At 55.4% G+C, this 130,422-nt stretch overlaps 5 protein-coding genes across 10 annotated transcripts in view; all 5 read left to right on the top strand.

Annotated features, from left to right (window-relative positions):
* The first annotated feature begins 10,485 nt into the window (after positions 1-10,485).
* Positions 10,486-38,029, top strand: ZNF541 (zinc finger protein 541). The gene is made up of 15 exons (XM_047793271.1): positions 10,486-10,792; positions 15,173-15,416; positions 16,533-18,339; positions 20,291-20,349; positions 20,578-20,737; positions 20,900-21,073; positions 22,268-22,601; positions 28,973-29,036; positions 29,626-29,768; positions 30,167-30,270; positions 31,674-31,749; positions 32,211-32,299; positions 36,957-37,097; positions 37,263-37,444; positions 37,557-38,029. The coding sequence occupies exons 1-15, from the start codon at positions 10,486-10,488 to the stop codon at positions 37,720-37,722; spliced, it is 4,050 nt and encodes a 1,349-aa protein (XP_047649227.1). The 3' UTR covers positions 37,723-38,029.
* Positions 38,030-43,059: 5,030 nt separating this feature from the next.
* On the top strand, positions 43,060-69,483 carry NAPA (NSF attachment protein alpha). 2 transcript variants are annotated; one of them, XM_047789841.1, is made up of 11 exons: positions 43,065-43,311; positions 55,077-55,156; positions 57,814-57,930; positions 63,003-63,049; positions 64,301-64,378; positions 64,571-64,626; positions 64,713-64,797; positions 65,517-65,621; positions 66,663-66,731; positions 67,425-67,475; positions 68,719-69,483. In XM_047789841.1, exons 1-11 carry the CDS (start codon positions 43,214-43,216, stop codon positions 68,818-68,820), a joined length of 888 nt encoding a protein of 295 aa, XP_047645797.1. In that variant the 5' UTR covers positions 43,065-43,213; the 3' UTR covers positions 68,821-69,483. The 2 variants fall into 2 exon arrangements, with proteins under 2 accessions (XP_047645799.1, XP_047645797.1); XM_047789843.1 differs by lacking the exons at positions 64,301-64,378; positions 64,571-64,626; positions 64,713-64,797; ... (2 more) ...; positions 67,425-67,475; positions 68,719-69,483 and adding an exon at positions 63,608-64,124 and having other exon boundaries at positions 43,060-43,311.
* Positions 69,484-72,912: 3,429 nt separating this feature from the next.
* KPTN (kaptin, actin binding protein) lies at positions 72,913-80,140 on the top strand. The gene is made up of 12 exons (XM_047791903.1): positions 72,913-73,233; positions 73,621-73,703; positions 73,809-73,893; positions 73,980-74,034; positions 74,791-74,866; positions 74,988-75,061; positions 75,468-75,577; positions 75,661-75,738; positions 76,420-76,495; positions 77,248-77,383; positions 77,465-77,647; positions 79,719-80,140. The coding sequence occupies exons 1-12, from the start codon at positions 73,011-73,013 to the stop codon at positions 79,845-79,847; spliced, it is 1,308 nt and encodes a 435-aa protein (XP_047647859.1). The 5' UTR covers positions 72,913-73,010; the 3' UTR covers positions 79,848-80,140.
* A 2,041-nt stretch (positions 80,141-82,181) lies between these two features.
* On the top strand, positions 82,182-116,461 carry SLC8A2 (solute carrier family 8 member A2). The gene is made up of 10 exons (XM_047792306.1): positions 82,182-82,484; positions 87,265-87,957; positions 93,585-94,249; positions 101,615-102,037; positions 107,773-107,876; positions 108,027-108,044; positions 109,389-109,513; positions 109,793-109,892; positions 113,992-114,270; positions 115,974-116,461. Exons 2-10 carry the CDS (start codon positions 87,280-87,282, stop codon positions 116,348-116,350), a joined length of 2,769 nt encoding a protein of 922 aa, XP_047648262.1. The 5' UTR covers positions 82,182-82,484; positions 87,265-87,279; the 3' UTR covers positions 116,351-116,461.
* Positions 116,462-130,174: 13,713 nt separating this feature from the next.
* MEIS3 (Meis homeobox 3) overlaps positions 130,175-130,422 on the top strand; it is a 13,022-nt gene continuing 12,774 nt past the window's right edge. For 2 of the 5 annotated variants that reach the window (XM_047792117.1, XM_047792115.1), the window contains exon 1: positions 130,178-130,422. This exon is cut by the window's right edge and continues 322 nt beyond it. The gene's annotated coding sequence lies outside the window, so the exon portion shown is untranslated. The other 3 variants (XM_047792119.1, XM_047792118.1, XM_047792114.1) reach the window with 3 other exon arrangements.

Below are 130,422 nucleotides of genomic sequence, written 5' to 3'. Positions count from 1 at the left end.
AGATAGAATTGGCATCCTCATGGTTCCTAGTCGGGTTGGTTGACCACCGAGCCATGAAGGGAACTCTAGGGTACCGTGAAGTTTTAAGGCCAAGGAATAGACAACGAGGAAAAAAGGAAAATGGGCTAGCTTTTGCAATCCACCACAGACAATCTTCTTGGATAAAAATATCAAAACTCATAAGAAAAAAGCTTTTCGCTCACTCTCTCTTTTCTGGTTGGGAAAGTGGAATGAATAGGTAGGTGATGGTTGAGCAGCAGCAGCTATTTGTAACCATGAGGCAATAACAATGAGGATCAAAACACCAGTACTCTGAGGATAGAAGAAGAGAGGATATGAAAATCTGTGATGATGTGGCTGAGCTGTGCAACCAGCCCTGCATCATCTACCTCCAGTCACTGTTAGCTGAGTGTTCTTAGAGGAGGTAGTTTGATTCCAGAGCTTATGAGCATGCCTACCTCTGCCCCAGCCTCTTCCTCAGCACTTGACATTTGTATTTTCCAAATATAGCCACAACCCTATCTCCCATCCCACAGGATCTTCTTGCAGTGTGACTTTGGCCTGGCTCTTACTGAGAATCCAGTTCCCTCCCTTTGAATCTGGACAGGCTTGGGACTATGGCAGAAGTGACTGTTATGGGTTGAACTGTGTTTATCCCTCACCCAATTTCTCTGTTGAAGTCCCAACCCCAGGTACCTCTGAATGTTATCTTACTTGGAAATAGCATTGTTGCAGTTAGGTTAATTAAGATGAGGTTGCAGTGGAGTAGGCTTCTAGTCCAATATAATTGGTATCAGGGAGTTCCTGTCCTGGCGCAGTGGTTAACAAATCCAACTAGAAACCATGAGGTTGTGGGTTCGATCCCTGGCCTTGCTCACTGGGTTAAGTATCCGGTGTTGCTGGGAGCTGTGGTGTAGGTTGCAGACGCAGCTCAGATCCTGCGTTGCTGTGGCTCTGACGTAGGCCGGCGGCTACAGTCTGATTAGACCCCTAGCCTGGGAACCTCCATATGCCGTGGGAGCGGCCCTAGGAAAGGCAAAAAGACAAAAAAACAAACAAAAATTGGTATCAGTATAAAAAGGAGAAATTTGGTGGGATTTTTTTGTTTTTGTTTTTGTGGGGGTTTTTTTTGTCTTTTTGCTTTGCTCAGAAATTACGGAATCAGGAGTTCCCGTCGTGGCGCAGCGGAAACAAATCCGACTAGGAACCAAGAGGTTGTGGGTTGGTCCCTGGCCTCGCTCAGTGGGTTAAGGATCCAGAGTTGCCGTGAGCAGTGGTGTGGGTTGCAGACGCAGCTCTGATCTGGCGTGGCTGTGGCTATGACGTAGGCCAGCAGCTGCAGCTCCAATTTGACCCCTAGCCTGGGAACCTCCATATGTCATGCGAGTGGCCCTAAAAAGCAAAATGTGTGTGTGTTTATTACAGAATCAGCTTTGACCTGGCTCCATCTCTTTCCTCTACTGTCAAAAGCACTCCTCCTCTACAGGTTAAACATAGAACTACCATATAGCCTGGCAATTCCCCTCCTAGGTATACATGCAAAAGAATGAATACAGGTATTGAAACAAACACTTGCCCATGAACGTTCCAAGCAACATTACTCATCATAGCCAAAAGGTAGAGGCAATCCATTGTTGGCAGGATTCATTCCTGTTCTAATTTGTATCAGAACTCCACTTTTTGTTGTTGTTGTTGTTGCTATTTCTTGGGCCGCTCCCGCGGCATATGGAGGTTCCCAGGCCAGGGGTTGAATCAGAGCTGTAGCCACCGGCCTACGCCAGAGCCACAGCAACGTGGAACCTACACCACAGCTCACGGCAACGCCGGATCGTTAACCCACTGAGCAAGGGCAGGGACCGAACCCGCAACCTCATGAGAACTCCACTTTTTATTGCTAAGTAATATCCCACTGTAGGGATTAGCAAACATATTGTTATCCACTTATCAACTGATGGACATTTGAGTTGTTTCCACCTTTCCGCTATGATGAATAATGCCGCTATGAGCATCTGCGTACAGGTTTTTAAAAATTAATTACTTTTGGCCACACCCGCAGCATGCAAATATTTCCCGGCCAGGGATTAACCTGCACCACAGCAGTGACAATGCTGGAATTCTTAACCTGCTGAGCCACCAGGGAACTCCCATATACAGGTTTTTGGTTGGACATCATTAGGGGTTTTTACACAGGAGAAAGTGACATGATCAGATCCATGTTCTCTCTTTTTTTTTTTTTTTGTCTTTTGCCTTTTCTAGGGCTGCTTCCGTGGCACATGGAGGGTCCCAGGCTAGGGGTCTAATCAGAGCTACAGCTGCCGGCCTACGCCAGAACCACAGCAACGTGGGATCCAAGCCGGTCTGTGACCTACACCACGGCTCACGGCAATGCCAGATCCTTAACCCACTGAGTGAGGCCAGGGATGGAACCCACCACCTCATGGTTCCTAGTTGGATTCGTTAACCACTGGGCCACGATGGGAACTCCAATCCATGTTCTTAAATGAGAGGAGATGATGGATCTTTCAAGGCACCATAGCTCATTCATTTTTGAAGCTCTAGACCCTGGCGGGGTGGTGATGAGGGAGGCCTCGGTATATGCTGGTCAAGTGAAGCCAAGTTCAAAGAGGGAGGCACAAGGCTATGAATGATGTAAGAGTCTCAAGATAGTCACTTATTCGAACTTGTGGGCGCCAGGCGTCTCACACGCTGCCCTGAGTGCTGAATTCATCGGATGCCATCGCAGCTGCTGAGAACGGTGGAAGTGGAAAAGACGTCTGAGGTGTCGGTGAGCTCAAGCTCTACTTCAGAAATTACTTCTATTCATGCAGGCAGGAGGCTGCAGAGGACAGGCTCGTCCTGCTGGTATCCCGAGGAGCTAATTCCAGACCCAGGCCTGTGTACCTCTATGATTCAAACAACTGCTACTGCAATGGCCTTCAACTGGGAGTGATTTTTCCCTTCAGGGGACACTGGCAATGTCTGGAGACATGCTGGCTGTCACACTGTGGGGAGGGGGTGCTACTGGCCTCTCGTAGGTCAAGTCCAGGGATGCTTCTAAACATCCTATGATGCACAGGACAGGTCCCCCACAACAAACAATCCTATGATCCCCAAATATCAGCAGTGCTGAACTTGAAAATTCTGCTGAGGGGACTTCCCATGTCCTATGAACAAAGTCTAAGACTCCCCCACCGGTCACGTTCCATTAAAAGTCTCCTCTTCCGGAGGTCCTGCCATGGCTCAGTGGTTAACAAACCCGACTAGAATCCATGAGGATGCGGGTCTGATCCCTGGCCTCGCTCAGTGGGTTAAGGATCTGGTGTTGCCATGAGCTGTGGTGTAGGTCGCAGACACAGCTCAGATCTGGCGTGGCTGTGGCTGTGGTGTAGGCTGGCAGCTGTAGCTCTGATTCGACCCCTAGCCTGAGAACTTCCATACGCCACAGGGTGGCCCTAAAAAAAACGGAAAAAAAAATCTCTTCTGCAAGATGAGGTGAGCTACAGTAACTACATCGTGTGCTTGTTGTGAGAATTCAGTGAACTTATGCACACAGAACACTTAGAAGAGGATTTGGTGATGATACGCGCCATTGAAAGGTTTCACATTATGGCTGCTACTTATTAATTATTATCATCATTATTTCATCTGTGTTGGAGCATCAATCTGGCCTCCATATCTAATTCTGGCCCTTCTTTGAATTTCCCAGGCACAGTGTAAAGCACAACCACACTGCCATCTATATGCATTTGTCTAACCCCTCACTAAACGGATGCTGTTTAGTACCAGAGCCATTAGCTACATTTGGCTCTGGAGCCCTTGAAATGTGGCTGATCAGAATTAGATGTCCTGTTAATGTAAAATATACACCAGATTTTAAAGGGTCACCCCAAAGGTAAATTATCTCAGAGTTCCCTGGCAGCTCAGCAGGTCAAGGAGCTGGCATTGCCACTGCTGTGGTTCAGGCTGGACCCCTGGCATGAGGACTTCTGCATGCTCCAGGTTCTGCTGAAAAAAAGAGTAAATTATCTCATTAAAAATGTTTGTTGAGTTCCTGAGGTGACTCATTGGAAACAAACCTGACTAGTTAGTATCCATAAGGACGTGGTTTCCATCCCTGGCCTGGCGCAGTGGGTTAAGGATCCGGCATTGCTGTGAGCTGTGGTGTAGGTCGCAGATACAGCTTCCGATTCCACACCTAGCCTGGGAACTTCCATATATATGCCTCAGCTCTAAAAAGACAAAAGAAAACAAAAAAGTTTGTACTGAGTTCCTGTTACAGCATAGCGGGTTAATGGTACAATTCTCTCTGTAGGCGCCAGTACTATCCCCTGCCCAGCACCTGTGATGTAGGTCCCAGCTCAGATTTGATCCCTGGCCCAGTACGTCCACATGCCTGGGTAGCAGCCAAAAAAAAGTGAAATTTGATTACATGTTAAAATAATTCTTAGGCTTAAACCATATTCATTTCATCTGGTTTGTTTTTAAACCTTTTAAAAAAAGTATGGCTACTAGGAAATGTAACATTATATGGCTGGCACTTGGGGCTTATATTTCCTTTCTTTTCTTTTTGGTTTTTTTAGAGCCTCATTTGCGGCATATGGAGGTTCCCAGGCTAAGGGTACAATCGGAGCTACAGCTGCCAGCCTACACCACAGCCACAGCAATGTCAGATCCAAGCCACGTTTGCGACCTACACCACAGCTCATGGCAATGACAGATCCTTAACCCACTGTGCGAGGCCAGGGATCGAACCCGCGACCTCATGGTTCCTAGTTGGATTCGTTTCCGATGCATCCCCATGGGAACTCCTTGTATTGTATTTCAATAGACAGTGCTGCCCTAGAGCATAAGCAAGAGGTGCTTGACTCATACACTGCCTTATCTCAGAACACAGCAGAAACTCAATTTTTGCTGAATGAAGGAATCCAAAGGTAGACGCCAGTCCTTTTCCTCGCCTCTCTGTTCTACCTACCCCAAGGATCAATTTTTTTAAAAACACCAAAACTTTACTGAGGTACAATCTACTTGAAAGACATCCATTTTAAGTGTAAAATACAAGGCTTTCTAGTAAAGTCAGCACGTTGTGCAGCCATTGCCACAACCCACTTGTCAGCATCTTTCCGTCACCCTCATCGGATCCCCTGGTGCTTGTTTACAGTCGATCCCCACTCCCCCCTCCAGGCAACCACGAATTTGCTTTCTGTCTTCTATGCTCAGCTTCCAAGGAACGAATTCCCCGTAAGTTGGTCCAGGGTTCAAACTTCCTGGCCCATCAGCATCCTCCGGCGACTGTGCCTCTCCTGTTCGTTCTGTCTCGAAACACAGCTCCGCACAGAGCCCAACCCACACACACGGCTCGAGGTTTGCCTCAAGAATGGCGGAGCAGATAGCGACCCCCTTTGTGCTTTTCCAGCCCCACGTCTTTCCAACCCCCTGCCTGCCGGGCAGGTCTCCTAAGGCCTCGCCGCGGTCGCCCCTGCTCTCGTACCCCCACATCGGGGGAGACTGCGGCTCCGAGCAGCCCGCGGGGAGCCGGAGTTCCCCCTGCTGCGTTCCAACGCCGCCCTCCAGGAACAATGGCCGGAGCCACCCGAGTCCCCGCCTGGGCGTGTGGGTCGCCGGGCGCCAGCCCCTCCCCCCACGTGGCCCCCTCCCGCTCCGCCTTCACACTCTCCCAACGTCAACGGCCCGCCCCCTAAAATGGCGACCAACTGCCTTCTTTCCCGCCCGTCGCGGGTCACCTGATCGCGCCAAGCCCCGCCCCTCCCGTGGCCCCGCCCCTCGGCCGCGGCCGAATAGCCGCCTAGGCTGCTCGGCCAGAGGCACGCGCCGGGAGCCCAGGCGGCGCGAGGCCGCTCTGGGCGGCTCGAGGCGGCCCTCGACGACGCACGCGTGCCCGTGCTGCGGGTGAGCCGGGTGCTGCGGGTGAGCCGGGTGCTCCGGGGGCGGGCCCGGCTGCGCGTGCGCGCCCGGCCAGCTGGCGGCGCCGGGGAGGCGGGGGGCCGCTGGGAGGCCCGCGAGGCGCGAGGCCCGGCGCGCGAGCCCCCGGGGGCGGGTAAAACCCGGTTGCTGCTGCCCCTGCCCGCTCCCCTTCTCCCCACCCCGCCCTTTCCCGCCCCTTCCTCAGTCTTCAACCCCCTCCCGCCTTTTAAAATCTAATTTGTTTATATATTTCTTTGGGGGGGGGGAGACCCATCTTCTTTTTGAGGGGCGCAGCAGACGCGGCGGGCGCCCCTCACCCCGCGTCACGCACGCACCTTCTGCACCCTAACAGCCCTGGGCCCCGCTGCACCCCCGCAGCCCCTTCCCCCTTGGAGAAGACGCTCCTCAGAGGCCGCCGGCCCACTGCACCCCCTTTTCTTTCCTACCCCGCCCCCCAGGTCCAACTGCCCCCTCGCCGCTCCCCAGCTCGCGCCACGGGGCCCTACCCGACCTCTCTCCACACTTTCTGCATCTCGGCCTTGCATTCGCCCCTCCGCTTTCCAGGCCCCTTGTGCTAAAAACCCCCTTTCCTCCAAAACGGTCCCATTTTAGGAGACGCAGATTTGTTTCTTTTAAGGATCTTGCAGCAAAACCAAGTTATCTTTCCTCTCCTCCTTGGTTACGACCCTCCCCTATCTTGTAAGACATTCCTCTAGCAAAAAAAAAAAAGTTTTTTTTCCTTTCCCAGATTTTTCCTCCATTCAGGATCCCTTTCCAGCAGAAATTCTTCCTTCCCACCAAGGTCCTCTGCTGATTACAAACCAACTCAGTCCTTTCATTTTTCTCTCTTGTCTAATATTTTTCCAACCCTCTTCCCCCAACTCTCTAACAAAAGCTCCTTTTCATCACCAGCCCCATCCTGGTTAGGCTTCTTCCAGCACAGCTCACCAGGTTCCTTCCCAACGGGGGAAGAATAAGGAAAGAAAAAATACCTCCTTTAACAGCAAAAGGATCCCTTTTCCTGCCCGAATCATCCCGGTTTAACATTGCTTTCTTCTCTCTTCCAAAAATTACCTACCTTCCCCAGTGTCACGCCTGTGTCCTTGCTTCTCTGGGGACCCAAATTCTGACGGCCGCTTCCTTTCCACCACCTGCTTTCAGGGCAAGAGAAGTTGGATGAGTGTCCTGAATTTATTATCCAGCATTCCAGGAGGAAACAGCCAATGATCTGTCACCTGAACCCCTTCCCTGTGGGGCTTAAACTGGGCCCGCCTGTGCCCTGCAGATTCACTCCATTGCTCTTCGGGTGAGTTTCCTCCCTTTGCACTTGTCTGAGGACACTTATTTGTTAGATGAATTCCTTTCTTTCTCGCAAGGGTTTCTAATCGATCCAGAGGGCTCTGTACCAAAGGTGAAACCATTAGAAGCTGTTGCTTTGGGAAGTCACATAAGGAAAAGAATTACTTATTGTGCGTGTTGACTGCTGTGGAGGAAGGCAGGCTTTTATTGGATTGGTGTGTGTTTCATTATTTATTGCAAAGAAGTCCTTTTTTTCCTCTAGTTTAGCAACTTGGATACCTACAGGGGATGGGCAGGTAAAGGCCCAGAGTGTGGCCAGCCAAAGTTTGTGTGCCCTGTCTAAGTGATGCCAACCAGTGGAAATGGCCAAGTGGAAACGCTAGGGCAGTGATGCCAGAACTTTTATGTTTTTCTTTTTCTTTTCTTTTTTGAGAAGAAACCAAACTGCTGTCTTTATGGGAAACCGTTTGATCTTCAAATGTTGACAACCAATTTAACAGGTATTTAAAGACAGTGTGGGGTCCTTGCAAAATATCTTTGCTGGCCACCAGTTTGGAATTTCTTTTTTTTTTTTTTTTTTTTTTGCCTTTTCTAGGGCCGCTCCTGCAGCATATGGAGGTTCCCGGGCTAGGGGTCTAATCAGAGCTGTAGCCACCGGCCTACACCACAGCCACAGCAGCGCAGGATCCGAGCCTCATCTGCAACCTACACCACAGCTCATGGCAACGCCGGATCCTTAACCCACTGAGCAAGGCCAGGGACCTAACCCGAAACCTCATGGTTCCTAGTCAGATTCGTTAACCACTGCACCATGACGGGAACTCCAGCACTGGATCCTTAACCTACTGAGCAAGGCCAGGGATTGAACCCATGTCCTCGTGCATACTAGTCAGATTCGTTTCAGTCGTACCACACCAGGAGCTCCCGGAGAACCTTGCTTTCATGCAGCATCCAATGTGGTAGCCAGTAGCCACTTGTACCTAATTTATTATAATTAAATAAAATAAAACTCAGTGGAGTTTCCTGGTGGCCTCGTGGTTAAAGGTTTGGCATTGTCACTGCTGTGGTGCAGGTTTGATTCCTGGCCTGGAACTTCTGCATGCCATGGGCGCTACAGGAAAACAACAAACAGGAACTTGGGTTGTCGGTGGCACCAGCCACATTTCTAGCTGCTCAGCAGCTACGTGTGGCGAGTGCCTGTCATTGGCCAGTGCAGTTTTAGAACATTTTCCCAGCACGGAAAGTTCTCTTGGACTTTCTTCCTGTCCAAGAGAACTCTGACAGGTTTTTCAACTTGATAACTAAGTGACAAATACTGAAATTTCCTGCAGGCTCAGTAAGCATCTTTGTAGACAGGTGGATGTTGTTTCCTCCCTTCCCTCCGAACAAGGCAGCAAATGCTCATCACCTAATCGTGGACTGTGGCTGTGATCTAGACTCCTGTGGTAGGTTCCTTTCCTCAGAGGCTGTAGCATTTCATGGAGAATCCCTTTCTTCTCCTACCTCGGCCAGTTGTGGAATGATGGGCCTATTTTATTTTATATTTTATGTTATTTTAGTCTTTTGGGAGCTGCACCCGCGGCATACGGAGGTTCCCAGACTAGGGGTCCAATCGGAGCTGTAGCTGCCGGCCTACACCACAGCCACAGCAATGCAGGATCGGAGCCACATCTGCGACCTACACCACAGCTCACTGCAACACCGGATCCTTAACCCACTGAACAAGGCCAGGGATCGAACCCTCAACCTCATGGTTCCTAGTCGGATTCGTTTCTGCTGCACCACAATGGGAATTCCACAGTAGTGCTTTTTAATTGAAATATAATATGAGCCAGATACATAATTTAAAATTCTCTCATAGGAGTTCTCTTGTGGCTCAGGGGTAACAAACCCAGCTAGTATCCATGAGGACATAGGTTCCATCCCTGGCCTTGCTCAGTGGGTTAAGGATCCGGTGTTGCTGTGAGCTGTGGTGTAGGTCTCAGAGGAGGCTTGGATCGGGCGTAGCTGTGGCTGTGGCTCTTGTGTAGGCCAAGCAGTTGCAGTTCCAATTCAGCCCCTAGCCTAGGAACTTCCATATGCCGCAGGTATGACCCTAGGAAGACAAAAGAAAAAAATTCTCTCATAACCACATTAAAAAATAAAAAGATTTCCCGTTGTGGCGCAGCAGAAACGAATCTGACTAGGAACCATAAGGTTGCAGGTTCAATCCCTGGCCTTGCTCAGTGGGTTAAGGATCCAGTGTTGCCGTGAGCTGTGGTGTAGGTCACAGACGCAGCTCGCATCTGTCTTTGCTGTGGCTCTGGCGTAGACCTGTGGCTACAGCTCCGATTAGACCCCTAGCCTGGGACACTCCACATGCCGCAGATGTGGCCCTCAAAAGACAAAAAAAATAAACAAATATAAAAAAATAAAAAATGAAAAGAGGCGTGGAGTTCCTGGTGGTGCAGTGGGTTAAGGAGCTGGTGTTATCACTGCTGTGGTGTGGGTTTGATCCCTGGCCCCAGAACTTCTACATGCCATGGGCATGGCCAAAAATAAATAAATAAGATAATAAAAAAATAAAAAGAGGTAAGATTAACTTTAGTAACACAGTAAGTCCAAAATATTGTCATTTCAACATGTACTCAGCATGAAAACACCTTACTTTGGCTACTGAGTCTCCCGAATCCAGTGTGTCTTTTACACTCATAGCAGGTGTCAATTTGGGGCACATTTCAGGTGTGCCGCAAGCACACATCACCAGTGGCCGCCTTATCGGATGACAGCTCCAGGCCCCGTACCCGGATCTGACTTTCCTCTTGGGTCATCTTGTGCCCGCTTTGAGTGTCCTCATTCTGGCTGGCACCTGGGGTCTTACCTGTCTCCTGAGCTTGGCTGTGTATTGAAAATGGTCTTGTCTCATGTGTCTGTGTGTTTAAGTTGGAGACAGAGGTCAGTTCTGTCCCTCGTCTTAGTGAAATCCTTTCATTTTTTCCTTACTCTTCTGCTCGATCTCCAGATGAGGAAACTGGGGCTCGTGGAGTTTCAGTGACTTCCCTGAGGTCACATGGCTGTAAGTGGCAGAGAACAGACCCAGTACAGGTCTGTTTGAATTCCAGGCCCCGCTCTATCCACTGTGTGTGTTGCTGTCTCATAATTGTGATTCCTCCTTGTTCATTCCCAGGGATTAGACGCCGCTGAGAGCTCTCACCTCCCTGACTCCTCCCACAGCCCTGCTTGTCCGGAGAGCAACGCTTGGCCAGGACCTGGCAGTGGAGAGCCATGGACCAGTACGGCCTCGGGGGCGAGGGCGCCCTCCCATCAGAGATGCACCTCCCTTCGTTTTCCGAGAGCCCGGGGCTCCACTGCAGCGATAGCCTCAACCGGGATCTGGGTCCCCGCACACGAGACCTGCTCTATGCCGGCCTGAGCAGCCTGGACCTGGACCCCAGCCTGCCGACGCCCGACGTGCCCAGCGAGGCGCTGGAGGACAACTTGGACACCCTGTCCCTGTACTCAGGGAGGGACAGTGACTCCATGAAGCTGCTGGAGGAGTATGCAGATCCGGAATCTCAGCCTTCCTTACAAGGTGAGGCTGTATAGCCAGGCCCTGGGCATGGCAGGCTCTTTGAAAGTTCCTGTGAGGAGTTCCCTGGTGGTCTAGTGGATAGGACTTGGCGCTTTCACCACTGGGCCTGGGTTCAGTCCCTGGTCTGGGAACTGGGATTGCATGTCAAGCTGCTGCACACTGTGGCCAAAAAAGGAAAGGTCCTGCGGCCAGGTAGGGGTTGAGTATGCCCGGATTGGGTGAGAACAAGTTTCTTTTCTGCAGGTGACTAGGGAACAGTCTCTTTTTTCCTACCTGGGAATTGTCCCCAACTTCCTAGTCAAGGAAACTGAATGCCGAGCCTGGGGACTGATGTTGAGAGACTTGGGTGTTTGGGGATATCCTGATTTTGTGGGTGGGTGGTGTGGGCAGACCTTCGGTTGCCGGGAGACTTTCCCATCCGTCACCACATCACAGAGGCTCCTTTCACGTGGCCAGGATGACCTGGGCTCCTGTCCACCTGCTTGCTGGCTGTCCATCTGTCCCAAGTCCCACTCTCTTCATCTATAAAGCGGGGACCATTAAGACCCACTCTGCTCCCCTAGAGTGACGGCAGTAAGAAGCAAAAGAAGAACAGAGTGTGGAAGTACTTCCCCGACTGTAAAGCACCGGTCGGATGATAGTGGTTCTTACCAATCTTGTTAGAATGAACTTCATCGATCAGGTGCAGGCGCACTGATTCAGTTCTCTGTCTTTCTCTTCCTCAGCAGAGGGAGGAGCCAAGGGAGAATGGAGCCAGTAGTTGGGGGCCTTGGTTAAATCTCCCCTGGGTTCGCCGTCAGGCTTCCCCCACAGGATCAATTTGATTTTTGGTTTCAGCCCACTTCATGAGGTCCTGGGTGGGTAACCAAGACGGGTTGACTGAGCCAGAGCGCACTGATGTTTATAATCACAGCAGGCGCGTGGCAGGCCATGCCTGAAACGGCCTGCAGAGCAGGTGCGATCAGGATAAGCGGCTTGAGAAATGTCCTGAAGACTTGCGGACATGAAAACTTCTGAGGCCTCCCCTCTACACAAGATGCAGACCGGCCATTAGCCTAGAAAGCACATTGGAACAGCAACTGAGTATGAAATCCAGAACCCCAGGACGTCCTCGGAGTTGCAGGCACGGGGCCAGGCCTGGGTGCAGTATTAGGGTTCTCAGCCTTGGCCCCAGAAACTACCTAAAAAAATGCCGGCCACGGGAGCGTGTACGTATCTTGCTGGGCAGAGAACCTGTAGGTTTCAGCAGATTTTCATATGGGTCTCTGCACCCCCCCACACACAGTTGTTACAGAATATTGATCTAGTTCAGTTTTTCCTAATTTGTTTTAAACTTGAAAGTTTTTTTGTTTTGTTTTTGCCACACCCACAGCGTGTGGAAATTCCCAGGCTGGGGATCAAACCCACACATCATCGGTGCCTCCAGCCAGAACAGTGAACGCACCAAATCCTTAACCCACTGAGGCACCAGGGAACGCCAAAACTTGAGGGTTTTTTTTTTTTTTTTTTACCTTATTAAAAAAAAAAGCTTCCGGGAGTTCCCGCTGTGGCGCAGTGGTTAACGAATCCGACTAGGAACCATGAGGTTGCGGGTTCGGTCCCTGCCCTTGCTCAGTGGGTTAACGATCCGGCGTTGCCGTGAGCTGTGGTGTAGGTTGCAGACACGGATAGGATCCCGCGTTGCTGTGGCTCTGGCGTAGGCCGGTGGCTACAGCTCCGATTCAACCCCTAGCCTGGGAACCTCCATATGCCGCGGGAGTGGCCCAAGAAATAGCAACAACAACAACAACAACAATAACAACAAAAAAAAAGACAAAAAAAAAAGCTTCCACTTAACGTTCATTTTAACCCTTTATACTTCTCTGGCTTCGGTTCAGATTCAGACAAATGCATATGCTTATATTAAATTTTTATTGAAAAAGTAATGCATATTTATAAAGAAAACTTAGAACACAAAGAAAAGTAATAACAAGAGAATTCCCCACCCTGCCTTCCGCATGTGGATTTTTTAAAAAACATGGGGGAAGCCACTCAGGTAGACATGGTTTTGCAGAGATCTGTTAGGTATCTAATTCTATTTGAAGTTTTTAAAACTTAGTGTGTTTGCTTTCTCATAGGAAGATGGACTCTTCTCTTGTCCTTGTCATGGGTACCCCACTGTGTGGTCAGACCGCCTTCTTGCCTCTTTGGCTGTTAGGGGTGTTTCTGTGATGAACTTTCCAGCAAGTTCACTCTTGGACGAGGTCTTGGCACACAGGCTTCCAGGTCGGCCTGCCGCCATCTGAGGACACGTGCAATGAGACGGCCTCACACAGGCTCTCTGGGGAAACTAGTGGCTTCCCCGGCCAGTGACTCAGGTTGCCCCTTTTTCAGTGTCCTTCCCAGTGTTTTGTGGATTTTTGATTTGTTTTTCATTTCATTTCATTTCTTTTTTTTTGGCTGTGCCCACGCCAGCCTATGGAAGTTCTGGGGCCAGGGGTCAAACCCGCACCACAGCTATAACCAGAGCCACAGTAGCGACCAAGCTGGATCCTTAATCCCCTGTGCCACCAAGAGTACGCCTCCTTGCCACTTTTTTAGACATTTTATCTATTTATTTAATGTATTTTGTCTTTTAGGGCCACACCTGTGGCATATGGAAGTGCCCAGGCTAGGGTCCCATCGGAGCTGCAGCTGCCGGCCTACACCACAGCCACAGCAATGTGGGATCCTTAACCTCCCAGTCGAGGCCAGGGATCAAACTCGCATCCTCGTGGATACTAGTCATGTTCATTACTGCTGAACCACTACGGGAGCTTCTGCCACTTTTTGAAAAAAGGTTTTATTGAGGTATAGTTGATTTACAAGGTCGTGGTAATTTCTGCTGTACAACAAAGTGATTCCATCATCCATGTACACAAATCCATTCTCTTTCAGATTCTTTCCCCACACAGAGGATCACCTGTGCTATAGAGCAGGTCCCCATTGGCCAGCCATTCCATATGCCTCCGTGTGCGTATGCCAGGCCTAAACCCCGAGTCAATCCCTCCTACCCCGCTCCTTGCCAGTTTTAAAGACCGAATTTCGTGTTCTAGTTGAAGGGTTGTTTTAAGGAGCATTTTAAAAATAACTTAGTAGGGGCAGATCTCCCCCTGTGGGAGGCCTGTCTTCCCTCACTTAGACTGTTGGAAGCATTCAACCACGCATCATGGCAGTTTCTCACACGAAGATGTAGACCAGGCCGATGAAGTGACATGTGACCAGAGGCAGAGTTGGGATGAGAGTCCAGGTTCCTCTCTGCTGTGTCTGTCGCGCTGCCTCTCAGCTGCGGAGAATTAGGACTACGGGCCCTTAGGATACAGTACCCACCCCATCCCCACGGCCTGGCCTGTTGGAGTCTTGGGTCCCGCCTCTGCTGTGTCCTAGATGAATGGCCATTTCTAAACTTGCCATCACATTATGGCACAGCTTAAGCCATGTTGCACACCAGTCCAAAGGGTAGAAGAATCTTTCAGGATTCATCCATCCAAAGCACCGTTGCTGAGTGCCTACAGGTACCAGAACGGGGATTCCAGGAGCTGGGAACATGGCAGCGGGCCTGAAGACTCCTTGTACCCACGGGCCTTATGTTTTCAGTGGTGTCTGGTTTTTTGTTTGTTTTTTTACCACTGCAACCATGGCATGTGGAAGTTCCCAGGCCAGGGGTTGAAGTGGAGCTGCAGCTGCTGACCTACCCCACAGTCACAACAATGCAGGATCCAAGCCGCGTCTGAGCCCTGCACCACAGCTCGCGGCAAGGCTGGATCCTTAGCCCACTGAGCAAGGCCAGGAATGGAACCTGGTCAGATTCTTAACCTGCTGAGCCACAATGGGAACTCCTACAGCTTTGTCTTAAATGCCTGTGTCATAGACCGTTGAGACCAGAACGCAGTCCCCCACAGACCCTCGTGTCAGATACTAGGTGGTTTCTCACATTTCACCAGGAAGAACAAGGCTGCAGCTCATTCTTTGTACAAATCTCCATTAATTTCCTGAATTAAAAAACACGAAGTGGAATTGGTTGTAAGAGTTTGGGTGCACTTCCGGGGGCGCCAGTGGTGGTGCCGTCTTGCAGCCCCGCCCCACCCGGTCACTCTGTCCTGGAGGTGCTCAGACTGCTGCCATCCCAGTCCCCGCCGGGTGTGGCACTAAGACTGGCCACTGCCCTGCGGGGGTGGCCTTTCCAGAGTCCCTTCTCCCTCTCACCTGGTCCCAAACCTGGCCTTCTGTGCTGGAGTCGGAGTCAGGGTGCTCGGCCCACTCCCCGAGTCCAGTGCGGCCTGGGAGTTGCAGGGTGCTGTCGCCTGCCCCTGGGTGTTCCCGGAGGTCTGTAACCTCTGCTCTCTCCCTCCCTCTGTTCAGACCTGGGGCTCGGCGCACTCAAGGTGCCCAAAGAGGCCGACGAGGGAGGCCGGGCAGCCTCTGGGAGTGCTCGGAAGGGCAGGCGGCAGCACAGCTCCCCTCAGAACCCCCTCCTGGACTGCAGCCTCTGTGGGAAGGTGTTCAGCAGCGCCAGCTCTCTCAGCAAGCACTACCTGACGCACAGCCAGGAAAGGAAGCACGTCTGCAAAATCTGCAGCAAGGCCTTTAAGCGGCAGGACCACCTGTACGTAGCAGTCTGGTCAGGGCACGCGGCCGTCCGGGGGCCTGGGGCAGGGGCTTGTTCCTGGGTCCCTTCATCCCTTCCCCCACCCTGTGGGGCCCTTGGACCCGCCTCCAGGACCCTCCTGGCTAAAGACAGGGACCCGCTCGCTCCAGAGGCAGTTTTGTCCTGGAGGGGATTGGGCTAACTCGAGAGAAATGCACAGATTCCCTGGCAGGCCTTGGGAGAATGTCTCTGCTCCTTGGAGTGTAGGTGCGGGGTGACCCAGGGGTGTGGGGGGTTCTGAAACGCCTCTTTCCAGAACACGGCCCTGGAGTGTTCACTCTTTCTTTTTTTTTATTTCCTTTTTTTCCCACTTCTCTTTTTTCTAACTTTTGAATTTTTTTTTCAACTCTAGATTTTAAAAAGCAAGCCCAATATAAGAGGAACAGAATTTCCTTTGTTCTTCCTGTCTTAGCAAACACTAAGCTTTTCTTGCTAGGGAGGAAGGAAAGACAGACTTTTTTCAAACCAAGAGACTTGCAGGTGGGAGGGAACAAGTCCCTTGTGCTTGGAGCGCTCCCAGCCTCTGCAGAGCGCTCCCCTCCGTTCAAGGAACGGTCATCCCCGAGTTGCCACTTCCTCAAGGGTGTTCGCAGAACTAGGGTTCTCAGGGATGCTAAGCGGGGCTATTTGAAAAAAAACGGTACTGGGGGCACATACACTTGAGAGACATTGGAAGTTAGACAGGTGTCTGTTTATCTGCTGTGTGGCTTTTCAGTTTGTTACTGTGAACCTCCAAGAAGCGAAGAGAGTTTTTTCAAAACTCATTTGCCAGCTGAGCCCATGTCCTCAGGAGGCACCTCTGGAGACCGGTGTTCCTTGGGAACCCACTTCAGGGAACTCTGACTTGGCTCGCATTGATTTTTGTTTTCTCAGATGAGGGGTTTGCTTAACAGTGAGTGAAAGAGCCCCCCCGTCCAAATGGCTTTGACCGTAGTGGGGTCTTTGCCCGTGGGAGCCGAGTGCAGCTTGTGAATCGTAGTGCAGCTGCACCGCGGCCCCGTGGGGACACATTGGGGGTCCTGCAGTGGGACTTGAGCGGAGCCACCCACTGACCGCCTCCTCGTGCGATTCCAGGACAGGGCACATGCTCACCCATCAGAAGACCAAGCCCTTCGTGTGCATCGAGCAGGGCTGCAGCAAGAGCTACTGCGACTACCGCTCCCTGCGCCGGCACTACGAGGTCCAGCACGGGCTCTGCATCCTCAAGGAGGCGCCCCCGGAAGAGGAAGCCTGCGGGGACTCGCCCCACATGCACGAGGTGGCCGGCCAGCCGGCACCTGGGGGCCTGCGGTCCCTGGTGCCCCCGGAAGCCAGGTCCCCGGGCTCCATCTTGCCCAACCGAGACCTCCTGCGCTGCATCGTGAGCAGCATCGTCCACCAGAAGCTCCCTTCCCCGGGGCCAGCCCCAGCAGGGCCTCCGGACAGCGGCGAAGGGAGGAACACCCCCTGCTCCTGCCCGCCCCTGTCAGGGTCCTTCTCCTGTGCCCCGGGCACCCTGGGCCCTGAGGTGCCCGAGGAGCCTTGTCCCCTGCGGAAGGAGCCCGCTGCTGACCTGTTCACAGCAGTCCACGCCCGGGCGGCAGAGAACAACGGCCCCAACCCAGCCGAGTCGGAGCCACCGCTGCTCCAGCTCCCGTCCTCCCTGGAGGGCTGGCCTGAGGGCAGCCCCCTGCCCGCCTGCCTGCCTCTGTTCCGAGGCCAGACGGTCCCTGCCGGCGCCCAGCCATCAGGCCACAGTTTCCAGTGGCTCCGGAACCTGCCAGGCTGCCCCCAAAGCAAAGGGAACAACATGTTTGTCGTCCACAAGCCCCCCGCAGTGCCGTCGTCTCGCGAGGGCTCCGAGCCTGGCCACGGGCTCAGCAGCGTCTCCCCTGCGGGGGAGCCCTCGCCCAGCCTGGGCGCCGGTCTGGAGGACGCGCTGCCCTTCCCTCCTTCGCTCCTCAAGGCACCCGGAGAGGCCTCCGGTGACCCCAGATACGCCAGCGCGGAGGACGACTCCTGGGCTTCCAAGAAGAGCAAGTTTGACTGCAACTCGTTCTCATGGCAGAACCCCAGGGAGCCAGGCCCCCAGGATGTCCAGAAGCCCGGCAGCCTTTCCTCGGAGGCCACGCCGCTCTTCCGGCAGCTGTTCCTGAAGTCTCAGGAGCCCCTGGTGGGCCACGAGCAGATGCAGGTGTTCCAGATGATCACCAAGTCCCAGCGGCTCTTCTCCCACACCCAGGTCCCTGGGCCCGAGGGCAAGCAGGCCGCCCTGAAGGCCCTGCAGGGCCCGTGGCCTCTCACGCCCGCTGTTGACTCTCTGCACGCTAGCCCTGTGAACCCGGAGCCAGAGGGATCCCCAGCCCGCAGGAGAAAGTCCAGCCCGGCTTTCCCCAGGGAGGCCTCCCCCGGCAGCGCGAGCCGGGACGCCAAGGGAGGACCAAGAGCGGCTGCCGCTCCACCGGCCCTCGCGGCTTCGGCCTCAGACCCTCCTGGGAATCCAGACTTCTCCTCTCTGGCCAAGCAGCTGAGAGCTGCGAAAGGGACCATGGACCTGGGGGACGTCTTCGCCCCCGGGAGCCAGCGGCAGACCCCATCGGGAGGGGACGAGCTGCCCGGAGCCCAGCTCCCAGGGAAGCAGGCCCAGGCCGAGGATGGCACAGCTTCCGGGGCCACGCAGGGTGAAAAGGGCCCTACCTGCTCCCGGGCTGGGGGCTACAGGCTCTTATCCAGCAACTCTAGGGCCCAGCGCCTCCCGGGCTTCCGGAAGGAGAAGGCGAGGATGGACGTGTGCTGCGCGGCATCTCCCAGCCAGGTCGCCATGGCCTCCTTCTCGGCTGGCCCTCCAGCAGACGGCCCCCGGGACGCCACGTCCAAGCTGACGATATTCAACAGGATCCAGGTACCTGGCCCTGCCCCGAGGGCGGCGGGGTCCTGGTTTCTGGGTTCCCTTCTTGTCCAGGCTCCTCTCACTGGCAGCCAGTCCTCAGATGCAGCTTCCAGGGCGGGGGTGGGGAGGGGAACGAGGGTCCAGGGAAGGGATGGCTCTTCCTCGCCTCCCCGCCTCCCCCGCAAAAGGCCAGAAGCAAGGCTTTCGAGTGTCCGAGATGCCTCCGTCAGGTTCTTCACTGGGCTTTTCCCGCGGGCGGGCGGGCTCTCTGCCCCGCACTCCCTTCGGAGGCCGGGAGGGTGGGCTGCTGCTCCCCTCACGTCCCTGCCTGGGAATCAGCGTCCCCACGGCAGACTTGGCCCCCTCCGCATGCCCGTCGCTGTGGGGCTGTGGTTGTGTCCCCTGGCATCGTGCCCACGAGGTCCCGGGCACTGAGCGTTCGGCTACTTCCTCCGTGCTGTGCTGAGGCCCAGGGTCCTTTCTGTCACACCACAGCCACCCCTCCCCCCCAGCTGTAATTTTCCCATCCCATCTAGTTCACCATTTCAGGGTGTAGCATCTGGTGGGTTTTCAGATCTTTACAAGGTTGTACATGCGTCAGCACTCTTCGTCGGAACACTTTCATCGGCTCCGAAAGCACAGGCGGCCCTGTTAGTCGTCCCGCCCAGTCTGCGGCGATCCCTCCCGGCTCCTGCGACCGGGACCCTCCCTTCTCTCCCCAGACAGTCGCCTGTTCTGGGTACTTCACAGGATGGCGGTCTCCTGCAGTGTGGCTTTCCCGTCTGGCCTCTTACTTGGCACGATGTTCCCGGCACTCATGGTGCTGCGGCGGCTTCAGGACCTCATTGCTTTTGTGCTGAGCCGGATTCACCATGTTTGGTTGATCCACTTCACAGCTGATGGACACGTGGGTTGGTTCCACTTCTTGGCCACTGTGATAATGCTGCTCCGAGCATGGGTGGACAAGTTTTGTTCACATATGTATTTTCATTTCTCTTGGAAAATACCTAGGAGTGGAATTGCTGGACTGTTGGGTATCTTTCTTTTCAACACGTGTCTGCAGAGTCTTTGCTCCTTTTTTTTTTTTTTTTTTTTGGTCACATCAGCATGTGGAACTTTCTGGGCCTGGGGTGGAACCCGTGACACCTCAGTGACCCAGGCCGCTGCAGAGACAACACTGGATCCTTTTTTTTTTTTTTTTTTTGTCTTTTTGCCATTTCTTGGGCCACTCCTGCGGCATATGGAGGTTCCCAGGCTAGGGGTCGAATCGGAGCTTCAGCTGCCAGCCTACACCAGAGCCATAGCAACGCAGGATCCGAGCTGCGTCTGCGACCTACACCACAGCTCACGGCAACGCCGGAACCTTGACCCACTGAGCAAGGGCAGGGATCGAACCCTCAACCTCATGGTTCCTAGTCGGATTCGTTAACCACTGCGCCACAGCGGGAACTCCCAACACTGGATCCTTAACATGGTATGCCACCAGGGAACGCCTGTGCATTTTTAAATTTTTTTTTTTTGTCTTTTTGCCTTTTCTAGGGCCACTTCCCGTGGCATATGGAGGTTCCCAGGCTAGGGGTCTAATCGGAGCTGTAGCCGCCGGCCTACACCAGAGCCACAGCAACGAAGGATCCGAGCCGCGTCTGGGATCTACACCACAGCTCACGGCAACGCCAGATCCTTAACCCACTGAGCAAGGCCAGGGATCAAACCTGCGTCCTCATGGATGCTATTCGGGTTTGCTGACCGCTGAGCCACAATGGGAACTCCCACAGAAGCTTTACGTTTTGATGAAGTCCTATTTGTTCTGTCTTTTGTTTGGTTCTGGAGTCATCCAAAAAACCACTGCCTACTCCAGGGTTACCTGGTTATTTATACCTGTGTTTTCTTCGAAGCGTCTTAGAGTTTTCATGCTTGTACCTTATTTCTGACCCGTTGGCTCAGATGTTTTCTTCATCTTCAGGGTGGAAATATCTACCGGCTGCCCCAGCCGATGAAGGAGGAGAACATGGCAGGTGGATGGTAAGCTCCGAAGCCCCTCCCTGCCCTGCCTGGGGGTCCCAGCCCTCGGCAGCCGTCTGGTGGCTTTGCCGTGCTGGCCCGGGCTGGGCGAGCTCTGGATGCTGCCCTCGGAAGCTGCGCGCACCAGGCCCTGGGGATCAGCCATCGCCTCTGTGTCTGAGGGTTCGCGCGGAGCTGTCCTCGGGGCAGACTCCCATCCACTCCTCCCCCTGCCGTGTCTCCCTGCAGTAACCAGCACAGCGGGGGCCCCACAGACTGGGCGGAGCCGAGGAGCACTTACGTCTGCAAGAATTGCAGCCAGATGTTTTATACAGAGAAAGGGCTCAGCAGCCACATGTGTTTTCACAGCGACCAGTGGCCGTCACCTCGAGGGAAGCAGGAGCAGCAGGTGAAGGGGCAGTTCTGTGCTTACGGGGGTTCCTCGCAGGCTTGGGGACAAAGACTGGCTAGAGACGTCCTGCGGGAGGCCTGGCTGGGGCAGGGGTCAGGGCCGCGCTGCTCCAGAGGGGCTCCTTCCTCCCCACCCACTGTTCCTGCTCTCTGTGTGCAGGTGTGTGGCACGGAGTTGTGCAGGCCACCGAGACAGGTGCAGAGGCCAGAGGGGGATGGGCAGAGTCCCCCAGGAGCCAGGAAGCCCTTGGACAGCATGACCGTGGCCCCTCTGGTGGGCCCCGTGCCGGGGCCTGTGGCGGCAGCGAACCGCCCCCCTGGGAGCAAGGTGGGTGCTGGCCAGCCCTCGTCCTCGCCCTGCTTTCCTCACCTGCCAGCCGAGCTGTGGGAACAGCCCAGCCGAATGGCACAGAAAGGCTGACTCAGAGGAGCTTGGTTTGCATGTTCTGTCAGTCAGTCAATCGCCACTGAACTGCCCGTGTCTGGCTCTGGGCTGGGCAGTGCTGGCGACACTGCCGTGACCACAACATCCTCACCCCATCTCCCGGGGCTCCCAGTCCAACGGAGTAGACAGACTTGTCCCCACACAGGAAGTGGGCTGGGTTGGGAGGGGGAACTGAGGGAGCTGTGGGAGCCCCAAGGGGGCGCCAGAGACCCGGCCTGAGGAGGTCGGGGTGAACTTCCTGGAGGAGGGGGTATCGGAGCTGAGACCTGGAGGATGAGGAGTAAGACGGCCCTGGAGGAGGGGGATTTCCTGGAGGCGAGGGAGAGCGTGGCGAGTGAGTTCAAATGCTCAGTCTGTCCGGCCTACTCTGGAAGAGCTCACTGGAGAGTCGGTGCTGGACTCGGGGACAGGGAGCATGGGTTCCATTGTCCGTCTCCCAGGGGCTGCTGTCCCTTGAAGGGAACAGTTTTCCTTTTGTCACATGGTTGCACTGCATCTCTGGCCCCAGTTTTTTTTGTTTTTGTTTTTTGTCTTTTTGCCATTTTTCTTGGGCCGCTCCCACGGCATATGGAGGTTCCCAGGCTAGAGGCCAAATCAGAGCTGTAGCCACCAGCCTACGCCAGAGCCACAGCAAAGTGGGATCCGAGCCGCGTCTGCGACCTACGCCACCGCTCATGGCAACGCTGGATTCTTAACCCACTGAGCAAGGCCAGGGATCGAACCTGCAACTTCATGGTTCCTAGTCCAATTTGTTAACCACTGAGCCACGACAGGAACTCCTCTGGCCCCAGTTTTAAAGTGCCAGTCATTTAAACAACTGACACGAGTTCCCAAAATGCCCTGGGCGAGGGCCTCTCCTTGTGGGTACCTGAGAAGGCTCCAGCCTCGACCATCGCCCTCCCTGGGGTCTGGTGTCTGGCTCAGGCCTGGGGGCTTCCACTGTTCAGGGCTCTCGGCACAACATGCAGGGCAGGCAACTCAGTGGTCTGTGCCCCTTCCCACTTTCTGCTATCTTGAGGACTAAGCTGTGGGGCAGGTGGCCTCAGGTGACTCTTGGTGGTTCTAAAGTCTCATCTTCTCCAGGGACAGGAGAAGGATGGGGAAGAGAGAGACAGCAAGGAGACCAGCCAACCCAGGAAGCGGAAGAAGCGCCCCCAGCCCAAGGCACCATTCATCCCTCCTCCTCCTTCGGCAGTGTCGACCTTCGGGGAGCTGGGCCCCGGTGGGGGCCACCAGAGCTGCCTGCGATCCCCCGTCTTCCTGGTGGACCGCCTCCTGAAGGGGCTGTTCCAGTGCTCTCCCTACACGCCACCCCCAATGCTCAGCCCCATCCGGGAGGGGTCGGGGCTGTATTTCAGCACCCTCTGTTCCACGTCGGCCCAGGCCGGACCTGACAGGCTCATCAGCACTGCGCTCGGTGAGTGAGGCTGGGGCTGCGGGGGCCGGACCCCCTCCCTCCTGCAGCCTGTGGGCCAGCCCTCGTCTCTGGCCTGTGGCTGGCTCTGGTGTGTGTGTCCCCTCACTGTTCAGAACTCTCCCGGACCACCTGGGACCAACAGCCTTCTAGCTCCTTGCAATTTTACAGCCAGAAAGAAGATAGAGGCCATTTAGCCTGACCAAACTTCTGCCTGCCCCTTTGCGTGATTTTTAAAACAGCTTTATTGAGATGCAATTCATATACTATACGGATCAATCATTTATTTTTATTTATTTATTTACCTTTGTTTTTTAGGGCCGCACCCACGGCATATGGAGGTTCCCAGGCTACAGGTCTAATCAGAGCTGCAGTTGCCGGATCCGAGCTGTGTCTGCAACCTACACCACAGCTCACAGCAATGTCAGATCCTTAACCCACTGAGCAAGGCTGGGGATCAAACCTGCAACTTCATGGTTACTAGTTGGATTTGTTTCTGCTGCACCATGACAGGAGGTCCTGAATCAATCATTTAAAGTCCACTGTGTTTTTTACTATATTCACAGGGTTGTACACCCATCACACAACCTAATTTTAAAGCATTTTCATCACCACCAGAAGATGTGCTGTATCCATGAACAGTCACACACGTGCCCCGTAGCCCCCAACTCCTTAGCCCTGGGCAACTGCCAGTCTGCCAGTGCACTTTTTCTCTCTAGGGTCTGCCTATGCTGGACATTTCATATGATTGGAATCACGATATGTGACATTTTCTGTCTAGTTCATCCACTTGGAATAAGGTTTTCAAGGTCCATCCATGTCATAGCATGCATCAGTTCTTCATCCCTTTTTATGGCTGAATAATATTCCATTGTCGGGAGAGACCACATTTTACTGATGCTAACCGACTGATGAGACCATTCATCAGTCGGTTAGCATTTGGCCTGTTTCTTTCCTTTGGGCATTGCAGACAGTGCTGTTAGGAACATTCACGTGCATGTTTTTTTAGACGTGTATTTTCATTTCTCTTGGGTGTATGCCTAGCGGTGGAGTCGCCAGGTCATAGGGTAACTGTGTTTAACCATTCAAGGAACTGCCGCACTGTTCTCCAGAATGGCTGAGCCCTTTTAAGTTTCCATCAGCGTTGTATGAAAGTTCCAGTTTCTCCACATCCTTACCAACCCTTCTTATCTGCGCTTTTTGTTATAACCATCCAAGTGGGTATAAAGTGGTAGCTCCTTGTGGTTTTGATTTGCATTTCCCTGAGAGCTAATGGTGCCGAGTATCTTTTCATGAGCTTATTATCCATTTGTATATCCGCTCAGGAGAACTGTCTATTCAGATCCTTTGCCCATTTAAAAAATTGAATCCTCATCTTTTTATTATTGAGTTGTAATAGTTCCTTGTGTATTCTGGATGCAAGCCCCTTAATCAGATAAATGATTTGCAGAGTCTCTCCCATTTTGTGGGTTGTCTTTTTTTATGGTATAGCTTGCAATGCAAAAGTTTTTAATTTTGATGAAGTCCAACTTAGTATTGTCACTTGTGCTTTTGGTGTTATATCCAAGGTTTTGCCTAACCAAAGTTCATGAAGATTTACTTTTCTTTTTTTTCTAAGAGTTTTTAGAGTAATAATTCTTACATTTAGGTCATTGATCTATTTTAAGATCTATTTAATAATTTTTATCTATTGTGTGAGGTAGGAGTCCATATTCATTCTTCTGCATGTGTATATCAGTTCTTCTAGCACCATTTCTTGAAAAGACTACTCTTTTCTGATTGAATTGTCTTGGCATCCTCTTGAAAAATCAATGGACCATGAATGATTTGAGACTTTTCTTCTTTTATGATACAGTTATTTTATAACTACACATTTCCTTCTGAGCATTGCCTTAGCGACATTTCATAAGTTTTAGTGTCATTCATCTCAAAGTATTTTCTAATTTCTCTTTTCATTTCTTCTTTAATACACTGATTATTAAGGAGTATGTTGCTTAATTTTTACATACTTGTGAATTTTCCAAATTACAAATAATTAGATTATTGATTTATAAGCCAAATATATATTGTGGTCAGAGAATATATTTTGTATTAGTTCAGATTTATTTTAAAACCTAAGATTTATGTTTTTATTTTTTAATTTTTTTGTCTTTTGTCTTTATAGGGCTGCACCCGCAGCATATGGAGGTTCCCAGGCTAGGGGTCAAATCAGAGCTGTAACTGCTGGCCCAAGCCACAGCTCACAGCAACACTGGATCCTTAATCCACTGAGTGAGGCCAGGGATCGAGCCCTCGTCTTCATGCATCCTAGTCGGATTCCTTTCCACTGAGCCACAGTGGGAACTCCAGTCTCTTTCTTCTTCTTTGTATTAAATGCTTTTTACACTGACTTTTTTCTTAAATGAATATTTTCTAGTTTAATACTTTAATTCCTCAAATTTTTCACTTTTTCTTAGTCATTTCTTAGCGGTTGCTCTGGGACTTACTAGATCCATCTTAATCAGAATCTGTTAGGTTGGAGTTCCCGTCGTGGCGCAGTGGTTAACGAATCCAACTAGGAACCATGAGGTTGCGGGTTCGGTCCCTGCCCTTGCTCAGTGGGTTAACGATCCGGCGTTGCCGTGAGCTGTGGTGTAGGTTGCAGGCACGGATCAGATCCCGTGTTGCTGTGGCTCTGGCGTAGGCCGGTGGCTACAGCTCCGATTCAACCCCTAGCCTGGGAACCTCCATATGCCACGGGAGCGGCCCAAGAAATAGCAACAACAATAACAACAAAAAGACAAAAAAAAAAAAAGAATCTGTTAGGCGTGTAATAACTTATTAACAATGAACTATGGAAACACTGCTCCTGTCCGGCTCTAGGCCTTCTCGCGCTGCTGCTGTCCTTGTGAGTGTGTGTGTGTGTGTGTGTGTGACACCTGTGTGTGGTGGAGAGCCAGGAAGACGTTGGCATGTTCATTACTTTGCATACTTTGATTTCATATAAAGCAGCCTGAGAGGATAAAGGCAAGCAAGCCGAATTTATAGGCTGTTATATTAACCTTCTTATGTACCATTTCTTTTTCTTTTTTTCTTTTTTCTTTTTTGCCAAGCCCAGGGCATGTGGAAATTCCTGGGCCGGGGATTGAACCTGCACCACAGCAGCGACCAGAGCTGCTTCACTGACAGTACTGCACCCTTAACCCACTGTGCTACAGGGAGCTCCAGGGATGATATTTCTTTACTCCAGTGCAGCCCTGCTCCTTGTGCGGTTGCTGTCACATGTGGTATATTTCTGGATGTTATAGGCCCACAGCACATACTGTTTTATGCAATTGCCTTTTAAGGCAATTAAGAAAAACATGCAGTCAGACTGATTTTTATAGTTACCCAGAGAATTATATTTACCCACGCTTTGCTTTTTTGGGGGGGTTGGATTCACATTGCTGTCTGATGTCCTTTGCTTTTAATCCGAAGAACTTTCTTTAGTAGTTATTTTTATTAGAGGAATATAATTCACATACCATTCTGTTCATCCCTTCAAAGCATGTAATGCGTGGCTTTTCGTATGTCACGGAGCTGTATGGCCATCACTGTCATCGGTGTTCAGACATGTTCCCGTCCCCAGATGGAGCCCTGTGCGCACTGGCAAGCCCTCCTTTCCGTCCTCCCCACCCCAGCACTAGGGAACCACTAATCTGCTTTCTGTCTCTGCGCAGAGTCCGCTCTCCTGCGTGTTTCCTGTAAGCGGAATCACAGTTGTGTTTTGCGAGTGCCTTCTTGGACTTTCCACGATGTTTTTAGGTTTTGTCCATGTTGCAGTGTGTATGGCACTTCATTCCTTTTTGTGGCTGAATAATATTTCACCTTTAATATTTCTTGTAAACAGGTCTGCTAGCAACAGATCTTCTCAACTTTTGTTTATCTGGGAATATCTGTATTTTACCTTCATTTTTGACAGATAATGTGCTGAATATGATACTTGGTTGACAGTTTTTTACTTTCAGCACTTTGAATATGTTACCCCATTGTCTTCTGACCTCCATCGTTTTTTGATGAGAAATCAAGCTGTTATTTTTACTGGGGTGCCCTCGTATGTAACAAATTGTCTTTCTCTTTTTGCTTTCAAGATTTTATTTTTGGAGTTCCTGTCGTGGCGCAGTGGTTAACGAATCCGACTAGGAACCATGAGGTTGCAGGTTCGGTCCCTGCCCTTGCTCAGTGGGTTAAGAATCTGGCGTTGCCGTGAGCTGTGGTGTAGGTTGCAGACGCGGCTTGGATCCCACGTTGCTGTGGCTGCAGTGTAGGCTGGCGGCTACAGCTCTGAATCGACCCCTAGCCTGGGAACCTCCATATGCCGTGGGAGCGGCCCAAGAAATAGCAAAAAGACAAAAAAAAATTATTTTTATCTTTGGCTTTCAACATTATGCCTATGATATGTCCAGATGTAGAGCTCCTTGTGTTTATCCTTCTTGGAGTAATAGTTTCTTGGATATATAGTTTTTCATCAAATTAGGGACTTCAGCCATTAAGACTTTAAATATTTTTCTGTCCCTTTCTCCTTTCTTTCCGGTGCTCCCACTGCACATATGTTGCTGCATTTAATGCTGTCCCAGGTTTCTCTGAGGTGCTCTTCGTTTCTCTTTGCTCTTTGTCTCTCTGTTCTTTAGATTCCACAGACTCCATTAGTCTGTCTTCAGGTTTGTTGGTCATTTCTTCTGCCAGCTCAAATCTACTGTTGAGTCTCACTTTGGTTATTGTACTTCTAAAAAATTTATTACAGTTGATTTACAACATTTTGTCAATTTCTGCCAACAGCAAAGGACCTCATTGCTTATCCATTTAAAATGTAATAGTTTGCACCTACTAACCCCAAACTCCAAGTCCATCTATTGTACTGTACTTTTTTAATCCCAGAATTCTTTTTTTTTTTTTTTGGTCTTTTTGTCCTTTTAGGGCCGCACCCACGGTATATGAAGGTTCCCAGGCTAGGGGTCGAATTGGAGCTGTAGCCGCTGGCCTACACCACAGCCACAGCAGCACAGGATCTGAGCTGTGCCCGCGACCTACATCACAGCTCACACCGGATGCTTAACCCACTGAGTGAGGCCAGGGGTTGAACCCGCATCCTCATGGATGCTAGTCAGGTTCACTAACCACTGAGCCATGACAGGAACTCCCCAGAATTTCCATTAAAAAAAACTTTCTGTATCTTTACAGTATTCTTGGTGAGAAATTTTTATTTTTCCTTCCTTTAATTCTTCAAGCAAAGGAGCTGGGTGTGGGGAGAAGGAGCCCCTGTCTCCTTGGCTGCACCTACCTGGCTGGAACTTCTGCTACACGGAGCTGGGGGCTGGGTGCTTGTAAGACAGTGGGCCGGGGCTCTAGTGCCACAGACTCTCACTGTTTGTATCAAGATTTAGTTGATTTTCTTTCTTTCTTTCTTTCTTTTTCTTTCTTTCTTTCTCTTTCCCTTTTTCCCTCCCTCCCTCCCTCCCTCCCGTCTGTCCATCCGTCCATCCTTCCTTCTTTCCTTCCTTTCCCGCCCCAAGGCATGCAGAAAGTCCCTTCTTAAAATACTGTATGTCTTTAGGACAACTTCCAGAGACTTTAACTTACTGTTTTTTAAAATAGCTTTTATCAGTTAATTTGTTTCGCCGAGTTCCTTACTTGACATTTTCAGAAGTCTTATCCCCCTTCCCTGCAGTCTTTTTCTTTTCTTTCGTTGTCTTTTATTTTCTTGTGATGGTAACTGTCATCCTTCGATCCACCGGGCGCAGGACAGTGCTGCGGTGACTCTGGGCACAGGATTAGACGCGAGATCTCGCTTAACTGCGGCGTTTTGCCCATTGACTAGTAACCTTGCGTTTCCCCCCTCCCCGAGCCCCGGCAGCTCCTGTTCCCTCTTAATGACATCAGTTTGACCACTTCAACTGCTTTACTGAAGTGGAGTTGTGCAGAAATACTCTTTCTGTGACTGCTTTATGTCGCTCAGCCTAACGTCTCCAGTGTGCGTCCATGTCATCGCATGTTGCAGAAATTCCCTTCGTAAAGACGAAGTCGAGTTCCGTTGCATGTGCGCAGCACGTCTCCTTTACGTCTTTGTCTGTCAGTGGACCCTTAGGCTGCTTCCACCTCTTAGCCACTGTGAGTAGCTGGCGTCAGTGTGGGTGTGCAGGCATCTTTGTGCGGTCTTCGTTTCTGTTCTTGTGGATGAATACCCGGCAGTGGGACGGCTGGATCATGTATACGTTCTGTTTTTAACCTCGAGGCACCTTCATACCATGCAGTCCTAAAGAGCCTGCTTTTCACCTGCTCTGGAGAGGCGGACAGAAGGGGCCTCCTGGTTCAATTCTAGCCAGTCTTCTCGAGACTTTTCTTTGTGTGTTTTCTAGATCACACGGACGGCTCTTTTGGCATCTGCGTGGTGAAGGATGACACCAAGATCAGCATTGAACCGTGAGTCGCAACAGGCTTAGAACCCGAGGGTCCTTCCCAAGTGGGAGTGCTTTGACGCTGCTTGCATTCTGGGTCGGCTTTTCCCGAGGGCACCTTCATCGGGAGGTCAGGCCTAGACCCAGAGCCTCTCGAGGAGAGAAGTGGGCGCTTGAGCGGATGTGGGAAGGCCCTCAGTGTTCCATCTGTCTGGAGATTCCCTAGCTGGGCCATGGGGACAGAAAGCCCAGCACCCTGGGGTCCCAGGTGGAATTGGGGATGGCGCAGTGCAGGGCTCTGGAGTGGCCACAGAGGGGTGAGATGGATGTGGCAGCCTCCCAGGTGTCGGCACACGCCTCCGCTGTGCTAGACCCTTAAGACACCGGGGGCCAGGAATCTGGCGACAGAGCAAAGCGGAGGAAGGGAGAGCATAGCCCTTGCGGTTTCTGGAAGGCTGGTGTGTGTCTGTCACTCCATGTGTCTGGGAGACGGCAGGGGATCCCACAGAGCAGGGCTATGGCCTGGGAGCAGGGCTCACCTCCCATCTCTGCTCTGTTCCTGGCTCAGTCCCACACCCATGTCTTGTATGTCTGTGTGCGTGGCCTCGTTTCAGACACATCAACGTAGGAAGCCGGTTTCAGGCGGAGATCCCAGAGCTCCAGGACAGATTGCTGGCGGGAACCGATGAACACGTAGCTTCTCTGGTCTGGAAGCCGTGGGGAGATGTGATGACCAACCCGGAAACGCAGGATAGAGGTAGCTGAGACTTTGGGGCCACCTTCCCCAGGGGCCTCTTCCATCTCCAAGGAGATGGCCTCCCAGTTCTCACCTTGGCCAAGAAGCATTGTCCCTGCGGGGGGGTGGCAGGTGGCCTTCAGCCCTGCCCTGCTCTCCTGTGCTGCGGTCCCTCGCCCCTGCCTGTCCTCTCTCACGGGGGCTGCCAGCCTGTCCAGAGCAGGTGCCCGGAGCAGACTTTCTGCCCTCCCTCCGTGTCCCTCCCTCCCCTGGGCCCGCTCTCACAGCGCCACCGAGAGGGAGATGGGCCGGGAGCCATCGTCCGCGCGGTCGGTCGGGGCGGCCGCCTTGCCGGCTCTTGCTGACCCTCGTCTCCTCTCCCCCCTGCCCGGCGGGGGCTGCTTGCCCGCCCGACCCAGTGACGAAGCTCTGCAACGCGGCCTGCTCCAGCGTGATGCCGGGCGGGGGCACCAACCTGGAGCTGGCTCTGCACTGCCTGCACGAAGCCCAGGGCGACATTCAGGTGAGGTGGAGGCGAGGGCGTGGCGGCGGCGGTGGCGGCGAGCTCCCTGCTCCCCTGAGTGTGTGCCTGGGCCTCCTGCTTGGGGGCTTGCCGTTATGAAACTGAAGGTGGTCCCCTTCGCCCCAGTGACTTGGGGATCGGCGTTGTCCTCGTGAGCGCAGAAGCGCACACATTCGGGCTCAGTGTGTGTCTGACTGGCCCTGGGGAGGTGGAGCCTGGGAGAACCGACTCAGGTCTGCGTCAGTCTGGTTTACGTATTGAACTTTGGATTGTTTGATTCCACACCGATATATGGACACCTCTGATGCAGCAGAAGTGCCTCTGCCTCTTCCAAAGACCCTCTTCACAGGCCTGAGGTTTAGGAAATCGCAGTCCAGCTGTGTAATAGGAGAGGAAGTCACATCACCCGGGTTAGAGACCAAAGGGACAGGGCCACCTGGTGCTTCTTCTCAAGCTCAGGGGCAGGGCGGGCACATGCTGGGTGCGCGGCAAAGGCAGGAACACCTATTTACCAGGTCCTCTTGAGAACCTGGCGAGGCCCTGGTACCAGGCTGGGGAGGCTGAGGGCTGCCCTCGGGTTTATGCCTGCCGCCACCATCTGCCGTTCTTAGTACATCTTGAACAAGGAGCCCTGTGTTCCCAGTTTGCACTGGGCCCCGCAGATCACCTAGCCAGTCCTGACTGGGGTGACAGTGCTGAGCAGGACAAAAGCCCTCTCTGTGGAGCTTACATGTTTGAAGGGTACATTTTAGGTTTGTTTGTTTTTTTCCTGGTCCCGTCCACAACATGCGGAAGTTCCTGAACCAGGGATCGAACCTGAGCCCCAGCTGTGACAACACTGAATCCTTAACCACTAAGCCACCAGGGAACCTCAGGAAGTCTGCTTGTTGAGAGTGATAGATGCTGGTGAACGGGATGAAGAGGATGGCGTGGGGCCAGGCGAGGGCCGCGCTGTTCTGAACGCTGCTCCGAATACTGCTTCTGGAGGAAAGGAGCTTGTGCCAGAACAAGTCCACACCCTGGTTCCTTCAGCACAAAAACCTCGCTGTGGGAGTTTCCCGCTAGGTGCAGTGGGTTAAGAATCTGACTGCAGCAGCTCGGGTTGCTGCAGAGGCAAGGGTTCAATCCCTGGCCCGGGAATGTCCATTATGTGGTAGACGCAGCCTTCAAAAAAAAAGCAAACCTTGCTGTGAGAAAGGTCGCGGCAGCGGCACGCAACAGAATGCCTGCTGCTGCAGGCCGCATACTCCCCAGGTGACCTGACCCACCACACTTTGGGTCACCCTGGGGCAGGGAAGGCGCTGGGGAGGGCTGCAGGTGCTTTTCAAATGGATGAAAGGAGGAGGGGGCCCCCTCTCACCCGCTCTCCTTCAGAGAGTCACCTGCCGCTCCTCTTGTTCCAGGAGGCCCTGGAGACCCTCTTACTCAGAGGACCCCAGAAGCCGTGGACTCACCCTCTCGCTGACTATCGCTACACAGGTGACTAGAGCGAGGCTGCCCGCATGGCTTTGGCCTGGCCGAGACCCCTGTGAGCCAGCCGGTTTCCAGGGCAAGCTCTGCTTGCGCCCCTTGGCGGTCTCTTGGGACCTTGCCTTCCCCCTTTCCCCTGTCCCCTCATGGCTCTCCCCAGCCAGGAAGGGGCGCCAGGAAGAGTGGGGGGCTCAGGGTAAGCAGCTGAGCACGAGTCAGGCAGCCTGGGGTTCCCGCCTGCCCTTGGCAAACCCCTTAGGCAGCGGAAGTCTCGTTGCTGCATTGGCCAAGTGGGGAGAGTAACAGCCCCCACCGGCTTCGGTTTTTGCGAGGGTTGGGAGATAGAGCAGGTAAGGGCTTAGCAGAAACCTGGGCACATGATCGAAGCGTGGCAATGGCAGCTGAAAGGCCGGGGCTGCGTTTCAGCCATGGCCGGGGTCCCAGACCGTCCTGGGCTCTTTCTCCAATAGGTTCGGACACCTGGACCCCGATGGAGAAGAGGCTCTTTAAGAAGGCATTCTGCGTGCACAAGAAGGACTTTTACTTGATACACAAGACGGTAAGGCTGGAGTCGACGAGGCTCCCTCACCCGGCTGAGACTCTAGGGCCGCGGGGCCTGTCGGGGGCGAGACTCGGCTCCCACGGTGAACTTCACGAAGCCCTTGCTGTGAACCTCCACCAACAGCACAGAAAGGCAGCCCGGCTCCAGATAAAGCTCTCAGGCCCCTCCCCGCTGTCCTGCTTCCCATTGGAAACCTGATGGGCAGTTACTAAATGCTCACGCAGGTTTTACACACACTTACACACTTTCTCAAAAAGGAGTGAGATCATGTATTTACTATCCTGCTGATTATTTTGCTTTTCAACTTGATGTACTGCAAACTGCAGTGTAAAGTGTAAGATTGGATGTTTTGACAAGTTTTTACACTTGTAAGACCATCACCACAATCAGGAAAATGAAAATATCGGTCACCCCCAAAAGTTTGTTTGCTCTTGCAGCTTTGTAACCTCTCCTTCCCACCACCCCTGTTCCTAGTCGGCGCAGTCTGCTTTCTGTCACTGTGAATTAGTTTGCGTTATCTGGAGTTTTAGGTAAATGGGAGAATCGCGACCTGCTTTGACTGGCTTCGTACACTCAGCGTAACGATTTTGAAATTCAGGCACGTTGTCGCGTGTACCAGTAGTCTGTCTCTTCATTGCCGAGTAGTATTCTGCCGTGTAGACAACCACCGTGCACCTACCGTCCGCCTGGGGTGGTGGCTTCCAGCTACTGATGACTGTCGATGGCGCTGCCGTGCGCACTCGCGGCAGGTCTCTGCGCGGCCTGGCTGTGGGGAGGCACCGTGTGGTTGATGTATATTCGACATGAAACTGCCAAACCGCTTTCCAAAGTGGCTGTGCCGTTTCACATGCCCACCAGCAGGTTAGGAGAGTTCCCGGTGCCCCACACCCTGGCCCACACCAGTGTGGTCAGCTCTCTCCTTTCAGCCATTCTAATGTGTGCACCGCAGCGTCCGGCCCCATTTTCCTGATGCCTAATGAGGCTGGGCATCTTTGGGCTCATTTGCAGCCTCTTTGGTGAGGTGTCTGTTCATATCTTTTGCCTCCGTTTTTATTGGGTTTTATCCTGCTGTTGTCGGGCGGGGCTCTGTGTCGGTTTTCGGGATGGTGATGGAGAGATTCGGGGCTTCCATTCCTTTACTGTCTCCTTGTTCCTGCCGTTTCTGAAGATGAGGTGTTAAAAGATTTGACTGTAATTGTAGATTTATTTTTCCTTGGAGTTCTGTTGGTTTTCTCTTCATATATTTTGAAGCTGACTCAGATGCATTTGGATCTTATTTCCTCTTGATTAATGGACCCTCTCTATCATTATGAAATGAATTTCTTTATCCCTCGTGTTACTTTTTGCTCCGAAACCTACTTTTTTGATATAATATAGCCAACTACTCCAACTTCCTTACAATGGGTATTAGCATAGTATATCTTTTTCATTCTCTCACTTTTAACTTATTTGTGTATTTATATTTAAAGCGCATTCTTGTAAGTGGCAGGTGGTGAATGTAGCTCTTTTTATTCCATATGAAATATTCAGACTTTTTTTTTTTTTTTGGTCTTTTTAGGGCCGCACCCACAGTGTATGGAGGTTCCCAGGCCAGGGGTGGAATCAGAGCTGTAGCTGCCGGCCTACACCACAGCCACAGCAACTTGGGATCTGAGCCTCATCTGCAGCTTACACCACAGCTCACAGCAATGCCAGATCCCTAAGCCACTGAACAAGGCCAGGGATCGAACCTGCATCCTCATGCTTCCTAGTCGGATTTGTTTCCGCTGCACTACGACAGGAATTCCCCGTTCAGTAATTTAAAGATGCTCTCCTTTCTTCTTGCTTTTAATTGTTTCCAACAACTCTACTGATGCCCTTGCTTTCGTTTCTCTGTATGTATATTAAAAACATGGGGTCTTTGTTTTTCCGGCTGGTTGTTTTTAGGAATTTCTCTTTGTCACTGGTTTTGAGCAGTTTAGTTATGATTTGCTATGGTGTGGCTTACTTTCTTTCTTTTTTTTTTTTTTTTTTTTTCTTATGCTTGGGTTTGTGACACTCTTTGATGTATAGGTTTATAGTTTTCATTAAGTTTGGGGGGCGTCAGCCTTACTCAGATATTTCTTCTCTCCCTCCCTCTCCTCCGAGGACTCACTTACATGTGCACCAGGGTTCCTGCAGGTGTCCCACTGCTCCCTGATGTTCTTTCCGTTTTTATGATTTTTTTCCTCTGGGTGTTTCCTTTCTGGATGGTTTCTCTGGCTGTCTTCAGGTTCACTAATCTTTTCTTTTGCATTGTCTAATCGGTCATTATTCCCGTGCAGTGTAGTTTTCAAATCAAACTTTACAGTTTTTATCTCCAGAAGTTCTGTTTGGTCTTTTTTATATCTTCCAAATCTCTACTACTCTTTGAAGACATACAGTTATAACAACCTTTAATGTGTCTCCCTGCTAATTCTAATATCTGTGTTCCTTCCGGATTGATTTCAGTGAATTGATTTTTCCCCCCTCATTAATGTCATACTTTCCTGCTGCTTTGAATATTTGATAATTTTTCACTGGATTCCAAGCATTGTGAATCTTAACTTGTTGGGTGCTAGATATTTTTTTACATTCTTATAAATATTCTTGAATTTTGATGTGAGACACAGTTGCTTGAAAAGAATTTGTTCCTTTTGGGTACTGCTTTGAGATTTTCTGAAGGTGGGACTAGGCTTTTCATCTAGGGCTGTTGATTACACATTACTGAGGCAAGCCCCTTCCCATGACTCCACTAATACCCCATGAGTTTTGAGGTGTTTGACCCCAGCTGGCAGGAGCAGATCTCTGCCAGGCTCTGTACCAGCTACAGGGCCCTTTCCCTCCAGCCCCTTTGGGTACTTCTCTACCCAGATGTGGGCAGCCTCCTCGGAGGCATGGGCTGCTCCGTGCTTGGCTGAAAACTCGAAGGGAATTCTCTGCACATCTCTGGAGTTTCTCTCCTCTGCTAACCTTCATCCTGTGGATCCTGCCACCTCGGTCTCCCCAGACACTCTACCCCATCTTCACTCGGGAAGTCTGCAGGGCTCTGCCTAGATCCCCTGCACTCTGAGGGCCACAGCCTGGGAAAACCCTCTCAAGGCTGTTAATTGGGATGGGGGCAGTTTATTTTCTGTCTCTCAGAGAAGGATGTTCTTCACTCACGTCCAGTGTCTTGCTAGTCTTACTAACCATTGTTTTATCTCTGTGGACTGTTTCTTCTCATTGTTTTGGATGGGAGGGTAAATCCAATCGCCGTTGCTCCATCTTGTTGGAAGCAGAAATTCAACTTTTTAAAACCCTAGTGATATTTCTTAGACAAGCAGAGGATATACTGTTTGGTTTGTTTTGTTTTGTTTGCTTTTTAGGGTGGCACCTATGGCATATGGAAGTTCCCAGGCTAGGAGTCAAATCAGAGCTGCAGCTGCTGGCCTCCACCACAGCCACAGCCACAGCCACGCGGGATCCGAGCTGCGTCTGTCGCCTACACCACAGCTCACGGCAACGCTGGATCCTTAACTCACTGAGCGAGGCCAGGGATCAGACCCGCATCCTCATGGATGCTAGTTGGGTTCTTTAACCACTGAGCCATGAAGGGAATTCCGAGGATATACTGTTGTGATTCCTAGCTTGTGAACACACAAAAGGTGGGAAAAAAAGATCCATGTGGAAAAACATACATTCTGAAATAGCTCCAGATGTTTAAATAGCCAATTCAATTTTCCTGAGATGTTTTCTTCCTCAAGCAATTTAACTTTTCCACTCTGCTTGGTTTTTACAGATGTTATTATTAATGGGGTCACTTGTTAGTGGAGGGAGGAGCAGATGGTGGGGTGGGAGTGCCCTAGGATCAAAGCCTGCCCCAGAACCTCCTGTCCCCAGAACCTCCTCTCGGGGGCCACACCCCTCAGGACCGCAGGGCTCTGCCTAGCTGTCCACAGATGCAGCGCCTGAGGGCATGCTGCTCTTGTTCCTTGCCATCCGCAGACACGTGGCTCCGTGCGATGTCACAGGGAGCGCCACCTGTGTACCTCTGCATGCGCCTTCCCCAGGGGAAGGCTTCCTAGGCCAGCTCAGAGCGCACAGACCTTAGGTCGCGTTGGCTCTGATGGCTTCACTCTAAACCTCCCCATCCCCAGGGAGGACTGTGACTCTCCGCCTCTTGTTCCTTGTCGCAAGGGAGCACGCCAAGCCCTCGGGGAGAGACATTTCGGGAGGGCTTTCAGAAAGGGGCGGCCTTGGAGTTCCCGTCATGGCGCAGTGGTTAACGAATCCAACTAGGAACCATGAGGTTGCGGGTTCGGTCCCTGCCCTTGCTCAGTGGGTTAATGATCCGGCGTTGCCGTGAGCTGTGGTGTAGGTTGCAGACACGGATCGGATCCTGCGTTGCTGTGGCTCTGGCGTAGGCCGGTGGCTACAGCTCCGATTCAACCCCTAGCCTGGGAACCTCCATATGCCGCGGGAGCGGCCCAAGAAATAGCAACAACAACAATAACAACAACAACAAAAAGACAAAAAAATTAAAAAAAAATAAAAAAAGAAAGAAAGGGGCGGCCAGCCCCACAGGGGTGGGGCGGGGGGCTGGTGGACCTCAAGGCCACGCTCACAGCCGCTCCTGAGGCACTGTCCCTGGCTGGCTTCTGTTTTCTTCCACTAGATCCAGACAAAAACTGTGGCCCAGTGTGTTGAGTATTATTACATCTGGAAAAAAATGATCAAGTTTGACTGTGGCCGAGCCCCAGGGCTGGAAAAGAGGGTCAGGAGAGAAGCAGATGAAGCAGACAGGACAGAAACAAAGGTAGCGGGTCGGGGTCGGGGTCAGGGTCTGGAGTTGAGCGCTGATGTGGACGCCCACTGCCCAGCCAGGCTGGGGGGCGCCCCGGAGACGGGTATGCTCTGGATCCCTGCACCCCCAGAAGGCTGGGGGGTCACCAGCACCCTTTCACTTCTGTCTCCTCTGCAGGTCACGTGCAGCCCTCGGGAGAGACCCAGCCACCGTCCAACCCCCGAGTTAAAGATAAAGACTAAGAGTTACAGGAGAGAGTCCACGCTCAACGCCAGCCCAAACGCCGGCCCCAAGCGGATGCCCGAGCCGCCTGGGAACGTGGAGGGCCAGGGCGTTTTTCCCTGCAGGGAGTGTGAGAGGTAGCGGCCCTCGCCTGGATGCACCCTACTGCCCGCCCTCGGCCCTGGGGTCCCCCTCGGGGCCACCTGCCTCTCCCCTGCTCTGACCCCACGTCCTCTGGTGACTCCACAGGGTCTTCGACAAGATCAAGAGTCGAAATGCCCACATGAAGCGGCACCGGCTTCAGGACCACATGGAGCCCCTCGTCAGGGTTAAGTGGCCCGTGAAGCCCTTCCAGCTGAAGGAGGAGGAGGACGACGAGGAGATGGGTGCTGACATCGGCCCCCTGCCGTGGTGACTCGTGGAGGGCGGCAAGCTGGGATGGGGACCTCCAGCGCTGTCCCGTCCCCTTTGGCCTCTCCGAGGTCCCCCTCTGCTTCTGTCGCGCCCCCTCACTGTCCCCGCCGGCCAGCCAGCTTGCAGAGCCAGCAAGTTTGGCCACACGTAGGGAGGAGATACCCGGTCATCTGACGGCGGTGACGTCCCCGTCGGCCGGGCCCGAGGCGCCCTTCTCTTTAGGCTCATAGTCTCTCCCGTTCCCGCAGCTCCGCTCCTCCGAGCACAGAGGCCTGGGAGTCAGCACGTTAGACCCTGGGAGCCCCAGTCTTGGCCTCGGCTTGGGCTTTGGTTACATTTGTTAGGTCAGGCCGAGATGCAGAGACTCCGCGGGCGGTACTCAGACCTCTGCCGTGTCGGGGCCCCTCCCAGGGTCTCTTCGTCCCGGGTTCAGTCCCTGCTCTCGCTATGACTTGTACATTGTTAGGTTTTTTTGGTACGTGTCGACTTGTAAATCTTAATAAATGGAGTTCTTAAGCAGCTGTCGTCCGGCTTCCCTGCATGTTGGTCTGATGAAGGCTTGGGGGCCCCTGCCCTTTGCTGGAGCCACAGGGACGAGTAAGCCACGTCCCTGCCCTGGAGAAGCCGGGGCTCATCCCTTTGTCCAGCCAGCACTCATGGAGCACCTGCTGTAGTACGTGCCAGATGGCGCCCAGTCCATGTGACAGGGACACAGTGACGCAGTAACGCAGTAGGGACAGGACCCTCTCCTCACGGAGCTGATGTTTTAGAAGCAGAAAGGTAGCAATGATAAATCAGCAAAAAGGTGATTGAGTTATCGATTGAAGGTGTGCTTTGGGCCGTAGAAACAGAAGAATCGGCGAGTCAGCTGCAGCAGCGGTAAGAGTCACCTCCTCCCGGCCGGCATCCCAGCCTCAGAGAGGGCAGGACAGGGAGCAGGGCCCTCCCTTCCTGGTTTCTCTTTTTAGGCGTGAGTGGAGCTTGTGGCAGCCCTCAGCCAAACACCCCTCATGTCTCATCGGCCAGAACTGCAGCCTGTGCCCTTCCCAACCGATCCCTGGCGGCGGGAAGGGGAATGGCCACAGGTGCCCTGCACACTCCAGATTTGTCTCCTCGGAGTTCCCGCTGTCCCACAATGGGAACAGCGGTTTCTCCGGAGTGCTGAGACACAGGTTTAATCCCCGGCCCAGCACAGTGGGCTAAGGATCTGGCATTGCCATAGCTGTGACTGTAGCTCAGATCTGATCTCTGGCCTGGGAACTCCATATGCTGCAGGGTGGCAAAAAAAAAAAAAAAAATTAGTTTCCAGGACTGGGGAAAACCAGTGTTCCCTCAAGTTCATCGTCACCTGATCAAAACTGAAATCCCATTTGCCAGGAAAAGCAGCAGCAGCAGAGATGGCTACTGGGGGGAGTTCCCCGATGGTCTGGTGGTTAGGACTTGGCATTTTCACCACTGTGGCCCAGGTTCAATCCCTGGTTTGGGAAGTGAGATCCCACATTAAGCCAGTGAACACCACAGCAGAAAGGGACGGAGGGAGGGAGGAAAAGGAAGAAAGAGAAAAGAGAAGGGGAAGGAAGGAAGAGGAAGAAAGGGCTACTGGAGAGTTAGACCTTGTGTCCACCACAAAGTGACGTGAGGAAAGACAGACGGGGGACCCAGTCCTAGCGAGTGATAGGGTGTGGCAGACACTGGCAGGTGGATGGCCGGAGGGAAGGCCACACTGAGAAGGGTGCTGAGGCCGAGACCTGGTTTCCAGGCCAGAGTGTGGCGAAGCAGACTCTGCCTCGGGAACATGTTGTGAGGCCCGTGGGAGGAGGACTGGAGAGCAGCTAGAAGGCTCTAAGGTGAGATGGTGGGCCCAGGCTGGGTGGCAGTGAAGGGGCCAGAAACACAGGGATTAGGGACACATCAGAGAAGCAGACTCAGGCTTGATGGGTCTCATGTCATGGGATGAGCTGTAAGGACAAGGACAGACCGAGGCTGGCGTGGCAGTGCTGGGCTCTGGGCGGCTGAGTGGATGTTGTAAACTCTGGTGGGCAAGAGGGACGCATCCAAGGGTTGATGGCTTCGAGGTGTGAGTGCACTGCCTTCCAAGGGGCAGACAGGGGGAGCAGGGCAGAGGGTCGAGTCAGGAGGCTTCACGGGAGCTGCATGTCAGCTCAGCGAGTCTGAAGCGCTTGGGGGAGGAGGAGCAGAGGAGGAAGTGGAGCTCAGGCCGTGAGGGCACTGCGGTTAAGGGAAAGGGCCCCAGCCTCACAGGAATCCGATTTACACCCTGGCTCCTCTTTCTTCTTTGTGATCCTGGGCCAGTTACTTTCCCTGTTTGAGTCTCAGTTCTCATTCCATCACTGGGGTGGAAAATGCCCACACTGACAGATCTGTTGATGAGAAAATGTGAGTTGGGTATTGGCAGGTGTGCCAGGTGGTCTGGGCAACTCCCACTTTCTGAGTGTGTGTGCCATGGCTGTCACTGTGGGGCCCACCCTCATAACAAGTGAAGCCCAACAGCTCGGGAAATGAAAGTTTGGCTTCAAGCCTGGGTGGTATCGTAGTTACCTCCTGCCACATAACAAATTAAGCTGAATCTTAACAGCTTGAAATAAATGGAAACTCATGTAATAGTGCTGCTTGGGTGGACAGGGGACCCAACTGCTTGTGGCAATCAGACTCAGCCCTGCCTTATCTGTGCTCAGAATATAGGGGCAACCACAAGTGGGTGGGCCAGAAGGGTCTGTGGGTGCAATCAGAGTTGGGCAAGGGTTTCTTAGGTGAATTACCCCCTCAGCCAAACCCCACCTCCTGCCCACCGGAAAACAGCATTTTCTCAACCACAGATTATCTGCATCCTGTGCATCAGGGGGTCCAGTAAAAACTGCATATTCTTATACGCCACTATAGCCATTCATAATCGGAATCATTGGAGTTAGGGCCCTGGAACTTAAATTTTTCTAAAGAAGCTTTCTTAGTAAAAGAGTTTTTAGATTTACATAAAAATTAGGAAATGGTACAGAAAATGACCGTATACCCCACAGCCAGTTTCCGCTGCTATTATTGAACATTAGTGTGATACATAAGGTTAATGAGCCAATATTGATATTAGTAACTAAAATCCATACTCATGCAGATTCCATCAGTTTCCACCTGGTTTCCCTCTTCTGTGCCAGGATCCTCCCAGGACGCCACACTGCATTTAGTTGTCACATCTCATCAGGTTTCTCTTGGCTGTGACAGTTTCTCAGACTTTCCTTGTTTTTGATGACAGCCGTGAGGAGTCTTGGTCAGGTATTTTGGAGAATGTGCCCATCTAGGATTTGTCTGAGTTCTTCGCATGATCAGAGGAGGAGGACCACAGGGGTGAAGTGGCACTGTCATCCCATGTTATTAAGGGTACACAGTACCAGCGTGACTGTCACTGTTGATGGTACCGTCCAGCACCTGGCTGACAGTGTCAGGTTTCTACACTGTCAACTTAGGCCCCCTCCCCCCCTACTACTTTCTGTGGAAGGAAGTCACTGTGCAGTCCACATGTAAGGACAGAGGAGTTATGCTCCACCTTCTAGAAGGTGGAATATCCACATAATTTGAAATTATGCACAGAATATTTGCCTGTTCTCTACCATTTATTTGTTCAGTCATTTATCTCAGCATGGCTCATGGATTTATAGACTGGTTATAATCAGTGCTACTTTCTTGCTCAAAATATTCCAGCTTTGACTATTGGGAGCTCTTTCAGGTGGCTCTTGCATCTCTTTGACATACCCCATCTTGTTTGTGTGTGAGAGAGAGACAGAGAGACAGAGATGCAGGCAGAGAGACTTCCTTTCTGGATGTACAAGAAGCTCCAGGCTCATCTTGTATGATTTCCTCCCCAGCCATTTATCCAAGGACCCCTGGTTCCTTTTATTGGAGATGGTATTAAAACCTAAGATCTGGACGCTAGATGTGGTTGAACCTGACTTTTTACCATACTCTCACCAGCATTTTTTTTTTTTAAGTGAAACCAGAGCTAGAACCTCTGCTCTCAGTTTTGCCTCGATCTCTCAGTTATGGGCATATCTCAAAGACACTGCAGGTGCAGTTGCAGATCACCACAATAACACCAGTCACAGGAGTTTTTGTTTCCCTGTGCATATAAAAGTTACCTTTACACTATCCCTGAGTCTGTTAGTGTGCCATAGTATTGTAAAAAAAAAAAAGTACATATCAATTAAAAGTACTTATTGCTGGAGTTCCCGTCGTGGCTCAGTGGTTAACGAATTCGACTAGGAACCATGAGGTTTTGGGTTCGATCCCTGGCCTTGCTCAGTGGGTTAAGGATCTGGCGTTGCCGTGAGCTGTGGTGTAGGTTGCAGACGCGGCTCGGATCCCGCGTTGCTGTGGCTCTGGCGTAGGCCGGTGGCTACAGCTCCGATTCAGCCCCTAGCCTGGGAACCTCCATATGCCACGGGAGCGGCCCAAGAAATGGCAAAAAGACAAAAAAAAAAAAAAGTACTTATTGCTGTCATCTGAGCCTTTAGCCAGTCGTAGTAGTAACATCAAAGATCACTCTTCACAGGCCGCCCTAACAAATGTAGTAATGAAAACATTTAAAGTATTTCAAGAATTATCAAACGTGACACTGAGACGTGAAATGAGCTAATGCTGTTTGGGAAGCAGCGGCAGCGCAGACACTCCTGCTCAAGGCAGGGTTCCCACAAACCTTCAACTCGTCCAACACGTAGTATCTGCAAAGGGTAATAAAAGTACAAATAAAGTGAGGTATGCTTTCTTCACTGCCCTTCCCAAGCCAGTTTCAGCATAGGTCGACAGAGGGCGCAAGAACAAGAAGACCAGTTTCCTTCTCACCACAGATGCCATTACAAGTGAAGGACAACAGGAGATAAGGAGCGGAGGCGGGGACTAACTGCTGCGCAACAGAGCTGTCAAACCCAGGCGTGGTTTGGGCGTATCTTCCGGCATGGCCCAGGAGCTGTCACGTGAGAGGCATCGGTCAGCTGACTGGGGTATAAATTCTACCGGGGAAGGTACAGGCGGAGCCAGGGTCTGGTGCTCATTGGTGGAGGCGGATCCAGCCAGGTAGCACCTCGAGGAGGTGCTTGGGGGGAGGAGGAAGGGTCCTTGGCGGTGAGGACTACGATTGGCTGGCGTTGAATCACATGGGCCGTCACCCCGAGCTTCTGGAAGCTAGGCGAGCGCCGTGCGCGGACGCTTGCGCATGCGTCCAAGCACCAGGTCGCCGATTGGAAACTGAGAGTCACGGGGCGGTGTAAGGCAGCTGGCGGGGGGCGGGGCCCACGGGGAGCGCGCCGCGCTACGAGGCCACTGGTTGGCCAGCGCGAAGCACGTGGTGCCGGGGCGCAGGAGGCGCGCGCCGGAGCGACGTCAACGCAGCCCACTAAGCTCCCCCGACCTGTGTACCGCGGCTCTGCCGCGGCTGAGTCCTCCGAGGGCTGGGGTTCGGCGGTTTGCTGAGTACCTTTGCGGCCGCCATGGACAACTCCGGGAAGGAAGCGGAAGCGATGGCGCTGCTGGCCGAGGCGGAGCGCAAAGTGAAGAACTCGCAGTCCTTCTTCTCGGGCCTCTTTGGGTAAGAACTGCGCCGGGCAGTCGGCCGGGACCTACGCTGAGAGGACGCAGGAGTCATGGGCTGAGGCGGCGGTAGAGACGAAGGGCTTGAACCTCGAGGATGGAGGGCGTCACTGGATTACGTGACATGGTCTAAGTCAGCAGAGGGGACGAGGCTGAGGGCTAGGGGGCCCCGGGTGTGGCAGTGACATCATGGTTTGAGGAGAGACTGAGACGATGGCATGACCCTGGGCTGAGGACACCCAGGCCGGGGTAACACCATCTGGAGGCGGCAAGACGGGCCAGAGCAGCAGCTGGGGTGAAGAAATGGTCTGAGGCCTTGCGGGGAACCTGGCCTGCGGAGATTGAGGGAGCCTGGGAGGGCAGCCACGTCAAGCAGCTTTTTGAAGCTCTAGGAGGACTTATTTGAAGGATCTCAGACTGGCGTCTTGAGGCCTGGGACTGAGGAGCTCTCCCGCTCTAGGGCCTCACCTTTCCAAGTCCTGGGGTGGTGGATTTGTGTGAACTCAGGGTCAAAGCTTAGGTGATCCTGGGAGTGAGGAGCCCAGGTCTGAGGTGTGTGAAGTGTCTGGGCTGAGTGTGGTCCTGGTTGCCGGGAACTAGTATCAGGGGATCTGACACCCGGGTGAGATCTGGGTGGAGGCCTCCCTGGGGTGATGGAGCAAAGGCTGATGAGGCCTGAGCTGGGAGACTGGAGACCAAGGGGGCGTGGGGGGAAATCAGTGGAGCTGGCTTGGTTTAGGACTGGGGAGGATAAAAGGAAGAGATGAGAGGAGTTCCCATCGTGGCGCAGTGGAGACGAATCCGACTAGGAACCATGAGGTTTTGGGTTCGATCCCTGGCCTTGCTCAGTGGGTTAACGATTCGGCGTTGCCGTGAGCTGTGGTGTAGGTTGCAGATGCGGCTCAGATCTGGCGTGTGGCTGTGGCCGGCAGCTGTAGCTCCGATTAGACTCCTAAACTGGGAACCTCCTTATGCCACAGGATTAGCCCCCCCCCCCCAAGAAAAAACAAGGGAAGAGATGAGAAAACCAGAAGGGGCTGAAGGCCTGCTGAGTGGTCCTTGAGTGAGGTTTGGGTGGGCAGTGCGAACAGGATGAGCAGCATGCCCAGGAGAGGGCTGAAGGGGGCTGGGGCACAGACCCAACACCCACAGTGTGGCAGGCCTTTCACATAAATTTCATGTCAGCCCATCAAAGCTTTTCTGATGGCCACCCATTGAGAAATGTTTGTGACTGAGGGGTGTCAAAAGCCCTGGGTTGAAGTGGGCTCTGACCTTGGGCAAGCTGTTTACTTTCCCTGTTACAAAGGCTCTTAGTGATGAAATTTAGCTCAGATGTTTGCTGCTAGTATTGAATAAGAGGGCAGGCAAAGGGCTTAGAATTGAGCTGGGGACGTGGTCCTCACTCTGAAAGTGTCAGCTGCTATAGGCATCACTTCCAGGAAGGGAACAGGTGTGGCGCCTGAACAGGCTGGGGGGGGCTCAAGGTAGGAGGCTGATGGGAGAGACAGTGTGAAAAGAGAGGGGCAGGGAGCGGGGAGGAGGGGGCTCTGGGCCATGGGGACTTAATAGCCTCAGGGGAAGGGGCTTGAGGCCCTGGTCAGAGAAAGAAGCGAGCTGAGGAGGCTCGTGTTGCTCTTGGGACCCCAAGGAGAACTGCAGCTGGTCGAGCCAGCGTGTAGAGAGTTAGTAGGAACTGGGCGGGGGGTGGGGTGGGGTCTGCAGCGAATGGCCGAGGCTGGGAGGGCTCTGGGACCCAGAGAGTCTGCCAGAGGCAAGGGAAGGGGCTTGGGAGGAGGCCCCGGCGATTGGGAGAGTCAGGCTTAGGAGGTGGGTAAGAAATGAAGGGGGGGCGCGGTCCTTCCCGGGAGAGGAGACGGGAGCCTCTCCTTGTTATCTGAGGGCTGATGATGTTTAGCGAAAGAACCTGCGAAACCTGGCTGAGAATCGCCGGGTGTGGAGAGGCACCGGGGCCTGATGGGCTGTACCCATGAGGTGAGCAATGTTTCATTTGAGAGGCTGAGGGCGGGGAGAGGGTACAGGTGTTTCTTCTTCCCTCGCAAGGGAGAAATTCAAGTGCGGTCTTGGGGGCTGAGGCCAAGAGCTCAGTTTTCAGTACTGGTCTTCCTGGGTGGCTCTCAGTGTCTGGTCCCTTTGGGCGGGGGGCTAGTGTACCGCTGGGCCATGCTTGGAGGGAGCAGCTAAGTCAGAGCCTGAGACGTTTGCCAGCTGGTTGGGAAGGCAAGACCAACACTCGCTAAACCGGTAGTGAAGCAGACTTGTCCAGGGTGACTAAGGGCTAGATTCTGCCATTGGTGTGAGGTTTTCGACCTGAGAGCAAGCTGCAGGAGCTGAAGGAAGGCTCCGGAGAGGCGGGAGCCGGGCCCCAAGGAACCCTGGGACATGCTGAGGGAGTCCGGGCCGGGGAGGATGTTCTGGGCTGCAGGATTTTGTGAACAAAAGTCTAGCGTGGGGGAGGTTCTGCCCCAAATGACGGGGTCCAGGATCCAGGGACAGCTCCTGGGAGGAGAGGCCTCCACCTGGGAGGAGGAACAGGAGTCCCAGGGGTGCCCTCTGGTGGGGGAGCACTGCTTCAGGCAGAGGAAAGAGCTCGAGCAAGGCCCAGGTACGTGAAGCTCGGCGTATGAGGGTCTGATACAGGGGGTTAAGGGTTAGCACATAAAGTAGGAATGGACAGAAGCGGGTGGTGAGACAGAACCAGAACCAGGTCCAGTCCTAGAGGGCCTTTTGAGAAAGGGCTTGGATTTGAGGAGGTGCTAAAGAGCATAGAGATTGATTGGTTTTTTCTTGCTTTTTAGGGCTGTACCGTGGCGTGGCGTATGGAAGTACCCAGGCTAGGGGTAGAGTCCGAGCTACAGCTGCCAGCCTACACCACAGCCACAGCAACGCCGGATCCTTAACCCACTGAGTGAGGCCAGGAATCAAACCCGCATTCTGATGGGTCCTAGTCAGGTTCATAACCTGCTGAGCCATGATGGGAACTCCTCCAGCCTTGAGGATTTTAAAGGGGGCCTGTTTTTTCTATTCAGGCTGCTATCACAAGATACCATAGACTAGGTGGCTTATAAACAGCAGCAATGTATATCCCACAGTTTTAGAGGCTGGGACGTTTAAGCTCACGGTGCTCACAGATTTGGTGTCTGGTGAGGGCCTGCTTCCCCTTAGCGGTCAGTTCCCTGTGTCCCCGCATTGGGGAAGGGGTGAACTAGCTCTCTGGGAGCCCTTTTATAAGGACACTCATCCCAGTCGTGAGGGCTCCACCCTCATCACCTCCAGATACCATCACCTTGGAGGTGAGGATCTCAACACATGAGTTTGGGAGAGACACAAACTTTGGAGCCAGAGCAGGACCAGGTCTAGAAGGTTCCCATTTACCTTTTAGAAAGGACTGCAGCAGCTGGCGTGGGGGAGCGTGAAGGCAGTGACAGTGATGACAGCTGATAGTGTTTATTGAGTCAGGCCTGGGCCAGGCACTTTACCTTCGTCCTCACAGCATCCCTGCGGGGTGGACGGATGCAGGCTTAGAGATGCTGATGTATCTGCCCAGCCTTCCTGTAAGTGGGAGACGGGCATTCCCACCCAGGCCCACCTGATCCCAGAGCCCTCTCGCTGCCACACGAAGCTTCTCCTTGGGGCTCGGGCCTGTTTCTAGGTACTCCGTTTAGGGGGGACGTGGGCAAACGAGGTGTCTTAGGGAGTCTCCTCCCTCTGATCCCCCATCCTCCCTACCCATGTGGCGGTTTTCCCCAAACGTCCGAAAGAAAGAAGAGCAGGCGTGTTCATCTCAGACCCTTCCAGCTCCAGGAGCAGCTGCCAGGGTGCCAGGAGGAGAGGGAGCAAGGCACGCGCACGCGGCGGGGACGCACGGAGACCAAGGCGGGCCAGCTCAGGGCTTGTGTGCCTGTGAGGCCAGCCCACGGGGACCCGCCCAGGGGTGGGAACTACTCCTCACACCTCCTCCACCCCGGGAGCTGGGGTTGCCTGGGTTCAGCGTTTCACAGCCCATCTTTTCTCAGGCCCCCCGACGCTTCCAGGGACCGGGCGCAGGAGTGTCAGGGCTCAGCTTGTCTCTCACGCTTCTCCTCCTCCTTTCCAGAACCTCAGCGGTGACAGCACCCCAAATTGAGGGGTCTCTGCTCATGTCCAAAAGGCCAAGTAGGGTGGCTCCCACCTGGGATCAGGGGGCAGCCCTGTGGCCTTGGAGGTTAGGGCTTCTTGGTTGTTTCTGGGCACCAGACACTGGGGGCTTTGACGCGCCAGCAGCCTGAGCGGGAGGCGAGGCGGTACCAGCTGGCTAGTAGATCAAAGCTGCTTCTGTATCTTCCCTCCTACCCCCCCATTCCATTCCCCAGACAGTGCTCAGAAGATAGGAGAGCAGCCCAGACTTTTACTCTGGAAGCAATTGCCCAGACGCAGTGAAACTGGGGAAAAGGAGGGGGCGAGGGGAGTGCACTGTCCTCCTGTCCTGCTCCCAGCCTCCTGGTGGATCGGACCACCTTGCCTCGCCCCTTAGGGACTGGACAGATGGGGCTTTTCTTGTCCTAACGTCTCCCCCCCTCCCCCGCCACCGATCCAAGGTAAAAAGTTCATTCCACCGGATACCAATGTGTTTAAAAAGTTTCTTCACCTGTGAAATGAAAACCGCAGCAATACCTACTTCGTAGAGTTGTTCTAAGGGGAGAATGAGATTATGCTTGTGAAATGCTAAGAGCACAGTGCCTGATCCTGGTAAGTGCTTATTAAGTGGTTATTATTATTGTTAGGTATTAGGATTGGAAGGTGAGCTGCAGGTGTGGGAGAAACAGAGATAACAGAGTGTTTGTGTTCTGGGCACGCTCAGCAGCCTAGAGATCAAATGCTGACACAATTTCTGCTTGACCCACCTGTGGGCACCAGCAGGCACACCATCCCTCAAGCCCTGGAGGCTGGCTTTGTTTTTTTGTCTGCTTGTTTTTTGTCTTTTCTAGGGCTGCACCCACGGCATATGGAGGTTCCCAGGCTAGGGGTCTAATCGGAGCTGTAGCCGCTGGCCTACGCCACAGCCACAGTCACAGCAACACCAGATCTGAGCCGAATCTGCGACCTACACCACAGCTCATGGCAACGCCAGATCCTTAACCCCCTTTGAGCAAGGCCAGGGATTGAACCTGCTACCCCATGGTTCCTAGTCGGATTCGTTTCCCCTGTACCACGACAGGAACTCTGAGACTGGCTTTGTTGAGGCAAGCATTGAGGCCAGGGTCCAGGTTGGCATCCCCTGTACAGGAGCCACCTGGGCCCTTAGCTGAGCATGGTGTGGGAATGACAGCTTCCACCTGCAGGGCATGCAGAACCCCCCCCCCCCCCCACTGCCAATTAGTTGGGCACCGAGGTGATTCACAGAGCCCTGCCAGGTGCCAGGATTCACAACTTAAAACCTGGCATCTCTTGCTTAAAGTGGAGTCTTTCCTAAGGGCACACAGATTCCCAAGGATCCCAGCCGTCATTTTGCTGCAGTCCAGGGTTCTGCCTCTTGATGGGTGGGACTCTGCTGCCCGGTCACACACAGGTTTCAACGCTCCTATCAGGGAGGGGGCTACCGAGAGGCTTCTGAGAGGCAAGGGTCTTTCAGAAACAGCTCTGAAGAACAGGAAACATGGAGTACCTGTCGCGGCGCAGCAGAAACGAACCCGACTAGCATCCATGAGGATGTGGGTTCGATCCCTGGCCTCGTTCAGCAGGTTAAAGATCCAGCTTCGCCCTGAGCTGTGGTGTAGGTCGCAGATACGGCTCGGATCCTGCATTGCTGTGGCTGTGGTGTAGGCCGGCAGCTACAGCTCCGATTTGACCCCCAGCCTGGGAATCTCTGTGCCTCTGGTGCTTCCCTAAAAAGACCCAAAAAAAAAAAAGGAAACATTCTGTCCGTTCCTTGGCTGGGATGATGGGATGAAGTAATTCTGTTGGGGTGCAGAGGGCATCAGTTTAAGGACCACAGGAACACCTGCCAGGCCTTTGAGCTTACAGTCCTAGGGGGCTGGGGGACACCACAGGCTCTGCGGAAGCTGGAGGAGGGGCGCCACTTTGCCCATCTCGGGGTGGGGAGACAAAGCCTGCCCTGAGGGGTAGAAGGAGGCGAACATTTCTAGAAACTGTTCTCTCCGCCAGCCTGAGAGTGATGCTCTCCTTAGCTGAGCATCTGCTGTGTGGCAGGCGCTCTTCTGGGCACTTACCTGCAGGCCTAGGGGGTGTGGAGTCTGAGCGCCAGTTATAAAGGAGGGATCAGCCTGGGGTGCTATGTGCTGCCACTGGCATCCAGCCTGCCTGACGACAGTTCCCAGTTCTTCCCCCCACCGCAAGTGACTCTGGAGTCCCATCGCCAGGCGGCCGGCAGCCCTTAGACCTCCTCCTTCACATGAGAGCACGCGGCAGAGCCCCTGCTCCGGGCGTGCTCCGCTCTGAGCCGGTGCTGCGCCTGCGTCGTCTCACCCTCACAGAGACACCCCCAGATCGGGCTCCCTGTTTCCAGTTTACAGAGGAAGAAACTGGGGCTCAGGGTTCACTAGCCCAAGGCAGCCCAGCAAGCAGAGCGCCTGATTTGAGCCCCGATCTCTCGGCGCCCAAGCCCAGCCTCTGTCCCCCCTTGCCCAGCTGGGCAGTTAGCATGTCACACTGGATTCCTCCGTCGTCACTGGGGTCTCAGCGAGCCGGGGGGCCACAAGGGCTGAGCGCTCGCAGTGATGTGGAAGGAGATGTTGGGGAATCCGAGTGCCATCAGCAGAGGGGCAGAGCTGGGGGCCATCTGCTGTGGGGGGGGGGGGGCTTTGCGTTTTCTGCTGCCTTCTGCCTGCTGGGTGGGCTAGGGCTCGGCGGGAGCTGTCCTAACGCGTCCCTCCCGGCTGCTCAGCACAGGCTGCTCAGCACAGCTCCGGCAGGCAGAGAGCCGTCTGCTGTCAGATGAGGGGAACTGAGCAGCACTGGAGAGGCGAGAGCAGGCAGGGACCTTATCCACCTCCTCATTTTCCAGAAGACTCTCAGACGTGGGGAAGGACGCCTCCCGGGTCCCTGAGCGAGCCAGAGGCAAGGCAGGTTTCCCGACCCCACCACTTCCTGGCAGCAGCGGCCTGCCAGCCCCTCAACCCCTCTGAGCCCTGCTTCCGCCTCTGTGAAGCCGGGGTGATACCTGGGGGGTGACTGCGCAGCCAGGCCCAGGGGGCACAGCGAGGGAGAGGTAGTGAGGGCCGCCCGGCCCTGGGGTCCATTCCTCCCCACATAGGGCCCTGCCGGACAGTGGGGTGGACTGGCCCTCCGAGGAGGGGACCAAGGGCAGGTGTCTGTGTCCCGCAGAGGGACGGGAGGTGGGAAGTGTCGAGGGCCTAAAATGGGCCTCCGTCTACGTGCCTTGCCTTTGGGGTCCTCAGGGACCGCAGGTGGGGCAGGGGCTGTTTCCGGGAGCCAGGAAGTGCCCAGGGGACAGAGGCAGGAGGGACAGAGGCTGAGACTCTGCCCTGCAGACCCCCTGGCCCTAGTCCCACCGGGCCGTCTGTGCAGTCCTGGCACCACTCACTCCACTCCATATGGCAGTCACTGGGGGTTGGTGACTGTGCCTGGGAGACCTGAGACTGCTTCCTCCGCCTCAGGAGGGGGCAGAGAGTGAAGCTGCACGGGTAATTATAGACAGCCCTGCACCAGGCCGGCCCAAACCAGTTTCCTCTATTCCCGGCGCGCCTCCGAGCCGTGGGATGGCAAGAGCGGAGCAGAGGCAGCAGGGCGGGGAGAAGGGGGGGGCGACAGTCAGCTGTCACAGGCTCTGCCTCCTGGCTCTTCAGAAGACACTGGTCCAGCGAGCTTCTCTGGCCCTCGTGCAGGGTCCCAGGGAGGAGGCGGCCACCCTTAGTTGAGTGACATGAACCGACCCGACCAGGAGGGAAGTCCTGTAGGAAACCCCGCAGCTTTACGTGGGGAAACAGCTTGGAGGAGCAGAGGAACTGGGGTCTTCTGCCTTCTGCTCGTTCTCCCCTCGCCAGAGATCTTCACTTAGGATGGGGCCTGAGCCTCTCTTCCTGGGGTCCCCTGCCTGCCTCACCAGCCGCGCTGCCCACTGCTCCCTTCTCCTTAGCCAGCCTGGCTCCTTCTCTTCCTTGGACTGGCCCAGTTTATTTGTGTCTCAGCGCCTTTGCACGTGCCGTGACTACAGTCTGAAATGTTCTTCCTTCTTTGTATGCATGGCTTCTTAGCATCTTTGAGGACTAAGCTCAAATCTCACACCGTCAGAACAGCTTTCCCTGAGCTGTCCACTCAAAGCCCCTCGTCCCCCAGTCCCTCTGACCGGGTCTTGGTGACATCCTGTTTCCCGAGGGCCAGGTCCTTCTTCTTTGCATACTGCTCTTGTTTGCAGTTCCTGGCACACAATCAGTGCCCAGCTGTTTGCTCCTTAGATGAATAAATGGCTACATGAATGGCTTCTGCTTCAGGATCTGCCAGTGACCAGAAACAAGTCACTTTCCCTTTTGGCGACTCCACTTGGGTCTCTAAACCAAGAGGGTGGAGCTCCAGAGATTGTCCTGTCATTGTCTGGCCATAGGAGGGGCCAGGCCCCAAGCATTGAGGGGACGGAGCCGGCAGGCCTGGAGGCCTGAGATGAGGTTAGTGGCCCCGGCTTTTCCACCCGCAGTTAGAATCATCAACCCAGCACAGCATTGGCCCGGCTAAGTCTGGGATCCTGGGATTTCAGCCCAGCAGCTTCCAGGCTTTGTGTTCTGAGTCCCCTCTGGGCCCCACAGTCCCCACAGTGGGCCAGCCGAGGGGGACTCTGCTCATTGCCAACCCCCTGGCTTTAGGTCTCTCCGTGCGATGGGCCGTTTCTGCCCATCTGGGGGTCTGAGCTTTTTCAGAGAATGCCTGAGTCTGAAGAAGATGGAATTGCCCCCACAGACCAGGAATGGATGCGCCAGGGGTCCAGAGGGTGGGCAGACCTGTGATTGCATCTGTGACCGCATCTGGCCGGCCCTCTTAAAAAGAACCTTCCAGAGAAGGTTCCCCGGGGAGCTTTGCAGACTGGCCTCAAGGGACCCTCCTGAAATCTCTTCTGCCCAAAGCGTGTCAAAGTTCCTCCCCTCTCCTGGGCCGGAAGTGGGTTCTAAAGAAGCCCTTTCAAACAGGGCCACAGGGGTTCCCTTTGTGAGTCAGTGCTTAACGAGCCCAACTGGGATCCATGCGGTTGTGGGTTCAATCCCTGGCCTCACTCAATGGGTTAAGGATCCCGCGTCACCGTGAGCTGTGGTGTGGGTCGCAGAAGCGGCTCAGATCCCGCGTTGCTGTGGCTCTGGTGTAGGGCAGTGGCTACAGCTCCAATTGGACCCCTAGCCTGGGAGCCTCCATGTGCCATAGGTGCGGCCCTAAAAAGCAAAAAAATAAACGGTCCATAGGCCTGAGGCATGTTGTGCCAGCAGGGGTGACACCTGGGCGCAGGGCGGGGGGACAGTGGGACCCAGGAGAGCAAGCATGGAGGGGCGCGTTGCTCACCTCCACTTCTGGGGACAGCAGAGGGTGGGTGTGGCCTGTCAGCACAGCCCTGGAGCTTTTCATCTGGAGGAGAACCTTCCCTGGTGCCTTTTGGATTCAGAAGGCCAGGCTTCCACTCCCAGCCCGCCTGGGACAGGTCACTCACTGGTGGCTGCTGTCCAAGCGGGGGGCCGGGTCAGCTTTTTCGGATCCTATGAATCATCCAGGGCCATTGTTAAAAATCCCGACTTCAGGAATCTCCAGAGAGGGCCGCCCTGGGCCCCAGGTGAACTGTTCTCTCGGCACCTGCTGTGGCTCCAGAGCTCAGGAGAGTGGGAGCTGCCCCACCAGCAGTGCAGAGGGAAGGTCTGCTCCCAGCACAGCTCCCCAGAATGTGCCCGCCGCGGCCGGTGCCCGCGCGTTGCCAGGGCCATTGGCATGAGTGAGGGGTGGGACAGGGATGGCCATGTGTGAGGCTTTTCTTTGGAAAATACGCGCCTTTTCTCTGTCTTCAAAACCAAGCACTGCTTGACGGCCACGAGGAGAGGATGTGAAATCCCGGTGGTGGGATTCCTGTGGGTGTGGATTTCACTCTGCCGGTTACATGGGTGGGGGGTTCCAACCCCAGCAGAGCCCACAGGCCTCGTGGATGGTGGGGACTACAGGCGAGGTGCTTGCCATCCTGGTGCCCAGGTCCAGGACGAGGCCTGTCTGTACTGCAGGGAGGAAGGTCGGAAGCTGGAGAAAAGCTCCCCAGACAGGGTGCTCTGGATTTTTTTTTTTTTTAAATGCCCCTCCCCTGAACCTCGCAGCCCAGTAAGATTTTTTGAGGGTGGGTTTGCTCTTTTCAGTAATCTTGCACTGAATCTCCTTAGAGCTGCGCTGCTTCTCTTCTTGGGATAAATTGCTAGAAACAGAGTTCATTGCTAGACCATAGGACCCGAGGTAGATCCTCATATTGACAGCACATAGATATGGTTTGTTTCCTCGACTAGGCGAAGTGTGCAGGTGACTTTAAAATTCAGTCAGTACCTAACGAGGGGGATGAGTGTGGCTGCCACATCCTGGGGCTCAGTGCCAGACCCCACCTTCGAGAAGAACACTGTAACTACTCTGTCTGTGTGTATTTTTCCAGAAATAGTCTCTGTTCACACGTATGTTTCTGTTCTCACTCTTTTTCCGTTTCAACACCAATGGGAACTTTTTATGTACACACTTAAAAACAGCATTTCTTGGAGTTCCCATGGTGGCTCAGTGGTTAACAAATCCGACTAGGAACCATGAGGTTGTGGGTTCGATCCCTGGCCTTGCTCAGTGGGTTAATGATCCAGCGTTGCCGTGAGCTGTGGTGTAGGTCACAGACATGGCTCGGATCCCGCGTTGCTGTGGCTCTGGTGTAGGCCGGCGGCTATGGCTCCAATTCGACCCCTAGCCTGGGAACCTCCATATGCCGTGGGAGTGGCCCAAGAAAAATGGCAAAAAGACAAAAAAAAAAAAAAGAACTATTAAAAAAAATAAATAAGTAAACAAAATAAAAAAAACAGCATTTCTCGGTATGTCTGTGTTCCTCTTCCTGAATTGGCAAGTGACGCGCTTTTAGGGCCGAGAGGTCATCGAACAACTGGAGCGTGCACGGCACAGGGTTAATACATCGAGGAAGGGACGGGGCATTCAAAACTGGACTCTTTCCCCAGAACGCTTTGCAGGCTCTTGGAAAAAAAAGAGATTTGCAGAGCGCCTAGGAACCGGTGGTCACCACTGAGCAGTCAGAGCCCAAAGTGGAGGAGGCCGTCCGAGGCAGGCTGTCTGCCCCGCCCCCATAAGGGTCCAGCCCAGGCCTGCCCAGCCGTTGGGTGAGGGGTTGGAGCCACCCATTCAGTCTCCCTTGAGCCCGAGCAGAGGCCTGAACTGCAGCTGGACTGGAAGCTGGCTTCACAGGGACATCGTGGGACTGCGGCTGGGCAGAACGTTTACTTTCTATTTGGGTTTGTTTTTTTCTTTTTTTTTCTTTTTTGTTTTTTTAGGGCTGCATCCGAGGCATGTGGAAGTTCCTAGGCTAGGGGTCTAATCGGAGCTGTAGCGGCTGGCCTACATCACAGCCACAGGAAGGCCAGATCCTTAACCCACTGAGTGAGGCCAGGGATCGAACCTGCATCCTCATGGATGCTAGTCACGTTCATTACCGCTGAGCCACAACAGGAACTCCTGCTTTCTCTTTGATACCAGACTAGCTTTCTTATCTTTTTTTCCTTTCTTTTTCCCCAGAGGCTCATCCAAAATAGAAGAAGCATGTGAAATCTACGCCAGAGCAGCGAACATGTTCAAGATGGCCAAGAACTGGAGTGGTACGTGCTCCCTGCTAGAGCGCCTCTGTGCTTCTGCTGTTTCCCCCCAGCTTCCCGTCCCGAGGGCCTGGCTGCGGGATCGGCCTGCAGCCCCCTCTCTCTAATGCCGCCACCAGCATCACAAACCCACCGGCTGGCCATCTGGTCCTTTTGAGCCCACTGGGTTACTTTGCAGCTTGGGTCGCAGGGCCTTGGGGGAAGAGCTTAGAAGATAAGGATAGATTGATTTTTCTTCCCCTCGGCTGTGCCCACAGCATGCAAAAATGATCAAACCCACGCCACAGCGGTGACAGCGCTGGCTCCTTAACCCACTAGGCTACCAGGGATCTCCAGGGATAAGTAGATTATTGAATTCAGTTAGACCCATGGGGGTTGATGTGTTCTTTGGGTAGTTTCTCCTTAAATTCAGAATTTCAGGTTTCCCCCGAAGCAGTTCCCTCATTCTCCTGTCAGTCTGAATTCTGAACTGGAGGACATTCGCGTGGTTAATCGCAGCCCCGTTGGTTACCACTTTCCTAAGCACCAAGCAGGCAGTGTTTCATTGAACCTTCACTGCAGCCCCATTTTACAGATTCAGAGACAGGCTCGGCCCAGCCCCTTGCCCAACGGGCCACGACTAGTAAGTGCCTGGGGCAGAATTCAGAAACCAGAGCGCTGACTCTGGAGTTGGGTTGCTTCAGCTGCCCCGTGTGGCTTCATGACCTTTGGAGCCAGAAAGACTTGGCTTTGTGTCCCTGCTCCTGCTGACCATGTGACCCGGGGAGGTTGCTTGGCCTCTCCGAAACTGTGCCCTCCTCAGTATGGCAGTGACAGCCCTGACCCTGCGGGGGGTCAGCCACCACCATGCAGGGCAGTCAGCACCACACAGTGGTAGCGGGAGCTCCCTTTCTCACTCCCCGACCCTTCCGCTCTGAAGTGAGAGAGAAGGCCCTTTGAGAGGCCGGTCACCAAATCGGCAGACCTCAGGGGCACCTCCAAGGTCCCCAGCCTCAGCCTTGTGCGCGCTCTCACTCCAGGTGGGGCAGGACACGCACACCGACACCATATGAGCCTGAGGATGCCTGTGCCCGGAAGAGGGCATCCCAGCCGCCTGCCCCCGGAGACTCGCAGCCTGTGCTCGTGGGCAGAGTGGCTCTTCCCACCTGGCCAGGAGGGTCCAGACTCTGGCGAGGCTGGAACTTGGGTGGCATCCACCACAGAGATGCGGGTGGGGAGGGAATCCTTGAGGTCCGAGGGGCTCAAGATCTGTTTGGGAGCTACCTGAGGACCTCGGAGGGGAGACTCGAAAAGCCACCATTTGATTCCTTTGGGGGCCAGTTTCTTTATGTGGCTTTACCATCAGCAAGACTGGGTCAAGAGAATCCAGCAAAGGTCGTTCTGAAACCCAAAGAGGAACTTCCTGACCACAAAGGAGCTGAAACTTGGACTTGGGCTATGGAGGCTCATTTTCAAAGAATGTTTTCAGGAGGAGTCCCCCGGTAGCCCAGTGGTTAAGGATCCAGCATTGTCACTCCTGTGACGTGGGTTTGATCCCTGGCCTGCGAACTTATGCATGCCGCAGGTACTGCCACCAAAAAAAAAAAAAAAAAGGGTTTTTGGTTTCCTGAAAGAAGAGTTTTTCCTGGACTTTCACAAACTATGTATATACACAGAGCCAGATTCTATGAATATTTTTATGTTCCCAAGCTAATCAAATAGCTTTAGGGAAAGAATATTTACTTTTCAATCAGATGTTGCCTTTCTCCTGAAATTTGTCACTTCCCTCCCTCCCGCAAATATTCAAACAAAAGTCTCAGGCCAGTCTTTTTCCTCCACTTTTCCCAATGATATTACCTTTTCGGGCAACTCCGCGCTCAAGGTTGGAGGCCTTAAAAATAAGAAAGAAATCCTACGTAGTGGAGAAACCTGCGTGGCTTGTCTAGCCTCCTGCTCTAAAGGTACAGCACGGGGACCGGGCCCTCTCTTCCTCCTCCAGCCCAGGAAGTCTCTGATTCCGATTCAGCTGCACGAGGGTGAAGGGCAGTCGCCTTGGAACCGAGCTGGAGGCGGTGGTTGGCACTCCCAGTTAGCCCCGTCCCCGCCTCTGGAAGAGGAGGGGTCCCATTGTCAGGTTAGGGAACAGAAGGGGTGGCCTTAGACCTGTGCCAGGGGACGACAGCCTGGGCTGCAGTGGGTCTCCGTTCCCTCCCCCGTGGGCATCTGTCCCCACCTACTCAGGTTCTCAGCCTCCACATTTGGTCTCCCTTTCTGGCCGTGGAGGGAGCAGCCCCCGTGAGGCCTCCGCCTCCTGCCCTCATAGCGCCTTCTTCCCACACGGCCCGCAGTGTGGACCAGGCAGAGATGGGGCGTTAGAGTGGGAGGCGGGGAGCGTGGGGTGTCTGGATCCTGACAGCCCCTCCCTTCCCCGCTACCCCCACCTACCCCATCCCACCATCCAGCCTGTACTCTGCCCAGAAGGAAGACTGGTTCGGGGCTCCAGGGGCTAGGAGGGGGCCCCCCTGGGGGCAGGAGACCTGAGGTCTGGGCCTCCACCTCGGTTCACCCAGGCCAGTCTCTTCCTCCCTCGGGAACTCCTTCCACGCCAACCGCCTCCCAGGACACGGAGCGGCTTTGAGCCCCGCTAAGGGTGGGATCACTCTTCTGTTCCTCTGTTCCAGCTGCCGGAAACGCCTTCTGCCAGGCGGCCCAGCTGCACCTGCAGCTCCAGAGCAAGCACGACGCGGCCACCTGCTTCGTGGACGCCGGCAATGCGTTCAAGAAGGCTGATCCCCAAGGTGAGGGCCCCTGGGACTGGCCGTCCCGAGCACCCGCTGAGCCCTCTGGAGAAAGCCCTCCAGTTTCCCAGAGGCTCCAGTTTCCTCCCGCAGCCGCCGACAGGACACGCCTTTGGCTGGCAGGGAGGCGCCAGTGCTTTAACTTGAGGATTGGCTCCCTTCCGGTTGCCATTTGCATCATCGCGCTCCAGGCCTTGCCTCCCCCTCCTACTCTGCGTGCAGCTGATGCTCCCTCCCCAGCTGGGAGCATTTGGGAGTGGGAGTTACATTCCAGCCCCACCGCGTGCCAAGGGGAGAGGGAAATCTGTTCGCTTGTCAGAATTAACCTGCACAGGGGCGGGAGGGGTTCTGAGGCTGGCCAGGTAGGAGTCGCTGCCTGCCGGAAAAAGGAGCTGAAATTATCCTGACCTGGCTTCCTCCCCCCCCCGCCCCCCGGGGCGGGGGGGAGGGGAGAGAACCCAGCCTGAGTCCTGGCCAGAGGACAGGTCCTTAAAATGAGAGCGTTTTAGACAGAAGTGCAGTTTGGGGTTGACTCATTGGGAGAAAACAGGTTTCTTCCCCCTGGGCTCATCCTGAAGTGGAAGCACAACCCAGTGGGTACCAGACTCAGGTTTGATGGAGCTGAATTTTTCCCTTTTTTTTAAATCTTGGTGCCAGACACAGCCAGCCAACTTTTCATTTTAACGAGCCAAGACTTTTTGTTTCTTTTAATTTCCACCTGTTGTCACTGTCCTCTTATAAGAGAATGGGAGGAGTTCCTTTTGTAGCTCAGTGGGTTAAGAACCCCACTCATATGCATGAGGATGTGGGTTTGATCCCTGGCCTCCCTCAGTGGGTTAAGGAGCTGGCATTGCCATGAGCTGTGGTGTAGGTTGCAGATGTGGCTTGGATCCCGCGTGGCTGTGGCTGTGGGATAGGCTGGCATCTGTAGCTCCAATTAGACCCCTAGCCTGGGAACCTCCATATGCCATGGGTGCGGCCCTAAAAAGCAAAAAGAGAGAGAATGGAAAGTATATGGATATTAACTTTTTGAAAGAAGAGAGATGCATGCTCTTGGAACAAAGGCCTGTCCTTCCCGGGAGAGGGCGCTTTGCGGCCGAGCACAGGGCTCTCTCCAAGGGTCTGTGAGCACCGGTTCACCACCAGCACCCAGCAGTTGCTGCCGAAGGCCCCAATAGGGCCGTGGGACATTGGTTTCCCAGTCCAGGATCAATGTCTCTGTGGACCTCATAGTTGTTCTCTCTCTCCAGACGCGACAGGTGGCTCCTCTGCAGCCAGGCATCTCACCGATGTTGCCCCAAGTGGTCATGGGAGCTCAGGCCTGGCGAGAACCGGGGCGGGGGGGCAGCTCGTGACTGGATGGGCTGTTGTCACTCTGCACAAAGCTGGGCACGCCCAGCTGGGCGTGTTGGGCCACGGCAGGCCACATGCTGATGTGTTGATGACCCAGGGTGACCTTGGGTTTGTTTTCAGCTGAATCACCAGGGAAGCCTGTGCACGCACCACAGAGGCTCCCCGCCTCCAGGGGAGCCGGTTGGCCTGGAGATGCTGCCCTCGCACCTGTGACTTCCAGCTGCTCTTCCAGAGTGACTGGGAGGACCGGTTTCTGGGGCAGGAGCTGAGGGCCAGGCTTCTTGGCATGTGCGTGGCACCACTTGCCCTGTAAACCAGCCCCAGCGCTTCCGGCAGATGGGCCCCACCTGGCACCACGGTGTCGCTTCCTCTCCTAGCTTTTGAACGGAGCCTTTTCAGCTGGCAGCGGGACTCTGCAGGGTGTGTGTTGGCTCTTCAGGGGCCTGGCTCGGGGGTGTGGCCCTGTGCCTGGCTTGTACCTGGCCTCCAGGAGCCTGGAGGGTGGCTGAGCATCCCATGGGAAGGCAGCAGCAGTTAGGTGTGGGGTCGTGCCCGTCCTGGGCACAGAGGCCCACTTGGTTTCTCTGGGGGTCGGCGATCCTGGTTTGCTGCCCTAGATGCTGAGGCCGGAAGGGGGTAGATTTGGCCTTGGGGGCGGCTTTCAGAGAACAGGTGCTCCTAGAGCAGAGGAGCGCCTAACTGGGGCAGAGCAGGAGCCGGTGCCTTGGCCATGGCCCCGGGTTCTCGGTGCTGAGCCGGGAGGGGTATCGGGGCGGGATCCCAGGCACCACTGCAGCACAACTGCCCCCCCCTGCCCAGTCAAGGAGTGCGGGACTCAGCACGGTCTGAGAGGAGCCTGCCCCCCTGTGACCTCAGGCAGTCACCTGATCTCTTGGGTGCCCCGTGTCCTGGTCGTGAAGCAGAGACCACAGTAGGATGAAGCACCGACGTGCCCAGCATGGCACCTTATGTGTGATAAATGTCCAGAGAGGGCAGCCTCTGGCTCCCAGTGGGTGGGGGCCTGGCCTGGGCTCCCCCGGCCTCCACATCTTGGCCGCAAGCCTTGTGAAGCAGAGCTGGAGGGCCCCTTTGGGACCCTGCCCAGTTTCTCCAGGCAGGTGGCCAGCTCCCTGGGCCCTTGCCAATTGCCTCACTTGCCACAGAGGCCCTCACACTTGGTACAGGAATCACGGAAGGCCCACCGCTCACCAGGCAGCTGGGGCCAAGCCTGCACCTAAGGCTGCCAGGACGGAAGGAAAGGCCATGGCTCCGTCATGACTCTGCTCTCTGCCCTGAGTGTGGGCCGGGGTGGCCGAGGGGGCAGGAGGTGATGCCTGGAGCTGTCCTTGGTTCCCCAGACACTGCTGGCCGCTCCGATAGACTCAGGCCAGGAGGCGCCTCACCCTGCCCACAGGAGAGCCAGGCCTTGGGATGCCTGGCTGCGCACCCAGGGTGGGGCCATGGCCAGACCCCTGCCTTCCCTCCTCCGTGTGCTCCCACAGCTTCACTGCCAGGTACTGGGTGCCTGCTCTGTACCAGGCACGTGGCATCTTCCTTTAACCCAGTCTGCTTCTTTGTGGGGTTCTGCGATTTGTCTTACTGAGCAGGGGACGGCAGCTGAAACCGGGGTGGGGGATGGTGTTGGAGGGGGGTGCAGAGGCGGGCCTGGTTGCACAATCGCCTGTCTCCCTAGGCCAGGGCCTTCCTCTCTCAGGGCCTCTGCCCCCACCCCAGCACTCCCTCCCACGCTGGGTCCTTCCCAGAGCCCCTTGCTGGCTCCCAGTTTCTGTGGGTGGATGCTGGGGAACAGATGTGCTGGGGTTTGCTCTCCATTCACCCTCAGGGCCCCAGTGACCGGAGATAAGCTGGTTGTAGCCAGTGTGTCAGCAGCTTGTCTGCTGGGTGGCAGCTGGCAGCCTGCCGCTGTCAGGGACAGCCGTCCTGGAGCCCGGGGACTTAACCCTGTGAATCCATGCTGCTGCCTGGGGGGAGCCTTCCTCCCCCGCTGCCAGCAAGGGCCATCTTGCTGACAACACTCCTGGCCGAGGCTCTGCCGCAGGGAGCCTGTCCCACCAGGGGAGCCTCCTGCCTCTTCCCCTCCAGGGCCACTAATCTCATCTCATCAGAGCAACCTTTGCTGCCTCTGCCCGCCTGTGTCAGGCTGTGCGCCCGTTGTTCCAGGAGGGGGAGCCGATGAGTCGCATGGAGGGGCCCCTGCTGGTGGCACCCACCCCCTGGGGTGGGGGCTGGAGCAGGAGGGGGAGCCATGCCCTGCAGGCCTGCAGCCCCTTATGGTCCTTATCACTGGCTTGCCGGCTGCTCAGTTCCCTCCAGAAACCCTGTCACAAAACGTGTGATGAAGTGACACTGCTTCTGGTGTTAAACAGAAAACACGAGTTTTTGTTGGTTTTTGTTGCGCTCTCTCCCTTTCCTCCTCCTCTGCCCCCTTTTGGCCTTTTCCTCTTTCCTACTGTCTCAGGCTTCCACTGTCAGCCTCAGAACCTTGATCCAGTGGTGTCTACTCTCAATCTTTTAGGGGTCCCCAGAGGCCTTTCAGAATTAGACCCAGCCTGCAGACTCTCCCGCCCCCAGAGTTGTGCTGACAGACACCCCCCTTTTGCCTATAAATTTACGGGAGGAGCCGCTGCAGATCTGGGCCTAAGAGCATCGGCTCCTGTCTCCCTGGGTGATGAGACCCTTAGCCCCATGAGCAGCCTCTGGGCCTGGGGCTTCTTTGCAGCATCTCCACCCAGTGGGCCCTGCTGCCTTTGGAGACCCCAGGAGCAGACGGGGAGCCTTACAAATGCCTGAGACTGCAGGGTGCACTTTCAGCCCCGCCCCACCTCGCCCAACAAACACCTTTTCCTCCTGAGATGCATTAAAATGGTGTTTAGAAAAAAAAAAAAAGTCCACCCGAGAGCTCATTTCTATCTGCTAGAAAATGCCTCCCACTCATGCCTCTCTTTCCTCCAAATAACTTGTCAAAAAAAAAAAAAAGCCTTTCCCAAATTTTCAAATTTAAAATCTTGCAAGCTGTAGTACAACAAAGGTACCCCGATTCTTCACCTCGAGTGCTGTCCCGGAGTGTTTGTTTCATTGGCAAAACCTGCGGCCTGAGGAGCCAAGGGCAGTGCCAGGCTGAGGGGGCGCAGTGTTTCTGCCAAACGCTGAGCTGGGGTGTGGGGGGGACTTCCAGCTGCAGGGACCTCAGTGTCACAGCATCCAGCCTTCTGCCCCAGATGGAGGCCAGGGGGGTACAGGGGGTGTGGCTGGTTCAAGGCCCCACCGTGAACGGCTGGCAGAGCCCAGGTGGACCCTGGGCATCCCTCAGGTGTCAGGCGTGGCCATCGTGCCAGCAGCTCATCCTCGAGGGCAGGGCTTGGACAGGACTGGCTCAGAACACCCATCAGCATCTGGCCATCAGCCCAGGCCGGTGCTGGCTGTGCCCTGTCCCAGGGTTTGCTGGGAAGGTGGTGGCATCGTGGTGGTCTGAGGGAGAGGGCGGCTGTCTCAGCGGTGCTCCTCCAAAAGCAGGTGCCCAGCACGTCACAGTCTGTGGAGTCACAGTCTGACCAGGTTTCTGAGGCTCAGGGATCCCTTCCCGTCCCCTCCCAGCCCAGGAGCGGGCACGGTGCCCTGGCCACCCCTCGCTCCCTCCCGGGCTGCTGCCCAAAGGGCTTCGCCTTCTCACTTCTCTCCTGGTCCCTCTCTCCCCGCAGAGGCCATTAACTGTTTGATAAGAGCCATCGAGATCTACACAGACATGGTAAGGGCCACTGTGTTTTCCTGTCCCCCAGCTCCAAATCCTCCTGTGTTGCCCCAGCCCTGGGAGTTGGGGTGGGGGGGAGGGTGTTGGTCACCTGAGCTGCTCCGGGCCAGCTGGGTGCTCACTCAGCTCCTGGTGGCAGCTCCCAGCACATCCCAGGGGCTGGTGGCCGCTCCCCAGGTCCTGCCTCTGCTCCCCCCGCCCCAGGCCATCGTGTCTTCACTCCTGGGGCCTCGTGTGTCCAGCACATTTCCCCACCCGGCCATTTGACTAGGGAGGCGTCGGCAGGGCCCAGGGTCAGCTCAGCCCCGCCCCAGGAGCATCCCCACCGACACAGGAGGCCCAGAGAGGCTGGGGAGCTGGGACGCTGGACCAGAACCGGGCCTCAGGTCCTGTCAGCTCTGCTTTCTGCCTCTGCCCACTGCCCGTCAGGCCAGCCCCTCCCCGGCGGGAGCAGGAGTCCCGCTGGAGGCTGTAGGTCGTGGTTCCAGCAGTGACAGTGGCTGCCCTTTGCTCTGGGCGGTCCTCTCAGCCGAGCGGCGCCCTCTTCCCCCACAGCAGCCCTGGGAGGCGGGCGCTGCCATTCCCCCGTTTGACAGTCAGGAAACGGGGTCCCAGGCGAGAGACGTGATTCGGGGACGTGTGTCTACCAGCAAGAGTCGCAGAGACCCAGCACCGGTCCTGGCTCCTTTCCCGCTGCCCCCGGCAGGGAGGTGGCCATGTCCCAGGCCCTGCGCAGAGTGGCAGGCCAGGTGCCTGGACCCCCACTGGGTGGAGGCTGGCGGGAGGTGCTCAGCGCCCCTGGGAGCTGGAGGCCTCCGTGGGGAGAGCCCTGGGCGTCTACCGGGGAAGCTGGGGCCGGCGGGGGCGGCCTGTGAGGAGGACTGCCTGGCCACATGGGAGATGGAGGCTGTCCCTTGGGTTTCTCCAGCGCATTATTAGGTGACTCTGAGCTGGTCCCTCTGCCTCCCTGGACCGTCTGTCGGATGTGTCCTCAGGCCAGGCCTGTGGCCCTGAAGAGGCTGGATGTGGAGTGACACACCCAGGGCCACCCAGTCGGGGCAGTGCTCAGACCCAGGCCTCTCAGGCGAGCGCCTCCCCTTCAAGCCCTGTGCCCCGTCTGCCCCTCGGGACCCTTCTCTGCTCATGCTCCCTCGTGGGTGTGGCTGGGGACCAGGAAGGGGGGGCGGGGCAGGGCCCTCAGAACGGCCTCCCCACCCCCACTGCCGGCCCCTCCCCGGGTCTCACCAGGGCCGGTTCACAATCGCCGCCAAGCACCACATCTCCATTGCTGAGATCTACGAGACGGAGCTGGTGGACATTGAGAAGGTTGGTGGCGGCTGCGGCCCAGCCTATGGCGGGGAGGGCTGCAGCGGCCGGTCCTCTGGGACCCGGAGGCCTGTCTCTCTGTCCCCTCCGGGGAGTCCTCTGGTGTCAGAGCAGCAGGACAGGAGCGTGGGCCGGGCCGAGCTTGGGTAAAGGGCTCGGGGCCATCCTGGGCTTGTCCCCGTGTCTCCCCAGGCCATCGCCCACTACGAGCAGTCTGCAGACTACTACAAAGGCGAGGAGTCCAACAGGTACCCCGGGTGCCCCGCCTGCCCGTCCCAGCCCCTCACCGGCCTGACTGCCCCAAACCTCCCTCCTCCCCCTCTGCCCCCTGCAGCTCGGCCAACAAGTGTCTTCTGAAGGTGGCCGGCTACGCGGCGCAGCTGGAGCAGTACCAGAAGGCCATTGACATCTACGAGCAGGTGGGGCTCCGCCCTGCTCCCCCTGCGGCGCCTCCCACCCCCCCACTCCACACCATTTCCTCCATCACCCCCAGCTCTCACCTCCTACGCAGCCACAGAAACTCTCCACCTGTGACCCCCACCCCCACCGCCCCCGGACAGGCCCTTCCTCACAGGCATCCCCCAGGCGGCCCCAGGGTGAGGCCGACCCAGGAGAACCAGAGTCAGGAAGAGGAGGGAAAGAATTGCCAGGTCTGGGCCGGCCAAAGGCAGCTGGGGGCCCTGGGAGGAGCCCAGCAAGGGAGCGTGTCACCTGGGTCCCAGGGTCCCCTCTGCTCCTCTGCAATGGGGCCTGGGCGGGGTTCAGCCTGGCTGGAGGAAGGCAGGCAGCTGGCCTGGGAGGAGAGTGGGGCAGGTGCCCCCTCTCCTGTTCCCGCAGCCTGCCACCCCTGTGCCCACTGGCGTGCCAGCCTCCTGTCGGGCCTGACGGCGGGACCACCTCCCCTCCGCCATCTCAGGAAGCCCACCGGCACCTGGCCTCGGCCCAGGGCCCCCATCACGCCCTGGTCCTCGGTCCCCGCAGAGCGGTTGCTGACTTCCGCAGGCTGGGCTCCCGCCTCCCTGCCCTTGGGGCCCTGGATGAACAGGGTTTCACTGGGGCACAGACCCTGTTCCCAGCTGGCCCCCAAGTGCCTGGCAGGGACTCCAGCCCTCTGGCTGCCACGTTCTCGTGCCCACAGGTGGGAACCAATGCCATGGACAGCCCACTCCTCAAGTACAGCGCCAAGGATTACTTCTTCAAGGCGGCCCTCTGCCACTTCTGCATCGACATGCTCAATGCCAAGGTGAGCCCAGGCCCGCTAGAGCTCCCCCCAGGGGACCGCCCCTGCGGTGCCAGGTCTGTCACCAGGCCGTCACTTCTCAACCCCTTAGGAGGGCCAGGCCCCTCACTCACATCTGGCCCCTGGCAGATGGCCTTCAGGTAGGAAGTTCTTGTTCTCACTGGTGTGTTTCTGTCACTAATGTCACCTGCCTGGCCCCGTTTCCAACTCTCAGCTCACCCGGTGCCAGGCTTTTTCTTTGGTGGGAGCATTTTTTGAGTCCTCACTGCCCTAACGAGGTTGGCACCCCGGCCGCCCCGTTTACACCTGAAGACGCTGAGGCTGAGACCACCGTCCCTTGTTCAAAGCCACGTGGCTAGTAAACTGCACCTCCAGGATTCCAGATCTTTCTGACTCCCAGTGTGGCGATTTGAACCATGGCGTGCATGCCACCCCCACCTGTTCTCCAGGCTGCCCAGCGCGAGGGGGGTCCATGCCGGGCGGGGGATTGGGGAATGGCCAGGGAGAGGAGCCAGGTTCTGCAGGACTCCAGGCTTTCCTGGGGTCCCCAGCTGCCCTGTCCCCGGACACATGGCGTGTCTGAGCCCCCCTGCTCGCAGACCGGTTCGGATCCCTCACACAGTGGGTCACTGCCCTCTCTAGATCTGTTTGTCACTTTTGAAAAGGCCTCACCATCCTTTGCCCCAACCCAGGCCCTCAGGGGGGTTAAATGTGACATGTGCCCGGCGTCAGGCCTGGCCTATAGCATCTGTTCCTTTGAGGCGGTGGCACCATTGCCCCTTTCCTGGGTGGGCCAGGCGCAGGAAGGAGCACTGAGCTCCTCCGGCCTGGGGAGCCCTGCCCCCACCCCCTGCAGCTGTCTCTGCGGCCAGGTTTGTTCCAGGCACAGAGCCAGGTGTCGCTGGAGGCTGTGGTAGGGATGCAGAGAGCTGCCGCGGGGCCACAGCAGCCCTAGATCCCCCGGCAGCCAGGCCAGCTGCACCGATGCTGTTCTTTATATTTTCTGGTCTCTCCGTCCTCCCCTCCACCCTCGCCGATGCTCAGCTCGCCGTCCAGAAGTACGAGGAGCTCTTCCCCGCGTTCTCTGACTCCCGGGAGTACAAGCTCATGAAAGTGAGTGCAGGGGGGCTCAGTGGGTGTGGGCGTGTGTGAGTGCGGCCCTGGAGCAGGATGTGTCACGGGGGGTCTGCAGACTTGGGCTCCAGTGAGCACAAGTACCAATTTTTGTACAGTACTTCTCAAGGGTTTTTTTTTTGTCGTTGTTTTTTGTTTTTTAGGGCCACGCCTATGGCATAGGGAGGTTCCCAGGCTAGAGGTCGAATTGGAGCTGTAGCCACCGGCCTACACCACAGCCACGCCAGATCCAGGCCATGTCTGCGACCTACACCATAGCTCACGGCAACGCGGGATCCTTAACCCACTGAGCGAGGCCAGGGATCAAACCCGCATCCTCATGGATCCTGGTTGGATTTGTTTCCACTGTGTCACAACAAGAACTCCCTTTTTTTCTTCTGCCATTTGGGTCTCCATTTTCAAGACAAGTAAAATTCAAGCAACGACAGAGCTCAGGGCAGAGCTGGGGGCTGCAGGATCTCACCCGAACACAGGCACTCAGGCATGCAAGGTGCCATGTCAGTGACTTGGCAAGCGACTTCTGATGCGGAGGGCAGGGACAGAACACAGCCCCTTCCTGCTTCTCAGCACAGGAGGCCCCCTACTTGCCCCCGCCCAGTTAGTGTGTGTGTCTCACTAGGTCCAGCTCAGGCCAGCCTGGGCCCCTGACCCCTGCTGGCCATTTCTTTGCAGAAATTGCTAGAAGCCCACGAGGAGCAGAATGTGGACAGCTACACTGAGGCGGTATGTGGCCGGTGGGGGTGGCTGTCCTTGTCAGACACGGTCCCGTGAATTTTACCCTTTCTCATCTCCGGCCCTGGTCCCTGGCTGGAAATTCCTTTCTCCAGTGGCCCCAGCATCCTCACAAGGAGCCCCGGGAGGTGCAGACAGTCATCTCCCATCTTAGAGGTGGTGGTGCTGAGGCCACAGGGGACCAGGGCTGGGATTCGAACCCACATCTCTCTGCCCCTGAAGCCCGAGGTCTTTGCAGCACTCAGAGCCCCTGGGTGTGCAGTTGCAGGCGTCTCTCATCAGGCCCTTTGGGTGACCCAGAAGGTACAGCAGGGGAGGGGGATGAGTCTCATTCCCCCGCCGCCCCCATCCCTCCCCGGAAGCCAGAGGGAAGAGGGGCCGGGGCTGCAGGAGAGGTGGCGCTGGGCGGGCCCTCTCCCTGTCCTCACTCAGTTCTTCCGCTGGACCGCAGCTGTGTCCAGCTTGGGACCTCATCAGGCGTCTGTCAGGCCGGTCTCTCCCTTAGGAACCGTGGGCCCCCAGTGATGACAGAGACAGAACGCCTCTGGTCCATCCTGCCCCAGACGCTGGGAAGCTCAGCCAGGGTGACGGGGGAGGAGAGAGGAGGAGGCACAGTCGGGGGCTCTCCCTGGCCCTCCCCTCAGCACTCGCAACAGTCTGACTCACAGCTCCAGGCCTCAGTTTCCATCCGTCAGACCAGAAAGCTGGACCCTTTTATTTTGTCTTTTTAGGGCTGCACCCGAGGCACATGGAGGTTCCCAGACCACGGGTCGAATCAGAGCTACAGCCGCCGGCCTACGCCACAGCCACAGCCATGCCAGATCCAAGCCACGTCTGCGACCTGCACCACAGCTCACGGCAATGCCGGATCCTTAAGCCACAGAGCGAGGCCAGGGATCCAGCCTGCATCCTTAGGGATACTAGCTGGATTCATTGCTGCTGAGCGATGACAGGAAGTCTTGGACCCTTTTCTTTTTTTAAGCTATAAAAACCCACTCCCCCCCCCCCCACCGCCAAGGACAGCCTGATGCCCAGACCACTAAAGTCACAGAAGAGAGCTGCCCTGGCTCAGGTCGGGAGCCCGCACCCCCCTTTGCTCCTTCTCAGGGCCTGAGGCTGACAGGGACACACCCAGAGGATCCCGGGATGAGGGACTGCGGGCTGGGACAGGGGACAGGGCAGGAGCCGAACCAGGCACAGGGTCGGGCTGACACCGTGACCCCATGGGCCGCAGGTCAAGGAGTACGACTCCATCTCCCGGCTGGACCAGTGGCTCACCACCATGCTGCTGCGCATCAAGAAGACCATCCAGGGCGACGAGGAGGACCTGCGCTAGGCCCCGCCCAGCCCCCTGGCGCCCGTCCTCCTGCCCCATCTGCTCTCCCCCGGCCGGGCCCTCCAGCGAGGATCACGGTGTGAGCCCAGAGAGAGGTGGGGCCCGAGACCTCGGCTGCGAGACCCCCCGATCCTCCCCACCAAGGAGTCGGTCCCTCAGGCCGCAGCGCGGGCTCAGCACTGCCTCGGGGGCTGCTGAGGCTGGGCCCGCTGGCCAGACTGTCACTCTCTGTTCTCATTGCATCGCCCCCTGCCCTGTTATTTAAGCCCCCAGAGGTGCCCTTCTCTGCCCCGAAGTGCAGAATCTTTGACCCAGACCTATCCGCTGGGGGTGGTGTCGGGAGTCAGGGTCAGCATCCAGCCCCCCATCTCCCAACCAGCTGAGTTGAGAGGTCGGCACCTGTCTCCCCACTTTTGTCCCCCAGCCGAGCTCTGAGCCCACATAGCCGCTACGATTTGCTCTCGCCCCTGGAGAGGGCCCCTCCCCACCAGCGCCCGGCGCCTCCTGCCTCCCACAGCCTGATCTCTGGGGACAGCCCCAGGCCCTGGCGCTCTGAGGATCAAGGGTTGTCCTGTGCCCCCCACCCACCCTCCCTGTGCTTCAAGGTGTTGTTGGTGGGAAGCTGCAGCTGCCCGAGGAAGGAAATAAAATACAGCACCTATGCATGAGTCTCCTCACCTCTGCTGTCCCCCTCACCCAGGACCCAAGTCCCATTCTCCCGTCCCTGTGGGCCACCCCTCCCCCTTGGGCCCTGGGCGGGCTTGACCCATGGGCTGGACTGGGTCAGAGCCTGGTGGGGGGAGGAGCCACAGGCTTGGGATCTTGCTCTCTGAGCTCTGCGGGCCTTGGTTCCCTCAGCTGGGACGGCAAGTGGCAGGGCCACCCCTCAGGACTGGTGGGAGGATGGCTGCCACAACGGTGAGCAGAAGGGGTGGGGAGGTCTGCCAAGTCTTCAGCCTCAGGCCACGCGCATGCTTCCCTAGCAGCCAGGTCGAGAAAGCCCAAGTGGCACCGTTCTGTCTCTCAAAGTATGGGGAGGACATGGCTTCAGCAGGCAGGGTACAAGGGCTGAGTGGCTACGGGAAGTGGGGGAGAAGACGATAGGAGTCTTTGCTCAGGAAAGGAGGGCAGGAGCCAGCCACCCCCTCCTGCCCTGGCAGGTGGACAGTCTGCTGGGTCTGCACTGCCACCGGCTCTGGGCCAGGCCCTCCCCACTTGGGGTGGGGGGCAGTGTCTGGAGGCAGGCTCGGTGTCACAGCGTGTGGGGTAACATCACGAAGTGAGCCCGGAGCAGTCGTAACGCAGAGGAGGGGCTGCCTGGGAAACCAGCACAGGCTCCTGGGAGAACTGTTTTAGCCTTGAGCCTGGAAGAGGTTCAGGAAAGGCCCAGGTTCACTGTGGCCCCTCTGTGACACCTTCCTGTTCCTCTGGCCCCTTGAGCCTCTCCCCAGCTCCAGCCAGCCCATTGATGATGACTGCCTAGAGCTGCTAAGAGTTTCCTAAGACTGGAGTTTCCACAGTGGGTTAAGGACCCCACATTGCTGCAGTTGTGGCGCAGGTTGCACCTGCGGCTTGGGTTGGATCCCTGGCCTGGGACCTTCCACATGCCATGGGGATGGCAAAAAAAGAAAAAGGAAAGAAGATTCCTAAGACTTCAGATTGATGACCAACGTCTGCCGTGGCAGAGGCTGAACGATAAGTAGTATGAGAACCTAAATAGTGATTCCCAACCTTGGCTGTGCTTTAAAATCATATTTAAAATGCTCAGGGGGAGTTCCCGTCGTGGCTCATCGGTAGGAACCCAACTAGCATCCATGAGGACAAGAGTCTGATCCCTGGTCCTCGCTCAGTGGGTTAAGGACCCAGGCATTGCCGTGAGCTATGGTGTAGGTCGCAGGTGCAGCGCCGATCTGGAGTTGCTGTGGTTGTGGTGTAGGCTGGCAGCTACAGCTCCAATTTGACCCCTAGCCTGGAACTTCCCACGTGACATAGGTGTGACCCTTAAAAGCTAGAAAAAATAATAAAAAACAATGTTCAAGCTTGGGTGGCACGGTGATAGATTGTGGTTTCATTGAGGTTCCCTACCCTTTTGGTTTTAAAGAGGATTTTAACCCCCCTGAACATTCCATGGGTGACCCAGATGTATAGCTAGAGTTGGAAACCCCCCGAACGGGGCAGTTCTTTCCTTTCCAACCCATAGCTTGATTTGTGTATTCACTCATTCAACAAATGTTAAGGGAATGTGGTTTAGCAGTTACCCAGGGAGGTAGAAGCAGCCTGAAGAAAACATTCTTCAGAAGTGGCAGAACCAGACCCCACACCTACTTACCGAGCAAGTATTTACCAAGCACCTACTGTGTGCCATGTCCTGGTACAAACCCTGGGACCCCAGCGTTAAACAGCATAGCCAGGTCTGAAGTTGACACAAACTCCTTTATACCGCTCTCCAGATCCAGTCTGCCTCTGAGAACATGCATATCTCTAATGCAGCAATGTCCCTGGTGCTTGGCAAAGGTCCTGGTACATAGTTTTGGGTTCTTAAAACGTATTTACTAAATGTTCCATGTCAGGCCTTGTGGTCCAGGTGCTGGGGGATCTGACCGTGACCAAGGGAGGTCTAGTCACTGTGAGGCTCTTGCAGTCTGTGTTCTCTTTCTGCGTGGAAGGGGGTGACAGATTACTCAAGGTGGCCGGGACAGCTGGCCAGTTCGTCTTCTGGCAATAATATTAGAGAGTCCGCAAACTCCTGGTGCCCTTTTAGGGACAAAAAAGGCATATACAGGTATCTCAGAAGACTCAGAGTCAGAAAGACCTTGGTTTCCATCCTGTTTCCATCCACCACTTCCTATCATATCAGTCAAGGGACGTAATCTCCCCCAGCCTCTACTTCATTCTCTATAAGTTGGAATAGTCAACCTCTTTCCAGTGTTGTTGCAAGTTTATTGAGATGAATTTGCAAAGGATGTCTTGGTACAAAGTGACTGCTCAGTAAATGCTGAAGAAATGTGGGGTAACAGATCAGGGTACTTGTGAGCATTCAATGAGCTAATGAGGCAACGTGACTGCATAAAGTAGGCTTTCGGTGAAGAAGGTGGTGGTGATGTGCCAGGACAGCTAGATCTTTTTCCCTTGGGGTAAGAAGAATGCATTTCACCTTTTTAAAGGTGATGTGATTAAAATAAGCCATGGAGCTCTCTCGCTGTGTTCTAATACTGAACAGCTTCATACTGACTGTGATCTTAGATGAATTACTTTACCTGTCTATGCCTCGATTTTTTTTTTTTTTATTGGTCTTTCTGCCTTTTCCAGGGCTGCTCCCACAGCATATGGAGGTTCCCAGGCTAGGAGTCGAATCGGAGCTGTAGCCACCGGCCTACGCCAGAGCCACAGCAATGCGGGATCCGAGCCGCGTCTGCGACTTAAACCGCAGCTCACGGCAGTGCCGGATCCTTAACCTGCTGAGCGAGGCCAGGGATCGAACCTGCAACCTCATGGTTCCTAGTCGGATTCGTTAACCATTGAGCCACGACAGGAACTCCTATGCCTCGATTTCTTTATCTATAAAACATGGAGTACCTACCTCAGCCTGCTTGTGAGTTTTAAGTAAACCCGTCGATGGAAAACGTGTAAAACTGCTAATAGCACCTAAGGGCTATATTGAGTTTTATGGTTCTTTTTAGGGCCACACCTGCAGCATATGGATGTTTCCAGGCTAGGGGTCGAATAAAAGCTATGGCTGCTGGCCTACAGCCACCGCACCGTGGGATCCGAGCCGCGTCTGCGACCTACAGCACAGCTCACAGCAACGCTGGATCCTTAACCCACTGAGCAAGGCCAGGATCCTCATCCTCATGGCTCCTTGTCAGGTTCGTACCACTGAGCCACCACTGGGAACTCCCAGTTCTTATTCTGCCTTCCGCAAGACCACAGCAAGGGTCACCACCTCAGCCCGCATCTGCAGGCCATCATCAGTCGCCTGGCCCTGAAAAAGGCACAGGGAAGAGGGCGCAGGCACGTTGGCGCAAAATCTGGTGGGAAGCCCAGGCGGCGCGGCTGGCGGCCACCTTGGCAAAGGGCAGAGACGACAGCTTCTCTACGTCATCAGTCTGCGCGACCGGCGGGCGCCTGGCGATCCATGGGGTAGAGCGGACCACGGCGAAGGCTACCGGAATGCGCGGCTGAGGGGCGTGATGGGGGAGGTGGCTGTGGCCGCGGGGCCTTGTCCGTTGCGCGAGGACAGCTTCACGCGCTTCTCGTCGCAGAGCAATGTATACGGGCTGGCGGGCGGCGCGGGCGGGCGCGGGGAGCTGCTGGCCGCCACCCTTAAAGGCAAGGTGCTGGGCTTCCGCTACCAAGACCTCCGACAGAAAATCCGGCCCGTGGCCAAGGAGCTGCAGTTCAATTACATTCCCGGTGCGTGGCGCCATGGGGCTGGGGGCCTGGAATGTTGTGTTGTGAAGGCTTCTGAGGCTCTGTCTGAGCTGGATCACCATGACGGGAAAATGAGACCAGGGTGATGGTGACTGAAGGGGGTCAGGGCTGATAATCTGCAGGCATTGGGGTCAGAGGACAGGGATAATAGGTGCCTGAAGTGGTTTGGGTTGAGGATTCCCCAGACGCGGAAACCAGGATCCCTCCCTGCCATGGTGAGGATGATCAGGACTCACTGGGACCCAGAGGTCATGATAATTTGCGGTAGTGAGAAGATTACTGAGTCCTAGAGGTCAGAGGTCACCATCATTGAGAAGATTGGGGTTAGGAGTCTGACTGAAACACCAGCTTTGAACTGTCCTCTCTCAGTGGATGCAGAGATTGTCTCCATCGACACCTTCAACAAATCGCCCCCAAAGCGAGGCCTGGTTGTGGGGATCACGTTCATCAAGGTACCCAGAGCCCCCTCCCTCTCCCTGTTTTTTCCTCCTTACTGAGTCTGACCCAGATCCCTCTTGCTGCCCCTGCTCTCCCCTGAGGCCACTTTCCTCCCCCAGGATTCCGGGGACAAGGGCAGCCCTTTTCTGAACATTTACTGTGACTATGAGCCTGGTTCTGAGTACAACCTTGACTCCATCGCCCGTAAGTGGCCCCGGGGTGGAAGGAGGGATGAGGCAGTGGCGGCTCTCAGGTCTCTGTGTGCCCATCTTCCTATGCTCCCCCTGCAGAGAGCTGCCTGAACCTGGAGCTCCAGTTCACTCCTTTCCAGCTGTGCCATGCAGAGTAAGTAAGCTGCAGGTGTGATACAGTAGGGTGTGTGTGTGTGCGCGCGCGCGCATTGGGAGAGCAGAAGCTGCAGCACACTGGAGACCACACCCCTGCCTATAAACAATCAGACTACTTTTTTTTCTTTATAAGGTAGCCATGGACTAGATTTGGTTGATGGGCTACCATTTTGTTGTCCCTCAACTAGATAATCTGAGAGTTGGTTGATATGTTCCAGATACATAGAAGTCTCAAGTTCTAATGTGCTAGATACGAGCATTCTGAGACCCCAAAATGCTGTTTTTTCTAGCGTTATTAGCGCTGAGATTTCAGGGTCTGAAAGTTCTACGGTTTGATGATTCTGAGATTCTGTGATATTAAAGTCCTAACATGACCATATTTCAAGGAGATAGAACACAGACCATCTAGTATACTGATGTTCTGGAATCCCAGAGTTTAAGAATTCTAGGAGTTCCCGTTGTGGCTCAGCAGAAGTGAATCTGATTACTATCCATGAGGACGCAGATTCCATCCCTGGCCTTGTTCAGTGGGTTAAGGATCCAGCGTTGCCATGAACTGCTGTGTAGGTCACAGATGCAGCTCAGATCTCACATGGCTGTGGCTGTGGCATAGGCCAGCGGCTGCAGCTCCAATTCTGCCCCTAGTCTGGGAACTTCCATATTCTGCAGGTGGGGCACTAAAAAGAAAACACACATACACACACTCTACCACGCTCAAGTTCCATGACAGGTTTCTAGACTTTCCTGCTTTCAGGGTCCAGATCGGGGGTCAGCTGGAGACCGTGTTTCTCCTGAGTGGGAATGACCTGGCCATTCATCTCTACAAAGAGGTGAGGCAGGGGGAGGCCTGGTAGGCAGAGCCCTGCTGGGACCACCATGGGCTGCCACGGGTCGGGGGCATGTGAGCCTAGACGCTGACTCCGAGCCGGTGGCGGGTCTTGGTTCCCCCAGAACGAGGGGCTGCACCAGTTTGAAGAACAGCCTGTGGAAAACCTCTTCCCAGAGCTCATGAACCTGACCAGTAGGTAAGAGAGCCCCTGACAGAGGCCAGCGGGGACCGAGACAGGCGGCCGGCCCCAGAGCAGTCAGGCAGTGGGAACCGCCCCTAAAGAAATCAGGCCCAGGAGTTCCTGTTGTGGCTTAAGAACCTGACTAGGATCCATGAGGACGTGGGTTCAATCCCTGGCCTCACTCAGTGGGTTAAGGATCCGGCATTGCCGTGAGCTATGGTGTGGGTCACAGACACGGCTTGGATCTGGTGTGGCTGTGGCTGTGCTGTAGCCTGGGAACGTCCAGCCCTAAAAAGAAAAAAGAAAAGGAATTCAGGCCCAGTGGGGGCCCAGGGCCAGGTGGATGCTCTGAGGGAGGCAAAGGTGGGGGCGGGGCCTGGTGATGGCGCTGCGGCCCCTCTGTCCACCCGCCCATCCCCAGCGTCCTCTGGCTTGACGTGCACAACCTGCCCGGCACGTCCCGGCGACTCTCAGCACTCGGCTGTCAGAGCGGCTACGTCCGTGTCGCCCACGTGGACCGGCAGAGTCGAGGTGCGGTCTGGGGCAGGGGCTGGGGCTGGAAGGGGGGTGTCTCAGGGCTGGAGGCGGGGCCTGAGTCCTCCCCGTCCACGCAGAGGTGCTGCAGACGTGGACCATCCTGCAGGACGGCCCCATCTCCCGCGTGATCGTGTTCAGCCTCTCAGCGCCTGTGGGTGAGCTCCAGGCGGTAGCGGCATGGCTGTGGGTTCGACTCCCCCCACTGCATCTGTACCCCTCTGCCGAAGCGTCCCTCCCTCCCGGGTGCCCCACCCTAGCCCTGGAGCCACAGTGCACCCTACTTGCCCTTGAGGCTCCTGAATTTCCCTCGCAGCCACTGACCTTAGCTCTGACCTTGGCGTTGAACTTCCCCCTTTCCCTGGTGGTCTGACCTTGATCCTCACACTGTGCCTTCCCTCCAGCCCCCTGCTCTGGCCTCTACAATGTGACTCTTGCCACCATCCAACCCAGGCTTTTCTCGTGGACTCATTTCTGTCCCCCACTTGACCTGTTCCTCTTCTTGTGGTCTGTCCCCCTCTGGCGCCTCCCTCGGTCCGCCCCCTGTGGTTTATCCCCTGAGGCTCCCAGTCTGGTCTAACCTTGGACTTGGGCGCCGTCCTTTAGCCTTTGCCTCTTCTACTCTGAGCTTGGAAATGAACACCCCCGTTCCTCCTCCTGGGGTCTGAGCTCAATCAGTCCGTCGTGATCCAGCGCCCACTCCTCCCACTGTAGCCCAACCTCACGTCTGTCTTCTGGGGTCTAACCTGCCTTCCTCTCAGGTTTGAGGGGGGTGGGAGGAGCAGCCTGGAACCTGTCCCCTCACACCTGCCTCCCCGCCATTCATCTTCCTGCTCCAGGGGCCGAGGACAGACCGGAGCAGGAGGAGTACAGCGTGCTGGTGGCCAGCATGCTGGAGCCGGCGGTGGTATACCGGTGAGGGGCCCAGGGCATGTGGGTGCCTCTGCACGTGGCCTCACCTCGTCCTTCTCTGCACAAAGTAAACCTTAGGGTGCAGTGGTTCAGGGCTGGGCAGGCAAAGGGGTCTGTGTTCCAGGGAGGGGAGCACAAGCGCTTAGGTCTAGAAATTGTTGGGATGTGCCGAGGCCTTGGGGCGGGAACTGAGATGGCCCCTCCCCCTGGGGTAGGTGGACAGGGCATGTTGGCATGTGTTTAACCACCGGCTCCGTGTGCGAGAAAGCCCTGGGGTGTAGCATCTGCGATTTCCCTGGGTCAGTACTCCGCTGACATGACGCCACCCACGTGATGCCTGCCCACTTGCAAAATTTCTGGAAATTTCCCAGTCGGCTCCCTTGAGCCAATGCAAGCCAGCTGTGCACACCCGGTGGGCAGTGAAGGTGTCCGGACCCGGCCCCAGCCCTCAGGCTACAGGGGGCCACGTGGGGGTTGAGACTGGAGACTGGGGGGTCACTGGAAGGAACAGCATGGGTTTCCACTTGGGCGTGAGATGGCCCTGCCTCCAGGGGACAGGGTGGGTGTCCAGATCAGAGGCGCCTTGAGCCTCCCTTGGTGGGTATGAGGATGTCCAGCTTGGAGGCGAGGTTGTCCAGGCCCCAGGAGGAATGGCGTGTGCAGACCTGAGACAGGGAGCCCTGTGAGGATGCACCACCAAGGGTGGCGGTCGCTGCGACCTGACCGCCGTCTCCCCGCCCTGCTTCAACCCTCAGGGACCTGCTGAGCCGGGGCCTTGAGGACCAGCTCCTGCTTCCTGGCAGCGACCAGTTTGACAGCGTCCTCTGCGGCCTGGTCACCGACATCGATTTGGATGGGCGGCCGGAAGTCCTGGTGGCCACCTACGGACAGGTGGGCCCCGAGAGGTGGGGCTGCCCGCCCCCCGCCCGCCCCCAGCCCCAGCCTGTGTGACCTGGGTCCCCACCCCTGCAGGAGCTGCTGTGTTACAAGTACTGCGGCCCGGAGCACGGGCTCCCTGGGGCCAGGGGCGGCTTCCGCCTGCTCTGGCAGCGGAGCTTCTCCAGCCCCCTGCTGGCCATGGCGCATGTGGACCTGACTGGGGACGGACTGCGTGAGCTGGCCGTGGTCTCCCTGAAGGGCGTGCACATCCTGCAGGTAGCGGGGTCCCCACGGGTGGGCGGGTCCTCACCAACCCTGTGTCCAGGCAGGCAGGCCTCAGCTGCATCCCTCGAGTTCAGCCTGAGCCCACCTTGGGGCAAGGGGGTTGGTGGCTGCAGGGCCCCCTCGCCCGCCCAGGGGAGGGAGTGGCTGTTTCTCCAGTTGGGGAGGAAGGTGGCTCCTCTCACGCAAGGAGAAGGGGCTGGGGCTGGGGGGACTGTCACAGTGGGGGTAGGGGCACCAGCCTGATGAAGGGGACTCAGCAGCCGCATCTGTCACCTCCTGGCCTCCCTCAACCTCCTGGACATCTGTCCTTCATTCCTCCTGCTTTGTCGGGCTCTGCACCGTCCCCGTGGCCTCGCCCGGTCTGCCCTGTGGTCTGACTCCACCCTTCCGCTGCCATGTAACGTGGTCCTCCGACCGCAGCCCCCCTCCCTCCTACGCGTGTGACCAGCCTCGCTCTGCCCGTGGGCTGCCCTCCAGCCAGTCGCCAGCTTTCTTGACAGTCTGACCTCAAACCCTTCCACTGTGCTCTAACCTCTGCACTTTCTACTGTGGTCGCGCCCTTGACCCATGCTCTCATGTCCAGCCTCTCCTGCACTTCGACCTCTCACCCTCCCACAGCAACCTCATGGCCTAAGGTCCAACCACTGCAGTGTTTCAGGAACCGACCTGGAACCCTACATTGCTACTTAACCTCCAGCTGGCATAGCCTGACCTCTGACCTTTTCCCTCTGGCCCACCCCACCTTCAGCTATGGTGTACCTGTTTCCTGACCTCGTGTCTGCATTCCCCCTCCCTCGGGTCTGACTCTGGATCCACTCCTGAGTGGTCCAAGCTGCGTTCTCGCTACAGGAGTCTAACCTTGGTGCCTCCTCTGCATCCCTGCTGGGGCTTTTCCTCCCGCTCATCCGTGGGATGGTCCAGGTTGAACCTCTGAGAGGTCGGACCTCGGTGAGAGGCGGTGAGGTTGAACCAAAGTGCGTGGGACGGAGCGAGGAGGGGGCCATGGTCCACCGTGGAGAAGAGGCTTCCCCTCTGCTGTGGTCTCATCATCCCAGCCTCCCTCATTGTGATCCATGTCAGGCCATTTCACTGTGACCTCCTCTCTGTCCCTTCTGTCAGGGTCTAAGTCCAGACCCTTTCTCCCTCTCTCTCCTTCTCCCCTCCGCCCCGGCTCCGTCTCTCGTGCACACACACGCTCTTTTTTCTTTAACGGCATATGGAAGTTCCCGGCCCAGAGATTAAATCTGAGCCACAGCTGCAACCTACACAGCAGCTGCAGCAACACCAGATCCTTGACCCACTGCACCAGGCCAGGGATCGAACCCATACCTGCACAGTGACCCGAGCTGCTGTAGTCAGAGTCTTAACCCACTATGTCTCAGTGGGAACTCCTGTCTAGTCCTCTCTTTTCCACCTTGGTTTGCTCCTCATCTCTCCTGCCGGCCTAACCTCTTTTGCCAGGGTCTTTCACCTCTGTCCTCCCTGCTGTGGTCTCACCTCAGCCTCTCCGGTGGTCAGACTTCGCTCCTGAGGTTCCCATTGTGGATCAGCAGTAACAAAACCACCAGTGTTCATGAGAACATAGGTTCGATCCCTGGCCCCGCTCAGTGGGTTAAGGATCCGGCATTGCTGTGAGCTGTGGTGTAGGTCACAGATGCAGCTTGGATCCCGAGGTGCTGTGGCTGTGGCGTAGGCTGGTAGCTGCAGCTCCGATTTGACCCCTAGCCTGGAAACGTCCATATGCCACAGGTAGGGCCCTAAAAAAAAAAAACAAAAAAATCCACTCCCACATAATATGAGGTCTCGTTCACGTTTTGATCTGTCCCCGTTCCCTCTACCCGGTTCTAATCTCGGACCCACACGTCTGGGCTAGGCTTTGTCCCTCTCACTGGAAATTCACTGAAGCTCGTCCCGCTGGATCTGACCTCACCCATCCCCAGTGTGAGCCCCGTCCCCAGCCCACACCTGCTGGGCCTCTCTCTGACCTCCCGAGGGCAGCCCGAGGAGGTCTAACCTCCAGCTCTGTCTCAGCCTGCCTTCCTCCCTCTCTCATTCCCCACAGCACAGCCTGATCCAGGCCTCAGAACTGGTCCTGACCCGGCTTCGGCATCAGGTGGAGCAGAGGCGACGTCAGCCACCGAGGCCAGGGGACAGGGTGGGTGCTGGGCCTGCCGAGACCCCTGCCTCCTGAGCGCCACTCACTGCACATCCTCCCCCCCCTCCCCCCGCAAGGCCTCACCTCCAGCCCTTCATGGCGAGGGAAGCATCCTGACGGGGGCGCGCGTCTTCCCAGACCCTCCAGGGCGGTGCATCTGTGAGTCCTGCTCTGGCTCCACCCCCCCACGTGCCCTTTGACCCCACTCCCCTCTCTGTGCCTCAGTGTCCCCCATTTGAAAATGAGATGATCTTACCCAACCCCCACCCCCCGCAGAGAGAATTGGTCAGCAGACAAGTATTTCTCTGTCCAGAGAAGCCAGACTTGAACTTGTCTTCATTCTTGTATTTGATGAGCGTTCAATGAGAGTCTTCTGTGCGCCAAGCTCAGTATCGGGAGCTGGACTCGCCTAGGGGGTGGGGTGGGGGCTTTGGGGAGAGAGGACCCAGGGGCAGGACTGAAGTGGGATCGTGGTGTGGATTTCGAGGCAAAGAAAGGAAGCTCGGCCCCACGGTCAGGCTGAAGTTAAACCTCCATGGAAGAGACTAGACTCCAAGGGAAAGGTGGAGTTTCCTGGTGGCTCAGTGGGTTAAGGATCAGCATGGTCACTGCTGTGGCATGGGTTTGATCCCTGGCCTGGGAACTTTCATGTGCCAAAAAGAATATGAGGGAAGAGTCTGTCAGGTTAGACCTCCGCAGGTGACCTGAGGTTAGACCCCAGTGGAAAGCTCTGGATCTGGGCTCAGTGGGCAGATAAGGAAACTGAGCCTCATCAGAGGGGATGTGGCGGGAGGCACCGCCATGGGGGACCCATGGTCAGGTTGTAGCAGAGGCGAGGCCCCCGATGAGTAATGCCGAAGTCAGACCCTCGCAAAGATTAGAGCTTTGCCAAGGTTAGCGCCCAGCAGAAAGTGATGGAATTTCAGTCCCAGCTGGGGAGTCCTGAGACCAGCCGGTGGATGGGACCAGGATGGACTGTGCCAGCAAGGACATCGAAAAGCCCGGGGGACTGGGGGACTGGGGAGCCGGGAAGAAGGCTGATGTCCCTGGCCCACGACTGTAGGAATCGCCCCTCCTGTGGCACCGGAAGGAGGACTCGAAGCCTTGATCTCAGGGACCAGTGGAGGGTGGGGATGACAGAAGACGTCCTACCAGGAATAGAATCAGCTCAGGAGGGCTGGGGAGTCGTCTCTGAGCGGGGCCGACTGAGGGACAGGGTCGGGTAGGACCCCTGCTTCCTGGGGGAGAGGGGCAGCTGCCACGGTCGTTCTGGGGGTGACCGGATGCTGAAATCCACCCCTCAGTCTGACCATCTGCGCCGACAATGAAGACCAAGCTACAGCAGGTTGTTAGGAGGCAGGACCCCACCAGTTCGTGGCCACGCTGTCTTCATCTGGCCTCCCCAGAGCCAAGCCCCGGCGTGGGAAACAGCAGGGAGCTGGCACTGGACCCATGCGCTCCTCTCCTGGCAGCGGCCCAGGGGCGTCCAGCCGGGACTGGCGGTGGGGATGGGCCCTGCTCCCCGTCTGCGGAGGCAGAGTGCTCTGCCACCTCCCGTCCTGGGGTTTGGGGCACCTAGTTGATAATGATGTGGATCTGGGAAGTGTGTGCCTGTGTGTGTGTGTATTTCCACTTGAGGGCTCAGGAGTTTGTGTTCCCAGTGCCTGCCCAGTCCTTTGTAGTTCACCTTCTGACTTCTTGCCAGCCCCTCCGTCTCAGACCGTGTGCAGTGTAGCATTTAAGAGTAGAACCTGAAACCATGCTTGCCCACTCTGGGGCTCAGTTTCTTCATCTGTAAAATGGGCATACTAGCATCTCCCTCTAAGGGTTTTTAGGAGGGTCGGTTGTGGCAACATGTGTCAAGCACTTATTTAAAATGTTATAACAAGGCCTGGCACATGCCTGGCGCATGGGAAGGGCTGGTAAAGGCCTATGAATGGCAACTGTTGTTATTATTATTAATGGGTGCCTTGTGGTTGTTTCTGGCTGGCTTGGGGAGGTTCTGTCTGCCAGCACAGCCTGTGAAATCTGGATCTGACTCTTGCTAAAAACATTCTCGCCCTCCCCCCGGTTCTGGGAGCTTGTAACTATTTGTAGCTGTTTTGCCTCTTTGGCCCTTGTATGGATCAGAGACTCCGTGTGTGTGGTGGAGGGGGGAGGCAGTGTGGAGGATGCTTCTGAATGACCCTCACCCCGCCCCCCCCCCCGCCCACGCACAAGCGCAAGCTTTGTCGCTGTCCCCGGGTCTGTGGTGCTGAACCTGGGGCGTGGGCGGGAGGCTTGGGCGGCCTCATCCCCACCCCCACCCCGCCCCCCGCCCCTCCTCTCCCCAGGCCCCTCCCCTGCCTCGCTTGCTGGCCTCCCTCCTCCCCGCCTCCGCCTCCGCCTCCGCCTCCTCCTCCTCCTCGCGCTCTCCCGCTCCTCCTCCTCCCTCGCAGCGCTCTCCCCCTCCCTCCTCCTCCCTCTCCAGCCGACTCCCCCTCCCCCGTGTCCCTCCCCCCTCCTCCTCCCCTCTCCTCCCTCTATCCCCTCTCCCTCCCCTCCTCCCTAGCGCTCCCTCTCAGTCTCCAGCTCATCTGTCTCTCTCTCTCTTTCTCCCTCTCTCTGCCGGGCGGAGTCGCCCACCACTGCCAGCCCAGTGCTTGGGGAACCGACTCGGGGCTGTAGCTGCAGGTAAGAGACCCCCAGTTGCGGGGGTGCTTGGGGAAAGGATGGTGTTACCCCAGGCGGGTGGAGGGGGGTGTTGGAGGAGCCAGGAGCCGCTGCTTCCTGAGCTTGGTTACAGGGTAGGGGGCATATCCCGGGCGAGGGTACCAGGGCCCTAACGTGGAGGCGGGGCACCAGCAGCAGCCAACATCCTCAGCCCCTCTCGCGTTTCAGCGAGCCTGGCGGGCTGGGGAGGGGGTGCCTCCTGGGCACTGGGGATGAGAACACCCCACCCTGTCTGGGGCAGCTCCCCCACCTTCGCGGCCCCCGCCCCCGCCTTCCTGTGTCTGGGTCTCATCTTTCTGTGTCTCCACGTCTCTCAGGGGTCTCTGTCCTGCGAGTCTGGCTGCCTCCGAATCTGTTTCCCTGCCTCCCTCGGTCTCTCACTCTGTCTCCCTCTCGGTCTCTCGCTGCGCCTGGGTCTGTTCTGGCTTTTCTGTCTCTAAGTCCTCGGCTTCTTCTGCCTTCCTCTTTCACCATCTCTGTGTGTTTCTCGCTGTCTCTCTCTCTCTCTACCGTCTCAGCTTCCTCTGTGCCTCTGTCTCTCTCCATCAGTGAGTGTGGCTTCCTCTCTTCCCTGCCTCTCTCATCTCCATCTCCGTCTCCAGGCACCTGGCCTCTGTTTTCTCTCTCTCCCCGGGAGCCAGTTAACACTCCTCCTACACACCTTTGTCTCCACCCCTGGCAAGGGGGAGACTTGGAGGAAGAAGATCCCCTCCCTCCCCGCAGAGTGGGCTCCCCCAGAAAGCACGGAGTCCCCCGAACTCCTCTCCCCTCCTCAGCCGCACCCACCCATCCTCCGGGCTGGCATCTGCCCATCCTCCCCCGAGGACTGAGCTCCTCTGCGCTCCCCTGCCTTGTTTCTGGGAGCCTGTGGCCAGTCCTGCCTGCAGTCTAACCTGCTCCGTTAGCTGTGGACAGCGAACCAGCCCTGTCTTCATCTAACCTCCGCGTTCGTCTTCACATCAACTTGGCCAATCCTTCCTGCGGTCTAACTTCCATCCCTCTTTGGCTGTTGGTCCAATTCTTGTCTTGTTCTTTCTTTTGACAGTTCCTGAGCACCTTTCCTGTCCCAGGCACAGCTCCAGGCCAGTCCAGGCCAGAGGTGCCATTTCCCCTCCATCCCTCTCACAGCGCGCCAGCCTCAGACTGGCCTCCCTGTGGGGATGGAGCCCAAGAGCTTGCCCACCGCCTCTTGGGGACTCCAGGGGGGCCCTTCAGAGTCTGGAAATCCCTGGCCAATACTTCCTCTTCCTTCTCATTGAGAAGGGGCCCCAGAGAAAGCAGGCGAGATGAGCAGTGTGGAGCTGAGCCTATAGCCCACGCTGTGACGGGGCAAGGTGCCCACATGCCTACGTGGGGCTCCAGGTGGGTTTTTAAAAACAGGGTAAGAGTCCCACCCCTTGAGGTTCCAGCTCTGCTCTGCCCCTGACTTGAAGCTGGCCAGGCTCTTTCTGGCTCCAGACCTCAGTTTATGCGTCAGTGTATGAGAGCCTGAACACCAACGTAGTGTGTGTGTGTGTGTACAGTCTCCAGGCTGGGACATCCTGTGCAGGTGGGAGAGCCTGGGCAGTAAGTGTGCATGTTTAGAAGGCCGTGCCCCCCAACCCCCGCAATCCCAGGGGCAGGCAGCTGGCACCCCCGCCCCCCACGCCTCCGCCATGAGCACAGTCAGGAACCACCGCCAGCCGCATAAGAGGGAGGGACTGAAGGAGGGGGTCCCACGGGGCCTGTCAGTGCCCCCGCCCCCCCAGCTTGCAGGCCCACTCTGCAGATGCGGTCTCTGAGGCCCCAGGAGGTGTGTGAGGCAGAACTGGGGCACTCCCACTGACCCAGCTGGCCAGTGGCCCATGAGGGCAGGCAGGGATGCTCCCAGGAGATGGTGCCCGCCATCTGCCCTCCAGAGTCCCACCCCGGCCTTAACCTGATCCTTTTGCCCCTGGATTCTAAACCCAGCTTAGGTTTCAGGGCTGCTGGTAGAGCCAGAGACACAGCGGCAGGGGCCTCCAGCAGAGGGAAGACAGCTGTCCCCCTGTGACAGGGCTCAGACCTCTTGATGGTTCATTTCACAAATATTTATCTAGTGCTTTCTCTCCCTGACCCGCTCCTTCCCTAAGCTTCAGGGAGAGGAAACCAGGTTCTGCAGGAAAAGGCACTGAAGCAGCTGCTCTGCCCGGCGCCACGGCCAGGAGGGTGGGCCTCGGGCACCCACGGGCGGACCCTGGTCTCCCTCGAGGACCCAGGTGGGAGGGACAGGTGGTTAGACTTGAGGCAGAACTTCCCGGGTCACGGCCCTCCCGAGGGAGGTGGGATGGCTGCTGTAGAGGAATTCTGGGCTCCCAGGTGGCCCTGATTTCTCCTGAAAGCTGTGGGGGGCGGGAGGGAAGGAGGAGAGAGCATGAGTCTTTGCTTTGGATCCTGGTGGGTTTGTAATTATGCCTAAGTCGTTGCTAATTAGGGGGCTGCTAATTAGATGTATCATTAGGGGCCTTGCCAAGGGGGCTAATTGTGTGGTGGTCCTTTAAGAATCACCCCTCTCCCCCCTGCCTACACACACACACACACACACACACACACACACACACACACACACACTCACACTCACTCACACCCTCTCCTTCTCAGAGAAGTTCTGCCAACATTCTGCCTCCCTCCCCCGGAGGAGCCAGCTCCCAATTCGTGAGTACATGGGTATGTGTTGGGGGCAGGCTGTGGGTTAGACTCTGAGAAGAACTTTTTTTTGGCCATGCCTGCGGCCTGCAGAAATGCCCAGGCCAGGGGTGGAACCTACACCACAGCGGTGACCTGGGCTACAGCAGGGACAATGCCAGCTCCTTTACCAGAGAACTCTCTGAGAAGAACTTTTCAGATAGAAATGGAAATTCCTGAGAGAACTAAGGCTGGCAGCCAGGCGAGGGGGCAGGGGGCAGGCAGTGGAGGCCCTGAGGTTCCTCCCTTCCTCTCTTGGTCCCGGTATTGATAGGCTACTGGGTTGCCATGGCAACAAAAGGATGGGTCAGGGGAGCTGGCAGTCAGACCACTCTTAGAGAAACTGGGAGCTGAAGACTGGGTGCTGGGGGTGTTAGGCAAGATATCTTGCCTATCTGAGGCCTGGTTCTCACATCTGCGAAATAGCTGTGGGCGCCCCAGAGTGGGATGGTGTCCTCTGGAATAGAGTGGGCAGCGAAAGGGACACGGAGTGGAGAGCTGAGCAGAGGGAAGGGATGTGCGGGAAAGAGAGTCCCGGGAAGCGGCACGACAGGTGCACAGGTTCTAAGGCACAGGGGCTGGCGTGTGAGGAACAAAGAGGAGGTCGTGCGGCTGGGGCCAAATGAGGGAGGGGGAGAGGGAGAGAGAGGAGGCCAGGGAGGGAGTAGGGGGGCCAGCCTTATGATCCAGGGAGGGGATTTTGGAGTTCTGAGTGAGACCCGAGCCATGGAAGGCTCTGAGCAGAGGGGAGGGATGTAAATGGATCTGCATTTTTTAAGAAAACCTAAATGCAGAAGGAGCCACTCACCCCAAGGCCAGAGGCAGGAAGAGAAGTCCTGACCCCCACCCCCACCCATGGGGCAAAAAGCTCAATCCGCGGCCTGATACGTCATAGTTTCCAAGGAGCCATGCACCTGCCAGAAACCCAGGGATACTGGCAAGAGACACCTGCCACCACCTTAGGGAAGTGAGAGGCCCTCCAGCAGCCCCTCCCCAGCCCCACCTGAGACAGACAAACAAACACCCCAGCACCCACCACAATCCAAATCCCAAGCAGGAGCCCTCTGAGCACCAAGTAGGAAACCATAGGAATCACCAAACGAGTTTAGGGTCCCTCATCCCCTTGCCTCACCCACCACCGTATTCAGTGTGAGTTCTTTTGTGCCTGGCTTCACTCTGCCATGGTACATCTGTGAGATTCATCTGTGTTGTCGGGTGTATCAGTTACCCACGCCTTTTCAGAGCTGTATAATATTCCACCCTGTACATCATGTTCTTGCTCCTAGGCATCTGGGTTGCTTTAAAGATGGGAACGATTATAAGTGAAGCTGCTGTGAATATTTTATGTATGCGCCTTTTGGCAAACACACGATACTTCTCTTGGGTACCTACCTGGGAGCAGAATTGCTGAGTCCTAGGATGCATGATGTTCACCTGTAGTTTCCTAAAGTGGTTAGACGCCCATCGGCAGCACGTGGTGTCTTTATCTTTCAGTGTCTTTCCCTCTTGGTCTCTGCATGGCTCTCTCTGTGTCTCTGTGTCCCTGTGTCTTTTTCTTTTTTAATTTTATTGGAGTATAGTTGACTTACATTGTTACATGTTCCTCTGTCTTTGAATCTCTGTTTCTCTTTTTCTCCCCCAGTCCCCTTCCTTCCTCTGTGAGTCCTCAGCTTCTCCCTCATCCCCCACCTTCAAAAAGCCTTGACTCCGGGAGTTCCCGTGGCACAGTGGTTAGCAAATCCGACTAGGAACCGTGAGGTTGCGGGTTCGATCCCTGGCCTTGCTCAGTGGGCTAAGGATCTGGTGTTGCCATGAGCTGTGGTGTAGGCCACAGACGCAGCATGGATCCCGCATTGCTGTGGCTGTGGTGTAGGCCGGCAGCTGTAGCTCCAACTGGACCCCTAGCCTGGGAACCTCCATATGCCGCGAGTGCGGCCCTGGAAAAGGCAAAAAAAAAAAGCCTCGATTCCGGAGCAATGGGGGTGGGCTGGGGGGCTGTGTGCTCCCCTCCCTCAGACTCCCTCCTCCTCCCCCACAGGACCCTGTCCCCTCCATGGCTCTCCTGGCCTTGGTTGGGTTTGCACTCCTCCTGGGGACTCCCCCGTGCTCAGGGGCGGCCACCCCGACCCCCTCCCTGCCACCACCCCCAGCCAATGACAGCGATGCCAGCAGCACAGGGGGCTGCCAGGGCTCCAACCGCTGCCAGCCGGGGGTCCTGCTGCCCGTTTGGGAGCCCGACGACCCGTCGCTGGGGGACAAAGCCGCGCGGGCCGTGGTCTACTTCGTGGCCATGGTCTACATGTTCCTGGGCGTGTCCATCATCGCCGACCGCTTCATGGCGTCCATCGAGGTCATCACGTCCAAGGAGAAGGAGATCACCATCACCAAGGCCAATGGCGAAACCAGCGTGGGCACCGTCCGCATCTGGAACGAGACCGTGTCCAACCTCACGCTCATGGCCCTGGGCTCCTCGGCCCCTGAGATCCTGCTGTCTGTCATCGAGGTCTGCGGCCACAACTTCCAGGCGGGCGAGCTGGGCCCGGGCACCATCGTGGGCAGTGCCGCCTTCAACATGTTTGTGGTCATCGCCGTGTGCATCTACGTCATCCCGGCCGGCGAGAGCCGCAAGATCAAGCACCTGCGAGTCTTCTTCGTCACGGCCTCTTGGAGCATCTTCGCCTACGTCTGGCTTTATCTCATCCTTGCCGTCTTTTCCCCCGGCGTGGTCCAGGTAAGCCAGGACCCCTGGCCGTTGCCTTGGCGCAGGTGTGTCAGCGAAACCCAGAGGGGTGGCTCCCGGGGCTCCGAGCGTCAATTCCTGTGTTTGTGGAACTGCATGCTCACATCGGTGGCAGGGCCGCTGGGTGTGGCTGTGCAGGTCGCCCACTGCACAAAGGCATCAGCCTGGAGGGGATAAGGTGGGGCTGGAATTCAGTGGGTGCTCCCCAGCCAGGTGTGGCTGGCGCTGTGGGCCCTGGAAAGGGCTGGTCTTCCCAGAGTGGGCTGCTGTCTTACAGCATGCTCATCCAGAAGCAGCACCCCTTACTCTCACAAGGGTGCCGTGTGTGTTGACAGAGGCTTTGCGAGTGCATGCTATGCTCTAGCCAGGTGTTTGCCAGGTATGTTTACATGTTTTCCTCCACTCCCTTCCTTTTGCATAATTTATTCCCACTTTTGCAATGACATCCATATTTGCATAATTCATGTTACAGTTGCCTAATCCAGCCTTGTGTTTTCTGACGGTGCTGATTGATTTGGGTAACTTGGTGCAATTTGCATACTTTACCCGTGGACTTCGCTTAAGTACCTGCTCACATCTGTGGACTCTCTCTCTGTGTTCACCAGATACGCAGTCACGGTTTGCATAATTCATTCACTATTTATAATTGATTTCTGATGTTAGGATAATTTATGCCACTTCACTGTAATTCGTAGTCACATCCAATCCAACATAGGTGTGAACTCAGCCCCCTGCAGAGACCACTTTGCATAATTTATTCCAAGAGTGAGACAAAATTTAGACCCACAGCTGCATGACTCACACCCCCCCTCACATAATCATTTGCCTCTCTTATCCAGTGTCTTAGCCCGCATACGGCTTAGTCTCCCTTTAAAACATTTGCCTAATTTATTTCCCATGATCCCATGCATTTGCATAATTTATTCACGGGCCTGGCCTAACACGTTCATACACACGCATCCTTCACACATGCATGTAATCTGCTCATGCGTATCTGTCCAACCTGTCAGTGATAGTTCTTTCCAGGAAGGCACTATAAAGTTAGAGGTATCGGGATTTCTTTGCAGATGATGTGAAGGCAGAACTGCAGGCTTGGAAATCACAGTGAGGAAAGGGGGAGATGGTGGCACCAGAAGACAGGGATGAGAGAGGGAAAGAGACAGTTTCTGCGATTGACTCACGATTGTAATGCTGAGTTTCCCAGCTGCCTCAGTGAAAAGTACAGAATGATGCTCCACATGGTCCTCAGGCACGATTCAAAAGGATGCTTTCCTACCTGCGTTTTCAAAGTGGTCCCAGGATTTACACCAAAACTGTGAACAGAATTTTAAATACCATGGGCGGGAAGTACGCGAGGGATGGAACAGGAAAGAGGGTGATTCCCCCTAAGAAGGAGCTGGCGGAGCTGTAGGGGAGACGGTGGGAAGTGGCGCCACTCCAGTGGAGAAGTGGCTGCGAAGGATCCCTCTAGGAGTCACATGGGACTTATGAGACCTGTTCTGGAAATAACCCAAAGAACCGGCATGAGATAAAGATGATGCTGGTTCCTTCTAGACGCATTCAGCTGGGGCTCTGGGTTTTCTTCCGAAGTGCTGTGTGACCTCAGGCAAAGCCCGTACGTTCTGGGCTTCAGTTTACACATGGGAGCCATGGAAGGGGTTGGACCAAGACCATTGATTCCTGACCCTTCATAACCAATCCTCTTTTTTTTTTTTTTTTGTATTTTTAGGGCAGTGCTTTAGAAGTTCCCAGGCCAGGGGTCTAATTGGATCTGTAGCCACCGGCCTACACCAGAGCCACAGCAACGCCAGATCCAAGCCACGTCTGCAGCCTACACCACAGCTTATGGCAACACTGGATCCTTAACCCACTGAGCAAGGCCAGGAATCCAACCTGTGTCCTACTGAATACGAGTTGGATTCATGACCACTGAGTCACAACAGGAACTCCCCAGTCCTTCCTTTTTATATCACATTCCATTTTATCCCCTTTACTTTGCTGGTAGGAAATTTTTAGCTAAGAGGAGGGAGGTTTTGAAGCCTCGGAGTTTGGCGAGTGGACTCTGGAAACCGAGGCTGGAGTTCAAAGCCCATCTCCATTGTTTCTGAGCTGCGTCACCTTGGGCGGTTCCTTACCTGCTGCGTGCCTCAGTTTCCCCACCTGTAATCAGGGGGTCATGCTAGGACTGCCTTCAGAGGGCTTTATAAGGATTAACAGAATTGAGACACGGGGAGGGGCTTAGAACAGCCAGCCTGGGACAGAGGAAATGGGACTTCCTCTTCTGGTTAACAAACTTGCCAAACTGTCAGTACAAGGCTTGGACTCCAGTATAAAGGGAAGTGTAATCGACCAGACAGTCTGCATTTCCACTGTAAACGCTTTGGCTCCGATACCTTCAAAGTCATGACCTTCAAGGAGCCACACGCTGGCACCTACTTACAGATAATGAAATATTCCACACACAGAGTCCAGCAGAGGAGCAGGTGCCACGAGATTAAAATTGAGCATATTCAGGAGTTCCTGTCGTGGCACAGTTGTTGATGAATCCGACTGGGAACCATGAGGTTGCGGGTTCGGTCCCTGCCCTTACTCAGCGGGTTAACGATCCGGCGTTGCCGTGAGCTGTGGTGTAGGTTACAGACGCGGCTCGGATCCTGCGTTGCTGTGGCTCTGGTGTAGGCTGGTGGCTACGGCTCCGATTGGACCCCTAGCCTGGGAACCTCCATATGCCGCGTGAGCGGCCCAAGAAATAGCAAAAAGACAAAAAAAAATTGAGCATATTCAGCATACATTAAACCACACAGGAAAATACTTCACATGTAGATAAAAAAGAGTGGAGTCTAGGCGTTCCCATCGTGGCGCATCAGAAACAAATCCGGCTGGTATCTATCCCTGAGGATGCGGGTTCTATTCCTGGCCTTGCTCAGCAGGTTAACGGTCCAGCGTTGCCGTGAGTTGTGGTATAGGTCACAGATGCGGCTCAGATCCCTGGTTGCTATGGCTGTGGCTGTGGCCAGCAGCTGCAGCTCCGATTCAGCCCCTAGCCTGGGAACTTCCATATGCTGCAGGTGTGGAACTAAAAAGAAAAAGAAAAAAAAAAAGAGTGCTGTCTATGCTCCAATTATATAGCAGGGTATTTGCTGATGAGAACCTCCAGTGGGAGGAGTTGGTATTGTGGCTCAACGGTAACAAATGCATCTAGTATCCATGAGGACGCAGGTTCGATCCCTGGCTTTGCTCAGTAGGCTAAGGATCCAGTGTTGCCATGAGCTATAGTGTAGGTCGCAGACACCACTTGGATCCTGCGTTGCTGTAGCTGTGGTGTAGGCAGCCCGCTGCACCTCTGATTCCACCCCTAGCCTGGGAACTTCTATATGCTGCGGGTGCAGCCCTAAAAAGAAAAAAAAAAAAAAAAGAATCTCCAGTGGGAGATTGTGTAGTCCGGCAGGACGTGGGACAATCTTTATTTTTTTTCTTGCGTTTGTAGGGCCACACCTGTGGCATATGGAAGTTCCCAGGCTAGGGGCTGAATCAGAGCTGCAGCTGCCAGCCTACACCACAGCCATACATGGAGTGAGAGTCTCATCTGCGACCTACACAGCAGCTCATGGCAATGCCAGACCCTTAACCCACTGAGCAAGACCAGGGATCAAACCCGTATACTAGTTGGGTTCCTAACCTGCTGAGCCACAACGGGAACTCCATGGGACAATCTTATATTGTGTGGGACTTTCCCATGAGTCGATCGAGGTCACCGGGCTGGAATGGTATCCCCTTCTCCCATTTCGATGGCAGCCCATAAACAGCCATAGATCTGTGATACCCTCCTGTTGGGGATTTTCTGTCCACTGAGACCTGGAGGTGTTCACTGCCCTCCCAGGGTGGGCAGGTCCATGAGCCCACTTACAGGGGGCACCCCAGGAGGAAGAGGCGACGCCTAAAAGCATCTTGTGTTTACCTGTAGGGCTCCAAGCAGAGCTCAGGTGTTTGAGATCTGCCTTCTGATGAAGACAGAATCCCCTGCAACGTATACAGTGACCGCTTCCCTGAACGCGAGGCAAGAGTTCATTTTACAGCTTGTGTGGAAAATTCAGCCTCTTTTTCACAAGCCTGCCTGTGGCTTTGGTGGCTTTCCTATTTCCACGCCTTGCCTTTTCTCTGAACCATCAGTCAACACAGCGACAAGGGGCTGTGCCAGTTGGAGCTTAAAGATATTTTCCCTAGCAGGCTCTTTTTAAAGATACCCCTGGGGCCCCCTGATTGTAAATACTCTTTCATCTTTTCTTCCTTATCTTCAAGGAGGAAGGTAACATAGGCGTCTTGACATGAATATTTCAAGGGGAACTGTCAAGTGTGGTGGAGGTTTCCTGTATGCGCCCGGGGCCTGTGCCAGAGCACAGGCAGACTGAGTACCAGACCCCGGTGAGCCCAAGAGAATAGTCTAGTAATCCTAATAAAGGTACTAATAGGAAGGGTAATGTTAATTTCACATGTTGCCTGTTAATTTCACGTTGCCTGTTAATTTCACATGTTGCCTATTTTCCAGCTGTCAGTAACCAACAAGGCTACCTGCAAGTGGTCCCAAGCTCATTCAGTCTTGGGGGTGTCCCCCTTTGACAGACAAGAGACCTGGCCAGACATTCCTCTTCTAAAACCAGGATCTAAACTCAGCCTCGCCTTTTCTCTCTGGGGAGGTAGCATGTACACGTGGGAACTCGTCTTATGAGGCTGTCAGACAGCGAGCCAAACTCATGCCACTTTTAGAGTCAGGATCCTGTCCCTAAGGGCCAAACAATTCCTAAGGATGGAGAACCTGGCAAGGGCTATAGTCCCTGGGGCAGGGGAGGCGGGATTGGGGAGTTTGGGAAGGTGAGCCGAGAGCAGACCCTGGACGATGGGAGAGGTTTGGGGAAATGGATGCACCCCTGTGAGGAGGGGTGGAGGGGACATGGGGCAGAGGGGACATGGGGGCAGGGGGAAAGAAATGATGGAGCGAGAGGCAAGAAGAGACACCAGCTCTGCCCCTGGACAGGGTGGGAGGGCAGGGTGGGGGGGCGTGTCTCTGACTTGGTGGTGGCTGAGGAGGTGGGGGGAGGAAGGCTGGGTTCCTGGCACTTGGGCAGCTGGGTGTAGTTCTCAGTGTGACAAAAAGGTGGATGGGTGATGGGTGAATGCCCAGGCCTGGAGGGAGACAGGAGGGGGGTGGGGCCTGCAAAGAATCTCCTAAGGGATAGAGATGGGTACCTATAAAAGATATAAAAGACAAGGAGACAAAGCCACAGGGGAAACAAGAAAGGAAGAGTCAGAGAAAGAAAGATAAAACACCAGCTGACAGAGAATGAGACAGAGGCAGCAGGGAGAGGAGACAACGGCCTAGACAAACAGAAAGATGGGGATAGACAGGGAGGAGCAGACACTGAGCCGGAGAGGGACAGAAAGAGATGGGGCGGGGGGAATAAGGGACGAGGGGAGAGACAGAGACAGAAAGCCCAATGGGGAGAGATGCCGGAGAGGGCCGCGGGGAGCGACCGGTGGTGGCAGGGGCCCGGCGCCGGGAGCCGGTGGGCGAGCGCGCCCCCTCCCGGCGCGGCGGCCCTGACCCGCGCGGCCGCCCGCAGGTGTGGGAGGCGCTGCTGACCCTCGTCTTCTTCCCGGTGTGCGTGGTGTTCGCCTGGATGGCGGACAAGCGGCTCCTCTTCTACAAGTACGTGTACAAGCGCTACCGCACCGACCCGCGCAGCGGCATCATCATCGGCGCCGAGGGCGACCCCCCCAAGAGCATCGAGCTGGACGGCACGTTCGTGGGCGCCGAGGTGCCCGGCGAGGTGGGAGGCCTGGGCCCGGGCCCCGCCGAGGCCCGGGAGCTGGACGCCAGCCGTCGCGAAGTCATCCAGATCCTCAAGGACCTCAAGCAGAAGCACCCAGACAAGGACCTGGAGCAGCTGGTGGGCATCGCCAACTACTATGCATTGCTGCACCAGCAGAAGAGCCGCGCGTTCTACCGCATCCAGGCCACGCGGCTGATGACCGGCGCGGGCAACGTTCTGCGGCGACACGCCGTGGACGCCTCGCGCAGGGCCTCCCCGGCCGAGGGCCCGGGCGAGGACGAGGACGACGGCTCCAGCCGCATCTTCTTTGAGCCCTGCCTCTACCACTGCCTGGAGAACTGTGGCTCCGTGCTGCTGTCGGTCACCTGCCAGGGCGGCGAGGGCAACAGCACCTTCTACGTGGACTACCGCACCGAGGACGGCTCCGCCAAGGCTGGCTCCGACTACGAGTACAGGTGGGTCCCCGCGGGGCTCCCCAACCAGCCTTGGGTGGGTGAGCAGCAAGGGCTGGCTGTTCTCTGGTCATAGGTTCTGCCACTGAGCAGCCTCCAGGCTCAGAGGTGTCCTGGCGACCTCGGGTGCCCACCCGTACATGGCTATGGGCAGGTGTGCAGTAGTGGAGCAGTTATTCAGAGGGCCACACCTGTGGCAAGTTCCAGGGATGGAACCCACCGACGGCAGTCACCAGAGCTGTAGAAGGTGGGATCTTTAATGGCTAGGCCAGCAGGAAACTCCATTCATCAACTTTCCAGCCTCTATTTTGTATCAGACACTGTTCTGGGCTTTTGGCCCTCACTGCTGGAGTTCCTATAGGCAGCTGGGGAGTTCCCATGGTGGCACAGTAGAAACAAATCCTACTAGTATCCATGAGGATGTGGGTTCAATCCCTGGCCTCGCTCACCTGGTAGAACAGGTCCCACACAGACACCGTCATTAAAGTAACAGTGTTTATCATATACCTACTATATGCCAGCGGTGAAAGGGGGAAACACAGCTAAGTCCCTACCCTCAGGCTGCAATGAGACTATAAATTATTAAACATAAAAACTAAACATAGGAGTTCCTCTCATGGCTCAGGGATTAACCAACCCGACTGGCATCCATGAGGACCCAGGTTCAGTCCCTGGCCTCGCTCAGTGGGTTAAGGGTCCGCCGTTGCTCTGAGCTGTGGTGTACTTCAGACAGGGCTCAGATCTGGTGTTGCTGTGGCTGTGGTGTAGGCTGGCAGCTGTAGCTCTGATTCAACCCCTAGCCTGGGAACCTCCATATGCCACACGTGTGTCCCCCCCCCGCCGCAAAAAAAAGGAATATAGTTGATTTACATGTTGTGTTAGTTTCAGGTGTACAGCAAAGTGACTCATATATATATATATATATATATATATATATATATATATACACACACATACATACATACATATATACATATATACCAATTCTTTATTTTTCATTTTTTATTAAAAGTATAATTGATTTGCAGTGCTGCACCAATTTCTGCTGTCCAGCCGAGTGACCCAGTTATACACACATATGCACTCCCTTTCTTATATTCTCCTCCATTGTGGTCTATCCCAAGAAACTGGATATAGTTCCCTGTGCTGTACAGTAGGACTTCATTTTTTTTTTGTCTTTTTGCCTTTTTCTAGGGCCGCTCCCACGGCAAATGGAGGTTCCCAGGCTAGGGGTCGAATCGGAGCTGCAGCCACCAGCCTCCGCCAGAGCCACAGCAACGCGGGATCCGAGGCGCATCTGCGACCTACACCACAGCTCACGGCAACGCCGGATCCTTAACCCACTGAGCCTTAACCCACTGAGTGAGGCCAGGGATCAAACCCGTGACCTCATGGTTCCCAGTCGGACTCGTTAACCACTGCACCATGACAGGAACTCCCTATCCATTCTCTTTTAGATTCTTTTCCATTATAGGCTATTATAAGACCTTGAGTAGAGTGCCCTGTGCTATACAGTAAATCTTTGTTGTTTATTTTATATGTAGTAGTGCATATATGTTAATTCCAAGCTCCTAATTTATTTCTCTCCCCTGGCAACCATAAGTTTCTCTGTGTTTTTTTCTTTCTTTCTTTTTTTGGCCTCACTGCAGCATATGGAGCTCCTGAGTCAGGAATCAGGTCTGTAGTTGTGACCTAAGCCGTAGCTGCAGCAGTGTTGGATCCTTAATCCACTATGCTGGGCTGGGGATCGAACCTGCATCCCAGTGCTCCCAAGACGCTGCCGATCGATCCCACTGTGCCACAGCAGGACCTCCCATGAGTTTCTTTCCTGTGTCTGTCTCTTCATCACCCTTTGAGCAGACTTCTGATCTTGCTCAGCAATCTCTCCTGTACCTGCTAGGGCCAGATGCTTTTTAAAGGGGCTCAACAGAAAACAGTAAACAAGGAGTTCCCGCCGTGGCGCAGCAGAAACGAATCTGACTAGCAACCATGAGGTTGCGGGTTCGATCCCTGGCCTCACTCAGTAGGTTAAGGATCCGGCGTTGCCGTGAGCTGTGGTGTAGGTCGAAGACACGGCTCGGATCCCACGTTGCTGTGGCTCTGGTGTAGGCCGGCGGCTACAGCTCCCATTCAACCCCTAGGCTGGGAACCTCCATATGCCGTGGGAGTGGCCCTAAAAAGACAAAAAACAAACAGACACCAAAAAACCCCAAACAGTAAATAAGATGACTTCTGTGTCCTCATGCGTCCACAAAATTCTGTATGTATTTGTGGTTCTTCAGCCCACACCACACTCTTTCAAAGACTAAGATTTACAGTATGTTTTGTTCACTGACCTGCAAATCTCCATGGTCTCCTATAATAATAACACTTAGCATATGTTCTCCCTGTGCCAGAAATGGATCTGGGTGGGCAGTGGAGACCAGCAGTGAATAAAAGACATAAAGTCCTTGAGAGTTTCCAATGTGGCTCAGTGATAACGAACCCGAACCCGACTGGTATCCATGAGGACATGGGTTCCATCCCTGGCCTCGCTCCGTGGGTTGAGGATCTGGCGTTGCCGTGAACTGTGGTGTAGGTCGAATACACGGCTCGGATCCCATGTTGCTGTGGCTGTGGGGTAGGCCGGCAGCTACAGCTCCCATTCAGCCCCTACCCTGGGAACCTCCACATGCCGAGGGTGTGGCCCTAGAAAGAAAAAAAAAAGAGAGAATACATGCAATACATGAAAATGTCAGGGAGCAGTAAGAGCGGTAAAGAAAAATGAAGCAGAGTACGAGAGGGCACATGTGGAAGGCTGAGCTTTCCGCAGGTTCCGCCTGCTCAGTTGAGGCTGAACTGCCCACAGACGTCCGGCTCTGCCATCACCAGCAGCTGGTCCTCATTTGCACACTCTTGTCTTTCCGGGGCTGAGGTCCTCGTTTCACAGACCCTCGGTTCCGCCGCTGTGCCTCTGCAGAGACCACGGGTAGCTCGGGCTCCCCTCTCCCCCATCCTGTCTACATGGCTTCCCACTGCTTTGGACTTTGGTAGGTCTTTCCTTCCCCTTTTGTCAGTCTGGGATCCTTTCATCTGCCGCCCTCTTCGGCGTTCCACTCAACCCACACCTCTGGTCTGCACCGCCCCCACCAAAGCCTGGAGCCTCTGCAGAAGTGAGTATAGGCATCACCTGCTGGGATCGGAGGCTGCCTTCTCCCCTGTAAATGACCTCAGGAAGGAGATGTTTGAAGTGAAGGAGTAAATGCTACTCAATGGTGGAACCCAAGAGCTGGGAAGAGTTGACACCTTCCTACCCACCCCTGCTCTCCCAACCCAAATGATATTCACAGGCCTAGCATCGCTTATCAAGGCAGCTTAGGTCCAGGACTGGGAGGGAGGCCATGCAGGTCCCAGTCCAAGCTGAGCCCTGGCTCCTATTCCTTCAGCGAGTCCATGCCTCAATCTGGGCAGGCTGGGCTGTCATGTACGGTTGTTGAGGTTGTGCACTGCATAAGAGCCACTCGTCCAAGAAATCTCTATACATGTAGTGGGCATTGTAGATTTCTGTGTTTAATATAACAATTCCCAGATTCATGGAAATAGTGTCTTGAAGAAGGAAAGCCTTTTTCTAATTTGCCCACAGGTATCACGTGGGCTAGGGTGATCGGGTAGTCTCAGTTTCTGCAAATTAATAATCCTCGCTGAGAACCCCAAACTGCACAGCTCTTCCAAGGTTCTGAGATTTAAGCCCCTGTAGTTCCAACACACTAAGGGTCTAAAGTTCTAAGATTCCGGAATTCCCACACTTTGGTATTCTAGTCTGTAACCCAATCGGTCTCTGATTTGATGGTTCTAAGATTTTCATCTTCTCAGGTTTGGTGCATCCAATGTTGGAGTGTGAGTCCTGTGAACCTAGCCATCTATGATTCTGATACCTGGTTTCTAAATCCCCATGTTCTTTTTCTTTTTCTTCTCAACTTTTTATTTTGAAAAAATGTTACACCTACAGAAGGGCTGCTAATATAATCTGGCAAACTCTCATATAAACCTCACCCAGAAGTTCCCGTTGTGGTGCAGCAGAAATGAATCTGACTAGTATCCATGAGGATGTGGGTTCGATCCCTGGCCTGGCTCAGTGGGCGAAGGATCTGGTGTTGTCATGAGCTGTGGTGTAGGTCGCAGACATGGCTCTAATCCCTAGTTGCTCTGAGTGTGGTGTAGGCCGGCAGCTGTAGCTCTGATTCGACCCCTAGCCTGGGAACCTCCATATGCCGCAGATGCGGCCCTGAAAAAGGCAAAAAAAAAAAAAATTCGCCCAGATTCACTAATTCTTCCTATTTTGTCTTGTGTGCATTCACTCTCTCTCTGTAATATATAATAATATTAATAACCACGGAGGTCTACGAGAGTGAGTTGCAGGCAGCCTGACCATCAACATACATAAGCGTGTGTCTGCTAAGAATAGCGACCTTCCCCTGACGCCATCACAATACGATCATTACACTCTGGTCATTCGATACTGAATCCATATTAGAAGCCAGTCTACAGTCCATGCAGTCCATGTTTGCATTTCCCCAGTTGTCCCAGTAACACCCTTTAACCCCCTTTATGGCTGTGTTTTCACTCCCCGCCTCTCTTCCCATCCGATCCAGAACCACCTGGCGCATTTGGTTGCCGTGTCTCTTTGATCTCTGGCATCTGGATCCATTCCTCAGCCTTTTCATGGCTTTCGTGACCCCAACACTTTTTTTTTTTTTTTGGTCTTTTTGCCATTTCTAGGGCTGCTCCTGTGGCACATTGAGGTTCCCAGGCTAGGGGTACGCCAGAACCACAGCAACAAGGGATCCGAGCTGCGTCTGCAACCTACACCACAGCTCACGGCAACGCCGGCTCCTTAACCCACTGAGCAAGGCCAGGGGTCAAACCCACAACCTCATGGTTCCTAGTCGGATTCGTTAACCACTGAGCCATGATGGGAACTCCATGACCCCAACACTTTTGAAGATGACAGGCCATAGACCAGAGCAACCCTCAACCCGGGTTTGCCTACTATTTCCTCAGGATTGATTCAGGTGATGTCCGTGGCAGGAATCCGTGGGGGCGAAGCTGTGTCCTGGGTCCCTCGTAGCGGGAGGCACATGGCACCCACGTGTTCCATTCCTGGTGACATTCAGGTTACCCGCTGCATAAAGATGGGGCTAAAATCCCAACAGTCTCCTCTCCCTTAAGGTTTCATTTCTAACATCTCATTGCTTTAGGTTTACCACTAAGCTAGTGCAAATATCACAAGCTAACTTTGGTTGTTTCCCCTAAAATAGTGTTTTCCTTGTATTAACTCCATCCTGGAACATGGCCAGGAGTAGACACTGTTATTAGCGCCATTTCACAGATGAGGGAACCAAGGCATAGAGGCTGCAGAATCCCAACCGCCCAAGCTGACTCGGCTGGCACTGGCTGCGAACCAGCTTGGAGCAGGTGGGCCCACCCAGCTGGGCGCCTTGGCCACCATGGGCAGTGCCTTCTGAGCTGACGGCCGCCCTTCTTCCCTCCACTCCTCGGCATTGTCATCCGCTTCTGCCCCTCCCACAGAGGGAGGGGGGTAAATTATAGATTCGTGACATTCGTTAACATCCCAGAACCATTTGGGGGGAGGGTGTCTTTTTGTCCTTTAAGGCCGCACCTGCGGCATATGGAGGTTCCCAGGCTAGGGGTCAAATTGGAGCTGTAGCCGCCGGCCTACACCACAGCCACAGCAACTCGGGATCCCAGCCACGTCTGCCACCTACACCGCAGCTCACAGCAACACCGGCTCCTTAACCCACTGAGCGAGGCCAGGGATCAAACCTGCATCCTCATGGATACTGGTCAGGTTTGCTAACCGCTGAGCCACGATGGGAACTCCTCCAGAACCATTTTAAAGTCTGTAGCCCTGTCAGGAAGAGCCCAGTCATCCTGTCCCTTCAGAATTTCACCCAGACATGTCACTGTCTCATCCCCCTCCCCCCATGATATAGTGCACTTGGTGTGTGCTTTAGAGACTTACACAAATGACACTTTTTTTTTTTTTCCTAAGCCAGTTCACCTCGGAGGCCTCCCATGGCTCCCATCTCACTTGGAATAAAGGCAAAGTCCTCACTGTGGCCCACTGAGGCCCCATGACCCCTGTCCCATTGGTGACCCCATCTCCCACCCTCTCCCCCTTGCTCCCTTGGATGCAGCCATGCTGGCCTCCCTCCTGTTCCTCAAACCCTCTGGGGCCGGCTCCTGCCTCAGGACTTTTGCATTGGTTGTTCCCTTTATTGGGAACACTCTTCCCCAGATAGCTTCCACGTGGCTCCCTCCCTCAGGCCTTTGCTCAGATGTCACCTCTTCCAAATACTTTCCTTGACCGCTCTGACACAGCTGCTTCGCCTCACTCTCTACCCTTCGTTTTTCTCCATAGCATCATCACCACCTAATGTAATAAATGTTTCATTATCCCTCTCCTGCCCTGGAACAGAAGCTCCACCAGGGCAGGGATTTTTCTCTGATCAGGTTTTGCTGCTGTTTCTCCAACACTAACAAGAGTGCCTGGCACACGGCAGATGCTCCATAAATATTTGTGGAATGAAGGAGCTATGATTAAGTCACTTGATGCATAATTGTCACTGTGATATGGCTCTCCCATGGGGTTGTGACCCCCCTGAGGACAGGGTTTGTTCACTGCTATGTTCCCAGCACTGCCCAGCCCAGGGCACAGAGCAGGTGCTCAGGGAGTATATGCTGAATGACTTGATGATGCCAGGTTAAGGGGTGTGGACTTTCTCTTGGGGATACCTGGTAGCACAGAATGGTTATAAGAAGCATGACAAGGTCAATTCTGGGCCCTTACTCAAAGCATGGTCTGTGTACCAGAACCACATTCACCACCCTTGGGAGCCACTGAGAAATGCAGTCTTGAAACCCAGGAGCTGCTGACCAGAATCTGCATTTTAATCCCCAGGGGATTGCTTTGCACATTAAGGTTTGGGAAGCATGGCTGTGGAACACTCCAGGCTCCCTCTCCACCCTGGGACTTAGCATGTGCTGTTCCCTCTGCCTGGAGCTCTCCTGCCCACTAAATCTTCCCCTGCGAAGCCTGCCCTGCCCTCACTTCATCACCAACTGTTTAATACCGGCCCTCCTACTCCTCTTCGGATCCGTTGTGGGAGGGACCAACTCTGTCTTCTTCCTCTGCTGCACCTGCTGCCCCGAGAAGCCCGCGCTCATTTACCCTCTGTGGTGTCTGTTTAATGCCTGCCCTACCTCATACTTGTGAGTTCTTCCTTGGTGCCCCCTCCTCAGGGAAGCCCACCCTGAGCCTCTGAACGACCTTCACCCCTTTCTTCCCCCCCCCCTCCTCCACCGCAGTGAGGGCACGCTGGTGTTCAAGCCGGGCGAGACCCAGAAGGAGCTGCGGATCGGCATCATCGACGACGACATCTTTGAGGAGGACGAGCACTTCTTCGTGCGGCTGCTGAACCTGCGCGTGGGCGACGCGCAGGGCATGTTCGAACCCGACGGCGGCGGGCGGCCCAAGGGGCGTCTGGTGGCGCCACTGCTGGCCACCGTCACCATCCTGGACGACGACCACGCGGGCATCTTCTCCTTCCAGGACCGCCTGCTGCACGTGAGCGAGTGCATGGGCACCGTGGATGTGCGCGTTGTGCGCAGCTCGGGCGCGCGCGGCACGGTGCGCCTCCCCTACCGCACGGTGGACGGCACGGCGCGCGGCGGCGGCGTGCACTACGAGGACGCGTGCGGCGAGCTCGAGTTTGGCGACGACGAGACCATGTGAGCGCGCGGGCGGGCCAGGGGGCGGGGCAGCGCCTTGTGGGGCGGAGCCTGGGGGAATAGGCGTGGCCTGCGAGTGGGTGGGCCTCGGGCGGACGTGGGAAAGGGTGCGACCTTGGTGCAGCCGTGTCCTTGAAAGGCCTGGGGAGGTGGGGCAGGGCCCAGAGAGGGGGAGGGACAAGGGAGAGGAGGGAGGAGACTGGAGCGACGGGGCGTGGCCAAGGTGTTGGGAGGGGGACGTGGGCGGGGCCTGGGAGAACTGGGCCGTTTTGGGGTAGAGGAGGGTGGGATCCCAGCAGGAAAGGCCAAGCGGGGAGAGGAAGTGGGATGGGGCCTGGTGAGAGGACCGTGGAGGGCTCAGTTGGTAGAATGGAGGAGTGTGTACCCTGAGGGTGGCTAGGTGGGAAGACGTCTGTGGAAATAGAAGGCGAGTCTGTGGACTAGGGAAGAGGCGAGGCCCAAGAAGAAGGCTAGGGCCTGGGTAGGGGACGCCCGGAAAAGGACGGCGGAAGAGGGCGGGGTCCAAGATGGGGTGGGGTCTGAGGAGGCAGGGAAGGGAAAGGCGTGGAGCTGCCGGGTGGAGGAAGGACCTGAGGAAATTGCTGGAGACCTAAGGCGAATGTGGGCGAGGCTTTGGGAAAAGACCGAGCTAGGAGGATGGGGGGCTAGGGAGAGCCACAGGGGAACTGGAGAGGTGGGATTTGGGGGAGTGGGATGGAGTCTCAGGAGGTGAGCTGCATACACAGTCGTACATATGTAGACGCACGGACACAACCAACACGCACACACGAGCACATACAGACACACACAGTCCCAGGGGCAGGGCTGTTGTCAACGCCCAGACACCCGGCCGCCCCCTGACACAGATGCCCGAGTCTCTCCCGCCTGTGCCTGCCGCCTCACATCCCCCACCCGCCTGCCTGCCTGCCTGGGAGGCAGAAGGTGCCTCCCCTCCCTGGCCCGCTCCCTGCCGCCCCCGCACGCCCGTCTGTCTCCCTCCTCCGGCCGCCCACGCTCCTCCCACCGGGCAGCGCCCCCGCCGCGCTCCCCTTCCCTCCCCTCCTCCCAGCCTCTGCCGCTCGGCCTCCGGCGCTCGGTCTCTCCCCTCGCGTCTCGGCGTCCCGCTCCCCGCAGTCCTTTTCCGGGTTTCTGTCAATCTCCAGATCTCCGTCCCCAGGCACGCGCTCTCTGACTGGGTTGTATTTCAGTCCAGGACTCTCCATACCCTTCTCTCTTTCTCCCGCGCTCTCTGGCTTGAGTTGAGAACTTGGAGTGGGGGGCTGAGGGCACCAGTCCAGGCCCCATCTCTCACACCCACCAGGCAGAGGGATTGGGGGAAGGTGACTTTCTGCTGGTTCCAGCCCTTCTGGCCGTCTTCGCTGCGGGGCCCCACTGGCCCTCTCCTCCCCCACGAGGCTTCCCCAGCCCAGGACACCCTCTGTCCCCCGCCCCCGGCCCAAGCTTCCAGCTGTGGCTTCTTCTACTGAGACAGAGAACAGGAGGCTAATTAGCGTTTAGGGAAACACATCCTTTCTCTGACGGGCAGGCGCTAATTAGAGATGCTTCCAGGCAGCCGGGCTGGAGGGTTGGCCCAGGCAGCCGGGCTGGAGGGTTGGCCCCAGGCAGCATCCACACAGAGATGGGAGAGAGACACCCGGAGACGGGGTGGTGGGACCGAGAGTACAAGAGAAAGAGAGACAGGCACCCAGAGAGAGAGAGAGTCAGGGAGAGACGGCTCCAGAGTAACAGAGAGTCAGGGAGAGAAACAAGAGAGAGACAGAGAGCTGGAGAGAGACTGACAGAAACTTCGAGGTAGATCCTAATGTGGAAGGAAGCTGAGTGACAGGGTCCCATCAAGAGAAGGGAAAAGGGACTGGGAGATTGCAGCGGAGGGCGATTAAAAAGGAGCAAGATGCAGAGGTGATAAAGAGAGACATTCTTTTCACTGAGGAAACTCAGTGCTCAGTGGGACTCAGGGAAGGAAAGGTTCTTTTTTTTTTTTTTTTTGTCTTTTGCCTTTTGTCTTTTTAGGGCCATGGTCATGGCATATGGAGGTTCCCAGGCTAGGGGTCACATTGGAGCTGCAGCTACCCGCCTACACCACACCCACAGCCACACCAGATCCAAGCCACGTCTGTGACCTACACCACAGCTCATGGCAACGCCAGATCCTTAACCTACTGAGCAAGGCCAGGGATCGAACCTGCAACCTCATGGTTCCTAGTCAGATTTGTTACCATTGAGCCACAAGGGGATCTGCTGGAAAGAGCCTATTGATGCTGCGGAGACAAAAGAGTTTGAGTCAGCGAGAGAGAATGGGAGACCGGCTGAGGAAGAGACTGGGTGCGAAATCAGAGGTTGCAAGGGGTGGTCACGTGTGGTTTCCAGGAAACAAGCGGGGTGGGCTTGAGGAGGACAAAATGCCAGGCTGGAGAGGATGGCTGTTGCTGTTGGTTTATTTGTTTATTTATTTATAGTGAACGATAGTTGATTTACAATATTGTGTTAGTTTCAAGTGTAGGACAAAGTGATTCAGTTATGTGCCTGTGTATTCTTTTTCAGATTCTTCTCTATTATTCATTGTTACAAGAGATTGAGTATATAGTTCCCTATGCTCCACAGCAAATCCTCGTTGTTTATCTATTTTATATAGAGTGTTGTGTATCTGTTAATCCCATCCTCCGAAGGCTGCTTGCTTTGATCTCAGGAAGTCCTGCCATTGTCTAACCTGAGTCCCTCTTGCTGTCTCCCGCTGGTTGGGTTTCTCCTCCTTCTGGGTCCTGCGAGGGCGCGTCCATCGTGGCGCCAGATGATGTGCTTGTCAGTCATGTGTGTCAGTGGATCACGGCGTGTCTGCGGGAGAGTGAGCGTTGGAGATGTGTGTGTATCGCCCTGTCAACGTGTCAGCAGCTGTCTGCGTGTGTCAGGGTGCGTGAGAAGCGCGTCTCAGGCGACACCCCCCCCACACCTCGTTGCAGCATTTCAGCACCGCGGACAGCTCCCAGCCCACTCCTGAAGGGGAAGGGGCCGCCGTTTCTTTCCACCCACAGAGATGTTTAAATATCTTGAGACCAGGAATGGGTGATGGTGGAAGTGGGTGTATGTCCCCACATGACTGTCTTGTGCGCCTCTGTGTTTGCATGGATGTCCCCGTGTCCTGCGAGTTTGTACGTTGAACTAGGTCTGTTGAATGACTGGTTGGTGATTGAGACCCTTTTGCTTAGATTGTGTTGACTTCGGCTCTTCAGTTTTGTGGACACTGAGAGATGGTGATGGGGAGAGAACACAGAAGAGGGGCAGAGGGCTAGGGAGAAACTGAGACAGAGAAGGTCAGAGAGATGGAGAGGGAGACACAGAGAAGCTGAAAGATGGACAGAGAGAGACAAGGAGGATGGAGAGATGAATGCGGAGAGAATAAACAGATGCCAGGAGGCACAAAGAGTGAGGGATAAGGAAGGAGAGTCTACATGGAGCCCTGGCAGGGTCTTACAGGTTGGCGATGTCACCCATGCTGTGGTGGGGGTGTTGTGCTAATTGGCATCTGGTCTGTGAGATTTTGCCACTGCATAGGGAATGGCTGCTGGGTATGGTGGCATGTGGGTGTGGGCGGTGTGATTGGCTGTGCTTCCTCTGCTGGGTGACTGTGTGGGCTGGGTGTTTGTGTTTCTGGGTCCTGGGGCCAGGCCTTGTGGTTCCTACAGCTGAAAAAGCTGCTAGTGGCAGAGCTATGGGCTTTTGGGAGTTGTGGGTCTTGGCAATCTAGGGCGGTGGGTTGTGTGCCTGAAGGGGACAGATGACTGCTGGCTTTTTCTCCCCTCCCACCCTCTGGTTACCATGGCAGCAGGGATGCTGAGGAAATCACTTAGCACTCTGTTACCCCTCCAAACGTGGTCAGGACAGAGGGCAGGAAGCCAAGGTTCTCCTGGGCATTGGGTCTAGAACAAAGAACCTAAGCGAACAAAGGTCACTGCTCTGGGGGGACTTACATTTTTGTTGTTCTTGTTGTTGAAAACATTTATCTTTATTACCATCTTTTCAGGGCTGCCCCGGTGGCATATGGAAGTGCCCAGGCCAGGGGTCCATTCAGAGCTGCAGCTGCTGGCCTGTGCCACAGCCACAGCAATGCCAGATCCCAGCCACATATGCAACCTATGCTGCAGCTTGTGTCTACGCCGGGTCCTTAACCCCCTGAGCAAGGCCAGGGATCAGACCCACATCCTCACGGATACTCGCCAGGTTCTTAACCCGCTGATCCGCAACGGGAACGCCATTGTTTTTTACTTTTGTTAATTACGGTATAGTTGATTGACAATGTTGTGGCAATTTCTGCTGTGCAGCAGAGTGACCCGGATCACTTTGCTGTACAGCAAAAATTGGCAGAGAGCTGGGGAGAGACTGAGGCAGAAAAGGTCAGAGAGATGAAGAAAATCTTCCCACATCATCTTCCATCATGTTGTATCCCAAGAGATTGGATCCAGTTCCCTGAGCTGTGCAGCAGGACCTCACTGCGCATCCATTCTAAATGCAGTCGTCTGCATCCACTAACCCTAAACACCCCATCCATCCTGCTCCCACCACAAGTCTGTTCTCTCTGTGAGTCTGTTTGTTTTGTAGATGGGTTCATTTGTGTCATATTTGAGATCTATCACATGGCATTTATCTTTCTCTTTCTGACTTACGTCGCTTAGTGTGAGAATCTCTATTTGCATCAGGAACCTAACATTTTAATGTGAAGAGGCAAAGGCCAAACCATGAACAAAATAAACACATTAGCTGGTGCGTTAGAAGATGATCTGGAACAAAAAAGACACCACAGAGCAGGGGAAGGGGGCCGAGCTCGCTGGAGCAGGGGCAGGGATGGATTTCGGTTTTGTTTTAGTTTTTTGTCTTTTTAGGGCCGCACCCACGGCATATGGAGGTTCCTGGGCGAGGGGCTGAATTGGAGCTGTAGCCATGGGCCTACGCCACAGCCACAGCCACAGCCACATGGGATCCAAGCCGTGTCTGTGACCTACACCACAGCTCATGGCAACGCCAGTTCTTTAACCCACTGAGTAAGGCCAGGGATCGAACCTGTGTCCTCACGGATGCTAGTCAGATTTGTTTCCACTGAGCCACGATGGGACCTTTGGATTTCAGTATTAAAGAAGGTGATGGGAGTGGGTCTCGTTGAAAAAGAAGGTGAAGTTTGAGCAGAGTACTGGAGGAGTGGAAGGAATGCATGTGGGGGAACAGTGTTCTAGATGGAGGGAACAGCCAGTGCAAAGGCCCTGAGGTACGGTCAGGCTTGGTATGTTCAAGACACAGGGAGGGAGGCCAATGTTCCTGGAGTGAGTGAGCGAAGAGGAAAGGGCTGGGAGGCCAGAAGGGGGAAAAGAGCCAGATTGCATGGGGCCCTGTGGGCCCTGCTCATTACTTTGACTTTTATTTCTGGGTAAGAGGGGAGCCATGTGAGTGTTTTGAGCAGAGGAAGCACCCAGTCTAACTTAGGTTTTTATCAGGGTCCCTCAGGGTTGACATTTAATACAAACTCAACTTCCGCCGCTGTTTCTGAGCTTATTTCTGTCAAATAGGGATAATAAAAGAGCCTTTCCCCCAGGGTGTTGTGAGGATTAAAGGAGATTACAAAGCCTGAGATGAAGCGGGTGCTTCAGAAACTGGGTGGCTGATGGGGGAGTGATCCGGCGACTCAGAGGAGGGGGGCCCCATGCTGGGTGTTCTGTCTCCCCGCTCAGGAAAACTCTCCAGGTGAAGATAGTTGATGACGAGGAATATGAGAAGAAGGATAATTTCTTCATTGAGCTGGGCCAGCCGCAGTGGCTCAAGCGAGGGATTTCAGGTGAGGGGTGCTGGGGGGGCTGTGGGCGAGGTAAGGGGTCCAGGGCGGGGGTGCCCTTGAAACCGCGATTGTGAGAGTATCTGCAAGCTCATGGATCCGAGCTTCCTGGGGAAGCGAGCTCACATTCTCCCTGTCTCTGTCTCTCCCCAGCTCTGCTCCTCAGTCAAGGTGAGTGGAGTTACCTCTGGGCTTTGGGGGTGGGGGGGCCCAGGAGGGAGGATCTCAGGGGAGAGTCAGAGCCTCAACCTTCCACCCTGGTCTGGTTTGAGGCAGGTTGGGGGTGAGATAAACTTGGGGGGACCTGTGTGAATGTGCGGTGACAGAAGTGTGGAGGCCAAGGCCATGTTTCATTTGTAGCTGAGACGGGGGCGGTAGGGGAAGTTAAGACCCCGCCAGTCTGGGTTGGGGTGGAATCAGAGGGAATTAGGCTCGGGACCCATTAGGGTGAGGGCGGGGTTGGGTTCGGGGCTCAGTATTAGGACTGGGTCCAAGCTGGAGTCAAGATGGAGATGGGTTTCTGGCTTTGCGGCGGGATCCAGTTAGAACTGGGGTCCGATTTGGGTCAGCGCCGAAGTTGGAATGTGAGGTGAGTTGGAAGGAGCTGAGGTGAGAGTTGGGGCCAGAGTCAGAGACTGGGGTGAGAGTTGGGACTAGGATCGGAGGTTTGTAGGTAGCGACAGAGCAGTTTGGGAGTCGAAGTCAGAACTGGGATCTGGGGTTCGGATGGGGAGAGACTGAGGACTGTATTAGATGGTGGAAGTAGTACAAGCCGCTGGAACAAATAGGGCCCCCGGATCCCAGGAGCTTAACACAATGAAAGTCGTCTTTTGCTCAGGCTTGGTTTTCTGAGAATGTTCCAGGTTGGCGGGTGGCTTTCTCATGAGTTAGGATTGGGTTGGTACCTGGGCTTGGATCAAAGTGTCACCGTGCTTTGGGGAGATAAATGAGCCCAGAGGCAGGTGTAGGTGGTTCTGGGTCAGAGATTTGTATCAATATTGGGACTCCCCCGCCCTCGTCACCACCTCAGATACACTCTAGGATATTTTCAGAGCTTGAATGGTGACAATGATGGTGGCGAAAATCATAAATTAACACTGTGGATGATTTACTGGGTACCAGGCACTGTTTTAAGTGGTTCACAGGAAGGAACACCTTTAAGTCTCACAACCACCATAGGTAGGTACTATTATTGTGCCCATTTTATAGATATGAACACTGAGGCACAGAGAGCCTGAGGCCTTGCCCAAGGTCACACAGCTCCCACCATATGATCCTCAGAGCCCATCAACTGAACTTCGTGGACCAGCCCATGGGAGCCGGGTCTCATATTGGGAAAGACGGCGGTCAGATGGGTTGGCGGGGGGTGGGGGGGCAGGCTGGGGAAGGGTCCGCAAGGAGCTGTCCTAGAGAAGAGCAGACAGGGTTTTCTTTATCAATGGGAAAAGGTAAGAGAGGCATCGCAGGCCCAGGTAAGCCTCCCTGGAGTCTAAACTCCCACCCCTCGTGTCACAGGCGATGGGGACAGGAAACCAACGGCCGAGGAGGAAGAGGCTCGGAGGATAGCAGAGATGGGCAAGCCAGTTCTTGGGGAAAACTGCCGGTTGGAGGTCATCATTGAGGAGTCATATGATTTTAAGGTGATTTTCTGGGGTTTCACTTTCCTGGAGTCTGGCCTGAGTCATTTGTCCGGTGGGGGGATCCACTATGAGGGCCACCAAGGTCTGATGCCATTGTCCGGACCTCTCCATTAGCACCATGGAGAGCAAGGCCTCCTGTGTCCCTTCTTGCCAGCAGGACCCAGGTACAGAGGTTGAGGACCCTTGAACATGAGGTGTGAGCCCCCATCCCCAGGACCCCTCATGGAGGAGCTGCCCGGGGGTGATCTGGGCGATGGTCTCTCCCCCTCTCATCCCCAGAACACGGTGGATAAACTCATCAAGAAAACAAACTTGGCTTTGGTGATTGGGACCCACTCGTGGAGAGAGCAGTTTTTAGAGGCAATTACGGTGAGCGCAGGTAAGTGGGGAGGGAGAAGAGAGGCAGGGAGAGAGAAGAAGGGGGTGGGGAGACAGAAATGAGACAGGGAAAGACGGACAAGGAGAGGGAAGGAGGACAGAGAGACCCAAAGAGAAAGACCAAGAAACAGATGCAGAAAGACAAAGGAAAAAATAGGGGACAGATACAAATAGGAGCGACAGACACACAGAGGCACCCAGATCCCAGAGGGACAGAGATGCAGAGGAAGCAGGAACAATGTGGAGAATGAAGACGCGGAGGGTCAGAGAGAGAGGCAGGTAGGCACAGAGACATAGAAAGCTGGCGGAGAGGCAGAGCTGTGGGGAGGAAGGGGCGCAGCCCAGGCTTTCTCCTGGCCTCCGGTGACTGGAGGGTGCAAACAGGTTAAAAGGCATGGCCTCCCCCACACAGCCTGGGCCCCTCTGTTGCCATGGAGACAGTCACCAGGGTACCCAGCTCTCCCACCTGAGCCGGTCTCATGCCCCCCCAGCTTAGGGCTCAGACAGGCCCACACTGCCTCCATGTGGCTGTATGTATGATGACACCTGGATTCAAGACTGTCTTGGAGAAAGCGAGGGGGAGACCTAAGAGGGACTGGCCTGAAGTCCCGCAGGGAATCCAGCAAGCGCTAGGGCAGAACTCAGGACTTCTGCCCCTTGCACAACATCAGGTTACCTTCAGAGGGACCAAGCTAGTGGGAACGGGAAACACACGAAGACTTGTTGGAAAGAAATTTGTGTGTGGGAAAAAGTACCAGGTGGCAGGCCTAGAGACACAGGTTGTAGTCCTAATAGAAGCAAAGTGACTTCCTCTGAAGTCACACTCTTTTTATTTTATTTATTTATTTTTGGCCATGCCCATGGCATGCAGAAATTCCCAGACCGGGGATCAAACCTGCACCACAGCAGCAACCTGAGCCACAACAGTGACAACACCAGGTCCTTAACCCACTGCGCCACCAGGGAACTCCACGAAGCCAGAGTCTTTTGACATCTATTTCTGAGGGATTCTCTGGGCCCGGCCTTGTGCAGGAGCATGGATGGGGACAAAGACATGACCATGGAAGCTTGGGCCCTCCCTGTCCTCACAGAGCTCACGGCCTAGTGGGGAAGACAGGCCTGTCACAAGAGAATGTCAACTCAGAGTGGGCAGGACTGAGATGGGGGACCCCAGGGAGCTACAGGAACCCAGATCGGGTGTCTGACCCAGCTTGAAGATCAGGGAGCGCTTCCTGGAGGAGGAGGCTTCTAATCTGAGTCTTCCAGTGGGAATAGGAGGTAGCTGAGAGGAGGGAGCCAGGCAGAGGGGAAACCAAGTAGGGAGTCTGGAAGTATGAGAGCTCATGGCACCTCTGGGGAGGGTGACTGTTTCAGGCAGGGATGAGGCTGGAGGTAAGCAGGGTCCAGAGGGGGCTTGGATGTTATGTTATTTTATTTTATTTTATTTTACTTTCAAGCGGCATATGAAAGTTCCCAGGCTAGGGATCCAATTGGAACTACAGCTGCCTGGCCTACGCCACAGCCACAGCCACATGGGATCTGAGCTGCGTCTGTGACCTACACCACAGCTCAGGGCAACACCAAATCCTTAACCCACTGAGCAAGGCCAAGGGTGGAACCTGTGTCCTCATAGATGCTAGTTGGATTCCTAACCCACTGAGCCACAGCGGGAACTCCAGCTGTGGAACATTTTAAACGAGAGAGAGCTTGTGGACGGAAGAGGGAGAGGGTGGGATGGGTGTGAGTGTAGGCTCTCAAAACTGGCAGGAGATGGGTGGTACAAGGTCTCAGGAGGCTGAGCTTCATTCTAAGAACAGTGGGAGCCAGAGCCGTCCTTCTAGTGGCTTAATGAAGGTAAGAGGGTTGCGCGACGCTGTAACTGTGGGTGCGAGACAGCGGTCTTGGAGGCCCTGGGTGCACAGAAAGCACATGATTACATCAGAGGAAGTAGTGGTCATAGCAACAGTAAGAATAATCCTCATGATGATGACAGTGAAGACAGATCGAGTATCAGGCAGCTCTGAAGTCCATTTCCTGGGATGAACTCATTGAATTAAGGCTCTATCCCCAGTATCTGGGCTGGGGCTGGATCATTTTGCACTGTGTTCCACAAATGCCTTTTGATTCCTCGGGTGAGCACAAAGCTTTGTGAGGTGCTGGCAGAGAAGAGTGGTTCTCGTTCCTTTAGGGATGAATCACGTCCCACTTGCACTTAGAGATGCGTTTGTACTTCCTCTGCCTCCCTTTCTTGATGGTAAGCTCTTTACAGGCTGGACTTGGTTTCAAGCATCTTTGAAAACCACGCCTCCCCCCCTCCCCGAAGTTCCTGTTGTGGCTCAGTGGGTAAAGAACCCATGTTGTCTCTGTGAGGATGCGGCTTCAATCCCTGGCCTGGCTTAGTAGGTTAAGGATCCAGTGTTGCCGCAAGCTGTGGTGTTGTTGCGGCTGTGGTGTGGGCCTCAGCGTCAGCTCTGATTTGACCCCTAGCCCAGGAACTTGCATATACCACAGATGCAGCCATGATGAGGAACAAAAGTTAGAAGCTCAGTAATGTTGTTAAAGGCCCAGGCTCCTCCTCTATTTTGTTGTTGTTGTTGTTGTTGTTATTGTTGTTGTTGCTATTTCTTGGGCCACTCCCGCGGCATATGGAGGTTCCCAGGCTAGGGGTTGAATCGGAGCTGTAGCCACCGGCCTACGCCAGAGCCACAGCAACGCGGGATCCAAGCCGCGTCTGCGACCTACACCACAGCTCACGGCAACGCCGGATCGTTAACCCACTGAGCAAGGGCAGGGACTGAACCCGCAACCTCATGGTTCCTAGTCGGATTCGTTAACCACTGCGCCACGACGGGAACTCCCTCCTCTATTTCTATTTCCTATTCTCAGCTGTTGCCCTCATGGTTGCAAGACAGCTGCTGTACCTCCAGGTGTCACGTCCGTATTCCAGGCAGGAAGAAAGAGGAAGCAGGAAGAGGCAGAGTGCCTGCTGAGTTTGAGTTTCCAGTTCTAGTTTCCAATGCCCTTTTACTTGGGGTTGCAGCAAAAACGTTCTTTGAGATGCAACAGGCAGAACCAAAGAAGCCTCACGATCTATATTAGTAGTAAAGCATTTACACATTCAAGCATTTATTTCATTAACAAGCCAAGGAGCTAAGTGGGCAAGAAAAGTGGGAAAAGGGATATACGACCTGAATCCCCCAGTCTACCAGCCTCTCTCTATCTCCACGGCCCCCAGCTATCCTCTGCTCCCTGACATTCCAAAGAGTCATTGGGTGGGACCAGGGGAAGTGGCTTCATGATTTGGTGGCTTGTCTGGCTTTTATCCCCTGATGTGCTCTGAGCAGCTGGTCAGGGATTACAGCATTTCTTATCAGCATCCTTCTAGATGTAATGCTTGGTACACTCGAGTGTGTTCCTTGCTTCTTCATTGCTTTCTGCTTATCAGTTTCAGGCGAAGTAAGCAAAAAGCAAAACATTTCACTTACACTTTCCTATTGCACAAGTCACTGCAGGTCAAAAGTGGGTCACGTTCAGTCACCATAGGTCGCATAAGCAACTCTGAAAAGCTAGAGCTTTCCGGAAACTCTGTTTATGTCTCCTTGCCAGAATGGGTCACTTGGCTGCTGCTGCAAGGGATTCTGGGAAAGTGAATATTGTTTCACCTAGGACAGCATCGTTGCTTGCCCAAGGGTGCTCTGGGAAGGCGACTAACGTTTGCTGGGTATATGGTTCTCTCCAGCTTCAGGGAATTCTGGGAAAGTAAGCACCTTTAGCTGAGCATATGGCTACTGTCAGCTGCAGTGAATCAGAGGAAGTGGATATTTCTAGCTGCAGATATGCCTGTCCGTATGTGGCCACCCTTAGCAAAAGGTATCTGGGAAACTAAGTATTTTTAGCTGGGCACCTGCCTTCTCTAGCTTCCAGTGATTCTTGGAAAGTGACTATTTTTCCCAGGGCCCATGCATTCTCCTAGCTGCAAGGGATTCTGGGAAGGTAATTCATTTGATGGGACTGGCTCTCTGGAAGTTGAACAAAACAAGGGTTCTACAGGCGAGGAAGGAAGCATGGTTTTGTGCCCCAGCTGGGTCGTGTGCCCCCAGGGGACGAGGAGGAGGAGGAGGACGGGTCCCGGGAGGAGCGGCTGCCGTCGTGCTTTGACTACGTCATGCACTTCCTGACGGTGTTCTGGAAGGTTCTGTTCGCCTGCGTGCCCCCCACTGAGTACTGCCATGGCTGGGCCTGCTTCGGCGTCTGCATCCTGGTCATCGGCCTGCTCACCGCCCTCATCGGAGACCTCGCCTCCCACTTTGGCTGCACCGTTGGCCTCAAGGACTCTGTCAACGCCGTAGTCTTCGTGGCCCTGGGCACCTCCATCCCCGGTAACTCCTCGGGAGACCACTTGTTGGGGTAGAGTCTCAGAGAAGCCAGGCAGGCGGAGCCTAAGAGAAAGGTCCTGCGGAAATCAGGTGGTGGGATCATCCAGAGCCACCGTGGCGGGTCCCATGGCGGGTCCCACGGCAATAGACAGGTGGCTCGAATAGAAACTAGGTGGGGGAGGGGCCGGGGGATGGATTCAACCAGGTGGAATGTCCCAAAGAACTAAGATGGCGGACATGGTAAAAACCGCACCGTGGGTTCCATAGGGAGAAGGTGGCATGGTAAAAACCGGACCGTGGGTTCCACAGGGAGAAGGTGGCGAGGCTTTGAAGAGACAGGTGTTGGGGTCCGGGGCAGGGGGGCGTCCCATAGAAATAAGGTGCCTTCCTAAAAACCATTCTGCGTGGGTCCCATGGAAACAAGATGTTCATCCCCCCACACACACCAAGAAACCAGATGGAAGATTCCATAGACCTCTGTCTCAGGGGTGTGACAAGAACCAGGACGATGAATCGCAGAGTTTAACTAAGATGAGGGGCAAAGTAGAAACCCAGTGTTGGAGGAGATGTCACAGAAATAAGAGAGCAAGGCTTTGAGAGACGACAGCGTGTGTTCCATTGAAACACGATGGCCCGACCCGCTCTTCCCCCGTGTCTGAGGAGGGTCCGTTAGAAAGGAAGTGGCCCAGACTTTAATTCCTGCAGTCGGAGGAGATCAAGCATGGAGTCTGACAGCTTTCTTTCTCACATCATGTGTCCACGAGTCAGGGGGTGGGCTGTAGTCCCAGAAAGTGAGTGGGTCCTGTAGAAAGCAGCCGTTCGGGCAGGGCTGCTCCCACCCCCACCCCCACCCCATGCTGGGGACGTGCAGCCTTAGCAAGCCGTTCGGGAATGGGTGGAAGCCAGAGAAGTGAGGTGGTGTGTCTGACAGAAACCAAGGGGGGCAAGGACGGCAAGGGAGGCCATGTGGGTGAGGCCTAACCTTCATCTTGTCCAGCCAGGCGGCAATGGGGTGCTTGGGCCTGTGGAAGCACGGGTAGAGTTCATGGGAAACAGGTAGTGATTCCCACCAAAAGCAGGCAGCACGTCCCATAGAAAGTAGGCAGCGGGGCCCCTGGGATACAGAGTGGATTCCACAAAAATCAGGTGGTGAGCCCCACAGAAAGCAGGCAACGAGTCCCATAGAAAGCAGGCAGCAGACTCCATAGAATATAGAAAGGGGTGGGGCATAATAGAAACTAGGCTGGGGGGCAGGACTGCTTTCAGTCCCCAAAGCAACCAGGTGGAAGAGCTAAGGTGCGGGAGATGGTAAAAACCAGAAGATGAATCCCATAGAAAGAGGGGGCGGCAGTGAAGAGACGGGCCTTGGGAGAGGAGGTCTCAGAGAGAGAAGGCGTGCACTTCATAAACCCTGGCAGTGGATTCCAGGGAAAGCAGGCACTTGGGCGGTGAGTTCCGGAGAGTAGATGGTGGGTCCCATTGGATGCAGACTAGTTCCACAGAAGGCAGGCAGCGGGCTGGCGACTGACTTTGCCTCCTGGATCGGTTCAAGGGCCCCAAACTCCCAGGAGTGGGAGGCGAGGCTTGCGCGGCGCTGGGGCAGGGGGTCTGGAGCCTTGGGACAGGGCGCAGCAGGTGCCTCCGCCCAGCGACCCACTCCCCCGCCCGCGGAGCCCCGCTGACCCGCAGCCTCTCCGCCCCCGCAGACACGTTCGCCAGCAAGGTGGCCGCGCTGCAGGACCAGTGCGCCGACGCGTCCATCGGCAACGTGACGGGCTCCAACGCCGTGAACGTGTTCCTGGGCCTGGGCGTGGCCTGGTCGGTGGCCGCCGTGTACTGGGCGGTGCAGGGCCGCCCCTTCGAGGTGCGCACCGGCACGCTGGCCTTCTCCGTCACGCTCTTCACCGTCTTCGCCTTCGTGGGCATCGCCGTGCTGCTGTATCGGCGCCGGCCGCACATCGGCGGCGAACTGGGCGGCCCGCGCGGTCCCAAGCTCGCCACCACCGCGCTCTTCCTGGGCCTCTGGTTCCTCTACATCCTCTTCGCCAGCCTCGAGGCCTACTGCCACATCCGGGGCTTCTAGGGGTCCCCCCGAGGCTCGGCCTCCCCCCTCGAGACCACTGCGTCACGCTGGACTGCGTCTCCTTTGGCCTCCAGAGGGCCAGCCTCCTCTCCTGGGACTCAGCCTCCCTTCCTCCTAGGAAGCGATCTCCTTCCACTGACAGCCTCCCCAGGTCCTCCTGCCGAGACACAGACACGCTGCCCCCTGCAGTCCAGCCCCGTCTGTGACGGGAGAAATGTCCGCCTCGAGACTGCTCCGCAGGAACCCACCCCACCTGTGATGCTCTGCAGGATCCTCTCCCTAGACACCCGTCCATCCTTGCTCCATGAGCCCCCTTTCCTGTAGAGGACCCCCCTCCTCTAGCGGACCTGTGCCCCTCTCCCCCTCCCCGGGGGACCCTGGAAGGAGGCTGATGGTCCTGGGATGTCACAGATCTCAGCCCTTCCCCCCAACCCTCAGGGAGCTCCCTCAGCCTGGGGGTGGGGTGGGGGTTCATGGGGGACACGCCTTCCCTGGTTTCTCTGCTCAGGCCCTTGGGAGGACATGCATTCTCCTTCTTGAGGCTTGGAGAAAGGAGAGGAGACCAGGGGTTCCGGAGCTGGAGGAGGCACACTTTGGACCTGTAACTTCTCACATTCCAGCGCCCCGACTTGCCTCCACTACCTCTGAGAGCCCAGCCATGCCTGGGGGGGGAGGGGCCACTGTGTGTACATAGTGTGTTTGGGGGAAGGGGGACGCGGGAGGGTGCATGACTTGGGGAAAAAGGGGGTGACAGACTTTCCTTTTGAGAGGGCAGCAAACTCCCCCAGCCACAAGGATTGGCTTTGGGGAGGAGGCCGGAAATGGAAGGGAGGACAGCCTTATCTTCCCTGACTATCTAGAAGGCTCATTTTGCCCTCAGTGCCAGCCAATCCGGGCAGGACCCTCGAAGAGGAGACGGAGGGTCCCAGAGGACCAATGCTACAAGCCAGCAAATGCTGCCACATCTCTGCCTGATGGGCACCAGGGGTGGGTGGGAGGGTGGGACCAGGGCCAGGGGGTCTGGGTGGGCATTTTTAACTTTGGAGGCCACCCATCTGTTGTTTGGCCATCTGCATTTTCCTACTGTTGATGTTTCCTGCCCAAAGGACACACTTGGGGTGTGAGGAGGGCTGCCCACTTCTTGGGACCCTGAGGATGTCCCTGCAACCCTGTAACAGCCAACTTCCCACAGGTTTTTAGCGTCCTGCCGTCCTGTTGTGCGTCAGCCCCAACACCCCAGACCTGTTGCCCCCTCCTCTTCTCTACTCCTAGCTCATCAGTACCCGTCGCTGTCTCTTTGTGATTTCTGTAAAAGTTGCCATAAAACTTTGAAATTCTGCCTGAAAAACAGCCTTCCCGTGGGAAGTTGCGATTCAGGAGGAGGGAGCTACTGAGGTCTTTGAGATTTGGGCAACTGAAATAGACCAGATAAGCCGGGCTTTTCCATGCTTCCCCCAGCCTCTGCGGGACCCCTGCCGCGCTGCAGGTCCGCCTGGAGCTCCCCGTAGCCACGCCCCCACCCAGGGCCCCTCGCCAGCCCCTTGGACCTGCCCTCTGGCCACGCCCCCGTTCCCTCAGTCACAAACTATTCCTCATTTTAGGATGTCCTGGGATCACAAAAGAGGAGAGCTGGGCTGGATGGGGGCTTCCTCAAGAAAGCAGGTAACTCTCAGACTCCTGAAATGCCAGGAGCTGTGTATGCGCGTGCGTGTCCCGCCAGAGGGCACAGCCCATGCCGGGGTGTGCAGCTTTCCGAGTTAACGACTTTTTCCGCAGTCTTGCAAGTGGCTGGGAGGGGGTGGGCCCGGTGGAAAATGTCCAGCCCAGAGAGTGAGGTCTCTCCTGGGCTTGGGGAGCGAAGAGGGGGATAAATGGAAGGAAATATGAGGTGCCTGAGGGGCATCTAGAGGAGGCGTCAGGGAGGGAAGTCGTCCAGGGTCACCTGGAGCCCGGGAGAGGGGGCCGCGTTTGAGAGAGTCGGGGTTTGTTGGCAGTGAAGGGTTATCAGACCACGGGGGAGGGTGATGTGAGAAGAAAGCAGTGCCTGAGGAGCCCCAACACCTATGGGGCACGGGGAAGATGGAAGACCTGTCAGTGGAGGAGAAGAGAGGTAGGTGGGAAACGAGGAGATGGGGGCACCTGAAGCTGAGAGAAGTTTCCAGAATGAAGGCGTGGTCGACAGGGCCCAGGAAGATGAGGACTAGGAGGCCACTCCAGGGTTTAGGTCCTTAAGTGAGCAGTTGAGGGAAGGCTAGGAGGCAAAAGTCAGGCCGATCTAGACTGAGAAGGAGGTGGGAGTTGGGGAAACTGAGCCAGAGCACATAGACCATGCTTTGGAGAATCTTGAGAGGAAGTTTCTAGAAGAAACTATGCAGCATGAGAGGGCTTCTTCTGTGAGGTGGGGAGAGGTGGAGCAGGAGGGTGCTGAACGCAAGGGCATCGGAGAGCACCTGGGGCCTGAAGCTTGGGAGAACAGGTGCCAACGTTGGTGGGCAGTTGGGCAGCGCCCACTGTGCTGGGCTCCCCCAGGGAACCCCTTTGTCTGGTCCCCCAGGTGTCATCAAAGTCACCCCCATTCTACTGGTGAGGAAACAGGCTCAGAGAGACGAAGCAACTTGCCCCAAATCTCACCATGAGGAAGGACGGAGAAGGAGGTGCAGAATGGGCCCAGAACAGGGAGAAAAAGGTGTAGAGGCGGGAAGGGGTCAGTCTGCAGAGGGGAGGGCGGGGGAGAAAGGTCTAGGCTCGAAAGAGGGGCATCGCCAGAGCTTGGGATGTGGACGTGTCCCGTCTTCATTCCCTCCCCTCCGCCTCCGCCCCCAGACTCCAGGGAGTTCCCGGGGACTCGGCTTGGGAGCGATTTGAATTAGTTGTCGTGAGAGGCAACATAGCATAATTATTTGTTTTCTCCGTTCTATTTCCTCATCTGAAAAACGGGGACAATAGTCATAACGGGGATGGACAGTGCTTGTTTCAGAGAACTGTTATGGTAAATGCATGCTTTTTTAAGACTAATACCTGGCACATAGTAAGAGCACACTAGATGGAATTACACTTTCCAAGTATTCCTAGCTTACACACACACACACACACACACACACACACGGTTGCCAGCCTCAGGACAGAGAAATGCAAACTCCCATGAACCTGCTTTGCCAACCTGAGTCCCAGTTGTTAAATCCCAGTCCCAGGGGAGAAGAAATGGGTGAGTGGGGTGGGATTCTTTAAGTCACGTTTCCACTGGGTGCCTCCCCCGCGTCTGGCGCTGTGCTGGGGGCCCTCCTGTCCCAGGGCTTACACTGCAGTGGAGGACACGTGCCAAACAGGGTAGCAGAAGTGGTGGTCACATTGTCACTTGTGAGGCCAAGAACGCTGAAGCAGGACACAGCAGGACACTGATAGCACTGGACTGGGTAAACTAGGCAGGTCTTAAAGGGGATGTCAACGAGGCACAAGGTGCGAGGGTGTAGGGAGACGGGCCAGGGATGGTGGAGCCCCCTCGGGGCCTGCGGGGCAAGAGAAGGGGGTAATTTCTGGAACCTGGAGAGGGTGGCTGTGTGTAAGCCTTTGTAAGAGCTTTCTAGTTTTTCTTTTCTTTTTTTTTTTTTGGCCTCGCTCATGGCATGCAGAAGTTCCCGGGCCAGGGGTTGAACCCACACCACAGCTGTGACATATCAGATCCTTAACCATGAGGTCACTAGGGTCCTCCTTTGTATTTTTAGTGGTAGCAGTTAGATATGGGTTTAGATGTGAATAACAGGGATCCAAGGGAATGGTGGTTTAAATAAGAATTTATTCTCTCTTGCATAACAGTTCACATCTGGCCCAGAAATTCTGTTTCATGAGAGCAATAAAAAACCTGGGCTGTGGGAGTTTCTGTCGTGGAGCAACGGAAACGAATCTGACTAGTATCAATGAGGATGCAGGTTCAATCCCTGACCTCGCTCAGTGGGTTGGGGACCCGATGTTGCCGTGAGCTGTGGTGTAGGTCACAGGTATGTCTCCGATCCTGTATTCCTGTGGCTGTGGCTGGCAGCTGCAGCTCCAATTTGACCTCTAGCCTGGGAACTTCCATGTGCCGCGGGTATGGCCCTAAAAAAACAAAAAAAAAAAAAAAAGAAAAGAAAAGAAAAAAGAAACCCTGGGCTGTTTCTACCTTGTGGCTCTGATCTAGAACACGATCCCTCATCTGTTTGGTCCCAGGCGGCGCACCTCTGTGACAACATCTTCCAACCAGAAGGACGGAGAAGAGTGAAAGGTTCTCGGCTCCCCCACCCTCTGTAAGGCTTTGCCCCAGGTGTTCCAGGTATCACTTGCTTCTAGAGCTCAGGGTCCAGACCTGGGTCACCTGGCCACACTGAGCTACCAGAGGAGCTGGGGGAAATGTAGTTTTAATTCTGAGTCATGATGCTAAAAATCATGGAGAATTTTTAAGGAAAAGTGGGAGACTGAATGTTGAGGGACAGGAGCAATCTCTTCTGCAGAAAGATTTGAGGGAACTCCCAGAGTGGATGCTCAGGAAAACCAATCAGATGCTGGATGACGTCACCACTGCAATTGATGCCCCAGAGCCCACACCCTCTGCTCACCTGTTTGGAGATCAAGGTCTTTAGTGGGATCCAGTCCCCATCCTCTGACCTTCCCCAAACTCTGAAACCCACATTTCCTCTCCATCACCTTTCTACCAGCTCCCCAAGTTCTTAGCCTATTTCCTCCAAATAAATCTTCCAGCCTAAGACCTCTCCCTACACCCCCAATTTCCTCGCGCACATTTTCCTGGTGCTCCAAGCATCCTGTTCTGGGTATCTGTTGCTACGTAACAACCCACCCAAAACATAGTGGCTTAAAACGTTTTGTGGCTGGGTTCAGTTCACTTAGGCTCTGCGGCTTGACTTGGGGTCCCTCACAATTGCAGCCAGAGGCTGCATTTATCTGAAGCCAACTGACTAATTCCAGTTAGCTCGGTCTCGTGGCTGACAGTTGAGGCTGGCTGGCGGCGAAAGCCTAGCTGGGCTGTTGACAGGAGCCGGTGTCTTTCTTGACAATTTCTGTTTCTCTTTTTTGTATCCTGTCTGCGCACTGCTGCCTCCCCCGCTCCTCTCTTTCCCACAGTTTCTGTCTTTTTGACCCTGTATCCTCCGTTTCCTTAATTTCACCTCCCTCTCTTTATCTCTCTGCTTGGCTTTCCCGATCTGCATCTTCTTCACTTCCACTTTCTCTTTCGCTTTCCAAATATCAGTTCTGCGCCCCCCTCCCCCCACTGCCCCTCCGCCCCTTTGTCTGTCTCTGTGGGTGTATCAGCTTCTCTATTGCTGAGTGACAAACCACCCCAAAACTTGGGGGCTTAAAACAGTGATTTTAACGATTCTGTGTGTTGGTGGTGACGTTGGCTGACGTCTTCAGGTGCCTCTGTTCCTCTTGGAGCTTGTCTGGGGCTTAAAATATGCAAAGTGCCCTCATTCGTGGCTGGCAGTGGGTGCTGTCCGTGGACTGGGCCACCGCACTCCCCCCTGGAGCGCCCCCTGGTGGCTGGGCTCCAGAGGTGCACTGCGAAACCTGCAAGGCTACATCTATCCTATTCGCCGGTGGAGGCAAGTCACAGGGTTCAAGGGGCAGGGTAATAGACGCCACTTCTTGGTGGGTGGAGAGTGGATATAGAAGGAGGGGAGGGATTGGTGGTGGCCATTCGTGGTGGGCTAACTAACAGCCTTCAAAATATATTCACGTCCTGAAGTTCCCGTCATGGCACAGCGGAAGCGAATCCCACTAGGAACCATGAGGTTGCAGGTTTGATCCCTGGCCTCTCGCTCAGTGGGTTAAGGATCTGGCATTGCCGTGAGCTGTGGTGTAGGTCGCAGATGCGTCTTGGGTCTGATGTTGCTGAGGCTGTGATGTAGGCCGGCAGCTGTAGCTCCGATTGGACCCCTAACCTGGGAACCTCCACATGCCTTGTGTGCAGCCCTAAAAAGCAGAAGAAAAACTATATACATATATATATTTATGTCCTAATTCCGGGAAGCTGGGTGTTCCCTTCTGTGACAAAACAGGATTTTGCAGGTGTGATTAAGTTAAGGATATTGAGATGGGAAGATGATCCCACAACATCTGGGATCACATGGATCCTTAGAAGGGGGAGGAGAGGGAGATAATACTACACACGACAAGGCGGGCATTTGAAGATAGGGCAGAGCTCTGAAGATGCTGGTTTTGAAGACTGGAGCACTGTGGCCACAAGCCAAGGAATGCCACAGCCCCAGTAGCTGGAAGAGGCGAGGAACTGATTCTCCCTTAGAGCCTCGGAGGGAGTGAGGGAGGCTCTGTTGACACCTTGATCTTGGTCCACTGGGGCTGATTTTGGACTTTTGGCTTCTGGAACTGTGACAGAATAAATTTGTGTTGTTTTAAGGCACTGAGTTTGTGCTAATTTTTTTTTTTTTTTTTGGCCGCACCCACAGTGTTTGGAAGTGCCCAGGCTAGGGATCGAAGCCGCTCCACAGCAGCAACCAGAGCCGCCACTGTGACAACGCTGGATCCTTAACCTGCTGCACCACAAGGGAACTCCCACATTAATTTGTTACAGCAGCCACAAGAAACGATAGGCCATCTTTAGAGCCAGCTCACCACTGCCTCTTGTCTCAAAGTTTCTGTGGATCTCTACATCTTGAACTCTTTTTTTTAAATTGTGTTGGAGTTCCCTTCATGGTTCTGCAGAAATGAATATGACTAGTATCCACGAGGATGCAGGTTCGATCCCTGGCCTCGCTCAGTGCGTCCCTCCATATGCCGCCATCATCACCATCTAGCTCCAGGCCCTCTTCATCACCCCCAAAGGAAACCCCATCCCCATTAGCCATCACTCCCCCACTCACCCCCCCAACCCCTGCCCCAGGCAGCCACTGATCTGCTTCCTGTCTTTACGGATTTGCCTATTCTGGATATTTCTTTCTTTTCTTTTATTTTCTTTTGTTTTGTCTTTTGGGGCCACACTGGCGGCATATGGAGGTTCTCAGACTGGGGGTCCAATTGGAGCTGTAGCCACTGGCCTACACCACAGCCACAGCCACTCTGGATCCTTAACTCACTGAACGAGGCCAGGGATCAAACCTGCATCCTCATGGATGCTAGTCGGGTTCGCTAACCATTGAGCCATGGCAGGAACTCCCTATTCTGTACAGTTCACATGAATGGAATCCTACAGTGTGTGGTCTTTTGTATCTGGCTTCTTTCATTCAGCATAAGTCATGTTTTCGAGGTCCATTCAGGTGGTAGCTTCGATCTGAGCTTCCTTCCATTCCGTTTATGGGATAATATTGCAGAGGAAAATACCGCATTTTGCTTGTCCAGTCACCTGCTGAAGGATGCTACATTTTGAACTCTTATGTTCTTTTTGCTTCTTTGCCATGTCTCACATGCTTATAGCATTTTAGGTTTGGGAAGAATATTAGTAGGGGTCCCCGGAGAAACAGAACCAATAGGACAGATAGATAGATAGGTAGACAGATGGATGGATGGATGGATGGATATATAGAAAAGGATTTTTTTTTTTTTTTCCGGAGAAGCCAGAGGCATGGGGAAGTTTCCAGGCCAGGGATGGAACCCACACCACAGCAGTAAATAGAGCCACAGCAGAGATAACGCTGAGTTCTTAACCGCTAGAGCACCAGGGAACTCCAGGAAAGGATCTATTTTTATTTTATTTAAAAAAAATTTTTTTTGGTCTTTTGTCTTTTTAGGGCCATACCCATGGCATATGGAGGTTCCCAGGCTAGGGGTCCAATCAGAGCTACAGCTGCCAGCCTACACCACAGCCACAGCAACACCAGAGCTGAGCCACATCCTCGACCTACCCCACAGCTCATGGCAATGACAGATCCTTAACCCACTGAGTGAGGCCAGGAATCGAACCTGCATCATCATGGATATCAGTCGGGTTCTTAACCTGCTGAGCCACAAAAGGAACTCCCTCTGCTCTCTCTTGCTCCTCCCCCACCCCCACCCCCTCCAGCCCTCTCCCTACAATCCCCCCCGCCCCCAGGCAGAAGGAAGGAGATATCAAGGAGGATAGACTCACAAGGGGCAGCTGGGGGCGGAGAGGAGGGGCCGTGGGGTGCAGGGCGGGGGATGGGGGGGTCAGAACAGAACGTGGCGGGGGCAGCGGCGGGGACAGACAGGAGGAGACAGAATGAGACAGAGGGGGAAGCCAGCGCTCAGGAAGATGGGAGAGGGAGCGAAATCCAGCCAGAGGTGGTGCCAGGTTGAAAGTGATTCTCCAGCCCCTCAACCAGCACACACAGCCGGAGACAGGCGGCTGCCTGGAGATGCGAGGGGAGAAAGCCAGAGCCCAAGAGGCGGCGAGGCAGGAGCAGCGTGATGCTGGGTCCAGATGCAGAGACACAGGCAGAGGGAGACAGAGAGACAGAGGCCTAGAGCCACGGAGACTCAGAGAGGGACAGTGAGGGAGAGACGGAGACAGGGAGACAGACACACATCCGAGTCTGGGAGGGACAGAGTGAGGGGGGGAGGCGGAGTAGAGGGGACACCCAGAAAGGAGACAGGGAGGGAGATTGGGAGGAAAAGGAGAGAAAGGCCTGAGAGATGAGAATGGGAGTCTGGGGGGCATGGGGAGTCGAAGCCCTGTGCCCCTCCCCCTCCAGGGTCAGGCCCCTGTCCTCCCGGTGGCCTCTGCTGAGCCATGCTAATGGTATGATTGCTTGGTGGGGCGGCAGGGAGCAGGTGACAAATGAGCCGCCAGCCCCGGTGATGGATGAGCCCAGGGCCGGGCGGGCGGAGGGGTGGGCGCGGGCTTGGGGGAGGGGGCGCCGAGATAAATGTTTCCTTCTCCTGGAGCCGGGCCAGGTGCAGGGTACAGGGGGCTGCGTCTGTGGAAGGCCTGGGCATCCTGGGCATCGGGGTAGGGATCTAGGGACGGGCTGGGGGCGCCGAGAGGTGCAGAGACCAAGGCCAAGGGCACAGGTCCCCAGAGGTGGAGTGGGGGTGGGGAGGGAGGGGCCCTGAGATAAGAGAGCGAGTGGGAGCCAGAGTGAAAATGAGAGGGCGCTGGAGACAGAGACCAAAGAGACCCAGAGACAGGAAAACAAATGGAAGGAGGGTCTCATGAGGCAGAGACGGAGAGACAGACACCCAGGACAGAAAAGACACACCTAGAGGGCCCCTTCTTCCCCCACCCCCAGTCCAGATACAGACCCTTGGGAGTTCCTGCTGCGGCGAAATGGGATGGGCGGCATCTCTACAGCACCAGGATGCAGGTTCGATCCCCACCCAAATCCAGCACAGCAACGTTGGCTTGGATCTGTTCCCTGGCCTGGGAACTCCATGTGCCACAGGCCAAAAACAACCACAAAAAGCAAAAAGAACAGATACAGACCCTCAGAGAGAGACTGGGAAGGAGAGAGAGGCAAACCCAGATGATGGAAAAGAGGGCTAACAGGACCAGGAGAGAAGACGGGGGCCCCTGAGCTGGCCCTCGCTCACTCCCTGGGCCCCCCAGCCTCTAAGAGCAGACTCTGGGGACCACTGGGGGTCCCTGGGGATGACCGCTGCCTGGTGGGCACAGCCCCAGTGACCAGTGCTCAGGTGGGGGGACCCGAGTGAGTCAGAAGGTCCTGCCTGGCCACTGAGAGGATGGGGCCAAGCTGGGGAAAATGGGTGTTGGGGAGACCTGGGAGTTGCCCTGTATCTATTCCTGGAGGCTTCAGTGGGTTGGGCCAGGCCAGTCCCTTCCTCCCTTCCCTTCTGTAAAATGGGGGCAGGGGGAGTTCCCATTGTGGCTCAGCGGTTAATGAACCCGACTAGTATCCAAGAGGACGAGGGTTCGATCCCTGGCCTCACTCAGTGGGTTAAGGATCCAGCATTGCCGTGAGCTGTGGTGTAGGTCACAGATGCTCCTTGCATCCCCTGTTGCTGTGGCTGTGGCATAGGCTGGCGGCTATAGCTCCCATTCGACCCCTAGCCTGGGAACCTCCATATGCCACAGATGCGGCCCTAAAAAGACAAAATTAATTAATTAAAAGCTTATACAAATAAAAAATAAAATAGGGGCAGGGCCAGCCTAGGGGGTGAGACCCCCTCCTAGGGCTGGTGCTCCCTTGGGAGTCTGTGCCTCCACCAAGAAGCACACGAGACCCAGACACACGCCCCCAGGGAGAAATGCACACAGGCAGTGAAGATGCTTCCAGATCCCTGCTCACAGGGGCCCAAACGTCGCCTCACAGCTGCAGTCCAGGCGGGACCAGCAAGCTCAGGGCACCCCGATGGCCAAGTCTGGACCCACCCACTCCCTCCTCAGCCTGGGATGGAGGGTCCAGCCATGGACTATCCCACTTAAGGGAGACAGCTCGGCAGAGGAGGCCTGTGGTTAGAGAGAGATGGAGAGAGGGCCTGTGTGTGTGTGTGTGTGTGTGTGTGTGTGTGAGAGACAGACAGACGGACAGACAGACAGATGGACAGACAGCCTGGGGGGGTGGTCAGAGTGAGAAAGCCAGCCTCCCTCTTCCTCCCCGTCCAGTACCTCGCCTTCCCCATGTTTCTCTCCCAGACACTTCTATCTTCCCCTTGATCTTCTCTTTAATTAAAAAGATTTATGCCCAAGAGTCCAAGCTCCTCCTCCTTGTTTGGGCGCCGGAGAGCTCAGAGCAGTGGAACCAATACCTCCCGTCTCCGCCTCCTGTCTTCTCTGTCTCTCTGTCTCTGTCTCTCCCTTCCTCCTCTCCCCACTGTCTGGCTCTAGAACCCAGTCTGCCCCCCTTTTCCTCCTCCTTCTCTCTGTGCCAGTTTCTTGCCTTTCTCGGCATTGGCCTTCCACTCGCCCCCACCCTCACTGCCCCCCACCAGCACTGTCAGATCAGCCACCCTTCTTTTTCAGAACCAGCGTGGGTGAGGGGACATCAGCATCCCCCAAGACCTAAAGTGAGGCTGGGGTCCCAGACCCCCAGCTCCCTGCTCCTCCCCTAAGCCTCGGCTAAGGGCAGTCGGGGGTGGAGAGGGGGGGCGCACACAGAGAGCTTTGCATCTTTAATTAAAAAGTGATTTAAATTAATTTTCTGCTCCAAAACCCCGATCTGGGGGGCGGGGTGTGTGTGGCAGTGATTAAAGCCTCTCTCCGGCCCCTTTGCCTTCCTTAAAGGGCCAGCATCACCCAAGGGACAGCTCGTGGGACAATTTCAGAGGGAGCACCCCCTGGCGCGAGGACCCTAACTCCACCAAGGACACCAATTAAGCCAAGGACCCAGAGTCCTGGCACCCTCCACCTTAAGCATTTTTTTGCCAACACACCCCAGCGCTCAAGCCGTAGCTCATCCCACTGATGCGGAGACCGAGGCTCAGAGAGGGAAGAGCTGGACTGAGGTGGGTCTGGACCCACGTTCCTGGAGGGAGGAGGGCTGCCAGTGTGCCGAGGGGAGGGCATCCCAGGACAGGAGTCAGGGACAGAGAGAAAGAAGGGGCCTGAGATCCTGGATGAAACAGAGTGAGAAGGAGATGCAGGAATTGGGGCGAGGGGGGCTGGACGAGGGGCCTTGCGGGGGCGGGACCCTCATCCTCCTCCTCCCCCACGGCCCTTCCCCTCTGGGAAGTGCTGCTGCTGTCCTAACCCCATCCTTCAGGCTGTAGCACCAGCTGTCTCACCCCCCCACACACACCCCGTGCCTGGGCAGTTTTGTTTCATTTCCACAAGATACAGGTTGTGGCTGAGGTCGAGCTGTGTATAAGGGTCATAAAAATCTCCTTAGAGAAGCCCAGCAGGGGCGGGGGTCCATTCCACCCTCTCAGCCCGCTTCTCTCTCTGGGACTCTGTCTCCCCCTCCCGTCTCTGTCCCTGCTTTCTCTGGGTCTTTGTCCGCTCCTCCCATTTCTGTCCCCTTCTCTCTGGATCTGTGCCTCATTTCTCTCTGGAGCTCCTCCCCTTCGGGAGGTTCAGGTATCACCTTTGAGGAGTTCCCGATGTGTCTCAGCGGGTTACCAACTTGACTAGTATCCATGAGGGCACAGGTTCGATCTCTGGCCTCGCTCAGTGGGTGAAAGATCCAGTGTTGCCACGAGCTTCGGTGTAGGTCACAGACATGACACAGATCTGGCGTTGCTATTTGTGGTGTAGGTGCACAGCTGCAGCTCAGATCCGACCCCTGGCCTGGGAACTTCCATGTGCTGCTGGTACAGCCCCCAAAAAAATGCAAAAAAAAAAAGTATCCCCCTTGATAATAGGGTGAACATTATGGGCCATCACCCTATAAAGACATATAGGCACCATGCCCATAATTTGCCAGGCAAGTTGAGGGAGTTTACAGGCCTCCTGGCACCCTGGTTTACATCCTCTCGGGACTCTGAGGCCACCAGAGGATAAAGACCCTACTGTAGAGAAGGCCAGCAAGAGACTGAACCCCGGGGGGCTCTCTCCCTTCTCCTCTCCTCCCTGCCCCCTCCTGCTCTCACTGGTCTCCTCACTGTTCCCCAAACACACTCCTGCCCCAGGGCCTTTGCACCTGCAGTTCCTCTGCCGATATTCCCAGACATCAGCCTGGCTCCCTCGCCCCCCTTCTTCAGGTCGCTGCTCAGATGTCCCCTCCTCTGAGGTCTTGCCCTTTCCAGCTCTGGTCGTCCCCCGTCCTTATTCTGCTTTGTCTCAGCACACTGGACACCTCCAGGCGTTTTTTTTTCTACTTTGCACATGTATTTACTGGACCATTCTCTCCCCCACACCATCCCCAGTGGCCTGCGAGAGTGCCAGGAGGCCAGGAAAGGTTGTCTTTTGTTCCCGGCTCTATCTCCAGAACACCACCCAGCACACAGTAGGTGCTCAATAAATATTTGTTGCAGAAATCTTTGTTTCATTAGAACACTAGTTGCAAAGGCTGCCTGGGACAGCCAGAAATCAGATAAAAAGCTGTGGACCTGCTCTCAAGCAGATGTGTCACCAGGCACTCCGTTTTTACCCTCAGTTTTAGAGATTCTATCACACACTCCTTGGGAGCCATTGAAGGGATTTCAGGCTAAGAAACTTCCAAAAGGGAACCGTCAAAATGGGTGGAGGGCAGCGACACCTCCGGGGGTGCACCGTGCACGTGCGTGTGCATGTGTGTGTGCATGCACACACACAATTACACACCTAACAGTCACCACATTCAGAGGCAGAAAGCGCACACCCACCCCAGGCATGATCCCACAACCAGACACACAGACACAGCCAGGGACACACACACAGATGGCTTCAGGCAGGCACAGGGGCGTCCTTGTCTCCCAGGGGAGGAAAGTTGGGGGGGGGGCGTCGGTGCAAGAAGAGAAACTACAGCATGGGGTTTGGTTACTTCCAGCCTCCCTCTGATCGGTCTCAGGAAGGAGACAGAGAGACAGAAACAGAGAGACAGAGACCAGGGAAAGGGCGGGGCGAGAGGGACGGATCGCAGGGTCCGGGGGAGCCCAGGGGGCGGTCGGGAGAGAGGCAGGATGTGTGAGGCAGAGATGCGAGGGAGCAAGGGAAAGATACAGAGGACAAAGAGCGAAAGACTTGAAGATCTAGAGAAAAGAGGGAAGCAGGGAGATGGAGAGAGAGAGAGGGAGGCAGGAAAGGGGCAGAGAGAGACAGGGACCCGGCGGCCGGGAGGGGGAGGCGGAGAAGACCCGGCGCGGCGCGGCGCGGGGCGGGGCGGGGCGGGGCGGCGAGCGCCGGGAGGCGAGCGGGAGGCCGGCGGGGTGGGGACCCGGGCTGACGAGACGCGGGGAGGGGAAGCGACGGGAGCCGCCCCCGAAGGCGGCCGCAGCCCCCCCCGGGGGGGGGACGGGGGGAGGGGGCTCCGGACGCTCCCGCCCCGCCCGGCCCCGCGGCCGAGCCACCGGCGGACAGTGGGTTAAGCATCTCCGCGGTGGAACTTCCGGATGTGACCACAGAGAGAGGGAGAGACCGGGAGAGGGGGAGAGACGGAGAGACGGAGCCGCCGGCATCCCTCCGGCCCGCCAACGCCGGGACGCCGCCGCCCCGGGCCGGGCCCTCCCGCGCCGCGCTCTCCCCCGCCGCTCGGTCTGTGGCTCTCGGGCTGGTTCCACCCTCCCAGGCCCCGGGG

The sequence above is a fragment of the Phacochoerus africanus genome, chromosome 8, assembly GCF_016906955.1.
Source record: "Phacochoerus africanus isolate WHEZ1 chromosome 8, ROS_Pafr_v1, whole genome shotgun sequence".
Classification (NCBI taxonomy): Eukaryota; Metazoa; Chordata; class Mammalia; order Artiodactyla; family Suidae; genus Phacochoerus; species Phacochoerus africanus.
This window is presented reverse-complemented; position numbering and strand designations above follow the sequence as displayed.

Bases quoted from the DNA above. Each gene is read 5' to 3' on its own strand.
- SLC8A2 (XM_047792306.1), top strand. From the start codon at position 87,280: ATGGCTCTCCTGGCCTTGGTTGGGTTTGCACTCCTCCTGGGGACTCCC. The intron at 87,958-93,584 runs GTAAGCCAGGAC...GGCCGCCCGCAG, and splicing joins TTTCCCCCGGCGTGGTCCAG to GTGTGGGAGGCGCTGCTGAC. The intron at 109,893-113,991 runs GTAAGTGGGGAG...GTGTGCCCCCAG, and splicing joins GGCAATTACGGTGAGCGCAG to GGGACGAGGAGGAGGAGGAG.
- ZNF541 (XM_047793271.1), top strand. From the start codon at position 10,486: ATGGACCAGTACGGCCTCGGGGGCGAGGGCGCCCTCCCATCAGAGATG. The intron at 29,037-29,625 runs GTGAGTCGCAAC...GCCTCGTTTCAG, and splicing joins ACCAAGATCAGCATTGAACC to ACACATCAACGTAGGAAGCC. The intron at 37,098-37,262 runs GTAGCGGGTCGG...TCTCCTCTGCAG, and splicing joins CAGACAGGACAGAAACAAAG to GTCACGTGCAGCCCTCGGGA.
- NAPA (XM_047789841.1), top strand. From the start codon at position 43,214: ATGGACAACTCCGGGAAGGAAGCGGAAGCGATGGCGCTGCTGGCCGAG. The intron at 64,798-65,516 runs GTGGGGCTCCGC...TCGTGCCCACAG, and splicing joins CCATTGACATCTACGAGCAG to GTGGGAACCAATGCCATGGA. The intron at 65,622-66,662 runs GTGAGCCCAGGC...GCCGATGCTCAG, and splicing joins TCGACATGCTCAATGCCAAG to CTCGCCGTCCAGAAGTACGA.
- KPTN (XM_047791903.1), top strand. From the start codon at position 73,011: ATGGGGGAGGTGGCTGTGGCCGCGGGGCCTTGTCCGTTGCGCGAGGAC. The intron at 75,062-75,467 runs GTAAGAGAGCCC...GCCCATCCCCAG, and splicing joins CTCATGAACCTGACCAGTAG to CGTCCTCTGGCTTGACGTGC. The intron at 75,578-75,660 runs GTGCGGTCTGGG...CCGTCCACGCAG, and splicing joins CGTGGACCGGCAGAGTCGAG to AGGTGCTGCAGACGTGGACC.